This window comes from Lycorma delicatula, chromosome 1, assembly GCF_047948215.1.
Source record: "Lycorma delicatula isolate Av1 chromosome 1, ASM4794821v1, whole genome shotgun sequence".
Lineage (NCBI taxonomy): Eukaryota > Metazoa > Arthropoda > Insecta > Hemiptera > Fulgoridae > Lycorma > Lycorma delicatula.
Window position 1 is genome coordinate 204,806,905 of NC_134455.1, and position 110,023 is coordinate 204,916,927.

The window sequence follows — 110,023 nt, forward strand, 5'->3', positions numbered from 1 at the left end:
CGATAGCCAGTATGGAACAACAGATGGAGGTAATGTAGTAGCTGACAGACTTCCTATGGAGCCTGTGTAGGAAAGATGGGATAAAATATGATGGAAGAGGAGGGTGAAAAAAAGGTATGCTTAGTTCAAAGAAGGAATACCTCAAGGAGCAGAATAGTTCATGATTTAGCTCATACCCATTTGGCTTCCTTTCAAATGGAGCTTCTGATGAAATAAGGAAACAAATAAATTGATTTTAATAAGCTATAAAACACAGGCCAATTAATTACAAGTTTTTTTTTTATATATCTTTTTTATTTTATTTTTATTTTTTTATTTTTTTGTAAATGATTAATCCTCTATATTAGTTTGAATGCTTCTGCATAATAACGGCAGGAAAGTATTATAGAGATGAAAAATCCTAAACCTGAGCAGGATTTGAACCCAGGAACTTCAGGTGAAAGTCTATCACTAATATAGTACTAATACTACTAATATAGTTACTACCACTAATGCAGTCACAGAATTCAGCAATATTATATTAAGTTTTTCAAATGAGATCATAATTAGATGTCATTTTAAGTTTTATTCACAAAAGAAAAAAATTGTTTTTAAGTCTGTGAATTTATAGATATTCAGATATTTTAGAAAAAGTACAACTATATAAATTATCATTAGCAATAACATTCTACTTTTGTCTAGAGGTTTCGTTTACAAAGAGAACATTATGAATAATATTTTAGCTATTATATTTGTATCATTGTAATTTAAATTATGGTTTACAGTTGTTCATAAAAATTGCTAATGTGTATCTTACTTCGTTAAGTTGTTTACATAATGGTTTGCATCATGCTTTGTGTCCTTGGGTATACCAAACATAATGCAGACACACATACACATGGAGAGAGACAGAGAGAGAGGGAGAGGGAAGGAGTAAACTCATTTGTACAGATCGTTTGTATCTTAACAAATTTCTATTCATATTTCTATGAGATGTATGATATGATTAACATTAACACAATATAAAGATGGAGTATCGTCAGTTTCTAGCTATACTGTTGTACTTTTCTTTTAGTTCAAGTGATGAAACACTGACTACACCCCTAATAGTATCACTAAATGGAGATTCATGGATGGTAAAGGGAATTAAAAACTGTGAGTATATTTATTTTTACAGTCATAATAAACAATATTTTACTGACAATTACATTAACTAAATGTACATTTAATTGATATTAAAAATCATACATATTAATTAAAGTGATGTTTTATAAAATAATTGTTTTCATTTACTACAGACATCATGCACTGATAGTGTTTTTTTTTCATCACTACAATAGTTTCATAAGTCAGATTTACCTTGCAGTCTGTAATTTTTATTTTGTGTACAGATGTAAATAAATTCACTGCTTTGTATAAACTTAATCCGATGTTGTACAACAAAGCAGTTTTAGTTGGTCCCAATGGTATTTTCACATATATAAGGGAAGAGACACCCTTCCCATTTTCAAACAATAGTTTTGGAGATTTAATGTGCATTTATGAGTTGGAGCATGGAGTTTTGCTTTCAGAGATCTTTTTATAGCTGTTATGCAGTTCCATTGTAATGCTGATGTAAATGGGACTGTTAAGAATACATGTTAAGAAAGTACACTGCAAATAAATATTTGCAGTGATAAATAAAGTTAAATAAAAGTGCTATTTTTTGTGTTTTGTATGTTTGCTTATATGTTGTTTTGTCAAATCTAGAGTATTGGAAATTTCATAGTGTTCAAGTGAATTGGGAATATAGTTCTAATGTTCTATGATTAAAACATGCATGTTGCTGTGATCAAAATGTCTGTACCTATTTCCAAGGATGTAGAATACACATGAAATACAATGTAAAGGAAGTAAAATGAACAGAATGTGTACATTCTGTTTCTATGAAATAATTATAAATAAAATCATAGGTTTATTATGCTGTTTACACCAGCCTGCCATTTCTGTTTCTAACTAGTGAATGTTTGTATTGGGACAGACTGACTGAATTAAATGTATTAAATATTTTGTTCACAGAGCAGCATGACAAAATATAGTTTAAACTAATATTAAAAAAGAATAAATGAATACATTTAATATGACCTTAATTTTAATTTTTTTATTTAAGTACTAGCTGACCTGGCAATGATTTGCTATTGCTAGTTTTGAGTTATATATATATATATATATATATATATATATACATATAGCCAAATAGATTAAATTAACACAATAGATTTAATATTAAATTAATACAATTGAAAGTTTAATAAAACATTAAAAACTGAACATTACGGGATTTCACAAAATTTAAGCTTTCACTTTTACCTTATTTCCCTATTTTCCCATTTCTCTGTTTCCCTGTTCCCTATTTCATTCACCATTTCCCTTTTTCACCTTTGCCCTTACCCATTTCCCATCCACTTTTATCTTTTCCCCTTTCCATTTTTCCCATTTTCAGTAGTTTAATAATTCAGTTTTCTCTTTTTCATCGGTCCAGTAGTTTTTTAGTCTACAGCGAACACACATATTGTCCGCTAAAGTATTGACTTTTAAATATATATATATATAAATATAGAAGAAGAAATTCTGAATGCAATTTGTTTCTTTGTTTCGTAAATATCTCGACACCGGCTCTACCTAACGGGTATAGTTTTTGGAGAATTTTTTCTTTACACGTAACAAATATATATTCTGAATATGAGGCAATTTGGACCATAATTACAATTATTCGAAATATTTCGACCCCAGCGCCACTTGGCGGGTTCATTTTTTGCAAAAAAAAATACTTCTTTCACGTAACCAATATACTCGTATATTCTGAATATGAACCAAATAGTACCATAAATACAATTTTGGAAATATCTCGACCCCAGCGACACCTAGGAGGTTCAAACTAACGGCTTAGGAGTGCACACAGGACAAACAAACAAACATTCATTTATATATATGACTAGCTGACCCGGCAGTGCTTTGCTAGTGCTAGATTTGAGTATATGTATAGATTAAACGAAATGAAAGTTTGATAAAACATTAAAGAACTGAAGATTACGGAACATCTCAAAATCTAACCTTTCCTTTTTTCCTTCTTTCCCTCTTCCAATCTTCACCACTACCCTCTTTCCATTTTTCCTTTTCACAAAAATATAGCTTTTCACTAACTAATATATATTTTGAATATGAACAAATCGGACCATAAATACAATTTTTCGAAATATCTCGATTCCCGCATCACCTAGCGGGTCCAAACTAATTCGGAAACCTTTACGGCGGCGCACAACTCACGAAAATTTCATCGCAATCGGATGAATGCTATAGGAACGCATACGGGACAAACAAACAACAAACATTCATTTATATATATATATATATAAATATAATAGCTAGTATATATATATATACTAGCTAATACCCGGCATGCGTTGCAATGCCACTCAAAGAAAGTGTTTGTGTTTAAATTCTGTTTATTGAACTGCTTTCGGATACACAATAATTTTTTGTTTTTCCGTCTGGTGCATACACGAATAAATCAGAAGGTTTTCCGATGCGTGAGCAGGCCACACACAGTTGTTCATTGGAGAAGCATGGATTTTCCAAAGTTTGTCCACACACTTGTACCGGTTGTCCCTGTACTTTGTTGATGGTCATTACAAATGTGAGTCGCACAGGAAACTGCAAACGTTTGAATTCAAATGGCATATCTACCGGAATCAGTGGGATGCGTAGCAACAGTGCAGCTTCTCCTTTAAATATTCCATTTAAAATTGAAGCTTCGATGATATTGTTCATCATCTTTTTCACTAAAAGCCTGGCACTGATGCAAAGTCATTATTAGATCCCTTGCGATGTGGAGGACCATAAAACCTTTGTGGTAGGTTTTAGAGCGAGTATGAACTGTAGATACATAGGTGATGAATTGAAACAACGGCTTGTTGCTTATTGAATTGTTATTTTATTTTTTGTCGTCTTGACATTTCGATAACATATAACTGAACATATAACGTAGCACATATAATTGAACTTAATAACATATAAATATACAAATAAAGTAAGCGTTCATTAGTATGCGTGCCCATCCGGACTGAATGTACAACACGACCGCTTTGGATCAGATTCTGGCGCCGAATGAATACAGGTCGCTACATTATAATGATCACTCCTTGCGGTATTATGACGTAGGACATCGTATGACCATAGCTTGCCGGAGAGCCCTAGCCCTCGCTAGGTAGCAGCACCCGACGGCACAAATGGAATGTAACAGTCATGGTGGATTAATGTTTCGGAGAAGAATGATAGGCACACCAATTTTAAATTGGTTATGTTAATACGTGCGGCGGCATGCCTAGCAAATCAAGTGAATTGAAGAATTCAGTAGTTGGATAATTGACAACTTCGTCTGGATTAATTACAGTATCGATAGACTTATACGTTGTCGCTTCGCCTTGTATTTTATTTTGAATGCTGCAATTGATGCCATTGACATCATTATTTTTGGCTGTTAATATAGTACATGTACTGAGCCACTGATGATTTTGTAATTCTGTGCGATATTTGGGAAAACTTTGTGAATCAATTCGTCCGTGTTTGTTGTGATTTTATAGAAGTTTGTTGGCAATGTGATACATTTTATCGAATCATCGATTATCATTTTCCCATTCCCAGTATCCAACAGTTGTTTTGTGAAACGTTCAGCGGATGCATCATGCTGTAGTTGTACACGCATATTGGTCTTCAAAGTCAATTTTTGTACCTGTCGCCATAAAACTGACGATTTGAGTCATCTATTAAGTTCATAGATGGATGTTGAACATGGTATAACTGGTAGAGTTTGTCGAAAATCACCAGACAATAAAATTAGAGCGCCACCGAAGAGCTGTTCATTTCCTCTCAAATCTTTTAGTGTTCGATGAAGCGATTCTAATGCTTTTTTGTGCGCCATATTACATTCGTCCCATACAATGAGTTGACATGATTTGAATAATATACCTATTCCAGAATTTTTGTTAATATTGCATGTTGGTGTCTCAGTGATTTGCATATTCAACGGCAATTTCAGTGCGGTGTTCGGCCACCATCCAAAAGAGTTGCCGTAATTCCAGATATGCGATTGCCAGTGCAATAGTTTTTCGTGATCGTATGTATGGTTGCCAAAATAAGTGAAATGAGAAAAGTTTTGCCTGTGCCTCCGGGCGCATCTAGAAAATTAATCGCCGCTTTGGCTTGTAATTACATGCATAATTCTGTCATACACAATGCGTTGTTCTGGAACCAATTTCGGAAGATTAGTTTGAACAAATGTACCCAATTCGTTGATATCGAAGTGTGTTTCTTGTTGCAAATCATGATCGAAAAGTCATTTGCAGATCGATTCGGCGCAGCCATTCCCAATTGTACCAGTGATTTGTTAGCGATTGCCAAACATATGTCCTCAATCGAAACCAGTGCCTCATTATATACGTTTGGTGTAAATTGAATGTCCAGATTTTGAGTCGTTGTCCGCAAACGATGTAGGATGTCCTCATAAATGCAGTCTTTGTATTTTTCCCAAAGACATTTTGGATTGGATGGGAAACACATTGTCAGTATGACTGCAAATAATGGGTGTATTTGCTGTGGTTGAGTTGTATTCGATGCATCATCGATTGAATTGTTTCAATTTGCATCGTTTTAAAGAAGATTTAATTTTTGGCAAGCTTCACGATAAGTTGCACATACTTGACCATTTATTATTCTCAATTCTTGGAAGGATGTCGGTCCACGTACGTTGATTAACAGTAATCGCATGTTACAGCATTCTGCATTGTTTGGGCGAACAGTACAGACGGCCTAATGCATCGTTCAAATATAAATTGGGATGTCCTTCAACTGCTTTACCTTGTTTTCGACATTGAAACTTTTTCGTGATGCATTCCATATGTAGTATGCTAGCACTTCAGAGTAAAGTAGCGTCTTTGCAAGCATATCATCCCGCACAATGAGAAAAATGCAATTAACGTTGTTGGTGATGGTGACAATGCTGTTACATGTTCATTTTCTGTTGTGAAGTACACGCGCTGTTCATTTTCAAGGTGCAATGCCAAACGAACATCTGTTGGATGCCATTCATGGATTGGAAATTATAAAATGCGCCATATTGCTCCATTGATACTAATGTAGCGTCCAGTTGATATTGGTCGATTTCACCCATAGAGGCAGTTGCACTTCCCACTTCAAGAACAGCCATATCGCTTCCTTTGTTGACATATTTGCAAATGTACTTGATCGATTTCACCGAATTGCAATACTCGACATGGATGTGTGTTTTGTATATTTTCGAGACTAACGGTGAATACGGTACAACGCAACTATTCTCGACTTTAACATCATTGTTTGGGGGGACGTAATATACGTCATTACACCTTGTGCGTATTCATGCATGTGTCGTGGACTACCTGTAAATGTGGCCGGTAGTATGACCATCTACCAGTTCATTGGGATTCACATTGCCATCATTAACAACTACATCATGTAAATGAATGTAATTTTCGGAACAAAACTTGGTTTGATTTAATCGGATGTAAAGAAGTCGTTCGGTTTCGATTTTCGCATACATATCGACAATGTATTGATGAAACAATTGCCGACATTTCAAGATATGATTTTCAGCGTTTTCACGAATCATCAATCGATATGAATAAACACTCATTGCACTGACTTTCTTATTCGTTTCCTCATCTGTTTGTGGATTTCTCAATTTGATGTTGAAATGATATCCATCTTCTCCTTGCCAAATTAAATTCGGATATTGTAATCCGTCGTATGAACGACGAGTTTATGAGAATCGCTGAACATCACCATTTCTGCGATGAGGAATTATATCACACGAGTTAAATTCTTCGCCAACTATAACGATCGCCACTTCATCAATTGTTGATGCATTGTACTGTTTTTCGTGTTGGCCGACAGGTGTTTCTTCTGCTCTAACTACAAATTTGTATTTATCAGCTGGCATTTGTTCAAGGACAGTTCTGAACAATCGAATTAATTCGTTGTGTTGCTCGAATAAAGTTTTGTAATGCAGCGACAATTTCTCGTTTAGTGCCCGTATTAAATCGACAACGTTAGTCGATTTGTTCATCTGTGTTTCCCAAGAAGTAAATTTGAAGAAATTTGTAATCTGCGTTCAGCAGTGGTCGTAGTGATTGTGCACTATGATAAATTTGTCCTTGTACTTTGAATGTTGTCATGTAATTCTCGCGCACGATATTTGTTGCACCGAACGATGTCATTTGGAAACATGAATTGTACTTGCGTAAAAATGTTTCGATTGGCTTGTGTCACCTGATACCAACGTTGATAATGATTCGGGTGGTTACTGTAATTCTGGCAATTTCACTTTACCACCCGCGCAGCACATTCATGGTGTTGCATTCTTAAATTTGAGGTCAAGCAATTCACGCATAATTTATCCATTTTTCCAATAACCACACTTGGATGAAGACTGTAATCATAATTAGCATCGTAATGGAATGCACCAAGATTTAAATCAGCGTGCAGTGAACGTCTGGATCGAGCAATACATACTCGAACGGTTTCTAGTCTTACTTCCCGTTGCTCCACTGTTTGGGACGAACGGGCTTCAGCAGTACGTACTCGATCGGTTTCCTCTCTTGCTTCCCGTTGCTCGTCTGTTTGTGAAGCCCGTAAGGCCTTTTTTTTGTGCTTGAGCTGTAAATCGACCAATCGCTTGTCGTTTGGGTGGGATAATTGATTTGACAGCGAAATTAATGCTTTGTGACGACTACAACCGTATTGGAATTTGTTAAACACTTTTTTATTTATTTTTTACACTTTATTCACTAAATACGTTGTTCACTTTTTAGAATCTTTGATGTTGTAATTCATATATATAACATTATTGCACTAATTAATTATACATTCTTAATAAACACATGTAGTCTTTGAAGGATGGAACAAAACTGACCCAAAATTGGGCAATTAATTAATTAATTAGACATATTTAAATAATAAGAGTAATAAAAAAGTGTGAACTTTTATTACTCTAGAGTAACAAAAAACGGGGAACTTTTATTCTAATGTTTAAACGTTCTCTTTTATTAAACTATAAAGTGCCTCTCTTTAATCAAATTTAATCTCTCCTTTAGGAGTAAATGAAGCCTGAATCTTGACACTTTTTCACAGTCCTTTTTCTGACCACTTAATATACAAATTTGTTACACTTTTATTTTTTACACGTTATTCACTGATGCACTTTCACATTCCTTTTTCTAACAACTTAGCGAAATGTGTCAGAGCTTAGATACTTTTTCCTACGAGATCTTCAGGTTTTTTGCTTTTTTCTTAGGTATTTTGTTGCTTGCAAGATCTTCCAAACGAATTTTAAAAAATATTTAATTTTATAATAGCTATCTTGTACGCACAGGTAATCTTTTATTGGAGGCAATGGGTCCGGAGGAGTCATGGCGAGTGGAACATTACCTCGCACAGCTCCTGCACCTACCTCGGGCCATGGACAATTTGCTGCATACATTTACCGCCTTCAAAAAGAGAAAACCGGGATCATGTATTGCGAAAGCGAAGATATCTCAGAACACACACTTTTGTGTGCGGAAGATGGGAGGAGCTCAGCAGATCTAGCCTGGACTGGCTGACCCCTGAGACTATTACAGAATTCATGCTGAGGGGTCAACCTCAGTGGGACTCCGTCGTGAAGAAGACCGTGGCTATATTACGGAAGAAAGTAGGATCTGGGGTTTCGACTAAGTGGAGTCGAGGAGGCGGCCTCGTAAATTTCTGGGAAATTTTCAAATGATTCTCTTTGTGGATGCTGGTCAATTGACGAGGAACCCGGCAAGCACAGACTTTTCGAAAGTTTAACGAATCATGGATGATTGAAAATGCCGAGCCATGACTTATATTCAACTCACTTGATATGTCATCAACTGTAATTCGTCGATTACAGTGAATCATTTGTTTAACCGCTTCAATATTGTCATTAGTCTTTGAAATGGAAGGCCTACCTTGCCGAGAGAAATCCTACCATTTTTAAAGCAATCAATCCATTTGTAGATCTTGCTTCCACTCAAACAGCTCTCTCCATATTGCTGCTACGTTCGACGAATAATCTCTGCTAGTTTCTCCCCTTCTGAACTGAGGAAACATATCACTGCTTGCGTTTCTTCCTTGGTGGAATCAGACAAAGAAGCACTCATTTAAAAAAAAAACTTTTACACAATCACTAATAGCCAACAATGAAACAACACAGTTGAACAGTTGATAGAAGTTTTGAGTTGTAGCAGAACAATCATCGCTGCTATACATGTGTTTGGGAGGGAAATCAAAGTTTCCCTTTACTTTTTGACTTATCCTCGTACATTAAATTATTATTTAATTTTTAGAAAGGGAAGTCAGTAAAAATTTTCACTATTCAATATACGAACAGATGAAGTTCTTAAGCTGAAAATGAAGGGCTGATTCTTAAGTAATTAAAATCATAAGTTGATGTTATCAATTCTTTATACTTTTCTGTGTATAATGAATGATTATATACTTGAAATATTAAATGAATTATTTATATATTATTAAATGTTTATTATAATTGAATTATGAACTGTAACTGTTACTGAATGCGATTGTACAAGAATAATGCGATCGCCATTTGTAGGCGATTGGCTAGAACTGAACAAGAGTGACCGACTGAATAATAAATGATCACAAGAATGACATCCCAGCCCGGTAGGAGAAGACACCCGCCTAGTGACGTTCTGGTCTTCACCCTCCCCTCTCAAAGCTCTGTTGGGCTTTAACGGGAGTCGTCTATCACCCTCTGACTTTTTACATCTCATAGTAATAAGCCTGTCCTCGTTGGGATGCCATCGATGTAAATGCCTCGGTAGACATTTACATCGGTGATTTATTAACTCAGCTTTCGCTGTAGGCCTCGTTCGGACATCTTGAATGTCCTACATCGTTAACTCTGAACATCGGTTAGCGCTGAACTAGCTAACCGAGTTCGCAGAAGCACGAACCACGCGCCTAGTTCTACTTATATTGAGCCAATTCCGTGAATGTCTCGAAATTCGAAGCAAATTTAAACACAACATACCACCAAAAATGTTCATCGCAACAACGAAATTTGGTCCTAAATTCTCTTACTGAACTCAACTTTGGTTCATACTCCAGACTTAGGTTTAATTATGGACTCGGTCTGGTCTACAAGGGAGAGGCGGACAGACCTCCTACTCCCACTCAGCTCCATCACAGAGTCCCGTGTTACATTCACCTTTTAAACCATCGTCGAGATACCGCTACACCTCACGGCTGCATAGGATCCATGCCCTCGGCAGTGCAGTCGCCGTTCCGCTGACAGCTTATGCAGTTTATTATAATCACCTCAGATCTAACTAATCGTGGCTCGCCGCAAAGCTCATACCTTCGGCCAATCAACTGTCCAGGCGGTCCCTAGCCACCCTGGTTCCTACTCTACTAAATCCCTTCGGCCATCCTGCGCAGGGCGAGGAACCAAAGGAAGCCAGCCAAAACTGTCCAATCTCTGTGAGTCCTCCAGTTGAATCGCAGATCAAAGAAGGAATTTACTCTCTCAAGTTCCCTAACAACTCTGGTACGCTCAGCTTCGTACCGGGGACAAACATACAGGGCATGGTCCACAATGTCATCAACCCTACAGTTGGATACAAGCCAGAGTCAACCAACCTAAACCTAGCCAAACTACCTCTAAAAGCACCATGTCCCGACAGAAATTGAGTTATATGCCGATTGGGGGAAACACAACTAATCGCTCGCAACTCCCTAACATTTGGAAAAATACCATGCGTGTATCGACCAGGAGAAGAATCGTTCCACCTAGCTTGCCAAGAGTCAAAACCTTGGTCTTCAATTTCTCACATACGCCCTGACGTTAGAAGGCCTCCCTTCTTGGAAATAAACCGCTTGCTACGTTCCGTAGCTAAAATGTCAATGGGTTTCATGCCGGCGATCACAGTGACTGCCTGTCACGAGACAGTTCTGTAGCCAGACAATACAAGACGCTGGGCTCGCAGTAGAATGTCCCTATAGCATTGGAATTGTAAACGATGAGCCCAGACGGGCGCAGCGTACAACATTATGGCCTCACAGACACCTTTGTAAAGAATACGCATGGTACAATAATTCAACCCCCAATCGGGTGAATGACTCTACGGACACCGAAGAAAGCATCAATGGCCTTCTTCGCTACAAACTGGAGGTGTTCCTTGAATTGAAGCTTCTCATCAAGGATAACACCCAGATACTTTTGAACAGTAACATACCTAATCGGAAGGCCGTCCAACACAACCCGCGGGTGACGGGTGCGGCTAGACGACCCTTCAAGAACATCGTAGTGGTTTTTCCGCACTGAAAACTATCTTATGCTGAAGACTCCACAACCTTAATACCTTACCTGCCTGTGTCGCTCTGAGCTGTATCTCGGCACGCGAGTTGCCCTCGACAAGCAACAGCCCATCGTCGGCATAAGACACGATGCGGCAGCCACTGGGCATCCTCAATCGCATGAGAGAATCGAAGTCAACGACCCAGACGAGTGAACCTAGAACACTGCCCTATGGACAACCTTTAGATAGGGTCTTTCCTACCTCCGAACTGCCGTCACGAAGGACAACAGTTCTGTCGCTGAAATAACTCGAGAGAGTTCTAATCTCATTTAGCGTGCAACCTCGTTGCTGCAGTTGTAAAGCACAGGGCCATCACAAATTATTGAACACCCCGGATATGTCCAAAAAAACTTCGAGTACATACTTGTACTCGCTGGCCGAAGCCAAATCCATGACCCTAAGAAGCGAGTCCTCTGTGCCCTTGCCGGGGCGGAAGTCATAATGGTCGTCCATCAGCATATCGTTAGAAGTTAACCTACTGTAAATGCGGAGGGACAACACCTTCTCGAAAGCCTTACCTAGTACAGGCAAGAGCGTCAGAGGTCGGTAAGAAGAACTTACTGGGATCCTTGTCGCCACCTTTGAAGATCAATTTCAACACACCACGTTTCCAACTCGCTGGAAAGTGCCCAGCAAAAAGCAACCTATTAAAAACCCTAATTAGAGGACCAGAAATCACGGGCAATGTGCGAACAAGGAGCTCCATTGTGATACCATCATATCCGGGGGCTTTATTCCTAGCCAGGCTACAAATTACTTGACGGACTTCCGCCTCAGTAATTTCTGACGACAAAATCTCAGAGCGAAAATCTACAACTTCCCTGCGGACACGTTGATGATACGAGGTCTCACCAACCACGGTATCATCTGGAAGCAGATCGTCCATCAGATGATTGAGGACAAGATCTTCATCTATAAAAACACCATCCTGGGTCGAGAGAGCCGACAGAAGAATGTTTTTTTTCGCTTGTGACCAAGTACTCGATAAACAACAACCCACATGTCCCTGCTCTTGTACAAAAGAGCGCCAGGAATCATGTTTAGAAGACCTAACCTTATGATATACTCGGTCCTCTTCCAACGATAATCTGTAATCAAGACTGCACGCCGATCAGGATCACTTGCACTTTGTGCGGTTCTTCTGAGCCGGCCCACAGTCCGCTTCATCGCAGTCAATTCCTGAGTCCACCATTCAGCTACTTTTTCCCAACCCGTGCTTCTGGGAATGGAATGTTCAGCGGCTTTAACTACCGCAAAAGAAAAATTCTCTGCCAGGACCTCGTCTAGACTTCGAGTAATAACTCTTAGTCTGGCCGCCAGAATATTCGAAAACTTAGGCCAATCCGTATGCAGGATGCGCCTCTACTGAACAGGAACGTCACCCCTAAATGCATCGCGCAGCTCACCTACACACTCAAAAACTATTAGACGGTGATCGCTTTCGCAATAATCGACCAATTTAGAATCCTACCAGGGATATCCTTTCCAATGGTAAACTCAATGTTGGTACCATAGAAGATCATCCGAAAACCGACTGCACCGGCGAAGGTAGTCAATTCGCCGGCTACATTGAAAACATCAAAATGATGTTTCATGATGAAACCTTCTATTAATTCGCCACCATCATCCGTGATCCCACTGTACCATAGAAGCAATTTGGCATTCGCATCAACTCCTATAAGAATAGGACGACCCGCTACCAACCTAACAATTCTATCCCATCTTTCCAAGTGCTGTTCAGTGGGATCCCTGTACTGAAAATACGAACTAACTACAACCAGGTCAAGCCATTTACGGCAAGCTTAACAACGATGTGATGCGTCTCAGAGGTCTAGCTTACGAAGACACTATCTATAGACTTCCTGTATAGTACGGCGGATTTGCTGTCACCAACGAAAAACTTATTCCAACCTGAAAAAACTGGCAGATCACCCTTGACCACATACGGGTACTGCAGAAGAAGAACATCGAGGCTCCTTTTCTCAACAACCTCACCTAACTCAACTTGGACTGCATGGACTCCCTGGGCATTAAGTTGACCGAACCTAATCATTGAGAGAGTTGAAATACATCTTAACAACTCTCAAGTAGCAACCACACTCCTTACTATTGACTGAATGCCTATCTCTTTTGCGGAACCTTTTACAGTTAATGCAAGACGGATCCTCCTTCTTTTCCGGACAGTCGTCACGCTTATTGCCCTCCTTGCCATAATGCGCGCAGACTGACGCATACTTACAGAACTTGACCCTGTGGCTAACTCTACAACACTTAAAGCACCGCTGCACGTCAAGGTATTCCTTGACACGAACTTCTGATGGAGAACAGCCCCTAACTCAAATGCTCCATAATACCGTGGGGCATCACGCTTACCAGTCTTGGAAACAAGCCTACACTGTTTCTTAAACGAGGCCTCATCCAAGTCAGTGTTCTGCTCTCGAATGAGAGACAGAACCTCGTCGTCGGAGAGACTCGGTTTGATGTCATAAATTATGACCCGGGACCTTCTCAACCGCTTGGGATCAACTTTGACCTGAAGCTTCTGGACAGCGGGAGACTCCGTGATGACTCGGACAGTCTCTTTGTTTTCTGCAACCACTACCAACCTTTGCTAGTCTCCTTTATGTCCCTAGTCTTCAGCTGATTCCGTTTACCACGAAGGGCAACCTGGAAATCTCGCTTTAGGTCTTTGCTCGTGGTCTTCGAGCTCTCTACCTTGTTAACAAAAAGGACCTCTAGCTTTTTAGCCGCCTTGCTGGCTTCGCGCTTGGTCTTCAGCACGTTAGCGTAGCGCCTAGGCTGCGCTGGGGCCTGGACCACCTTAGGCTCTGGGCTTTTACCTTTTGGAACTTGGAGGTCAAAGCCTCGAAACCATCTGCTACCGCCGAAAAAGCCTCTTTAATTTTTGCGAGACGGGGAAGAATCGTCTTCCTCGTTCCCACACTGACGCCGCCGGGAAGCTCTAAAAACTCAAATAAGCAGTCCTGGTCCTCCTGGACTATTTTAGCCAGCGGGGCAGAACTGCCAGGTCTGCCCTTCTCATTACGAAATTCCTCGACTGTCGGGGTCGCCTTAGTGTAGTGGGTGCACCCGTGTCCATCTCACTCACTTCGTCCTCAGAAGAGCTTGTTGATAGCACAGGCTCTGGCTTCCGCCTGGACTTCTTCACCTTCTGGAAGTTTGCCATGGCCGAAGATTCCCTAGTCATCCTCCTATCCACTAGGTTAGGCAAGCCCACAAACGTGACAACTGCCCGCAGCGAACACGGGCAGCCGGAGTCCTTAGATATTCTCCTGTCACACTATGCACCTCTTCGCCGCTACTGGATCGATTAAGTGCAATACATGCAGTATGTACGGCAAGAAACCACTGATTACAGCCCTCGTTCTTGAAAGAACGCGAGTAGGACTAAGGGCGCTACCCTTTACTGGTTACGGGGACTTAGGACCAGGAATGGTTGCCACCTTATCGCCACGCTGAGGCGGGTGCCTGATCAAATATTCGCCTTGCACTGCGTGCACAAGTAGGATTGACGGGTCTAAATTTATACAATGCTATAAGTACTCAAATCAAATTCGCTCAGAACTCTACAGTTATCTACTATAACTGTAGAACCTATCACGGCAACAGCTCAAAACACACAGAAAGGGAATTTCAGACGCAACGTCACTTTGTCAGCATCAAAGAGCCAAAGTCCACAAGAATGACAATGGACTTGCTTAAATAATATTGCTGGAGCCGCTACACTTCATCAGGAGCCGAATGTATCAGAAAGGAGCCGTGAGAACTATCAGGAGACGAATGACATTTAAGAAGCCGCTGAATCGTCAGCAGCCTAATGCATTCGAAAGGAGCCTAGTGTACTGTAAATATCCGAATGAATCCTTCCAAAGCCGAAGATATTTAAATTTAAATTTCCTCTTAAATACATTAAAGCTCCAGCATTTAAACGATAATAGCAAAATATAAATATGAAAGGAGTATTTAAAAATTAAACAAACCTAAGTCCAAACATTCAATATATAATAATATTTTTCTAGATACCATGTAAAGAATAGATAAATAAAGAAATTCTAAAGTTTGTAAGAAGAAAATAACAATACTTCTCAAAAACCTCTGACACGTTTCACATTTCACAATATTTTTTTAGAAGTTTAAGTAAATAAAAACATTTTATTTCAGCAACATCAATCACAGGTACAGTTCCTGGAGGCATATACACAGATTTGATAAATGCTGGAATATTGAAAGATGATATTTTCTTTGAGAATAATGATGTAAAATATAGATGGGTCGCAAAAGAAGACTGGATTTACTCAACTACTTTTGAAGGTAATTAATCTTTTTTTTATTATTATTTATGTTATTTTTTATTATTTATTTTCATTTTACGTGACACCTGGTTGTGAACTAAGTCAAGCTTTAGAAGTAATTTACAGAAGTAATATCCTTGCTTATCAGTTTATGTATTTCTTTTATTTTATCAAATTTAATTTTTCATTCTATTACTGGTTTATTTTGTTTATAGATTTTACCTACACCAAACAAAAATTGTGTTTGGGTTGTGTATGTGTATATCAATAACATCAAAATGGCAATATATTCATGAAACATATATCAAATGAATTCAATCTTATGAGAGATCATAAGTAAAATGTTAATTTTTAAGAAAAAAGAATAATGGATACTACTATTTTCAAGCCAAAAGCTAGAACTCTGTAACTCACTACTGTTCATCAAATAAAACAGATAAATGTTTTTTTTTTTTTTTTTTTTTTTTTTTTAATTATATTGTATGGTACAATAACAAGTGTGGCCTACTATGACATCTAGATAGTCAGGTTTCAATGATGATTTTACAATGACAAAAAATAGTTTTCATGATAATATATTCTTTGTGATAGTATGTATTCCTTACTAGGAATGATTTGATATTTTTGTTTTTATTTTGATATATTATTTAGTTTGTGTTGTTCTACTTTTATTTCTGGGCCTGTAGAAAAGCGATACCAGCAATTATTTAGTTTTCTTGCAACTTTTTTTCATGATACATATATTATTCACACTTATAGTACATGTGTTCTTAAAATCAACTGTAAAAGTTTTTCTTGTTGGTGGGATTTATTTTGCTTTTTAATATCTTATTTATTTCCAAGTTAGGTATCATACATTAGTCTTCTTACTTATTTTCAAAGCAGTAATCCATATTATATTTCTTAAGAAACATATTTGGTTAAAAAAGTTTTATTAAAAAAAACATTTTTTAAAAATTAACAAGTGTTATAAAAAACACTTGTGCATACAAGTATGTGTCTACTGAAACTATTTCCATGAATTTATTGACATTAGATTAGTATTTCACTTTTCCACTTGATGGAATATTTTGTAGTATTACTCAAACATAGAAAAGTGTTTCAATATAATCTATCCATGAAGAATGTAAAAGATTTTTGTGCTGCTTTCTACATAATACCAAAAAAGGATAAACAGGTTACTACATACTAATCGTCACCAAAATGCAAAGCAACTAGTCTCACCATGTTTTAAGTCAAATTAACATTTGAATGAGCAGGAAATCATCTACTTGAGTGTAGAGATACATTCTTAAAAGAACTTTAAATAAAAAAAACATGCATTCATTAAAGTTTTGCAAGGTTTAAAAAGGATAATGCTGTTGTTCTGTAAAACTTCTGTTGAAACTATATGGAGCATCTCTTCAACTGCAAACCGATTGCAGTCATTAAATTTATTAAAAGTCATCTGTTTTTAGTCACAACCCCAGCCTCTGTAAGAAAACTACTGTACATGGTACAGTTCGTTTGTTACACTCTAACACAATAAATAACTAACTACACTTTATCTTTATTTTTTTTCCTGTTTAGCCTCCGGGAATTACCGTTCAGGTATTATTTCAGAGGATGATGTGTATGAGTGTAAATGAAGTATAATCTTTTACAGTCTCAGTTTGACCATTCCTGAGATGTGTGGTTAATTGAAACCCAACCACTAAAGAACACACCAGTGTTCTTTAGTGGTTAGTGGTTTTAGTGGATTTAAATACTAGATCATGGATTGGTATCCTTGATCTAGTATTTAAATCCGTATTAAAGCCTTTACTAGGACTTGAACGCTGGAACTTTCGACTTCCAAATCAGCTGATTTGGAAAGACACATTCACCATTAGACAAACCTAGTGGGTCGTAACTAACTACACTCTAACATTCTGTGCTCTGACTCAAAGAATCCATGTCAAGTATATGTACTGACTATGAACTTTTTATTAGTAAAGAGATAGGATATACATAAAAGTTGTATTAATTCCACTTGAATTTATTCATATTCTGTATTTTGTACCAGCATTTCAAAAATCTGATAAACAGATAAATATAAATTCTACATTCAAATTTATTAAATATTTGAATTTTTGTTATCTCTAAGCATCAAATCTCATGAGAAGTCTTATCTTTTTAATACACATAGGGTTTATGTATACTTTACAAAACAAACATTATCATTAAGAAAAAAGAGGTAAAATAAAACAATGTTAATAAAGACAATCTGCATCTTATAATTAATTATCAAATACACTGTGCAACTGATGACAGTACTCGATAAAGAATTTATGCAAGACATTAAATATTGATCAGTAGTCCAGACTAATGTATTAAAGCATAAACCCTATAAAAAAATACCTGAAATAACAAACAGTTAGATTACAGATAGAGAAAAGAGAATGAAAGTTTGATTTTAATGAAATGGAGATCAAAAATTTAGTGTTAAAATTAACCATACTTCAAAAATATTCAACATGCTATTCAAAATCCTAATAGTTCATTAAGAATAAAATTGTTCAATATGATGTAAAACCTGCTTAATTTTTTTTGTTTAATTGTTATCATTTCTAAACCATATTTAAAATAAATGAAATCTATTCTGAACTTATATTTCAGTGTCCAGGTGTCTTTGGTCTAAATTTGATCACAAAAATATTCAAAGCTATAAAATTAAATAAATAATTTTTAATGGAAGAAGTTACTAGTAAGACATTTGAAAATATTTTTCAAATAGTATTTTCAGCAGTACTAAAAAAGTATCCTATGATTACACTAGCTTTAATATTTTTATTTTTTTTTTAGTTGGTCAAGATGTACTGTCTCGTGAGAACATTTGGCTAGTTTTCCATGGTTTGGATACAGTTGGCACAATTTTTCTGAATAACCAGACATTAGGTGATGCAAACAACATGTTTGTAAGATACAGATATGATGTTAAACCAATTTTGAAAGTGAGTTTCTAAGAATTAGTGTTACATTCCTTTTAAATTTAAAAATCATTAAATTAGTTCAAAACATTGTTTTATAGGCTTGTTATCATTTATAGGCATTTATTATTTTTGTCCTGTTATTCCAAATTCCAATAAAGAACATTCTAAGTTTTTATTAACTTAAATGTATAAGGATTTTCCTGAAAAAAATTCTATTAGCTTCATTAGATTATCTCTAATTTATATGAAAGCATTCAGTAACTTTAGTATAGGGGATCTAATAGATTACCAGCAAGATTAAGAAGTAAAGAAAAATTTGAAGAAAAAAGTTGACCTAGCCAATGAGATGAACACAGCTGAGGAGAGTTGTAAATATGGTGCAATATAAAATGAACACCTAGAGTTTTACTTTTTGAGACAACACTTCTTTACCTCAGGCTGCAAGCCTAATTACAGTTGTGAAATTTTTTTTCAGCTTGATACTGACATTTCTGAGACACGTTTATTAGTATTACTATGATGTGAAAATATTTATAAAACTAAAAGTGTGTAAAAGCTTCAATTACACTGAAAAACATAATTTTTATTTTCTAATATGTGATACATGTTAGGAATATTTTTTAATGCTGAAAATTAACATGAACTCAGAATTTTTCTATCACCCACTATTTTTGAAAAATGTTTAATTTTTAATTAAAGGATTTTTTTTCATTTTTCAACAAATAGTAAGCATTTTAAGCTCCTATACTGTATTTTGTTAGCTCATTTTTTATTGTTTAACTTTGTTAACATAATTTGTAAGCTATAAATAAACAATACTATACAAAGAATAAATCATATCATAGTCACATGTTATGATATCATATCTAATACTGAAGAATGAGCCTTCATGGACAAGATTTATTATCATGTCTGTGCAGGTCAAAACATGTAGCTGAAAACACAGCTGTGTTGTTTGTATTAAGTACTGGATTTTGGAATGAATTAATTTTGTTCAGTTTTATTGCCGTCTTACATTTGTTAACAGTGCAGTGTTATAATGCCTCAAAATTGTATAAATGATGTGGATTCCTTTTGTTATGTAAGTGGTGAGTTTACCATAAAATCAAATAGAAAAAAAATTACACCTTTAAATAAAGGTTATTTTAATAAAATACACCTATTAAAAAAGCATATCATTTGTTCTTTCAATGTAAAATTGGTGATCAGGATAAGAAATGGGTTCCTCATATAGTATGCTCTAATTGTTCTGTATATTTAAGAGGATGGCTGAAAGGTACACAGAAGGCTTTGCCATTTGGTGTACCTATGGTTTGGCGTGAACCAAAGGATCATGTAACCAACTGTTACTTTTGTTTAACCAGTGTGTCTGGAATTTATAAAAAATCTAAACATACTATAAAATATCCTTCATTGCAATCTGCAATAAGGCCTGTACCTCACAATGAAATTATTCCAGTTCCTGAGCCACCTGTGAATTTATGTTTCGAAAGCAGCGATGAAGAATTAGGCAGTCCTGAAGAAGACAATGATTTTGATTTTGTATTATCTTCCAATAAGCCACACCTTATATCACAAGGTGAATTAAATTACTTGGTTAGGGATTTAAATTTATCAAAAAATCAAGCTGAACTGTTAGGATCAAGACAGCAAGGTTGGAATTTACTTAAAAAAAATACAAAAATTTTGGGCTCTCAAAGTCGACAAGAAGAACTTTCTCAGAACTTTATTGATGAAAATAATTTGGTTTATTGTACGAATATTTGTGAGCTTATTTTGCACTTAGGGCAAGTTCATAAACCTGAAGACTGGCGCCTTTTCGTAGATTCGTCCAAATATAGTTTAAAAGTGGTTCTACTACTCAATGGTAACAAATATCCTTCGATACCAATCGCTTATGGTATTAATTTGAAAGAGACATACGATGTGATGAAAGACGTTCATAAAAAAATAAAATCTAAAAACATAGCTGGAACATATGGTGATTTGAAAGTTATAGCTATTTTGTTAGGCATGCAGTTAGGCTACACTAAGTTCATGTGTTTTCTTTGCGAATGGGACAGCTGAGCTAGGGATAACCATAATGTTAACAAAGAGTGGAAGAAATGAGACAACTTAACTCCAAACGGAAAAAAATATTATCCATGAGCCCTTACTTGAACCCAAAAAAATATTTTTACCCCTCTTCATATCAAGCTAAGACTAATGAAAAATTTTGTAAAAGCAATGAAGAAGGATAGTCCCCGATTTTTGTACATCAGGCAGAAATTTCCAAATGTAAGTGAAGGAATATTTGTTGGTTCTCAAATAAGAGAGTTGGTCAAAGATGATGTATTTAACTCGATGTTAAATAATGTAGAAAGTGCAGCTTGTGCTTCATTTAAAGACATTTATAAAAATTTTCTCGGCAAACAAAAATCCGACAATTACCATAATATCATTAATCAACTTCTCACTTCATACAGAGCTATGGGATGTAATATGTCTTTGAAAATACATTTCCTCCACTCACATCTGGATTTTTTCCTGGATAATCTCAGAGATGTAAGTGACAACACGGTGAACATTTCCATCAAGACTTTTTGGTGATGGAAAGCCGCTACAAAGGGAAATGAAGTATTAACATGCTAGCCGATTACTGTTGGACATTAATTTGGGATGTGCCTAAGGCTATTTATAAAAGAAAAACATCAGTAAAATCATTCTAACACAGGTATGACCATACAAAATTAAAAATTTTACAGATTTTAACTATATTTTCTCTTAATTTTTTTTTTATGCATAATTTATTTAAAACTAAGGGTTATAAAAAAATTGTATTTACAGATCTGTAATGTACGCAAAAAATAAATTCAAGAAATGGTATCATACTTAGAGAAACATTAAAAAAATATTTTTTTATCTATCAGTGTTATCTTTCATTTATTGAATGTAGCATTGGTCATGGTATTTTAATCTTACTTTACACTTTCCAATTTCCAAGATGCTACTAAATTGACATTTGAAATGTTATAGAACCTTCAAATTGTAAGAAATGCAGTTTACAATCTTACCCAGGACACAATTGTTATTAAATAATAATTCTTTTATTTTAGTATACTCAAAATACTGAAGGTTTTAACCATGTGACAATATTTAAAATAATTTTTTTGAAAATTTTGCTCCTATCTTCATATTCGTTATAGAAAATCTGTATTATTGATTGCACATACTATACTATTGCAATGACCTGGACTTCACATTTACATTCCATTCAACATTTCAAAATAAAAATAAAACATTTATTAGCAAATAAATATTTATTATTGATTATTTTTAATTACTTTTCTGCAGCCACTGCCATCTACAGTGCTCCTTCTAACTGCTTGAAATTACTTTATTTTTCTAAATAATCTAATTATTTTGCACTTTGGTCAACTTTTTTCTAAAATTATGTTCAGTTATCAAATTGTGGCACTATTTTAATCATAAATTCCAATAGCAACAAGATTTTTTGTCTATAAGTATTAAATCCACAGTTATTAGAAATTCATCTATTTTAATTGATTTTTTAGGCTTCGAAAAAGGATTCACAGTGCATGTTTAAGTCTAGGTTATAAGCATGTTCAAGTCTTAACCTTCACAAAATAGATCAAATTTAATGATTTTTTAAAAATATTTCATAGAAGTTTTTTGGTGGTCCCATATAAGTTTTTATAGATAACTAAAGTGGAAGATATTTTTAATGAAAAATTATATGGGCTACATAAACAATTTGAAGATACTTTTCATCTTTTTTTTTTTTTTGTAGTAATCATTACATAGTATTGTGTTATTAGAGTGTGATATAGCATGATATCATTCTGACGTTTGTATTATTTTCATAAAATAATTTAATACAATTACCTGGTTCCAGGAATTTCTATATTATTTTATTTATTTTTGTCACAATGTAGATATCCAGCCTCTCTTTTATAATGAGCTATAGTCCTTCCTATTTTTTAAACAAAATTAAAAATATAATAGAAATACTAAATTTATTATTTTTTTTATATATATAAGTTATGGTGAAACACAACGATGATGTGTTTTTAAAAATATTCATTTTATTTAAAAACACAATGTATCATACAATTTCAAGCAAATACTAATTATATAGTGCAAATGTAAGTTATGCATACATGCTAACATTACGTAATAGGACGATACAGTATCGAACGAGTTCCTAGCTAAAGACATCTTTACACCATGAGAGTCTGTTGGATGTCTAGGACGATGTTCATCGAACGAGTCCTGCTGTAGAACTGCATAATTATTATTACATTAAGAATAAAGAAACATAGGTTGCAGCTGCAGTACATTCTTTCTCACGGTGGGTTTTTCTGGGAACTAGGGATAGGCAACACACATGGCGTATGGAATGCAATGCATCATCTATTTTCAGGCTATTCACAGTAATGTAACTCCTACCTCCCCAGATATAAATTGAAGGTCGCCACAGGTATTTTTTTTTTTTTTTAAATAACATACAATATAACAATAATAATAATTACAATCAATATACGAGTACAATACAATATTATAATTCAAAATTGATATATCATCTGTGTTAATATTATTTTTGCTGAGCATTAACAAATTATTTATATTTATATTTTCTAATTCCAAACTATTTAGATTAATCGATAATCCTGAATGCTGCACCTTTTTCATATTCAATTCATTTACATCAATAAAATATTTATCATATATTATCATTACAATCATCATTTAATAAAATTAAACTTAGACTTGAACGCTGGAACTCTTGACTTCCAAATCAGCTGATATGGGAAGACGCATTCACCACTAGACCAACCTGGTGGGTTATTTAATCTTGACCTAGACTTTTTCAGTGTCGCCTACAATTATAGCATCATTTCTCTTTATTTAAAAATTAGTTATTTGTACAACAATTCTTCTGAAAATATACATAACATTTCTTCATTAATAATACATAACAAAATATTTTCAAATAATCTTCATAATAACACTTATTCATACTAATATATTTATTTCAAATAATTATGTTGGATGTATAATTTATATATATATATTTTTTTATTTTAATTCTCGCATTAACATTATTTTCTAACATATTATATTTATTATATACTGTAAATAGTTTTTTCTACTGTAATATAGCCTTGTTAATATTATTATCTAATGTATGTGACATAATCTCTGCTGCACAGCTGTGAAATTATCTCCTTACATATTTTTATTCATTCTTCTAACATTGTTAACATAATATAAATAATAAATGAAATTATTTCACTTCATTATACATAAGTTAATTCTCCTGCGTTTATTTTATTTTAACATTTATTTTTATTTTATTCAAGTAACTATTTTATTTCAATGTATACAAATTCTTCATAAAATTATTCCTATTATTTCACTGATATTTGACTTATAAGTATTTATAAAAATTCAATAATCAAATTTCATATTAAGAGGATGTATGTTTAATCAAAATTAATCATTGGTTCAAATTAATATATTTTCTTCATTTATTTTTATCAATACAATAAAAGTATTTAAAAATTCATTAATCATTAATAATTCTTTGGAATTATTTTATATTCTAATTTTCATTTAATTCGTTAACAAATTATTTTATTTCCTTATCAGTCAATATCTGAGATTTATTTTAATTATTTTTTCCTCTTCTTCCAATTTTTTTGATTAATCCTAATATCTATTTTCAAATTCATCATGTAATTAATCATATTAAAATTGTTACTTACACTTTCTTTATGTTTATTTATAATATTATTATTATTTTTATCACTGGTGGTACCTTTCTTAATGTTTATCGTTTTGGGAAACGTAAATTTATTCATATTATTATTACTTTTATTTTTCCTAATATTGCATTTATTATCTAGCAACATTTTATTATATTTAACTCTACTTTTTTTCTTATTACCATAATTCCTTTTACTGTAATTATCAGTATACAATTATTATAATTATTCACAATGGGCTACAATTTACATTTATTATCATTATTATTATTCCTACCTTTCTTCTTCTTATTAATAAAATTATTATGCTTATTAATATCATAATTATTACTTGCAATTGGCAACTTATTTCTGTCAATTTTTTTTTATTACATTTATTAATATTGTGCTTTCTCATTTTTAATATATTTATTTTCATTGTCTATAATATTTGGCACCTTATTTCTAAGATTTGTTACTATATTATTATTAGCATTCAGCAGCATACAACTATTTACATTTTACTTCTTACTTTTTCTTATATTTTTTCTTGTTAATAAATTTTATTAATTTTTAGCAACTTAATTTTAACATCTGTTTCATTTCGCTTAATATATTTGTTGTAGTCAATATTTACTACATTCATTATACTTATTATTAACATTATCATTATAATCCCTTTCCTGTCTTTATTACTCTTAAAATTATTACTCAGCAATTGTATACATTTTTCATTACTATTATGATTTTTTTTCTACAGAAATTTTAATGTTACGTGTAGTACATGCTTCTTTCTGATGTATAGTTTTACTATTAACAGCTGTGTGTTCTGTCTTCACTTTATTATTTGTATTAGAATCCTTTAATTTTAATTTAAAATTTTAATTTATTAAATTATTATTCGTGTTATCCTGCATTTCATTATTTTTAATATCCTTATTAAAATTATTTTTCTTTTTCCTAGCAGCCTTATTTTTCCTTTTTAATTTTAATTTTTTTACTATCATTTGTCTTTGTATTATTATTATTATTACAATACATTGGCCAGTTATTATGATCATTTAATTGTTCAGTATCATCCATTGATTTTAATAATTTTAAAGTAGGGTCTTTACCCATATAAAAATTTGTATTTATTGATCTGTTCCCAGGCTCGTATCCCATAAAAAAGGATCGGTTAAAAATTCTTCATTAACTCATTATTTTCGTCTTCTAAATTAAACTTACTTGGGAGATTAATATTATTTGTTAGATAAACGGAATGCGAGACCGTTTCTTGGTCTAATTCATTACCTAATTTATTATTCTCATCTTCAAACTTGTGAAAACAATTACTAATCTCAATATCTCCTAAAATAGTTTCTTTTGGCAAATTAAAATTTTTTACTTCATTGTCTTCATCTTCAACATTATCGGAATTAATTCTATTTACTTTTTCAAAAATATTTTTCCTAGGGTCTAATGATTTTTTGTTCCTATTTTTAATATAGTCACCTGATTTAGATTTACTTGTCTATTAATTTTTTATTATTATTATTTCTTAAATTAGCTCAACCCATCTGTTTAGTAATATTATTGTAAATGTTATTTAATCTTTCATTTCTGGGTCTATTACTCGCCAGTTGATATAGTTTCGGGTGTTTATTCGGAGGTTCTACCGAATTTCTTGTATTTATACTCATCGGTACTTCTTGTGTTTGTTTAAATGATGGTCGTTGATTAGGATATTGGAAGGGAGTGTTTTGATAATAATTGGGCTGCGTAGACATAAGGTTGTCTATTAAAAGGTGCTCTTTGGAAGCTTGGGGTTTTAGGAACATAATTTTTGTAACAACTGGGGTATCTTGGTGTCTGGTATTTATTTATAGGTATTCGGATTTCGGATCTGAGCAACTTTCTTACAGATCGATTATTATTATAATTATACTTATTCATTTTAAACTGAAAATCGTTAGTTAACATGCTTAGTGCTTCTTCTAAAGAATTAGGATTTTTGTTCATATTAGCGAACCTATCTGTTCAATTAAGCCTCTTAATAATACTCTTTACGCTAACTACTTTACATATACAATTAAAACATTTGGTATTACTGCCTCTTTATTTGTAAAACATCCTATTTGCAAATTTAATAATTTTTGTATACGTTCATAAAAATTAAAAGGAGTTGCACTAATTCTCCTGTTTTAATTCAGCTAATTCTAATTTTAACGTAAAACAATCTCTTTTGTCGAGATAACCATTTAATAAAATACTTGTCTAGCATCATTCCATTTATAACAATTAGATCCAATTACTAATTGTAATGCAGGGGATTTTATTTCAGAAAAAATCATGGAAAATAAATATTCATTTTGAAAGTCGTCCGGATTACTGGTGACATAAAATTTCCCTACTAATTTATCACATAAAGTAATGAAATGATTTATTATTAATGGTCTCCTGTAAATGCAGGTACCATATCCAAAAAATTATTTTTCAAAACCTGTATGCCAACTATTGAATATTATTAAATGTTCAATATGTTGTATATTACACACAGTTATAAATAATAAAAATTAAAGAAATATTTCTTATACACTATTTAAATGTTTTTCTTATTTACAGTACTACTTTTAAAATTATATACATGGTGATCGGGTTGTCTTCGATTTATTGTTGCCATCGTCGATTCGTCGTGACTTCGATGGCGGATTGCAGTCGATCAGGATTATGTTCGCTAATTCTGCCGACTGGAACAGCTTGTAGAGATGTCCTCTCTTCTACGTCGCTGTAATTTAATGATTGAATGGATCAGGTAGCTTTCTAGACTACGTCGATTGCTGACTTCGATTTGGACTCCGACGAATAATATTCTCTTACTCTCGTCGTCCGTTGCACCATGTTGAAGATCGAAGAAGTTATACTCATTAACTTCTCGAGATGACTTCTATTTAGTCCGTAGTTTAGTTAGTTCACTAACGATTGAAATCGAAATTGATATCATATTCGCTAATACAATTTGAAGGGTCCTACCTACTGCGCCAGTGTAGGTAATCGTCCACCTACACAACGATTATGCGCTTTTAAAAAATATTCATTTTATTTAAAAACACAATGTATCATACAATCTTCTTTGATATTCAAGCAAATAATAATTATACAATTCAAATGTAAGTTATGCGTACATGCTAACAATACATAATAGGATGATATAGTATCGCACGAGTTCCAAGCTTAAGACATCTTTACACCATGAGAGTCTGGCCTGGATCTCTAAAACGATGTTCATGGAATGTGTCTTGGTGTAGAACTGCATAATTATTACATTAAGAATAAGGAAGCATAGGTTGCAGCTGCATTACATTCTTTCTCACGGGGGGAGGGTTTCCTGGAAACTAGGGATAAGCAACACACGTGGCGTATGGAATGTAATGCATCATCTATTATACAATTCTATAATACTATTCTAGTAATGTAATTTATATGTATATATATATATATATATATATGTTTTTATTTATTTTTATTTTTTTGAGGCTTGGCATCTAAGGGCTATAGCCTGTTTATTTCATTCAATCACTGAATTAATTCTAACTACAGTTTTTTATATACAGTAAAATCTCTTTATTCGCGGGCGTTAGAGACCATAAAAATGCCGCGAATATAGAACAGAACTAATACTCATTTAAGGAAGAATAGTTAGGTTCTATATAAAATGAAAAAAAATCATGTGTACTTACTTACGGCGATGTTATTGATCAAATACAGACAACAACATTAATTATAATCAATGGTTTAGTACAGTACATAGGTACGCTACACAAAAAATATTTAAGAAAATACAGTATATTTCCTAATTTACTCGTAAACACATACCGAACTGTTTGATTTTAAAACACACTACAGTACATACAGTATGTACTGTATTAGCAAACGGTATTACATGTTCAAATCGTACTCGACAATCGCCCAAAAAAGTCAAGAAAGCAGCACTACAGTACTAAAACTAGAATTACTCTAAAGGAAATTTACAAAACTAATCTACAGTATTCTGGATTGCATTTACAAAAATTTGTAATTTTTCCTTGTCTCGCTTTTGTTTTTAAATCCGTTTGAAGTTCTGTGTATTCTTTCATGGCAGCTTCAATTTTTCACTTAAAGATTAAGCTTCTATTCAAAGATGGATCAGTAACTATAAAAAATTGGATAAGATCATGAGATAGTTTAATCGGTAAGCATTTTGACATTTAACTGTTTTCCAGGGATTGTATCTTCTACTTCTTCACGTCCATACTACCTGCGCCATTAAACTTTTTAATATTTTTATTTCTTAATGTCACTACATAATGTAATGTACACAAATACGGAAAATTTTAGCCGCGAATATAGAAGACATCACAAAATATTGCACTGCGAATAACAAAATTGTGAATACGGGAAGCGCGAATAAGGAGATTTCACTGTACTACAAGGAAAGGTTTACAGCTCTTAGAAACTTGATGGTTCAGTCCACTGCCATGTGATCATTTGCAAGGTCTTCTGTGATATTGCTTTTCAGCCCATATCTGGATTTGAGGTTGGTATCTAAATTGCATTCTTCAATTATGTGTTGCACGCAGTCATCTGTGAATGTTAAACCTCCAAGTTTTATCAAACGCTTTCAATAGATCGAAGAACAGAGCGATATGTGTTTCCTCTGGACGAAAGAATTTTGAATGGCATTTTCTATATAGACCAATTGATCAGTGGTGAAATGATGTCGACGATACCCAAAATGGTTTACTTGTAAGAGGTTGTGTTTTTCAAGATACTATGTGAGCCGGAAGTTGACCATTTTTTCCAGTAATTTTCCTAACACCATGTTAAAGACACGGGACGGTAGTTTTCCATTTTCAGGGGATCTTTGCCAGATTTCAAGAAGGGAATGACCATAGCTTCTTTTCAAACCTTGGGATAGTTTCGCGGCATCCAAATATTATTATACATACTTAGTAATCTGGTCAGTACTGTGTTTGGTAGTCGATGCAGTATACTGTAAGGAATATTATCTAATCCTGCCGTCGTGTCTTCAGCAGCTTAGATGGTAGATTGCAATTCGCTCATCGTGAATGTTGCATTGTAGGCATAATCTGAGTTTTGTTAAAATTAAGATCTCATTCTGCTTCTTGCTGTTTCAAAAGGAAAGCTTCTGGATAGCTAACTGATTTACTAATGTGAGCATACTATGTAGCAAGAGCATTAGCATTTTCTACTGCATTGCAGATTAATTCCTCTTGTGCTCTATACGTGTAAATTGAATACTGATTTGACTGCAAGTGTTCGGATTCTCCTCCATACATCCGTGACTGGAGTATATCTTTGTATTGCTGATATGTATTTCTCCCAGCTAGATCGTTTCGCATCTAACCGCAACGGCTCGAAGACGCTTGAAAATAACTTTATTATCATCAGTTGGCCTACGTTTATACCTAAAGAGCTTCTTTTTGCTCTTATTGCCTCTGTGATCTCCCCTTTCCACCATGGCACCAGGATTCTGGGTGGACGACCACGTGCCTTTGGTATGAATTGCGCTGCAGCAGATCTGATAGAGGAGGGATAGAGGAAATGAAATTCGTTACGTCTTCTTCCACGTTACCACCGATGTCCACGGATAGTATGCTGATATTGAATCCTGACCAATCAGCATGGTCTAAACCCCCAACAACTCGTTGAGCACATAGTGTTCTTTGGGCTATCTGACTATTCAGTAGCATAAAGTGATCGCTTCCGAACAGATCTGGAAGCACTGTCCATCATAATTGTGGGGTGAAATTTGAACCACAGATTGAAAGATCTATGGCCAAGAATGCACATCCGCCAGCGCAGAAATATATGCTTGCTCCATCGTAGTTTAAAAGCATTAGGTCGTTGTCGAGGAGTAGATTCTCGATTCTGGATCCAGTGTTGTTAGTACCACTGCATCCCCAGATCAAACTGTGAACATTGAAGTCTCCTGTTATGAAAAATGGAGGAGGTAATTGTTTGATTAAGTCTTGAAGATCTTCATTTCACCATGAGGGGTCTGGTAAATAAAGGGAGCAAACTGTCAACTTCAGAGGTTGATGTACAGATATTGTTACTCCTTGCAGAGGAGTAGTGAGTGGAAGATTCCTCGCAGCATGTGTGTTACTAGTGAATATAGCAACTTCTTTAGATCTGATATGGGTCGCACATCTCAACAAAACGACTAAAATTCTCTCAAATTAAAATGTTCATCTGGCTTAAAGTGCATTTCTTGAAGACACACGAACAAAGGTGTATGCTTAACCAGGAGGATCTTCAGTTCACAATAGTGTGAAGCACAGCCATTTATATTCCATTGAAGAATGTTCTCCATTATTGGTATGTAATACAGAATGTGACATTATGAGGCAAACACTCACTTTCTCGGTTTTCCTTTCCGCCAGATTTTCTTTTTTCACCTTGGTTCACTCGCATTTGCAATGTCACTAAGATTAGAGTGATCACTGGCACTGATGATCAATCCTAGCTCTGAACCAGAGCTTGCACTGAGATTGACAGAGACAGGTTTTTTACCCTTTTTTTTGTATTATGAAATTCTCCCGGGGTAACTGGAAGAATGTTGCAGTCGGCGGTACTTACCTGATGTCACGTAGCTCTTATTGGATGAGTGCCGTGCAGTCACATGTGGTGATTCCGCCTCTATTGTAGGGCGAGGGGGGGGGTTGTGTGAATCGTATGGTGTTGTTATAATTCTTTGACACACCTGTATCTTGCTCTGTGCTGTTCTGTTTGTAAATCTCTGCTAAGAATTTTTCAATGAAATTCGTTACTAATGACATTAGTTTTTTTACTATGTGAGTAGTTGAGGATGAGTTTTGGCTGCCAGAACGTAATTTAGCTTTACTGGGTTATTTGGATAGATGACTCTTTTGGCCTTGAGATAGCTGACTTTCTACGAGCATTCACCTCTTGTATTGCTACTTCCTGTATGTATGTTGGGCAGTACCACAACTTGATAAATGCTGTCCTCCACAGTTGACACACTTCATCAATTTCAAGCAAGGTTCATCACCATGCATAGATTTCCCACAAAGACACATTTCAAAATGGTGTGTCCAAAGCATAGACGCTGAAAGCACTTCATTGGTGGAGGTACGCAAGTTCGAACACTTAACCTGTATATATATCTTTTATCTTTTCTGTAAGACAGTCAATTAAAAGTTAGCTCATGAGATGCAGAGGGAATTAGTTGTCTGTCTCATTTCATTGTGAGTTTCTTACAGGCGATGACTCTTTGAGAAGCTAGTTCTTGAACGATTTCCTCTGCACTGCAATTCAACAAATCTTGGCAGGTGACAGCACCCTTGGTGGTGGTCAGGGTTGTTGTGGGGATTCACTACAACGTCAATGTTACTGATTTTTCTCATTTCTCCTAGACTCTTATTTTGAAGATCTGTAAGTTTTTCCATAAGCAGACCAGCTAATGTTTTCCTAATATTTTTAACAGCAGATCTGGCACAAGCATTAATTGACTTCTCAACCAAAAAAGAACAGACTGTCTCAATATTCTTCTCTTTTTTTGATAATAAGGTAGTGGTACAATGTGTTTGGAAGTGGTATGTGTTTGGAAGAGCTGATCCGGATCCACAACTGTTGTCTTTCTTTTCTTCACCCTGCCAGGAAGACTTTACTGAAGGAGGGTTTTTAAGAGGCCCCTCAATTCTGAGATTTGTTTCTTCTTCAACTACCATTCAAATCTCACAAACACTAAGAAAAATTTAGACCACTGCAGCAGAGCCCACACGTAATGAGGCTGGGGCATACAATTACAACAGGGTGCGCCTTGAGGCTGTTGTTTGCAACTCACTAATGTAGAGTCATTCACTTATTAGCACAGTTGGTTCCACCGTAGGTTACGGTGTGTTATCAAACGAGCGCTGCCTTTTTTGATCTGCAAATGGTATTTTATTTCCTATTTACCCAGCATATCTGTCTAGTATTCTTCCCCATCTACCATCTGCGAATGCGCTTGATGGGGGGAAAGCAACTTCATATAGAATTATTATTATTGTTGTTGTTGTTATTAATAATAATAATAATTATTATTATTATTATTATAATTATTATTATTATAATTATTATTATTATAATTATTATTATTATTGGTTTTCACAGTCACTACAAATTGATGACTGGACTTAGTAATGTTTCAACAAGCTTCTTGGAAGAAATCATGATGATAACTTTTCTATTTTACAATTGTGTTGACCACTAATCACATAGGCATGTGATATTATTAGGCAATAATATTTATTGTTTCTAAAATCACTATCTTCTGGCGGAGAGTTATCACATTATCCAGTTGCGTAAGGCATTTGAGATTTATAGGGATTTCTCCCATAGCACCTATCACTATTGGTACTACCTTAACTACATTCTGATGCCACATTTCTTTTATCTCATCTGTGAGCAGTAAATATCTCTCTCTTCTAGCAATCTCATTTCGTGAGATTGTTTATCAGTGGCACAGTTACATCCACAAGAAGCATGATTTTTCTCTTCCTAGCCACATATACAATATCTGGCTTATTATGACTTATGGTCCTATCCCTTCTTAGCATTCTGTTTCAGTAAAGTTTGATATTTTCAGTTTCAATTATCGTTCCTGTCTTATATGCATAGTATGGCTTCAATACATTTATTATCCTGTTACTGTACAAAAGTTGTTGATGAATCACTCCTGTGAAATAGTCGTGCCTCCTTGTCTATTTCCTTAGGGCTAGTACAAGACACACACTTACTATTTGATCTACATTTTCCACAAACCGCCCACACATCCGGCATTTGTCTGTGCCCAGCTCAACTTCTTTCAAGATGTGTTTCCACATGATGTGTTTCAAGATGTGGAAACTACCTGATCTTGAATTGCTAACATGAATACTTCCATCTCCGCAAAAATACTGTCTCATTCAGCCTTATATAACTTGCCCTTTGATATATGTCTCCATTCTTCAAGTAAACTGAGAATCGTCCATGGAGCTCTTTACTTACCCAGGCTTTGATTCTGGTATTCTTGATATTTTTCTTGGTATTCTTGGTATTTTTATACATGGGTTGTACTGTGTATTTATCAGGTTTAGGGGTGTTAAAGATTCATCTGCTGTCATAACAGATTGATGCAGGCGACTCCTCTGCTCTTTTATAGAAGTAATTTCTCAACTTGTCAATCTAACTACAGCACAAGTTTTTAACATCCAAGTTCCCACAGCCTCCTACTTTCCACGATGGGTAGAATCTCTCAACGGAGCTTCTAGCACAGTGTACAAAAATTGTGTGCAAGTGGTGTCCTAACCATTCGAATCAATGCATCCAGTTCAGACTTAGTCCAGACTAAAATTTCCAGACTGTATAATATCACAGCCACAGCATAAGAATTCAGCGCTTTGATCTTATTGCGGGCATGGAGCCCAGTGTATAGGACTTTCTTTACTCTGGTCTAGAAGTTATTTGTAATCTCTCCTTTATCTAGAATTGCTGTATTCCAGTAGCCTATAATTCCAGTAGGATTGCTGTATTCCAGTAGGTATTTATAAAATTTTCCTTGTTCCCTCTATCCGGTGGCCTGTTCATGTTAAAATCAATGTTAAAAAAAAAATCTTCATGTTATTGAATATCTGTGTAACTTCTTGTGTGTTAATGGATATTCCATCATTTGCTTATTGAGGTATATATCTTACATATTTTTGCAAACAATAAAATATATTTTAAATTGCGATCTCCTGTGTGGCAAGGAGTGATGTGTTACATGCCCTCAGGTTCAAGTTAATTTTTTTAGGGTTTAGTTTTATTTTATTTTGAAGAATTTATATTTAGGAGAAATTTATATATATATATTTTTTCTAATTAAATTTGAATTTAAACCAGGAAAAATTTTAAATGATTTAAAAGTTTTATAACTCACTTTTAAATTAGATGAAAATTGTTCTTCATGCTACTAAGCTGCTCAGTGAATTAATTTCAGACTTGCAGGTTGATTAGAATAAACACAAATTTTATCAAACTGAACAACACAGAAATATTATCATAAAAGTTTTAGTAATGTTTATAATAAGAGATAAACCAGATTATACTGGCTGCAATTTATGATTTTACTCACTTTCAATAGAACTTTTAGAAAGTGAATCATTTTATATAGAAATTTAGTCATAAAAACAAATAAACCACTTTCTCAAAATTAATGTTGGAAACATGGTAGTTTTTAACTGTACTTTTAACTGAAGTTTAACCTGATTTTGTTACGTTGATCAGGAGAAAAACAATTTACATGACTTCAGAACTCCGTACTTTAAAATATTGTTGACTAAATAATTTTTTTTTACTTCAAAATACAACCTTTCATAAATTACAATTGATTTTTGTTATAAAATATTTAACAAAAGTCAACATTTAATTTAATTCCACAAATTGTAATTTTACAGCAAGGAAAAAATGATCTACAAGTCAAATTTCAATCACCAATTACTGCTGCAGATAATCTAAGTGCAGCTTCTAAATATAAAATACCACCATCATGCACTCCATCAGAGTATCAAGGTGAATGTCATGTAAATTTTCTACGAAAGATGCAAGCATCATTTGCATGGGACTGGGGTCCTGCATTCCCATCAGTTGGAATATGGTCAGTAATCTATCTAACCTTTCTTAATTTTTTAAACTAATGATTGTGATATATTAAAAGTAATCATGTAAATGTTTCTTTTATATGAAATTATTCTTTAGTATATATTATTCTAAAGTGACTGATAATATCTTATTTCATTTATCATTAATAAATTAATGTAATGGGACAAATTTTTTGTTGTAAAAGAAACTGTGAACAGTATTTAGACTCTTATTATGTATATTTGAAACAAGCACATCTCTGACAATTGGCTTTTTAGGGATTGGAACATTTTTACTGTTCATCATTAAAGATTCTATCGTAGTGATAGAATATATGATAGTTAAAATCTATCAACATGCAGAATTTCTGCTTTTTTACGATTTAGAAAATTGGGGAAATAGCATTAACCATTCAGTTGTTCATTAACAATTTTTGCTTTTTGGTGCAGAATATTTTTAAATGATTTGCTATCAGGTGCCTAATACTTGGGTGAATATCTCTGGAAATTAGTTGTTGAATAACAATTGCCACAAAGTTCAGTATTAAACAGAGTTAAAAAATGGTAAATATTCTTGTACAGATATTATTTTTAGGGACTGAACATGTTGTAACTCACTGTAGCTGATCATTTAAATATGTGTAAGTAGCATAATACAAATTTAACAGATCTACAACATTTTCAACAATAAGTATGGATGATGCCAACTTTTTACTCAAGATGTTTAGCAAAAAAAAAATGTCAGTTTAGAGATATTGTATGGAGAGTTTTAATTCAAGGATCTAGGTTTTATAAATTGAAAATAAGTTTAATGAATAAATTTAACATGATAATCTGCTAAAATGCATGTTTTTATTTGTAGTAGTTGAATAAAATGACAAAATGTTATAATTTATCCCTATTATCATTACAAAACTCAGTTTTTATTATTCATAGAAACAAACATCAAACAATATTTAACTGCTTATTATTATTCAATATGTAGTTTACTGGCAGTGAATTAACTTTTGTTTTCTATTTAATAAATTAATTCACAGCAGCATTCATGTAATGTCAGAATACATCCCTACTAATTCAGAATTCAATTAGAATTCTTTTTATCTTAACAATAGCTTAATTTTAACATATACTCAATAAAAAAACATGAAATGTCATTTAAAAAACCATGATTTATCAAAATAAGAGTGCCTGCAACAGATGTATAAGTACCATAATAATACATATAAATTAATGCATCAGCTGTTGTTCAGTATAGGACTATACCAAAAATTAAACTCTACTAAATCTCATTGTCCATTCATCTCTTATGCTTTAACAATAATAAATATTAATAAAAAGTATATTAAAGTAGTTAATATTAATAAAAGTATAATATTAATAAAAAGTATCTTTCATTGAGAAAGCCACTTATTCTGTCAACCAAACTCTGGGTAGATTCAAATTCTTAGTGACTGGAAAGTAAATCACAAGGTTTGAAAAGAGTCCTGACCATTCTAACCAAGAGGTTCTGCCAAAATTAACATGAAAGAATTGAAACAGTAATTCAAGTCATTCTTTTTCGAAATATTTTTTACTATCAGAGATAGAAATCTTGATTCCATATAGGTTCAAGCAACCTCTTCTCCCCAAGCCTTCTACTCAATTTCTCCCTCATTTCAACAAAAATGTTTGTCTGTTTTTTAACAATTCTTTAAAAAATATATATATATTTTTTAAAATCAATTCTTTTAAGAAACATACTCCTCTGTATTTAAGAATCATACTCCTATGATTATATTTATTTTATTTTATAGTAATTCTTAAATACAATATATTTATTTTATTTTATTAGATCAACCAATGTACAGAATAAATAAAGTAGGATGACTTACTTTATGCAGGAGCGCTTTTGCGATTTACTTGCATCATCAGCTGCATTACATATTCATGTATACATCTCAAATTACATAACAAAATTAGTATAATAATTTACCATGCATTTATTCATTTTATTTAAAAATCTATTTAAAATTTAAAACATTTAATCTTTCTCTTTTAAGAATTTAACTTTTATTCAGTTAAATTAAAAATTAAGACAAAATTTAAAATATGGAGAATTAATTAAAATTAAATTATAACAATTTTTACACTTGTAAAAATATAACATTAAGGCAAAAAATTAAATTAAAAATCAAAATTTAAAATTCAAATTAAAACAAATAAAAATAATTTTAAGTAAAGCAATTATGCATGTTGACCATTAACTGAACTTACTTTACTATACTCGCTTAGTAGTACAAATATTTCATCAAATATTTCTTTCTTAAGATACATCCTACTACCAAAAATAAGTTAAAAATACAACATATCAAATTGTGAAACCCCTTACCCTCTCTACTCAATTTTTTTATATTAAAATATTGTTCTTTTTCCATCATCAGTAAAATATTTGATTGTTTCAAATAGTTCATCCAGCTTTTTTATAGTTTATTTTTTGGTGATAAAAAGAGGGAATAATCCTAAAGGTAACTCACCAGTTAAGCTACTTATGAACCTTTAAAGAAACTAATTTAATCTGTCACAACTCTTATCACTAATGAGTTCCAGAACTTTCCCAATCAGATGCAATCTTGACATCTCCCAAAAAGAGATTCATAGGTATTGGTTTGCTTGACATTTCTTCCGCCACAACCCCATTCTGTCACCTTAAAGTAACAGACTGAATGTCTGTGCCACAAATGGCTGCTGAGCCACGAAACAGTTTTGTGACCAGTGTCCTACATAGCTCCTAGAGCTTACCTAACAGCATGAGCGGACTAAGTGCAGTGACACACCACCAGCTTACGTGTCCCAAAATTTAGATCCGATGCATTGTGATCACCGTTCCGTTACGGTACTGGCCCGGCTCGAAACTGCATCCCAAATACCTCGGCCTCCCGGCCTCTTCACAATCTCCACATGGCTGTTCGAACTTTCACCACTAAATCGATTGGGAGAGCCTTTCCCAATACGGGGGGTAACCTCGTAGGAGGTTGTTTTAAAAACTCCAGTGCATACAAATGAGACTCAGCACTGGGTACTACTTAAATTCTGAATAAGTGCTCTATTCATATCCAACCTATGTGCCCAAACGTGCACCGCGTAAGTGGTCATGCTTTCGAAGACACCTCGGTACACCATATACGAGGTGTCAAATGTACACCTCGTACGTTTGACGGCCAAACAACCCAAAGTCCTTCCGAGCAGTCCGCCTAAGTGCTACTGAGATGGCTTCCGCCATTACATGCCTAATGTGGTTGCTAAACACCAACTTCTCATCAAACAAAACACTTAGGTACTTATGAACTCTCACTCAGCTGATTACACAGCCTTTATACTTAATGTAAGGGTTTCAACTGTACAATAATTTGTCTGCTCCCTTGAGAAGCATAAACTTTTTCTTGAGCACAGAAATCTTTAAATTTTTAATGTCCAACCAGCTCTCAGCGGTTGACAAGGCCGCTTGCGCTCGATTGTCCAGCTGCAGTCGTGAATTACCACGAAAACTAAAAGGAGACAGTCATCAGCGAAAGCCTGGGCCGTGACCCCTTCTGGGAATGTCAAACCCAGAAACCCGTTAAATACCAAGTTCCACAGCAGGAGACCGAGAACGGAACCCTGCGGGCTTCCCCTGGTGACGGATTTTTCCACAGCTAGGTGCGCATCTTTAAACAGAGCTGTACGATTAGCTACGTACTACGGCCTGCAGGGCTACGGGAACATTTCGGCGTTCCAACTTACAGAAGACAGAACTCCAACACAAGGAAGGAAATGCTGCCTCTATGTCAATGAAAATTGCCAAAACATATTTACAGTCGGCGCTTTCCACCTCGGTAAGAGCATTTAAGATGCAATCGGTGTCAACCCCTTTCATGAAGCCATACTGGCCTCGACTTAGAAGCGAATTCATATCGATGTTTTCTCAGAGCCGTTCCAAAACCAGCAGGTATCTTCTCCTAGCGGACCTAATTTGCGCGCAGCACGCTATGTTCAGAGAACCACCACTTTTTCTCGGGTTTCCGCCTGTGTTTAACAGGCGGCTCCCCGGAAGCAGCGGTCATGACCGCTCTAGGCACTCCCCGATCAGCGGACTGGCCATCACCTAAGGGTCCGTCCATGGCTGAGACCGTCGTAGGACTCTATCGCAATAAGTCTTGATGGTCTGGCCGAATTGTTCAGCCATCAATTCCACCTCCTGTCTCTGTTGCATGCGTAATTTCAACCCCTGCAAGGCAGCTGCGCTCTCGCGCCGCAGCCTGTGCTGATCCAGGCCCCTTAGATTATAGCGACCCGAATCTGGAGCTCTTAGACCGCCTCCGTAAAGGATTTATAGGCTATAGGCCTATGATCGCTCACACTGCTAGACAGTCACACTGTCGGGCCAGACAGTTCAACTAGTTGTACTTTGTAGCTAATCGGCCGTCACCAAAGTGACGTCGATGTAACTTTCTCCCAGTTCGGAAGAGAAAGTTGGCGGTTGTTCTGCATCATTAATCAAGTAGAGGTTCCTGGCTTCCACGAACTGTTTGAGACCAACGCCTCTGTGGTTGGTGAGCGGTGAACCCCAGGCGGAAGACTTGGCATTAGCGTCCAGAGCAACCAACACTCTGGTGCCCGGGAGACCGTCCAGAATCCTGCCCAACTTCGCCAGCAAATCATTGATACTCCAGTCAAGCTGGAAGTATCCCGACACTAGTACGACATCGAGCGTACCCCTCACGACTCGCATGACGGTGAATTGCTTATCCAACCATTGGGGCATCCAACAGACACCCAATGAATCTGAGCTAACCACGACCATGGAGAGCGGCCGTCCCTCACCAGAATGAATAACATCCACACCGTGGAAGCCGACCACCCGCCCCCGACCGCGTATGGCTCCTGGACCAAGAGGACCTCGAGGTTGTACTCCTCAAGGAGCCTCATGGCTTCACTGGTGGCCGCCCGAGCATGATACAGATTCAACTGCCCCAGGCGCAAGCATTCAACATGGTGGATTCTGTCCTCAAAGGCTTCTCCGAATTCAGGCGTCACCATAAGTTGTTTTTTTACAGCTCTCGCCTGTACAATATCATATGCTCTGCACTGTCTACCCCCAACCCCTGTCCAGCATCGCTGCCTTTCACCAAGGTACAAGAGCTGCACTTGGCAGGCGTAGACTTGGCAGGGCAATTGGCTGCCCTGTCCCCGGAAGAGTACAGTGACCACACATCTCCGACTGCAGCGGAGAAAGGTATGACCAAAGCCCTGACACTTGTAGCATCGGGTGACCTCTATATGGTCGACAACCCTACATGAGGTCCACCCAAAATGAGGTGTGTGTGTGTGTGTGTGTTTTAGACAAAATTTTGTTCTTTTGTTCTTTTGTTTTCTTGAACTAAACATATTTCTGAAAATTAATGTTTAGTACTGATAACAATTTTTCAGTATAATGTCTATCTGTTTCTGAAATAGGAAACCTGTTAATCTTGAAGCATACGATAAAATAATAATCCGAACTATTAGTATTGCTACAGAAAAAATTATGGACACTTGGGAAGTCTTAGCAACTATTTATTTGGACACAGCACCAAAAAAAACATTCACAGTACAAGCTAATGTTAAAATATATGTAACATTAGCAAATAAAAGAATACAGGAAGTCAAATTTGATTATGAACCAGCGGACATTCACATCATCTCAAATGAAGAAGGAGAAGCCAGTTTTACAATTAATGAATTATATATACAAGAGGTAAAATTTTCAGAAAATTTGTATTAATAACAGTACTGTAATGAATAAGTTTGATAATACCTTTTTCTATTTATATATCTGTTTTACTTTTTACTCATTGTGTGTATAAAAAAAAATGTATTTTTTAGAAAAAAGAAATAATTAAACATCTTTCCCATTGGTAATTATGATTAAATCTTTAATCCCAATGTTTTGCAGTTATCATATGACATCAGAATCTGTGATAAAATAAAGTTTTATTGAAAAAATGAAATTTGTTTTTAAATGGAATTCCATAGAAATGTTATTTAACATCAATAACGAATAGTAGAGAAAGGTTTAAGATAACCTTTAGCTCAACTTGGTCACCCAGAGTCAGTAAAATTAAAAAAATTACATAAAAGTAAGATAATAACTAGTCTGTAGTCTGATTTGTGTGCTGTAAGAAATGGCTGCAGAGGAATTTGAATTGTTAAAACTATTCAGTGTTAAAAAGTCTCAAATCCTTGACACATTGCTTTGTGACATCACACAGTCACTGTTTTTGTGACTCTTTTGACACTAACAAATTTTTAACTCATGGATTTGTTCATTCCAATAACTAACTTTTTTGTTTAATCATTTTTATTTATATTTTTACTAAAACGGTTAAGTGATCAAGAACAGATTTAAAATGTAATACTTGTTTATCTGGTATAAAAGTGAAAAAATGTATGATTTATTTGTACTACATCTATGTCTCCAGCTAAAAAAAGTATGTAATCTCAGAATGTTGTTTTGTTTTTTTTTTATTATTAATTATAGAAAATACATTATTAACATAAATTATTGACAGTAATTTTTTACTAAATCCATAACTATATGAAATTCGTTATTATGAAAGACTGAAACTATTTCATCATAAGGTGTAAATTTAGACTAACAATTCTCAACCTAAAATCACCACCTACTACTAATAGAATTAAGTTTCTTTCTTTCAGAGTTTCTAGATTAAAGATTCTCTCACAAACACTATCTGGTATACAATAATCTTATTGCATTTTGAAATTTAATAAGTTTCAATTATTTCAGAGTCAGTCTTTTAGATAATATTACACATAATACAATATATTTATAATATATTATACATACACAATGCATATAATTATAAAATTTTGTTACAGATATCACTGCTGTTTGATAATATTAATGATTTCATCTAAGTAGTACAAATTTAATGAAGTGCCTTAATGATAAATTCTTATTTTATATTAAAAAATGCATCTTTTGGGTTCCTACATCATTAATTATTTCATAAAAAATAGTATATTTTTAAAATTACATGAGTCAAATAAAAAAAAAAATTAAAATTTTAAAATCCATGTTTGTTAATAGTTTTGTGTAATTTTTTAACTTTTGTAAATGTTTACATGTAAACATCTGTCAAAATAATTTGGCATTTTTTTAAATTTTATATTTTTACTTTATTAGTTTGACTTATCTCATTTTAAAAATTTACTATCAGGAGTACTTGGTTTCACCCATGTGTTGTTGGTCATGTACTACCAGTATTCATAGAAATGTTACAAGAAAAAAAGAAAATACTAATATTCATATAAATGATGCAAGAAAAATATCCAAGATCTGTATTATCTGATTTATAAAGTACATATATTTATAACTTAATTATATGCAATTTAATTATATTTAAATATATCTTTATCACTATACTGTTATAATGACACAAATTTTCTTTGTACAGAGTATTCTCCAAAACTACTTTGCTGATATGAAGAATCCCTTAACTACTCTAATTTATGAAGCGTTTTATAAAGCTTACTCCTTTCCAAACGTCATAAGCTACATAGCAATTATGTTACCCCTTTCTAGTAAACCCTCAGTTTTTCCACCTTTGGTGTCCCCATAAGATTAATAATACAAAAATTAAAAATAAATCTGACTGATGAGGAAACCATTCATCTCACTTTCACCAAATGTTGAAATCTGATTCTATGAAACAGAACCATCATACCAAAGGTGGAAATATTTTAAAGTCACACTTTCCATGGATCTCCTGTTTACTCATAAAAAATTGAAATATTACAGTATTCAAATTTATCTTAATTAAAATACAATATACTTCCAGAAGAATATAAAAAATAGCATACAGGAGATCTAGCCTCTTCTACCCACAGGTCTTTACTTCTAAATTAACAAAGGTTTAAGCTTTGCAATATTTAACATTTTCTTTTGCAAAATGTGTTCTATTTAAAAAAAAAGAACACTAAAAATCATTTAGCAGAAGAAGTTCAAGCTTTTTACCTCCAAGAATCTTATGCTCCTAACCCCTTCATTAACAAAAATGTTAATGTTGCAACATTGAAACTGTACTTTTTAAAAATATGTTTTACCTTCTAAAGAAAAAGAATGATGTCCAAGAGCATAGCCCTCCTTGCTCAAGGATCTCTAGTTCCCTTAAATTAGAATCAAAAACCTGAAATTTTCAATTCCTTCTTTTCCAGATTTTTACGTTTCTTAGCAGCCAGCAAAAACTTTGATATCAAAATTTTTAGCCATGTAGTCCACCCTCACACTCTTAATTTTCTTACTCTCATTTACTGAAACTTAAAAAAAATTTTATGATATGTCAAAAAAGTCAGAGATCCCATAACACCAAAAGACAATTGATTATATTTCCAATCTTGATTTAAATTAAATAAATATTTCTCTCTTCTAATCACTGATTGTGAATACTCACAATTAGCATTGACATTTAATATCTATTTTATAAAATTAGTAATTACTAAAATAAATACATATAAAATAGGTTTTTGTATACATATTCCTCTCAACACAATCTGCTCTCAGGAACAAAATTAAAGTTAACAGAAATTGTTCTTTGCTACAGATGTTTTTGGTAATAATATCTTCTGCTTTTATGAATAGGTAATTATATATTACTACTACCTTGATGAAACCATATGTTCCTTCTAATATTATGATACAAAGGCACGAGTTTTTTTGAACAGGGTAATGTCAAGTACTGCAGAACCAATAGAGAAAACCTTCCTACATTGCTTTAAAGCTTATTTCTTTCAGAATGTGTGTAATTTTCCCATACCTCCATTTCTTCCACTTTGATTCTCTTAGTAATATGATAAGTAATAATATATATAGTAACAATGTATATTAGTAATAATGTATATTTCTTCATAGTAATAATGTATATGTGAAGACTAAAGTCTGATTGTAATGAAACCAAAATACAACTAGGCTATAAAATCTGATTCTTCTGGTCCAGAAGCACACCATCATTTAGTGTGGAAAGATTTCAGACACCTTTAATGCCTCTAATCCTGCCCCCAAATCACATTTGGAGAAAAAATTACATTTTGCAGTGTTTAAATTGAATGTGAACACATTCAATTTACTGTCAGAAAATAGCAAAATGTGCAATGGTGTCCTAGAAGTTAAGACCCCTAGCCCCTTCATTAAAAACAATTGAAATATAGCAAAATTTAAACTTCTGTAATTTTATTACCTTTGTAAAGAAAAATATGAGGAACCATATTACAATTACAAATCAAATATTGCGATTTTGATCATCTTTTTTCTAATATATTCTATCTAAAAAACGTTTGTTATCTAACTTCCCTTGTATTTAGAGGGCCTGTAGCCCCTTTGATTAAAAATTGAAATATTTGGATATTAATCCATTCTTTTTCAAAGTGTTCTGTTTCTTGGAACCAGTAGAAACTTTACATCAAATTTTCAGTACTGTTGATAATTCAGACAATCTATATCTCTTAGATCTTTCCATTAAAAAAAATTACAATTTGTCATAATCAAACTTTTTTTTCCAAGTTATTTTATAACTGAAACAAATTTCACAAATAAACTAATTAAATTTCTCAGATTCATTTAATCGAAGTAAATATTTTGTACTTAAACCATTTTTTTCAAAACTTCTATTTTTTAATGCAAGTTAAAAAATAATTGTGTCAACGAAGTCTGAGCTCCCTCTCCTTATTCCCACAGAACCCTTAAGTTGTGAAAATACTGAGACTTAGCAATTAGAAAAAAATTGATGATTCCATTTGAGAAAGTTAATTGCATTTAAGAACATTAATTATTATTTAGATATATGGATAAAAGCTTAAATGTATTTTTATCAAATATGTAGTAACATATTTCTAGAAGCTGTTCATCATATAACAACTATAAAGTTTTAATAAAGCTTACATTAACAGGAACTTGTATAAAACATGTTTAATTATTTTGGAGGTTAATTGTAAACCATAAACCATGCCTGAAATATATTCTTTTAAGATGAAATATTTATGGAAGTGATTAGACCTTCTATAAGTTTCCACATGATCCCTCCACAGCATAATAAAAGGTAATAAAAATAGTAATTTCTACCTCCTTATACAAAGTAAAGGAAGCATTTAGTAAAGATCACAAAAATTTTTATTTTCCGATTTCAACCAAAATATCCATTTTGACTAGTTTTGTTGTGACGTCTGTACGTACGGATGTATCTCTCATAACTCAAAAACGATTAGCCGTAGGTTTTTGAAATTTTGGAGTTAGGACTGTTGTAACATCTAGTTGTGCACCTCCTCTTTTGATTCCAATTGACTGGACAAAAAGTGTCCAAAATAGCCCAAAATCCAAAAAATTTGGATTTTGGATTTTTTTTTAACTGCATTAATAAGCCCTCATTGAGAGCTTTTCAACTATATAAGTGATACTTATTTTCATTGGTTCCAGAGTTATAGCCAAATAAAATTTTAGTTAATAAATTATTAGGATTTTACAATGGGTAGGCACATCGGTTTGAATCTGACTTCATCCCCTTTTGTTTTTTTTAATTTAAATATATTGATTTATTAATAATTATTAGCCTCTGGTAGTAAAACATTTTTACAATAAATAATTCAATAATAACAGTAAAAACAAATGAGAAAATATCGTAAGTTATTAATGAAATAAAATTTATGTAATTTTCATTTAAAAAAATATGTGTATGTGTAATTTAATAGATCTACAAGGAATTCCACATCAGATGTGTATGTGGTGTTCAAATCAGATTTTTATAAAATGTTTGTGGTAATAACTTTTTTGCCTCTGAGGAGCACTTGATATCACCCAGGTAAACTCATGCTAACCCACTGAGCTGATCTGATTACATCGCAAATCAGCTGATTTCAAAATCAAGAGTTCTAAGGTTCAAATGCTAGTAAAGACAGATATTTTTATACTGACTTGAATACTTGATTGTGGATACCGGTGTTCTTTAGTAGTTGGGTTTCAATTAACTACATATCTCTGGAATGGTTGACCTGAGACTGTACAAGACTACAATTCATTTACATCCATACATATCATCCTCTGAAGTAATACCTTACGGTGGTTCCAGAGGCTAAACAGAAAAAGAGAGAAAGAGAGGTAAACTCTTGCTAAAATGAAATATTACATAAGTATAATATCTCATTACAAGAGTCTTTCTATACTGTGTTCTTTCTCAAAAACATTACAAATTTTAAACTTTAAAAGTTACCAGGCCTTTTATACTCTGTTTCAAAACACAAATAAGTTTTATATTCTTTGATTTTAAAAGGTATTTAGCAAATTATTTTGACAGTTTTTGATGATTCAAAGAATATACTTTTTATGTTATGGATTTATTTTTTGGTTTGAAAGTTTAGACCTAAATTAATGTAAAACAAATATAGTGTACTGTGACAGGAAATTGGATAAAGAAGATTTTAAAATAAACATTCTGAATTCTATTATTTAGTTAAATTATAAAGGATACATGAAATGAAGAAAATGTGAAAAGGTCATAAGATATGTTAATAGAAGAAGGAATTCTGTAGAAAAACCTAATTATTTCATTTAAAAAACATAACCACAAAAATGGAAACATACAAAGATGAAAAAGAAGAAACATTATATAAACACACATATCCAACAGTAGCAAATACTCCAAAACCTTATGTATAAGTGAAAAATCTATTTCTTTCCATAATATTTAAAAAAATTTAATTCTCCTTGCTGCTTCAAAAGGTATTCTAAGAAGGTAGTAAAAAGATATCACCATTTAACAACATATAAGTCTATAAATGTATAATGCTTTTGTTTTTTTAGACCTACAATCAGAAGTTGAAAATTCAATAGCTTACACAATCTTATTTAAAAGAAATTAGATATTTTATTTAATAGATAGTTGAAACACTACTCTTTCACATAATTATTTGACTCCATCCTTTCTTAATACTATTATAACAATTAACACACATCTTACAATGTACTATTATGTAAATTTATACATGTCATCATGCTAAACGCAGTGTAAACAATCCATCTACATGATTCTCAGTAAGGTCTGTTGCAGAAAAATCTATTTAAATACAATTTTAACACATTTTTAGCAAAAAAGAGTTAGTTTTAAACATTTATTAAATATTTAGAGTTAGTATTTATTAGTAAACCATCATCACAAAACATTTTTCTTAATTGTTATCGTTCACTTTAATTGTAATTATTTTTTTGTAAAACAACCGACAGAAACTGATTTGTTAAAAATAAATTTGACTGTTAGTTTTTTTTTTTGTTATTCTTTTGATTTCTAGGATATTACTTCCTGACTCATTTCAAGTGTTACAGAACCATCAAATTTTAAGGGATGTTCTTTACTCCTATCCTAGGACTTATTATTATTATTATAGAGTTAATATAAATTTTCCTGATTTTTATTTTTATACTGATATAATTATCATAAATCAATTTTATATTTTCAGAATTATGTGAGAACATGGTGGCCAAATGGATATGGTACACAAACTCTGTATAGTTTGGAAATCACTGTCAAAACAGATGATAAAGAAGTAACAAGTAAAACTACTCAGTTTGGGTTCAGGACTGTGAAACTGGTTCAAGATGAGATTGATTGTCATAAGCCGAGTAAAGGTAACTAAGAAACTTTTAGATTTTCCAAGTAAATCAATGTCAATAAATCTGATAACACACGTATCGCAATGGCAAAATTTTTTCAAAATCTCACAATATTTTACATTCAAAAATAAAAAATTACAAAAAGAAATTATAAATTAAAATAAAAGCACATTTGAGAATAAATTTAACAGATGAAGTTATTTAAAGGTGAAGTTCAATAATGAAGAAAACTCTAAGCCAGGATTTGAAATTTGTTAGTTTTATGGGATTTCAGTCAATAAAAAGAAAGCAGCAACACAAAATGGATTTTCCTAAAAAAAGAAAAAAAGGTGATAAATAATCAAGTATGTACAGATGTTGTCAGCGACTGCCATTTTAAATCAGTTTTATCAAATTCCATTGCAGTAAATAATGTAATAATACAACAATTATTTGCAATAAGATGAAACATTCTGATATTAAATTTAATTAAGATAAACAAGTTACATTTTCTTACCACACTCATACCACGAACTCAGTTTCAAAACATCAGGCGGCACATATAAACTGGTTAAAAAGTTATATGACCCAAAATTTGCATCTGCTAGAACCAAAACCAAGGCAATTATTGTTAATGTTATTTCGCCATTTATATTTGATAATGTGTTGCGTTCTTAGGAAAACATTAATTATGGAACAGCAACGATGGATAGCTCAAACATAAGTGAAGTAATACTTGTTCTAATGGTAAGAAATTAAGAATGAAAAAATAAGAAATGAAATTATGAAAGATTCCATAAATATTGATGAACGTATATTGTTGAACCAGGTAATTCAAAACCAAAGGGTAGGTTGTGGTTCAAGTTCTGAAAAAGTACCGGATACTGTTGAAGAGAAGTGGAAAGCAATTTTTCAGGTGTTTCAAAAGACTGATTTCATCTTGAAAATATTTCTAAAATGTTTGAGTTTGCAATGTCTTTGCCTGGGACATCTACTCCAGTTGAGAGAGTTTTTTCAATTACAGGAAACATTTAGTCTGCAGAAAGGGGTAGACTTTCAGTATCTACTGTTAAACATCTGCTAAATGTTAAAATTAATTCAGAACTTTCTTGTTGTGAATTTTATGATGTAATTAAAAGAAACAAACTATTTCTGAAAAAAGTCATGTCTAGTGAAAAATACAGCTGAATAAATAAATTTTAATGTTTTAGTAAACAGTTAAGACTTTTAAGTAATTTCAAAAATATGTCCTGGGTTGGACCCAAAAGATATGGTAAGCCTAGATATTGCTGAATGGTATTCATATTAAAGGAATTTTATTATACATTGTCAACAAGCATGCCCTATTTTATCTACTTACTACAATCTTGAGCATTTTGCACACATTTGTTAATGAAGTGGATGATATGGTGTTGGGACTCCTGCAAGAATTTGAACCAAAATCATCTTATTTATTTTTTAACCACATTGTTAATAAGTGTAAATAGTGTAAACTTGTGCATTTTTAATCATTTAATATGTTTTTTCAAACTTACTATAAACGTATTTGTAATAATAATTCATATTATCATAGTTCAATTTGCAATGTTTTTTTGTTCTATGTGTAAAGATGCACAAATTAAGGTCAGTGTATTTTATGTTTTTCCACTTCCTTTGAGATGATTTGCACAGATAGATCCTACCATGTGTGTAATACTTGTTTTCATCTATAAGTAAATGCACACCCAGTTTGTGCAATACACTTTTTTTTTAGTACAGTCACTGCAATTAAACTTTTATAACCTAGGGTTTCTGTATCAATTGGTGTGTACTTTATTACCTTGTATGATCTTGTTTTTCTTCATAAACTTTATTAAAAACAAGATTGTTATAACCAATAACTTTTGTTGAGATTATTTATTATTTTTCAATAACTTCCAAAAGATTTTTTGAAAACATTGTAGGTATTATCATTCACTTAGAAAAGTGTCAATTAAAAAAAGGAAATAAAAAAACTCTTGTGCCAATTTTTTTTTTTTTTTTTTATTTTGAGTACACTTTTTTACCATAAAAAATTTTACAATTTTATTTCGTAGAATGTAGTAGTAATTGAAAAAAAATTGATGTGGAAACCACATGACTTCCCGGTACACCAATTAAATTACATATGCACATATTTTTAATAATTGAAATTACATAAAATTTTATTACATTAGTAACTTATGTTTTTTTTTTTTTTTTTTTAATTATTATTTATTGTAATTTTTCTTTACAATTAGAGGTTAATAATTATTAATAAATCAATATATTTAAATTTAAAAAAAAGGAGATGAAGTCAGATTTGAATCGATATGCCTTGCCCTTGTAAGATCCAAATATTTCATTAATTAAAATTTTATTTGGCTATAACTCTGGAACCAATGAAAATAAGTACCATACCACTTATGATATATCCTTGAAAAGCTCTCAATATGAGCTTATTACCGCAGTTAAGAAAAAATCCAAAATCCAATTTTTTTAAATTTTGGACTTTTTTGGATTCTTTTGCTCCAATCAATTGTATTCAAAAGGGGAGGTGCACAACTAGATGTAACAACAGTCCTAAATCCAAAATTTCAACATCCTACAACTAATCGTTTTTGAGTTATGCGAGATAAATAAGAATGTACGTATAGACGTCATGCCGAAACTAATCAAAATGGATTCAGGGATGGTCAAAATGGACATTTCCACTGAAATCTAGAAACCAAAATTTTTTGTTATCACAATACTTACTTGTACTTCAAACAAGGAAGTAAAAATTAAGGATAAAAAATAAAGAGAATAATATTTTTAAAAAGTAATAATAAAAAAAAATTACAGAATTTTGACCAGGTATTACTCTAGATAAAAACCGACAAATAGGAGAATACTGCGCTTAAAAAAAAAGGTTTTAATGCATGATTAAGATTATATTTTTTCTGCTTTGTTCTCATATGTTATTCCATAGGATTTAATGAAATTGTTCTTCAATAGCATCTCTCCTCTAATCCATGCTTGCATGTATGATATATTAACATAATATAATAATAACATGATAATTAAATTAGAAAACTAAATCCTCTGACAGTGACTCACCATAATAAAAAGAAGAATTAATTCATTCCAGTAAAATTACAATTGAATACTTGCAAATTTTTCAGGTAGAGCATTTTATTTTGAGATAAATGGTATCAAGATATTCAGTAAAGGGACAAATTTCATACCAGCTCATATACTACCTGAAAAAGGCACTGATATTGACCGTGTTCGTTTGTTACTACTGTCAGTGAAAGTTGCTCATATGAATATGATAAGAGTATGGGGAGGTGGTGTTTATGAAACTGATGAATTTTATAATGTAAGTAAAGTGAATAAAAATATAATGTCATAAAAAATCTGTCATAAGTGTGCAGTTACTTGTTATCTGTATTTGCATTATTTTCATTATTTACCTAAATAATTTTATTACTAAACAATCAAACAGACTTGTGAATTATAAAGAAATATGAGTAATAATCTAAAAAAAAAAATACTAAACAGTACTTTTTATATTAGAACAAGGTTCTAACCTCCTTAAATGTTAGTAATTTCATCTTTCTAACTAAAATTAATATCACTACTTCGATTTGTCCTAGGTAAAATGGTAAACTGCATCTCTTACAACCTGTACTTTTCTTTGAAAAGTCTGTAAAAACTCTTTCTGTTGTTCACTGTACTACACTTCTGTCTGCTCAAAATTTACTCCTCTACTTTAGCCATTATCACAAAAAGCCAAGTGCTGTAGAAAAGAACTAGACCCAGAGTTAAAAGTTAGTGGTAAAGTTTTTCATCATCAGTAACATTATTTATACACAATAATATATTAATATGATGTAAAATATCATAAATAATTTGTTGATAATTCTATTGTTCTTGGTAGTCAGTGGAAAAATATATATACTGAGTAACATTTCATGACAAAACAATCAAAATTCAAACTTAAGATTTTTTTCATTTAGATCATAATATTTTCAATTATCTTATAATACACATGAATCTACAATTCTGTATAACCAATGCATGATTAAGAGTTGTTAATACAAAATTTTCAGCTACAACAGAATATAGTTGTTATTTTGATATAAACAAAAAAACCTTCTTTCATTAAGTTAAAATTTGTTCAGTGGTCATTAAAAATGAATAATTTTATAAGATATTTATTTTTTGTAATAACTACTTTGGGTATTACTGTAGTAGACACTTAATGCACGAAGAAGACACTGTAATTCATCACAGTTTGTAGAATGAACACATTTGCGTGAGCTAAAAATTCAGTTGGCGGCATCAGTTTCTTCAAAATCACTATCTTTCTCTGACACTATGATGTTCAATATACAGCCAATTCTTTGGAGAACAAATTGAAGGTGTTTCTTAAGGAATGAATATCACTAATATTAAAGGAGACTTGATATGTTAATGAGTAACAATAAACCCAGATCAGTGAAAAAGACATCAAAAAACCAGTTCATTCCTCATTTTAGCAATTAGCACATTCAATACCAGATGAGCCATTCAAACAGTTCATCTCAACTGACCGGCACTAATATAGATAACACCACCAGTAGACAAACCCATCATTTGACTGACCATCTCCACATACCACAATTGAAAATTGTTGAAATCTAACCAATTTATCATAATAATAAGTAAATAATGTCTGAATTGTTTAATTGACTATTTTTTTAGATCATTTTTCCAGGTGACTCATACATGCCACTGTCTATAGCAATTAAAATTATATTTATTATTATTGCAGGCTAACTGGTTCATTTATGTGCCACACAGATACTGGCTCAGTTACACTAATTTTGTGGAAAACTTATTATAAAAAACACTTTTACTAGAAATTATTTATTATACATTGTTAAAAATCATAAAAAATATGAAACCAATTAATTATGTAACAAAAAAGATTAGTAAAAATAACTGTTCTCAAAGGATTATGGTAAATCTGTAGAAAAATCATAGCATAAGAAAGTTTAATTTTTTACTTATTGGTCATTCTCTGAAAGAATTAGCCATACAAATGCCAAAGTGTTTACCCTTTCCATCTTTACAAATTCTACAAACGTAAAAAGTAGTCTGTCTCTTTTTGTTTGTTGATCGACAAACATGGCACCTTAATCTCTCTTGTCCAACTTCTTAGGAAGATGTTGGTCTGAAAGTCGTCTAGAGTAATAGCAGGAAGGGTAGGCAGCAACTCTAGAAAATGTTCTACAATAGTCTCTTCGAATCTCAGATATGTAATCTTTTTGTCTGCCTTTGAAAAAATGTACATCTGTTCCAAAGAGAAGCATCCATGAGGTGAAAAAAGACTTGATATACCAACATAAAGATTTCCTAGGCACCAAATAGTAAGATATTTGCTCACTCCTGTCAACACCAATCATGTTTTTATTGTATTCAACCACCATACTAGGCTTAGATATAACATTTCTCCTCTTGTTAAGAATATCCTGCATTTCAGGCCCATGAGCTGATGATATAGTTAAAACATTTCTTTTATATTTCCATTTCATCAGTGTTATGTTTCCTTTGTTGACTAATGTACTCACCTTTTTTTAATTTTTTTATGTAACTTCAAGTGAACTGCCAACCTGGTTTTGTTACAGTGTTCAACACATGTTAAGTGTTCAGCAAGATTAACACTACAATAGAAATTATCTAAATATAATGTATGTCCTTTTGCAATATAGTTCTCCATGAGTTTTATGATTACTTCAAAAATGTGGCCTCCTTCTGCCTTTCCCTATGTAGACTAATATGTTCAGAATAAATCCATCAGGAGTTCAAAGTTTGTATAGTTTGATTCTGTATTTGTTCCTTTCGTTTTTAATGTACTGTCTGAAAGACAGTCACCTCGCCATAGTATCATGGCTTCAAGCGATAGATTTTTTCCAGGGCTAAAAGCCTTAGCAAAATTTTCCAGAAAATGATTCAGAACATTGTCCACTTTCTACAGTTGTATAAAGTCTTTTTCACTGCTATTTTTGAGCTGGTGGTCAAGTGTGTACCTTCCCCAGTTTCACAATCTTGCTATCTGAGAACTGTTACAACGGTTTTGCACCTTTAATGATCAGATGATTCATACTCTTTTCACGGGGATTCAGAGGATTTGGCGCATGATTTGTTCGAGCACCCACCTCATCGTGGTGAAGAGTGTGGCAACAACTCCTGGTCTCAAGTCCCTGTTACTAGCAAAGGGGCCTTTACCCTTAGTCCTGCTCACGCACTTTTAGAACGTGGGCCGTAACCTGTAACTGTGTGTTGATCATTGACTTCAAACATTTGATCCAGTAGCGGCGAAGAGATGCAAAGTGTGACAGGAGAATACAAAAGGTCTCCAGCTGCCCTGGCTTGCTGCGGGTAATCATCACACTTGTGGGCTTGTGCCCAACATCTAAGAAGAAGGAATACAGCGAGCATTTTGTGTTCGTACACTGTTAGCTCAGGGCATCTCCGACCATGAGAGATGTTAGTGAGGTAGGTAAGAAGCCTAGCTGGAGGAGGGGGCCGGAGCCTTATCCTTCGACCTCCTCGAACACTGGTCCCGACAATAATAGTTCAGAGGTAGATATAGCGGTGACCACCCGGGAGAGTATGAACCCACTTAGTGAAGAGTATTTGCAAGTCGGGTGCAGGCCTGGCAGCTCTGCTCCTTTAGCCTGTGATGTTTTGGCAGAATTGTCTTCCTGTTTACCAAACTTCAAGTGTACTTGCTGCTACCAAGAAAAGATTATTGCCCCGATACAAATTCTTCAAAGCGGCTTTCACAGCTCTCGTCAAGGCGTTCGAAAACCTGCCTCACAGCCTGAAGTAACTGTAGCTGAGAAATCGGTGCCGGTCCCGATGCAGCCATGTAGGTATGCTGAGGTGGTCAGGGGCAGACATGGAACCAGCCAGTCCTCTAAGAAACCTGAGGTTACATTTGTTAATAGGGCGGAGAGCTCAGCTGTGTTTATTATTCAGTAGCTTTTGTCTGGATGATCAACTGTTGGTGGTATCACATCATATCTGAAAATACTGAGTCTTTTTATTTGGTTTTAGTACTTGTTTTTAAATAATAATTGGCAGAGTGCAAGATTAGAATACATTAAATCAAATTGCAGAGTGTGGTAAAATTTAATCAGATATTTTTTCATAGTACCAGAGTAAAACGTTTTGTTTTTTTGTTTTAATAAAACTTGCTTTAGTTATACACACCAGAAAAATTGTATATACAGTGAATATATCATCTCTGTTGTGTATTGAAGGTTATTTGACTGATTATTTTATATTAAGATATTACCTTATTTCAAATTAGGTAAAATTAAATTTCATAAAGGATTATTTTTATGGAATAGATAGTTAATAAGCTCTATTTATTCATAGACTTTCTTATCAAATGATTATCTATTTACAACTGAAGTACATATTCTTCTTTCTAGTAATTGAATCTTATAATATTTATCAAATGAAAGGTACTCAGTTTGACTAATAAGTATTACTAAATATAGAATTTATTATGGATTAAAATGTATCATTTTATTGGATCATGTAAATTTAGTGCAATTTTTATCAATTCCATATTTATTTAAGTAGGCAAAGGAGTATTTTTAGTAAAGAAATGTCTGTGGATGACAAGCTGAACACAATTCTCACAAAATTAGAATTATTACACATTAGAGACAAAGCTAAATGACATAGATTCAAAATTGGATGAGATAATTGTTTTAAAGAATGAGGTAGCTTAATTGAAGGGAAAAATGACAAAGATAGTGTGTGGGTTTTTGAAATAAGGCAAATTAGAATTGTATCAGGAAAATTAGGAAGGACATTTCCCTTACTTTACTTGCTACAAAGAAAATGGGGAGAAGGTCATTTTCAAGTATCATAAACTTCTAGTTAATGGACAGTTATATGACATGGTGCCCAGATAATAGATTAAAAATCAATATGGAAGATTTAAATAATAAAAATCTAAAACACAGAGTAACTGAATATTAGTTAAGTAAAACAGTTATGAATACATGAATGTTAAATATCAATACATTGTTAAGGGAGGATAGATGGCTAGAAATGAATAATGTTTTAAAGAATATTAACTGGGATAGTGGGACTTACAGAAATTAGAAGTGTATAAAAATTATAAAAAATAAGTTTGAGACTATTTTTATGCATTCAGGATCAGAAAAAAGGGCAATACGGAATAGGATTTATTGTGAATAATAAATGGAAAAGGTATATTATTGAATTTAAAGATTTTACTTCAATAATAACTATGCTAAAGATTCAACTAATGCAAAAAAAGAGTAGTGATAGTTCAGGTGCATATTCCTACAGCATCTATGAAATACTTGGTTAGAGTGGCTATATATATTCAGATAGAGAAGGTAATATACAAGTATAGGAGCAAAAGAAAGTGTAGGCTGATTGTGATGGGAGATTATTGGAATGGAAGAGTGGGTCAAAGAGACTAAAATGGAGAAATGTTATTATGAGAAAGTCCAACTGTGGAAATAGAAACAAAGGGATGAAATGTTAATAAATTTCTGTTACAGTCAACAGCTAAAAATTGAAAATTTATTCTTTACAGCAAAAAAGAAAAAACAGATGGACTTGGATAGCTTCTGAAAAAAGGATGTATGGAATCAACTACATTTTGGTAGATAGCCTCCAATCTATTAAAAACATAAGGATGATAAACCAGATTTAATTTACAATCACAGAATGATCTATATTTTTTTTAGATATAAGAAGTGTAAAAGAGGAACGATTTATGGTTGGGAAAGGCTATGAACTGACTGGTGAAAGGGCTGTAAATATTTTTCAGGATAAGTAAAGGCAAGGTCTGAAAGTGGGGGTTGGAAGAAGCAATAAGTTCAATTCAGGTGTGCTATGATCTAATTGTGTTTGCGGTTAAGGATGTTACCTAGACCCAATAAAGAATGTAGGAAGGAGGACAAGTCACATTAGAAAATTGTTGGATGTAATCTTATTAACAAGAGAAAAGAAGTAAAGGATGGTGAAGGTGATGAGTTAGAATTAACAGCCCTTAACAATCATATTACAAAGGCAATAAAAGAAGACTTGGGTGTATGTAGAAGATAGAGTTGAAGACTAGTGGGTTTATATGAAACACCCACCGGGTTGGTCTAGTGGTGAACGCATCTTCCCAAATCAGCTGATTTTGAAGTCGAGAGTTCCAGTGTTCAAGTCCTAGTAACGGCAGATACTTTTATACGGATGTGAATACTAGATCGTGGATACCAGTGTCCTCTGGTGGTTGGGTTTCAATAAACCACACATCTCAGGAATGGTTGAACTGAGACTGTAAAAGGCTACACTTCATTTTCACTCATACATATCATCCTCATTCATACTCTGAAGTATTATCTGAACGGTAATTACTGGAGGCTAAACAGGAAAAAGAAAGGAACTATATGAAACAAATAATTTTTTTAAATTTTTAAATTTTAAATTTTTTTTTTTTTAATTTTTTTTTTTATAGCCTGGCAATCAGAAAAAGCTGGTTTTTATCTTTTGAAAATAAACAAAAATATGCATTTATGAAAAGGAAGGAAATGTTAGTAGTAAATAAAGATTTCTTTTAAAAATGTACATGATTATAAACAGGAAGAAGGATATAAGAAGGCTGAAATTTTCCAAACAGGTGAATTAGTATTATTATTTTTGAAGTCGGAGTTGGAAAGAGCAAATGCGAATCTGAAAAATAAAAAGGCTCCAAGTGAAGAAAGAACTGGTCAATGAGTTAATTAAGAAAGTAGGCGAAGAACTGGTAGTAGTTTTGAGGGATCTTTTTGATACCATCTTGGTTAAGGAAGAGATTCCATCTCAATAGAGGCAGACTAAAATTATATTGCTTTTTAAAAAAGGGTATAGAAATAAAATAGAAAATTACTGGCCATTATCACTCGGTTCAGCATTATGTAAACTACCTACAAGAATACTGAATAACAGAATAATGAGAAATAAGTTGAAACTTTAACTCTGGAACAAGCAAGTTTTAGGAAGAAGTTTTTGATAAAAGACCACCTTCTTTTTCTTTTTTTTTTTGTTTAACCTTCGGAATCATCATAAGGTATTACTTCAGAGGATGAATGAGGATATGTATGAATGTAAATGAAGTGTAATCTTGTACAGTCTCAGGTAGACCATTCCTGAGGTGTGTGGTTAATTGAAACCCAACCACCAAAGAACATTGGTATCCACAACCTAGTATTCAAATATGTATAAAAGTAACTGCTTTTACTAGGATTTGAACCTTAGAACTCTCGACTTCAAAATCAGCTGATTTGCGATGATGAGTTCACCACTAGACCAACACGGTGGGTTGATAATAGACCACCTGCATACAATAAATCTGTTAATTTAAAAGGTTAAAGGGTATGGATTAAAAATTTACTTAGCATTTGTAGATTTTAGTAAAGATTTTGATTATCTTACACACAACATTTTTCTGGCTTTGGCCTCAATAGACATTTAAAAGAAATACATTAATTTAATCGCAGAACAGTACAAGGGAAATATGGCTTGGCTTTTATTGAAACTGTTGTTATAAACAATCTTTTTTCTCTAAAGCGAGGAGTAAGGCAAAGAAGCCCACTCTCCCCAATCCTCTTTATGATAATACTTGAGATGCGTTTTAAAAAATTTTAATGGTTGATATGGGAATAAATATTAATGAAAAATATTTGAATAACCTGAAGTCTGCAGATGATGTCCTGATAGCAATATCAGAAGAGCACATTATTCAGATATTAAATGAAAAGGTCAGTAGGGAGGTTGGTCTGAAGTTAAATTATGAAAAGACTAAGATTGTAACATATGACTCAACAAACCAGATCAAGAAGGACTACTCAAATATTGATGTGATCGAGGTATTGATCTATCAAGGGCAAATAGTGTCTTTTCAAGATAGGTTGCCAAAAGAAATTCAGAGACACAATTCATGGCATAAATACTAGACATTAAAGATGGTTATGAAAGCAAAGGTAGACATTAAATAGAAATGCCTTAAGTTTAATAGTAGTACATATGGCTGTCAGATCTATAACACTTAGAAGGAAAATACAAGTTTGACAAAGAAATATAGAAAGAAGTATGTTGAACATAAGGAAGATGGACAGGATTCAAAGTCAAACTATTAGATGATTTATCAAGTTATAGGATACTGTTGGTTTTTATTGTAGATTAAAGTAGGAATGGGCTGGTCATTTGGCCAGAATGGATAAGGACCATTGGCCAAGGTTGTTACAGAGTGGACACCTGTAGGAAACAAATGTAAGAGGAGTAGACAGCTTAAAAGATGGGTGGATGATTTCACAGAAGAAGGAAAGGTTAACAGGATGAGGAAAGCAGAATGTATGTAAGGAAAAATGTGTGCAGACTGAATGGAAACTAGTGAACTCATAAATTAAGATATAGTGGTCACCACAAAGGAACAAAAACTCTTCTCAAGAAGAGAAGGGCTACATTTATTTTAGATGAAGTTCTGTTTTATTTACTATTATGGAAAGGATAGGACTTTTGTTTAATTAGATATTATTTTATTAGTCATGATGTGTTTATTTTTTTTGGAAATTTTTATTGTAAAAACATGTTAATAAAGACTTATTAAAAAAAAGAACCTTTTTTACGAATCTTTTTAATTTTGAGTGTGGGTTCAAAAATTAAAATTTCTCTGTTGTTAACAAATTGTATTTTTTAATTTAATTTTTCATTTTAGCGAAATTCAATATGAACAAAAATTAGAGACTGTAATTTTCAACAATGTAAATATTTCTGAGAAAAGTTACAAAAAATCATTTTTAACTCAGTCATTGCTGTCCTCATGATAGATGATTTTGATAATCATATAATGATATGTATAGCTAAGCATTTTTTTTTTCTCTAATGCGTATGTTGCAATCTGTTCAACTAGTGTACAATAAGCAACCCCCCCATCGCACAATGAGATGATGATACGTATGACATGTAAATGAAGTGTAGTCTTGTATAGACTCAGATCAGCCATTCTTATGACATGTGGTTAATTGAACCTCAACTAAAAAAATACACCAGTATCCACTTTCTAGTAATAAGATCTGCAAAAAAGCAACTAACTTTTATTAGGATTTGAGCCTTAGAACCTTCAACTTTGAAAATCAGCCATTAAACAACTGATTTGCAAAAAGTTAACCACTGGACTAGCCCAATGGGCTAAGCGTGTGTAGTAACAGTTATCTACATCTTCAGTGGAAGTTTACTTGTTGCTATAACGTATATTGATTTAGTACTCACAGTAGTTTAAAATTGCTCATAAGTAACAAAGTTGATAACTTTCTTTGGTAATTTTTTAGTTAATACTAATTTGCATAATTCATATAACAATCTTTAATTTTTTACTGATAATCAAATATATGTTACTGATGCTAATAAAATAAAAATTACTGAATAAAAGTTGGCTGGATATCATAAAAACGTAAAATTCTAAGCTAGGTAGGTCTTGTAGTATTGCAACAAATATTATGACCTAAGGGCTTACTGTATTACTAGAATGGTAGAACTTCCCAATTAGTTTTAGTTAGTCTTTTACTGAAATAAATCGCTGAAAAATATTGTTTTCATTAGTTGTAGGTTAGTTAACAATATATCTGGACTAACTTATAACATATCAAATTTTGAATTACATGAAATATTTTAATCTCAGACTTACAATTTACACTCTATGCATGAGTGTATGTATAGTGTTCTGTGCTGCAATAGCTTTAGAAAGAAAAATCTTACAATACAAAATTGCATCGATTTTTTTAACTGTAAAAATGATACACAGCTATCTGCAACTTGGAACTCTAGAAATGCTGGACGCTCAGTTCCACAAAGTTAGCCAATGAGTAATTTTTAATTCCCTTTTAAAAAACATTATGTTTTTTCCTGCTTAGATCAACGAGTGATTCATTATCAGGAATCAATAGTGTAAGATTTAAACCAGTATCCTTAAAAAATAAAAAAAGATTTTTTTATCAATTATCATCACATAAAACATATTAATTTTATTCTGATTTTATAGCTATGTGATCAAATGGGTATAATGGTGTGGCAAGATATGATGTTTGCATGTAATATGTATCCAGCTAATGATGAATTTTTAAGTTCAGTTTCTAAGGAGATCACACAAAATGTAAGAAGACTGCAAAGCCATCCTAGCATTGTATTATGGGCTGGTAATAATGAAAATGAAGTTGCTTTAGTACAAAGCTGGTAAGTGAAATAGTTGTCAATACATATCACTTCTTCCATTCAGTTGATTACCTCTTCTGTTTCATTCTTTTGCTACTTTTCTATGTCATGTTTTTTAGTTTTAAATTGAAACTTCTTTAACAAAATTAATTCACAATGAAATTAAGGAGAAAATTTAAGGAAGTATAAAATATTTATTCTGCTCCACCTGTGGTAAAGGAGGTGGAGGTCCTTCCTTACCTTTCAAAATTCTTGTACCTACTTTCTATGATTAGGTACTTTAATCCTTTAGGAAGTCACACCCCACCTTGTGCTATTGTAGTAGCCAGTCTAACTTCTATTAAAATCAAAATCTAACTGTTATTAGACAATAAAACAACTTATTTCTAGTTATAAAATAGAAAATGCATATTTATTCATTTCATATAATGTAATATAGTATTATTTTTATTTAAAGTTTTATATCCATAGTTTACACGTAACAGTCTTTATTAGTGAAATAGTGAAACAGTGAGAGGGATTTTGATGAGTAGAACAATTTTTTTTTACTATAGTATTAGCTAAAGTAAATAGCTACAGAGAATAAAATTTTAGGTTTGCAGTGGTTTGCATACTAATCATAATCAGTATTAAGAGTTCTAAGAAACAGCCCTCAGACCTGTAATTTTGCAACCTTGAGGGGGAATTGACTTAAAAAAACCCCAGAAAGCTTTATCTAACTATTCATGAGTCAGAATTGTGCTTAGTTAGCACTCCTCTCAAACTGTTAACTATATCTTAATGCTAAAATAGTCAGTTGGATTGGAAAATTCTGATAAGAGACTTAGTAGCATGCTGTAAATCAATAGATTAAAATAAGACTGTAGATATTTACCAAAGAACTAGGTTTTTAAAAAATATGTTAGAAATTGTCCAAAATATGATATTAGATTTTTCAGTTTTAAGGGTAAATATGATAATTTCTGAAATTACACAATTTAAACTCATAATTCTTTTTTTATAAAGGTATGGAACATCAAGTAATTACCAACAATATAAAAATGATTATGTACGACTGTATGTTGATACCATAAAGAAAATTGTTGAAGCAAATGATAAATCAAGGTCATACATTACATCAAGTCCTACCAATGGTTTGAAAACAGATGAAGAAGGATCAGTTTCATTATCACCATATGACAGACTTTTTGGTGACAGTGAGTAAAATCATATACCTTAAATGTAATGTCTGAAATTTTTTATTTTTCTGTTCATGATCTGTAACAAAAAATTTATATTTTTTATAATACACACATACAAAACAGATTATAAAATTAAATTAAAAATATCAAAATGAAATTATTCAATATTCTGTTATGTGCTGCTGTTATATATCAGGCAACACAGACAAAAAATTAAGATTTCAAAAATTACTATCATCAGCAAACTAATAGCAGATACAATAGTAAATAGTAAAAGAAGAGGAACTATTTAATTCTTCAAATATCTGTTTCTTGAGTATAACTGTTTTTCCTTCATTCTTTTATTTTAATTATAACTAATAAATTTATATTGATTATTTTGTCTGAAGTTGATATGACATTCCTGTAATTACTCTTTTTTTCTTGACCACATTAGTAAAGAATATTTATTACTGAGTCATTAGTCCTTGTCTCAAACAAAAATGTTCCCACCCTGCTTGAAAATAGCAACCAAGCCAGACAACTAGTCTTGTAAGATCATCCAGAAAACAGACTTGTCATAGAATATTAAAACTGCAAAAATAACACAAGATGTCACGGGTACTTGCCTCTTGAAAATGTACAATCCATTTCTAAAGAAACTTTAACTTTATCAAAAATGAATGTAAAAACTCATCTTTAAAGTAATTCATCAGAAACTTAGAAAACTTCAATAATATCTATCGCCTATGTTTTCCCCAAGACCATATTTTTATTCCATCCTCCTTCACATCTGATGACAGAGTGCCTAAGGCCTTGGAGATGACATCTTCAATATCATGGAGGTTATTTTGCAGCTAACAATGGATGATACTGGCTCAAATGGAGTGGGAATACTGCATCCAAGTCTAGAATTGTTCAAACATAATTTACATCACTCACACTCATTGAAAAGATTATAAATAGAAAGGTCTTTCAAACACCAGCCCACATCCATAATACAACAGATAATGGTCCTGGCAGCAGTCTCTGAAACTACTTAACAAAGCTAGCTGAGATGTAAATAAAGTTCATCTATTCTTTCCTATTCTCAGATGAAGCATTGTGAATTGCATTGTTTTGCAAACAGACCTCCTCTATGAATCATGAGACCTTGCCGTTGGTGAGGGGGCTTGAGTGCTCAGGGATACAGAGTAGCTGGACCGAAAGTGCAACCATAATGGAGAGGTATCTGTTGAGAGCTAGAATAAGGAAATATTCCTGAAAGAGAGCAGCAGCTGTTTCAGTAGTTGTTAGGGGCGTGAGTCAGAATGACTTAAACGGCCATATCAACATCACTCAGTCCTCTGAGTACTGTGCAGCTGAAAGCAATGGAAAACTACAGCTGCTTTTTTTCCAAGAAAATGTGGCTCTCTGCATTTTCATATAGCAATGATGGAGGCGCCTTCCTTGGTAAAATATTCCGGAGGTAAACTAGTCCCCCGTTCAGATTTCCGGGTGGGGACTACTAAGGAAGGGGTCACCAGAAAATTAAAAAATAACATTCTACGAGTCGGAGCGTGTAATGTTAGAAGTTTAAAAATGGGTTGGTAGGCTAGAAAATTTAAAAAGGGAAATGGATAGGATAAATGTGGATGTAGTAGGAATTAGTGAGGTTCGGTGGGAGGAGGAAGGCGACTTTTGGTCAGGTGATTTTAGAATAATTAACTCAGCTTCAAATAATGGGCAGGCAGGAGTAGGTCTCATAATGAACAAGAAGATAGGGAAGAGAGTAGAGTATTTCAAAACGCATAGCGATAGAATCATTGTAATAAGGATAAAATCAAAACCTAAACCGACAACGATTGTTAACGATTGCCTACAAGTGCCCATGATGATGATGAGGTAGAGTGTGTATACGAAGAGATTGATGAAGCAATTAAACACATAAAAGGAGATGAAAATTTAATAATAGTTGGAGATTGGAATGCAAGCATTGGAAAAGGCAAGGAAGGAAATATAATGGGTGAATACGGGCTGGGCAAAAGGAATGAAAGAGGGGACCGACTTATAGAGTTTTGCACGAAGTATAATTTAGTAATTGCCAACACCCAATTTAAAAATCATAATAGAAGAATATACAGTTGGAAAAAGCCAGGCGATACTGCAAGGTATCAGATAGATTATATCATGGTTAAACAAAGATTTAGAAATCAACTCGTTGACTGCAAAACTTACCCTGGAGCAGACATTGATAGCGACCATAATTTGATGATAATGAAATGTAGATTGGGGTTTCAAAACCTGAAGAAAAGGTATCAGATGAATCGGTGGAATTTAGAGAAGCTTGAGGAAGAGGAGGTAAAGAAGATTTTTGAGGAGGACATCGCAAGAGGTCTGAGTAAAAAAGATAAGGTAGAAAATGTAGAACAAGAATGGGAGAATGTTAAAAAGGAAATTCTTAAATCAGCAGAAGCAAACTTAGGCGGAATAAAGAGAACTGGTAGAAAACCTTGGGTTTCAGACGATATATTGCAGCTGATGGATGAACGTAGAAAATATAAGAATGCTAGTGATGAAGAAAGTAAAAGGAACTATCAGCAATTAAGAAATGCTATAAACAGGAAGTGCAAACTGGCGAAAGAAGAGTGGATTAAAGAAAAGTGTTCAGAAGAGGAAAGAGAAATGAACATTGGTAAAATAGACGGAGCATACAGGAAAGTTAAGGAAAATTTTGGGGTACATAAATTAAAATTTAATAATGTTTTAAACAAAGATGGTACACCAATATATAATACGAAAGGTAAAGTCGATAGATGGGTGGAATATATTGAAGAGTTATACGGAGGAAATGAATTAGAAAATGGTGTTATAGAGGAAGAAGAGGAAGTTGAGGAGGGTGAAATGGGAGAAACAATACTGAGATCTGAATTTAAGAGAGCATTAAAAGATTTAAATGGCAGAAAGGCTCCTGGAATAGACGGAATACCTGTAGAATTACTGCGCAGTGCATGTGAGGAAGCGATTGATAGATTATACAAACTGGTGTGTAATATTTATGAAAAAGGGGAAGTTCTGTCAGACTTCAAAAAAAGTGTTATAGTCATGATATCAAAGAAAGCAGGGACAGATAAATGTGAAGAATACAGAACAATTAGTTTAACTAGTCATGCATCAAAAATCTTAACTAGAATTCTATACAGAAAAATTGAGAGGAGAGTGGAAGAAGTGTTAGGAGAAGACCAATTTGGTTTCAGGAAAAGTATAGGGACAAGGGAAGCAATTTTAGGCCTCAGATTAATAGTAGAAGGAAGATTAACGAAAAACAAACCAACATACTTGGCGTTTATAGACCTAGAAAAGGCATTCGATAACGTAGACTGGAATAAAATGTTCAGCATTTTAAAAAAATTAGGGTTCAAATACAGAGATAGAAGAACAATTGCTAACATGTACAGGAACCAAACAGCAACAGTAACAATTGAAGAACATAAGAAAGAAGCCGTAATAAGAAAGGGAGTCCGACAAGGATGTTCCCTATCTCCGTTACTTTTTAATCTTTACATGGAACTAGCAGTTAATGATGTTAAAAAACAATTTAGATTCGGAGTAACAGTACAAGGTGAAAAGATAAAGATGCTACGATTTGCTGATGATATAGTAATTCTAGCCGAGAGTAAAAAGGATTTAGAAGAAACAATGAACAGCATAGATGAAGTCCTACGCAAGAACTATCGCATGAAAATAAACAAGAACAAAACAAAAGTAATGAAATGTAGTAGAAATAACAAAGATGGACCACTGAATGTGAAAATAGGAGGAGAAAAGATTTTGGAGGTAGAAGAATTTTGTTATTTGGGAAGTAGAATTACTAAAGATGGACGAAGCCGGAGCGATATAAAATGCCGAATAGCACAAGCGAAACGAGCCTTCAGTAAGAAATATAATTTGTTTACATCAAAAATTAATTTAAATGTCAGGAAAAGATTTTTGAAAGTATATATTTGGAGTGTCGCTTTATATGGAAGTGAAACTTGGACAATCGGAGTATCTGAGAAGAAAAGATGCTTTTGAAATGTGGTGCTATAGGAGAATGTTAAAAATCAGATGGGTGGATAAAGTGACAAATGAAGAGGTATTGCGGCAAATAGATGAAGAAAGAAGCATTTGGAAAAATATAGTTAAAAGTAGAGACAGACTTATAGGCCACATACTAAGGCATCCTGGAATAGTCGCTTTAATATTGGAAGGACAGGTAGAAGGAAAAAATTGTATAGGCAGGCCACATTTGGAATATGTAAAACAAGTTGTTAGGGATGTAGGATGTAGAGGGTATACTGAAATGGAACGACTAGCACTAGATAGGGAATCTTGGAGAGCTGCATCAAACCAGTCAAATGACTGAAGACAAAAAAAAAAATTGCAAACAGAAAAGGATATATTAATTTGTTACTTTGCACTCATCTACCTGTGCCAACCTTTTGAGGGTGTGATGCTTGTAAAGCACCTGTGTTACAAGAGCCACTAGTCAAAGTTTTCTCTTTGAGAGGAATGAAGTCCAGTGCACAGCTGGTCCCTTTGGTATATAGAGTAAAGGTGTCATAGAGAAAATTGAATTCATCAAATTGAAAATTGAATTTAAGGTTTCAGTGAAAATTGATTTCATCCATATTTCAGCAGGTTTGGTGACAAAATCATATATTTGAATCACTGAAAAAAACAACAGGAAATAACTTCTCACTTTTCCTTTTTTTAATTTTTTATTTTGTTGCTTGTTTATTTTTAAGAAATTTGTTGTTATATTTTTATACTGATTTATATTTTTTTAAGAAATATTTCTAATCTAGTAAAAGTTTGTACCATTCAGATAGAGTGAGTTTTATAATAGTAATAATATAATAATAATTTCTTTAAAAATAGAGATTTTAATTTTTTTCAGTTATTAATTAATGTATTTTTTTTTAACTGACTGTGTATTTATTCTAGAATCTTATAAATTTCTAGAATGAATATTCAATATAATTGAATTTGTATAAACGAAGTTAAAAAAAACTTGAATCATTAAGATGCTTAAAACTTGTAAAGAATATAATGGCAACATAAAAAAGACTAGAATGATTGATTGTATTAATTTATAAGTTTTCATTCACCTACGTATTTTAAAGCAAATGTGGGTAAAACTACCAACTTAAAATTATCTTGAAGTCATCACCACAATAACTTATTTTTAAATATACAAAGAGCATCTAAAAATACCACTTCCCTGAGTCACTAGTTAAAATGGAATTAGTTTTAAATAAATGTAAGTCAATGAATTATACTTGTAACAGCATCTTTCTGGTATATTTTTTTTTAATTTTCAGAAGAAAATTTCAGATGATTATGTTTACTTTTCTTCTACAATTTAAACAAATTCAAACCTAATCTAATAATTATTATTGATTCATTCAACAAAATGGTGAAATGTGATGACAGTTTTTTTTAAATTTAAAATGATTTATTTTCACATCACATAAAATGGTGCTTTCAAGAAGACGTTTTAAAACTATATGACACTTTTATCAGAGTTACAGTTGCCACTGTTGCTAGTAGTCTCCTTTAAGTGATTAAGAAACCCTTCAGTATTTAGTTGTACAGTATACTTATTCCAGATTATATATTTATTCATTAAATATGGTGTTTTATAAAAACAATCAGATGTGTTTATAAATATTATATTTTTCAATTTTGTTAGATCATAGATTTTTAAACGCTAAATTTAAAGGTGTAATCCTTGTGTCACAAAATGGTGCAGCAGACATAAATATGAATTTCAGCATGTATGAATTGCATCTCAGTAGTTAGGCTGAATCATTCTGTCACTCCCACCCATAAGTACAATTATTGTTTTGTGGATATAATAATGTACTGTAAGCTATCACTTGTCTGATGCCAAAGCATGCCGATAATAATCAATTAAAAATTTTATTGAGTCTTTGTTACTGATGTTTTATAATAATAACATCACTTGTAATGCTTCACACCATTATTCAGTTCAGTGAAAGAGTATTTCAGTATATATTATTCTGTTACTTCATACAGTACAAAACAGTTTTATAGTTCATTTTTATAACAGTTTTATTCATGTTATTGTCATTAATTTTAATTTACTTTGTGTTTTTGTTCCAATCAGTTTTTAACAATGAATGATTCTTCAGGAAAATCCTTAAGCAGCTCAGAAAATAAAGATAATCAGCATCAAATATATAACCTTAAAACAAGATAACCCTGAAACTGTAGTCAGAGTTAGTGTTAATAACTACAGTCAGACTCAACACGTTTTAAAATGTGTTGAATTTTTAATGCTGATTATTGTGGCGGAATGGTAGTATCTCAGTCTTTTATCTAGACGTTCTAGGTTTGATTCCTGGTCAGGCGGGCCATTTTTCACACACTACAAAGATTCATCATCTACCAGTAACTGTAAGTGGGCATAAGTTGCTATATAAATAAATTATTGTAGGTATACAATCCTGGAGCATCATCTGAATTAGTGATTTACTTTTATTCTTAAATTTGTTCAAACTTGTGGATGAACTCTTTGTTCACCCACTCTCTACCAAAATCCTCATTCTGTTATGTTTTGGTTTGCTGCATGCTTTTGTGAAACAGATTATAGTTAATTTATTTTTACTGTTTAATCTAAAGATGCTGTGGAGCAGCTTTAGCTTTAAGCTATCTTTATTTTTTCTGAAGATAGTTTAAATTTTTAATGTTTTTAATTATGTTAGTGATAACATAATCAACAATCATTTTTTACATAAAAATAATCATATTTCTATTAATGATTTTTTTTTAAATGTTTAAGTTCATGAGTACACATACTATGCTGATAACTGGAAAGCAACTTCAACAGAACCAGCAAGATTCATATCAGAATATGGTATACAGTCAATGCCATCATTTAGTACATTATTGGAAGCAACAACACTGGAAAATATGTCACTGACATCAGCATTTTTTAAAAAACGTCAACATCATGCAAGTGGATACCAACAAATGACATCTGAAATAAGTATGAATATGAACAACCCTGAAAACAAGGATATTCAGACATACATATATTATTCACAGGTATATTATTAAACTGAATATTAAGATATCTTTATTTCCACTGTTTTTACTACGTACCTACTTTAGTTCTATTGCTGGTATAAAACTAATTAAAAATTTTCTTTATTTGCTTCATCATTATTATTTTAATAATGATTTCTCTATCAGCTTTTATTAGGTAAGAAATAACTTTTGATGTAGTTAATATAATAATAATAATAATAATATATATATATAGTTAATTTAATGTTTTTTTTTTTTTTATGTGCTCTCCCACCTCTTACTATCATTTCAATTACTTTATTTCTCCTTCAGTGTTTCCCAAAATCCTCCACACCAGATTCTTCTGCAATGAATTGTAGAAGAACTCACAAAAACTGTTTTCCTCTACCCTCTCTTCACCACTGGATATTTAGCTTTGTCATAAATACTCCATAGTTGCAGTCTTCCCCCTCAACTGCTACAAAATTTCAATGCTCCCCTAAATCTTGTCTAGTTTGCGTACACCAGTTCTTTCATATTTCTTGCTTTCATTTCTGCTTTTCACTTTCTAAAATACCTGTTTTTTCAAGTTAATTCTCTCTATTTTGCATCAACCTTGTTGTTACTCTCAATCACTTTCCCTTTGTACTCTTCCTTGTTTGAATGGCTTTTTGCATGATTAAAACATAACTTTTCATTTTCCTCTTAGCAAACATTTTTAATAATTTTATCATCATCTATTTCTAAAATATTTTCTTTGAATTCCTACCAAGAACCCTTTACAGCTTCTTATTCTTTTCGTTAGATTGTAAATTTTGGAGTACTTGGGATCTACTCTTTGCATTCTTCTTTTATCAGCCAATAATTTCAACCTACTATACGGATGGATAAGCATTAGAAGATTTTCAATGCACATTTCTGACTTTCTTTCTAGCTTTACACTTTTCATTCCAGTTGCACAGTTCATATCTACATGTTCATATAATAAATCTGGTTGATAAATTTATTGCCTGGATTTTTCATGTTTCAAGATGGATATTCCTACCTGAAAAAAATTGTATTTCCAATTTTCATGTCCATGCAAATGCAAACATTTAATAGAATCTTGTTATCATTGGTCATGTCATGTAAGTGTTTGATTTCATTATACGAATATTCTTTTTTCAATCTGAGCATTGAATCTCCAGCCACTAGTTTCATATCATTGAAAATAACATGAAAATTAATATGAAATTAAATTTATTAGCAAACTGGTCAAACAAGTCATTAAAAGATTTTTTATTCTTGTCATATGACAAAATCTATCTTTACTGATAACACAGAGTAGACTTATTTATTACTAAATTTTTAATCATATTATGATATATATACTTTTAAGCTTAAACAAACTAACCTTTCCTGACCCACTTTTAAAATTGTTACAGTAACAACCTGTTTAATCCCTCCCTCATTCTAGCTAGCTCCTAAAAGCTACAGTATCTCCTAATATCTCAGACTTCTTATCTAAAATTGTTTTATTCTGGAGAATTTAATGTTTTTGTACTTCATTATCTGTATTTCAAAATCTTTGATCAGGATCAATAGTTTTGAAAGTTTCTTAACTTTCATTCTTCAAGATCAGTTCTGTCCATGCTAGCCAGATAATATATATAATATTATATGAAATAGAAATCACCAAAACACTGTAATTAGATAAGTTAAACTGCTAAGTTTAACTTTAATTATTAAAATTAATAAGGTATTATTAATTTCTTGTAACTAGTTTTTGCGGTATCCCGCATCTTCAGTTGGTATTAAGTTCTATATCACATTAAAACAGTTTTTTAATTTTTTGTAATTTTATTTGAAATTATTTTTCACATTGTGAGTAATATAATGAGCGTATATGTAAATTTTGCTGTCTAGTATTGGAATGAGTAAATATATATATAATATTTTTTATTTTTTTTTTAAATTCAAAAAATTCATTAATATATTGACCACTGTGCTAATAAAATTTAATATTAAATGAGATATAAATCACCAAAACACAGTAAATATATGTTATAAAATAACATATATATAGAAATGTTATAAAAAAATAAGTTTTACAAAAAATAATATAATTGTAGAATTTAGTAATAACTGAACATGTGGGGGATCCTGCAAAAATTGATTCTTGGATTTAATATGGTAAGTTTAACTTATCTATTTACTGTGTTTTGGTAGATTATATTTCATTTATTAAATATATATATATATTATATATAAATTTTTGTACTCTATATATTAATTAATATACTCTATATATTACTAAATTTTTATACATACATATTATGTATATAAATTTAGAAAATGTTCATGTGATCCACAAGACACTTACATTCAGCTGTTTTGTCTAAAATTTTATGAAAAAGAAAACAGTCTATCGATATTTTTAATTGAAAAGATTACAACTACATGTCACCAGGAGGACTTCATACAATTCATTGCCCGCTTAGAATAAAAAGTTCCATTTTTTGCTAATAAATAAAACTGTTCCTGCAACAAGAATGTGGAACAGATGCATATTGTAAATTTCATTAGGACAGATAAATTAAATTAGAACAGTAAATTTCATTAGGTTCCATTGACAGATACATCCCACTGACCATTATTAAGGAAGCAGCTGCTACACCAGTAACTAGAATATGCCACCATTACTTCACTGATAGCCAAGCTATTACTTCATATAATAGCCATCATAATTCCATGGTATCTATCCTGACAAGAACAGATGAATGATAAGGAAACCAGAAAAGATAAAGTAAAGACAGAGATTAGGGAATTGTCTATTTACAGAGGGATCGGGGTACTTCACAGACTTTAACTTCATCAATTGTTAACTTTAACCCTTTGGATTTTTCTTTGTTGTCAAATGAAAAAGTGCTTACTGGACCATTCAAGAAGATAGCAACTGAAATAAAGGAAACATTCTGAGACTTATGTAGGAACAGGTCAAGCACATTTCCAGCAATTATTATGAAAAAACTAGTCATTTATACTGTTGAGGTAAAAATAGATATGAAAATTATTAGACTTAAAGAATAAGTTCAAATGATGGAACACTTTACCTACAAAACTCTTTTATTGACACAATGTTGATAACTTTTAATATTCAGTAAGATAACTTTTATTCTTTACGTTCATTTGTAAATAGTTTTGCATGTTATATGTGAGTGTTTCACAAATCTTTCTTCATCTCTATGCTCTATTTGACTAATTTCAGCTATGAGGCCTGTCTTAGTGGTGATTGTCTTGAGATTTTTCTTAACAATTCCCCAAAGACTCTCAATATGATTTACAGCCAGCTATTACTAAAGAGAAGGACACTGATTCTTCTCTAATTTTCTTTAAGATAAATTATTCTGATCTTGCTTTGAGAGAAGAACCCCATCTTGTATAAAAATAAAGTTCCCAAGAGGGAACCCATTATTTATTTGTAGAAAAGGTTGGTTTCAATAGCATCTGGTCCTGACTCACACACCCTTCTACAAATTACAGTCTTTCACTTTGTTTTGAAGATGCAGTTCAAACATCATTATGAAGATTGTATGTTTCACTGCCTGTTGTGATTTAAACCCTCATCTTTTGTTCAGTATATTGATCCATTCTCTTAACCTACTGAGAATATGGATTTATCAGAAAACACAACCTGAAAAAAAAGGAGAGAAAATAGCACTTTTCTGTCTTATTCATCTAATAATTGGAAGAATTTCTTCACTCATTATATACTTTCACTCATTTTTCTCTGAACCTAAAAACAAAAAGCTGATGTGGATAACACATGACTTCCTTGTATGCCTATTAAATTACATGTACACATTTTTTAAAATGAAAAGTACATAAAATTTTATTTTATTAGTAACTTCTGATATTTTTTCATATTTTTTATTATATATTGTAAACTTTTTTTACAATCAGAGGTTAATAATAATTAATAAATCAATATATTTAAGTTACCAAAAAAAGGTAATGAAGTCGAACTTGCATTAATGTGCCTTCTCCTTGTAAGATCCAAATATTTCATTATTAAAATTTTATTTGGCTATAACTCTAGAACCAATGGAAATAACTACCACTTATGATATATTGTTGAAAATCTCTCAATGAGTGCTTATTACTGCAGTTAAGAAAAAGTCCAAAATCCAAGTTTTTTTGGATTTTGGGCTTTTTTGGATACTTTTCATCCAGTCGATTGAAATCAAAAGGGGAGGTGCACAATTAGACAGTCCTAAATCCAAAATTTCAACATCCTATGGCTAATAATTATTTGAGTTATGTGAGATACATATGTATGTACACACAGATATCATGCCAAAACTGTCAAAATGGATTCAGTGATGGTCAAAATGGATATTGCCATTGAAATCTGAAAATCAAAATTTTTCACTATCACTTCCTTGTACGAAGTAAAGGAAGTAAAAACTGAGAACCCTATACTACTAGCTTCCAGAAAATATTAAGACAATGATAGTCATAGTTACCTTATTTTAATCATTCCCAAAAGCCTCTTCAACTTCCTTAGAACAAATCAGCCTTTTCTTAGTTATTACATGTACAACTTTTGCTTTTTGGGGGGCCTACGTCCTGTGGGCCAAAGGTACAAAGTCATCTTGATATGATAATGATGATTGTACTCTGTATGTTTTTTTGGTCACTCTTCATTCTGTTTGTTTATTCTTTGACTGGGGTTCTCAACTCAGATTTCCAGCTACTGTTGCCTTTCTGTTTTGAAAGATCCTTATGGCATATAAATGAAACATAAATATGGAGACTTAGTTTTTTGAAATATTAAACTTTTTTGTGAAATCACATTGAGAATACTTATTTTCTTTCAATATGCACTCAACCAAGGAATCACATTTATGATTCTCATAACCACTTATTTTTAATATTGTAAATCAAAATGTTGATATGACAAATAATCTGAATAAACAAAACAAATATTTTTTTTATAATCTAAGAAAGATTAAAGAAATACTAGAATAGTTAATTAATAGCAGTTCATCAAATAAGGCACTGATGAGAGCAAGGCTGATATCTTTGAGGAAATGGTTATGAAACTAAATTTCTCCACCAAATTTATTTAGAAACCAGACTAATAATCATAGGTTAATATTAAATAACTTAATTGTATTCCAGTTTTACAGTTCTTATTTATCACAATTAATTTATTGAAAATTACAAAAAAAGATCATCAATTTTGAATGAAATAATTTGCACAATATAGGATAGAAATTTGTTTTGAAAATATTAATGATTACTTATGGATCATATTGTAATGTAAAAGTGTTGAAACTAATAGAAACTACATACTACATTATACATACCAATTTTGGTACTATGACTTCAGGCATCCTTTTACCCACATATTTTAACGAAGAAGGTAAAAAGATAGCTAAAAATACAGTCCTTGTGGGAACTATGATTCCTAACATCAGCCTAGTTCAAAAGCCCCATTACACTAATAGCCAACATTTTTTCCATGATCTACTACAAGTAAAATTTTACAAAAAAATAACAGAGGTTGTTAATAAACATACCACTGTCCCTGCAATATTACAGTGCATAATTACAGGAAAAAACACAGAGTAGCACAACATAGCAATACTAATGAGGTTTGTTGTGCAAATAGTGTAGCATACTCCAATACTCAAGATACAGTACAAGATTTTAAATTTCCACAAAATTTCAAAACATCAAAAAAATTTCAAAACATCAATAAAATTGAAGTTAAACCAATAAATACATATTTACAGTCCTCAAAAATTTTTCTGTTGTTTCAAATATCTTTCGAAATTTTAAGTGTAGTCGTCTACAGTAAAAAAAAACCCCAAAACATATTAAATCAGTAAAGTGATAAAAATTCTTACTATATTCACAGAGTAGCAAATCTTACACCAAAAAATCAGAATCCTCAACTGACATTGAGCAAGCTGAAGATTTCTAGCATGCTTAAGGAAATATTCCTCAACTTCAAAATAATTTGATTGCTACTCTTTCTACATCTCAAGTTCTTGTCTCTTTTTGCCTGCTGTACCAGTTACAAAGAATTTATAAATTCACTTGTGCATTACTGATACACAAGAATAATGTTTGCACTTCAATATAAACTGATATAACTTCAACTAAATTTTCAGATAAACCAAGCAATGTCAATTAAGGCAAAGACAGAGACATACAGGCGAAACAGAGATTTAATAGAGGAAAACGGTAATGGCAACACCATGGGCGCTCTCTATTGGCAGTTAAATGATGTATGGCAGGCACCTTCTTGGTCATCTATCGGTAATACTTTAAAAACCATTTTCTTTTATAAATTATTATCCACTTTACAATCATACTAATAGTTTCTGTTAGAAAATATTACCAGTATTTACAATTGCACATAAACTTTTGTCAAACACAAGTATTTAATTTGTAACTTTTATTTTACAATACAGATGCATGCAATTTTTAGAGACCTAATATTTTTATGAAAGAAGTTTTGATTCATGTTCTTTTGTTAAAACAGTTTCAGCAAAAAGTAGAAATGTATCATTAAGGGAGGAAATCTTAAGAAATCCTTAAATATTTATTGCTTATGTAAGTTCTATAATCTGTACAATATTATCACATAAAAAGCAGTAATATTTATTATAAAATGTTCAACAAAAAAATAGTCTAATATTGACCTGTTACTGGGATTTTTCAGTGCAGTATTGGATTTGAAGGAGTATCAAGGGGCGTCCATCCCTGATTAAGAAAAATGCATTAACACTGGGATTTTAACTAAGATCACTATAGGGGGTTGTTGAGAAAAATTGAGAATAGCTGAACTTGAAAATGAACAGTTGAAAAAGGCAGAATTCAGCATCTCTAAAATTGTGTACATGTTTCAGTGGCAGTTTCAAGACAGGTTTCAGTGACAGTACTATCACACAGTGATTGATGGCCCTAATATAACAACACTGAAATTTTCCTTTTTTAATTAATATGAAAAATTTCCATTGTTGGCTCAATGATATTTGAAAATATAAATATCCTTTTATCATGTTAAAATAATAAACAGAATAAATATACATTATTCTCCCATATTCAAAGCATTTCAGGAACTAATGGGACTGTTCAGTTATTTAAGTTGCCTTGCAGATTGCTTGATTTATTAACACAATATATGAATGCAAATTTTCATACATTCTTTTATAATAGTACATGAAAATTTCATGTTTTACGTGAAAAACACCTAATTTCATAAAAATCAATTAAATATTTTTTGTATAATGATTTTGTTATAATTAATGGTGTATTGCAATTGTACTTTTCTTTTTGTAAACATTCGCAGGGGCAAACGGAGACTTCAAGAAATGCAGCCAATTTTTTCATGTGATTTTTGATCTAAACTTCCAAATATCATTGTTATATATTGGTCATTTTTTTATTTTCAAGGTTTTCAGTTTTTTGAACAAAGAACCATTTTGAGTTAATCGTCATTTTAAGCTTTGTTGTTTGAATATTCGTTCAGTAGTCTGGAATTATAATGTATCAAAATTGATGCTTTTTTATGAATAACTATGACAGATGAACAAAAATAAAAAAAATTATGTTACAATTGAAAAAATGCTTTATAAACTGAAATTTCAAATTGAAGGATTTACATCAGGGCTTAATAAAAAAAATAATAAAGAACGTGTCGGAGAGTGGTTGAATTGTAGGTGATGGTAGTGAGTGGAGGATTGGGAAATCTCAGATGGGGGCCAAACCATGAAGAAAAGTAACTGCATATCTTCAAAATAAAATCACACTGCAATTTGTAGATAATTATTTTTTTCTAAATCAAGTAGCAGAATGAAAGGATCACAGTTCTCATATCAGAATTCTGTAATTTCCCATTATTTACAGGATGTTCAAAGGAATTTTTAAGTAATATTTTTAAAACTGTAATATGTAATGTGGCTCTTATCATACTTTGCATCACCTTCTTATTTTTCAATTTATCTAAATCTTGAATATTGAACTGAGCATTAATTTCATGGAGAACTGAAATGGACTATGCTTTTGTTTAATTTCTTTTGTTTTAACAAATGAATTAAAAACACGTGTTTTGTTGTATTTGGTTTAATTAATAATTAGTGTTTTTCATATATTGCAATTTTCTATAATCTTTTCCAATTTTTTAATCATTTAATTATAACTTAATTAACACCACCTGCTAACAATAAATAGCAGTAATAATAATAATAACCAATAAAGCAGTTGAAGCACTTTGATGAATTATCATGAAAGAAAGTGCTTCAAATTAAAAAACATTTGTGTGTAAACAATTTAGTTAAATTAAACCAAATCAATCAAAACTATTGACTTTCCATACAGAAAGGTGCTTGTAAATTAAATTTATGTTAAAAAGTTTCCTTATTTACAAATGTGTACAGGTAATAATTATTATTGTATTCTCATGCTTACATCTTTTTGTTTAACTTATTCATACTAGACTGCCTGCTTAACTAAATTACTCAAGTTCCTATTTTGCATTAATAAACCAAAAAATAACAATAATGTAGTTTAAAAATAAAATTAACACAATTAATGATTATTTATAAAAACTTGTTCGGTAAGGAGAGTATTTCAGCATAAAATTAAACTACTTTGTATGTTTAACTACGGTTGGATTAAGTTCAATCATAAATGAAGAACTACTTAAATTTTATTTTTAGTAGTTACTGTAATTGATATATTTTTTCAAAATTTTATTTTACTTTTATTCTACATATGTTTTGTAATAGTGTCTAAGATTTGCCTACTAATAATCAGAATTGTTTAGTTGAAGTGTCTTGTAGAACTAACATTTCTGAAGCTGTAAAATTAAACTATGTATTTTCAGTTAGGAGAATAAGAAACAATTATATATATATTCATTTATAATTTTTTTTTTATCTTTTTTTTTAATAAATGGGTATTTCATTTTAATCACCCCCAGGTGATTTTCTCATAAACTATGCACAATGCAAAAAATGACCTAAAAAAAGTTACTCAGATTGGAGGGGAACACATCTTGGTGACATTGGATTTGGATTATATAATATATATACTTCAATTCTTCATGGGACACCCAGAGTGTCTCATGAGGAAACGGAGAAACTTTTTGGACATATTCTACTGGTGAAAGTAATGAAAAAAGTTCATACAAACATAGGTCTGCACGCTTTGTTTTCAAGTTAAGGCTAGCAAGAAAGATTTCGCCCAGATTTCAGCTGTTTTAATAAAAAGAAGCTCTACTGTAATTTTTGGGACCTAAATTAAGGAGTAAAGTTGGTGATATCATATGTAATTTGAGCTGGGAAATAGGATAAAATGGGTTCTAGAACTTAAACTCCAGTAGTTTTTAAGATATCCTTTGTAAAACACAAAATTCAGCGTCAAATTCAAGTTTTTTAAGGTTTGTCTTTACTACAATCACCTTTAATAGGCTACAGTGTTTTTTAATGCAGAACTGTTTACCACCTATTACCTAATATTAACACCTTTCCTACTCATTTATAGATGTAAAAATTTTTTAAAAGAAGATTTTAAAGTTATTTAAACTTTTGGCTTTTATATTAATTTATATAGCTCAAATTGAGCTTAAAATGTTAGGTTTGAACTTATGATTTCAGTAGCTATGAAAATATCAGTAGTATTTAAATTATTTCAAATCCTAGCAAAGGCAGTTATTTTTATATGGTTTTGAATACTAGATGATGGATACAGATGTTCTTTGTTGGTTGTGTTTCAATTAACCACACACACCTCAGGAATGGCTGACCTGAGACTGTACAAGACTACACTTCCTTTACATTCATACATATCATCCTCATTCATCTTCTGAAGTAATACCTTACAGTTGTTCCAGGATGCTAAATTTAAAATAAAAAGAGTATTTAAATAATTTTTGGTATAATTATAAAACTGTAATATAACAATTTACGTTTCATTTTGCCAAAGACTGAAATAGTCTCTGTTAAAGAAATAACCTTTCTCAGTTATAACAAGTAAACTTTATTTTATAGAATACGGAGGTAAATGGAAAATGCTTCACAATTTTGCAAAAGAGTTTTTTGCTCAAGTACTTGTTTCACCATGGATAACAGATGTAGAAAATTTAGCAGTAAGTATAGTGTCAGATAAACGAACTGGGCCACCTTTAAAACTCACTCTTTACACTCATGTTTATTTCTGGAATTCTGAATCTCCAGTTTCTACTAATGTTACAGAAGCAATTAAAGTGGTAAGTAGCCATATATTTTCTCTTAAATACTTTTCTTTGATAAATAAGTGAACTTAATATTAACTATTTTAAAATTATTTTTTATAAAGTTATTTGTTGTTCTACAAATTCTAATTTAATTGTTCTTAAGAATTGAGGAATTTTGTTTATTTTAATTTTAGTCCTTGCTTGACCGTTTTATTTTTATTTATTATAATTTATTTATCACATGTTTATTTAAGTATTTTAACAAGAACATTATTTTCATGGACAAGAGGTTAAAAATCTACCATTGCTTAAGAATTTTGATGCACTTTTCTATTTTTTATGTTTCTCTTCATGTGTATGTTACATCCTAAGTCCTAAATTATCTGCTTTATATACTATTGGGTCTGGCCAAATTAATCAATGTTTTGACCATTTTTTTTTTACCACCCACCCCTTCTCCTTATACTTGTCCCTTCATATTGTTGGTTCTGTGGATGCAGATCTGACCCTACTTAGTTATCTACATGAGAATACCAAGATCTGAAGGACCAGTGTGCATCCTTGTTATTTACTGCCTGAAGACCAACTCAGGAACTTCTTTCTTAATGGGTGGAGTATCATTGAATAAAACTAGGCCTCTTAATACCCACTCCAGTATATATTGTATGTATTCTTGAAGTATCTTCCCATGTAAGTTTTCCTTCTTACCACTTCACTTCTAATTTTTATTAAAAACAAGGATAACAACATCACTATTTAAATAACAAAATGTAAATGTATATTTTTATTTCTTGTACTGAGAATCATGAGATAAAAGAATTTTTGTCTTTTTCTTGTCTCAGTCAAATTTCACTTTTTTGTACTTACAAAATATATTTGTTCATAACAACATGATATAATTTATTATCTGAAGTTTCCAATCATTCACTATGTCCACATTAAACTTTTCTTGGTTTAATTGTTTTACTATTTTCTTACATTTGAACAGCATTATAATGATTGAACAGCATATAATGTTAATGATTACTAAACTGACATCAATGTAATCATTGATTAAATCAATGTACAATGCTCAGTTGTTAAAAAATAGTTGTTAAAATAGTTGTCAAATAAGAATACCTAATAGTATGATAACAATAATCTTGTTCACAAATAGTTCTGTCTCATGCTGAAGGATGAAGGAGTTTAAATGTGTAAAACAAATTTCAGTATATTGTTTTATGTACATCACTGTTTCATATTCTTTAATTTATTTATTTATTCCATGAAATTACCAGTACAAAGAATTATATTTACAATTAGTATTGTATAAAGAAGTAAAAATATACAGAATTAATTAATAATGAAGATTATGGTTTTGTAATTAGCCAGCGTTACTCACAGCTTATAAGATTGTATTTGAATTCACTTATTTATTATTTTGAAAAAATTACATTTTTTACAGTTTAGTTACATTACTTTAGACAAACAAAAAGAAAAAACCTCAATTCACACTTGAAAGTGAAAAAAGATTGTAACACCACACCTTAATTAACCACTATTTTTACAATGCAGAAATATTTACTCATTGTCTTATCTTTCCTTAATAATCTAACAACTTGTAGATCTTGGAGTAAACTAACAAAAATTACTTTAAAACACTTCACTTGTGGGTTTAGGTAAAGGATAATTTCCTGACCTTCAATTTGATCTTATACTGAACTTGCCATTATCATCATTTCCGTTTCTAATAAAAAAACTTTTTAAATTTATTAATAAATAAACGCGTAAGAGGTAATATACGAGGGTTATTTTTTTTCAAGGTCCGATCGGTCACGAAATTAAAACCAAAGTGAAAATAAAAAAATTGTTATTTGTAACAAGTACTTACATAGTTACGCTATTTCTCTACATAGTCGCCACCCCGATTTAGACATTTGTCGTAGCGTGGTATCTACTTTCCAATAACATCGTCATAAAACGGAGCCGTCTGTGTTTTCAGCCATGTTTCTACGCTGGTCTGCGGCTCGATGTCTGTGCCAAAATGTTGTCCTCCTACCTAGCGTTTCAAAGAAATGTTGTGAGCAAAGAAGTGAAAATCGGATGGAACCAAGTCCGGGCTGCATGGTGGGTGATCAAACACTTCCCAACGAAAACGCTGCAGGAGCTTCTTTGTTACAGCTGCAGTGTGCGGCCGAGCATTGTCATGGAGAAAGACAATACCTGATGACAACATTCCTCTCCGCTTATTCTGAATTGCCCTTCGTAGACGTTGAAGAGTCACGTAGTATGAGGCTGCAGTGACGGCTCATGGACTGCAGTGATCTCGCTCAACGAAATCATCGGTTGACACTCGTTCCTTCCCTGACCGCCTGCATCATGAACATCTGTACGTCCTGCATCATTGTCGCACTTTGCTGTCACTCATTAAGTTTCACCGTACACATTACTTATTCGTCGATGAATTTCAGCTGCATTACACCCCTCAGCCTGAAGAAATCTAATTACCGCACGCACTTCACGCTTGGCGGGAGATGCTATTGTTATAGACATGTTTACGTGCTCTCTACGTTTTCAGAACTTAACGATGTGACGCGGCGTGATTGAAGACCATACTAAAGCCGCTGCGTAACACATATGCGCAAAGGTTCATCCGATTTTTGCGCGGGTTTTTATTTCGCGACCGATCGGACCTTGAAAAAAAATAACCCTCGTATTAAGTTGAAAAAATAAAGAAAAATAAAGAGAAGTATGCTGTAAGTGCTGCTTATTAACTAATAAACAAATAATCTTTTTTTGAATGGTAAAAAGATAGTACTCAGTAGGTTATGTTAATTTCATAAGAACCATCGTGACAACAAATCCCATATTGTAACTTACAAGAATTATTCCACAAGTATGCACTGTGCGTGTGCGAGCAAAAACAAAAACACACAATAACTCGTGGCAACCGGCAGTTTGTAGCCTGAATAGTCAGAGACTGTGTAAGTTGTTAGTGGTTTACTAATTGTCTAATGTCAGTACAGTCCGAAGATGAGGGAGAAATGAAGTTGGTTCACTAAACAAATTCGAACAACGTGTGTACATAAAATTAAAACTTTAAGAGGAATTGCTGGGCCAATAATTTATCAGTCATTACAAAAAGTGTGTTGGTGATGATACTGTAGATCGCAGCAACGTACAGCGTTGGCATAAAAGGTTTAGGAAGGGCAGAAGGAGAACAGCAGGTGAATCATGCTCTGGCCAACCATTTACTGATATAGACAATACAAGCAATTGTTATTGCTCCCAGAGGGATCAAAGACCACCACATGTCAGTGAGAGAAATCAGAATACCAGAAACTGAGTCCACTTCATTTTAAGAAACACTTGCAAAAAAAGATCACAGCGTGATAAGTACTGCACCAACTAAATGAGGAACAAAAAGCAACACACTTCTCAAAATTGCATAAGCACTGCTTACATGTTATGAGGGGGAAGGCAAGCAATTCTTAAATCGAATAATTGATGTTGATGGAACATTGATACATGATTTTGAACCTTAACTGAAGTCATAAAATAATATTTGGAAAGTCAACACCCACCGAGACCAACAAAATGTCATCACGTGTAGTCAAAAATGAAATAAATGATCATTTTCACTTACTTTTAAGAGTATATTATTTGCTACGAACAGAGTGTCAAGTGGTCTTAGAGTGACTTCTGTTTACTACGGAAACTTTGAAAACTACAAAAAGTTTGAAAACTGCCCATAAATAATTGACAGTGGTGTGTCAATTTTCTTGACAATGCATGCACACATATTGTGAGTTATTTTGTTGATATTTTCATATATAATGGTTAGGAAATGCTTCGCTATCCTTCCATACAGCCCTGATTTGAGTCCGAGTTAGCAATTTGACAAAGTTATTTGCTTCCTAACTCAGGAAATTCAATACTTACAAAGATCATCTCCTGACAGGAATCCAAAAGTGCGACTATTGGCGAGTGTACATTGAACATTGGGGGGGGGGGGGTTATATGGATATATACATATGGGGATTATATGGGTGCACATGAGGGATTAATTTGGTGTACAAATAAATTTTCTTTGAATACTAATGAACTGTGCATTATTTTTGGGACAACCTCCACAGAATGGACCAATGAGCAATAAATCAATTTTAGAATAGACTTTAGAAAATAATAATGTAGAAAGTTGAACTTTCTTATGTTCTTACACAACTCAATTTTTAGTTTATTAATTATTATCCAGTTCAATTTTTGATCAATAATTAAACCTAAATATTTTATCTTTTCAACGTACTTGATCACTACATAGTTATTAAAAATTCAATACTATGTTCAATACATCTTCAAAATTTATAACACAATCCAGCCGAAAGTTTTGACCTATTCTAAAGATCGTAAATTTAGTCTTAAAAACTATTGTTTTTTTACTTTTAAGACCATAATGGATCACTTTAGATCATTTTTTTTTTTTTTTGGCAAGTTCTTTCTTCTCTTGCTGATTTGTGGTTTTTCAGCTTTTCTTTTTTGCGAGTAATTTCTAAGGGTTTCAGATCTTCTTGCCCTTTCTTGTTCAGAGTACACCCGGCTTATTGTTTTCTTGGGTTTTGATAGGAATCTTGTTTCTTTATTTTTTAATTTCTCATAGTTTCCGGTTTTCATTTTTAGGTTTTCATGGGTTATGTCTAATTCCTCCATGTCTTTCTGTACTTCGTATAACCAGTTCGGTCTGCTTTTCTTGTTCCAGAAAAGTTCGATTATCCGTCTGATAAGTCTGTTCTCTTCCATTCTGAAAATATGTCCTAGAAAGGAAATTCTCTTCTTTCTAAATTTATTAGTTATCGGGATGATTGTTTTGTAAATCTCTTCGTTTGGAATAATTATCTAAATCCCATCTTTTTTAATGTTTTTCCCGATGCATCGTCGTAGAATCTGTCTTTCAATATTTTCCAGTTTGTCGGTAAACTTTGTCTGGTACGGTCCAAATATGGTTTCGCATCCGTAAAGTATTTCTGATTGGATAACTGAGTTATAATGTCTTATTTTTGTGTTTATGGACATGCGTTTTTTGTTATAGATGTTTTGTGTTTTTATTGTGGCTTTGATGAGTTTATTTATTCTTTCATTCCAGTTTGGATTTTCTTGGAGGTTGTGTGTGATGTTTTCCCCCAAATATTTAGTTTTCTACTAGTTCTATGTCATTATTGTTTATTTTTACTCTGCTTATGCATAGTGGGTCTCTCACCATAATTTTGGTTTTTTCGTATGAAATTTTTAGACCAATTTTTCCTGCAATCTCTTCCAGTGTTGACAGTTGGAATCTGGCCTCTTCTATATTTTGGGCTAGTAGGGCTAAACCGTCCGCAAAGCCTAGGCAATTTCCTGAGATATCTTTTCCTATTTTAACGTTATCTTTATTTAATTTTTTCCAATCCCGTATTATAAATTCAAGGGCACAGTTGAATAAAACCGGTGACAGTCCATCTCCTTGTCTCAGTCCTGTTTTGATGTCGAATGGATCAGATATTTCTCCCCTGAACTTAACCTTGGATTTCGTATCCGTTAGTGTTAGTCCGATGATGATTTTGACTAGTTTTGGGTGAAGCCCTAAATTTATCAGAATTTTTAGCAGAGATTCTCGATGTACACAATCATATGCTTTCTTGAAATCAATAAAAGTCACTACCAGTTAATTATTCCTAAGCTTATGATATCCTATAATTAATTTTAAATTTAGAATTTGTTCTGGGCAGCCTCGCCATGGTCTAAATCCCCCTTGGTATTCCCTAGTTCTTGTTCCAGTTAATCTTTGATTCTGTTGTAAATTATTCTTGATAGAATTTTGTAAGTGCAATCTAGTAAGGAAATTCCCCTATAGTTGTCAGGGTTGGTTTTATCACCTTTTTTATGTAAAGGGTAGATTATTGCGGTTTTCCATTCTTCCAGAAATTCCTCTTTGTGCCATATTTTTACCATTTCTTTATGGAGATTTCTGTGTATTCTTTCTGACGCGTTCTTCCATAATTCTGCAGTCAGGAAATTTTCTCCACTTGCTTTGTTGTTTTTCATTTGCTTCAGAGCTATCTTTACTTCTGCTAATGTTGGTGGAAGGATGTTTTCTCTTGGTGTTTTAATCTGGGTATTTGTGTTTATTTCCAGAAGTTCTTTTGGTTCTTCACAATTCAGAAGTTTTCTAAAGCTTTCTCTCATGATGGTGGCATTTTCTTTATCAGTGTGTACCAGATTTCCTTCTGAATTTCTTAACATTAGAGTTGGGGCATTAAATGTAGTGTTCTTCAGTTTAAAGTTTTTGTAGTATTGTCTTGTATTATTTTTATGGAAGTCTTTCTCAATCTGTTCTAGTAATTTTTTGTGATATTCTCTCTTTTGATTTCGGATTATTTTTTGTGCGAGTTTTCTTTGCATTCTTAGTTTTTGTTCGTTCTCTTCTGTTTTTCTTGATTGGAAGATTAACCAAGCCTTGTGTCTGTTTGCCAGTGCTTGATCACAGGTAATGTTCCACCACTGGTGTTTCCTTTTTTTATCTGGCAGTGCAATTTCTGATGCTATTTCTTTTAGTTTTTCCACCAAGGCTTCTAGTTTGTTTTCAGTCCCTAGTTGTCTGTTTTTTCAGTGTATGTGACATTTCCTGTAATTTTATTCTGGTCATATTCCTTTTTAAATCTTTTGTCCCTAGCAGATTTTCTCCGTAGTGTCATTTTGATTTTAATTTTGATTAAGTAATGATCTGAGTCTACTTCCAAACCTCTCATCACTTTTATATTGTAGATCTCTTTGTGTGAATTTTTTTCCATACAGACATGGTCGAGTTGAAACTCTCCTAGTTTCCAGTTGGGACTTTTCCAGGTTTTCATTCTTTTGGCTTTTCTGGGTAGTCTAGTGAATTTAGATAAAAGGTCGTGATTTCTACAGTAATCTACCAGTCTTTGGCCATTTGCGTTTGTTCTTTTCTGTACCAATGATGTATTATTTACCAATGATATCTTGGTATCTTTTTTCCTTTCCCAACTGTGCATTGAAATCCCCTAATAGAATTTTGGTGTGCCTTTTGTTTATTTTGGTAGTTATCTGGTCCAATAAGTTCCAGAAGTTTTCCACTTCCTTAGGGTTAGTTCTGTTTTTAATGTTTGTTGGTGCAAGTGCGTTGATTAGTGTGTAGAATTTGTTTGTTGATTTTATCGTTAATGTTGTGATTAGGTCTGAGTACGTTTGAAAATCTATGACTGAATTGAGTATTGTGTTTTGACGATGAAACCTGTTCCAAACTGCGGAACATTTTTCATGACTTTTTTGCCAGGAATTCCTTGGTAGATTCTGAACCCTTGTGATTCGTAGTTTTCTTGTGTGGTATTTCTCATTTCTTGTGATGCTAATATTACTATTTTCTGGTGTTCTAGTATGTTTGTGAGGTTTTTGAGTTTCCCTGTTTTCAATAGTGAATTAGTGAACTATCTTTATTTAATACTATTTTACTAAAAATATTTGTAAGACTAATAATAAAATAGAATAGTTATTAATAATAATATTTTTTTAATTTATTTAGATGACCACATTTTCCCTTACAGCCATCCCAACTACCCTGTAAAAAGCCCTTACTAACAGGGAAGCTGAGTGACCTCTCTAATATGAAAAAAGTGGATAGAACAGTAAAGAGAACCTTCGCATTTGCTATAGTCCTATCAGGGATGTTTAAAACAGGGAAACATCAAAAATATTAAATTGAAATATGTCACAAGACTACAATAATATAAGCCATAAAGGACTTGGCAATGCAGCAAACCAAAACACAATACTAAAACAGTGCATGCAAGTAACAAAAATAACCAAATAAAATATGTAACTAACAATAAAAAAAACAAAATATTAACATAACAAGGCACTAATAAGAAATTCTACTTAAATAAACTTATATCAGCAGGGTTAAACTTAATATAACCAGGGTTTATCTCGAAACACATTGACCACACAACCATATTTGTATAACCTGCTAATACACCTAGCTAAAGTCAATCTGTTATTGTTACACCATTTAAAAAGGCAGTGCCTGTGAAGCGAAGAAAAGGAACAGTTATGGTTATGTTTATGTTTCTCAAATCACACTCAATAAACCCATTAACCCAGACAAAATCCACGCCATCTCCATGCAATCACATCTATGAACACATCCGAGGCGGGCAACTGATGTGGTTCTTCAGTACCTTCACTTATGTTGGCCAATGGCACAATGGTCTTGCTCAGAATCACCCTGTGGAGTGTGGGATTGGCAATCCAAAGTTGGTTGCGGTTGTGCTTCTTGGTTTCGCTGTCTACAGCAGGGGCGGGAGGTATGACTGATCTGGTTTTGCTGATGCTGAGCGAAGTGCAGATGCTCATCCCTCTTCCTGGTTGCAGAGCCGGTTAGGGTGGACTGCTGTGAGCTTGCTCTGCCGAAGTCTTGCCCCATCCAATATGGGTCAGTCACTTCGGTCGTTAATAGGGATTGTCCCATGAGTAAGGGTATCGGAGCCCTTACTGTTACATGTGAATCCTGGGATGTTGGTCCCCATGACCCACCTGGCCTGGGTTAAGTCTGTGAGAGGTGTTTGACTAGGAAACCCAATTAGTATCAATGATCTGGGGCATGACCAACCGTCTCTCCACCCGCACCATGGACCTATTAACAAGCGAAACAATTTTTGTGCATAATTCAACTTCCGTGGCAGAGGGTCCACGTAATAACTCTCGTCTTGGAGAGCATTTGTCTTCAGATGCGAAGCGAAGGAAGAGCATAGAGTTTAGTGATAAAGAAGAGTGTACAGTCCACGAAAAGAAAGATTGAACTAAGTTTCGACCGAAAAGTGGCGGACCGATTTCTAAATATCTTGTAATAAAAGAGAAAGGAAGGCGATTTTTCGAAGATTAAATAGCTTGAGCCATCACGAAAGCTGCTGGAGGACCTGTTAATGATACAAGAAAGACTGTGACAGGATTATTTGTTGAGACCGTCAACGATCTTCAGTCTTCACGGTTACTCAAGTCAAAGAAGATGGGACTCATCGATATTGAAGTTGCCCCGCACAGTAATTTAAATACTTCCAAAGGTGTTGTTGTGTGCAGGGATCTACTAAACTGCATAGAATTAGAAATTGTTGAATAGCTTCACCTACAAGGTGTAGTTGCATGTCGAAGATTGAACACACGACGCAGTGGAGAAGTTGTACCCTCCACGTTACATGTCCTGACGTTCAACCGATCCAGATGCCCAGAGAAGATAAAAGCTGGTTTTCATCGATTGAATGTTCATCCTTTCATCCCAACTCCGCTGCGTTGTTTTGGATGCCAGAAATTTGGACATAGAACAGCGCGATGTACAATAAAATAAATTTATGTATGTGGTGAGCCGTTGCATCCTGATGACCTATGCAGGGACCCACCTGTGTGCGTTAATTGCCACGGACACCACTCCGCAAGATTGTATAGCTTTCTGCTTTATAAACAAGTAGCTATCCAGGAAATAATTAACGAACAGAAGGTCAGTTCTCTACGATGCGAAGAAAATTGTGACCAGTAGATTGCCGAAGACGGCTCCGTATGCTCAGGTTTCTGCTGCAGCCCCCTTTAAAACAGCAAACACGATATCTGAACTGGCACCAGCATTAGTCAAGATGGTCGAACTCATTATTAATGAGAAATTGAAAATGAAACCAGTAAAAGATGTAGCCCATAAACTGCAGAAGGTAGTGGATGTTACTAAAACAAAGATTTCTTCTCCCGAAACGACTGCGCCGTCAACTAGTTCTAGCAGAAACATAATTACTATTACTATTTTTTTAATAATAATAATTACTATTATTATTATTTATTACTAAGTATTAAACATATCATTAGTTCTGTACATATAGCTGGCTAACGAGGCTCCGAGTGATTTCCTCGGAAATGCTAATTTTTTTTTCTTTGCCCTAATTCTACTTACATGTCATTGCAAGGACTGGATTTGTCGGCCACCTGCAAATATTAACATTTCAAAATAATTAGGAAATGGATTCACACCATCATTAGAGCTGGCGATGTGGTGGCCAGGGTTGAAGTGATTGCAGGTGTAACGGAGACCCTTCCGATGTCCAATGCCCCCCACGATGGCAAGCATGTAGCTAAAGTGTCCATGTATGTCGGTGCATGGGAACCCTGAAAGCTTAGGTGTGTAAGGACCTAGAGTCGGTACAGTTATTGCGCATCCACTCTCTGCCAGGACATATGTCAGTTCCACCGAATTACCGGACCGGACCTCCAAAGTTGGTAGCGCTGGAGTGGGTGGGTACCCCGGCGGCTATTTTTGCTACAGAAGGGATGAAATATCATGCAAGTTGAACAACATCCCAACCCCGTACGGGGAAGGCACCTTGCGACGTTACCGATCGCCACATCACCCCTTCTGTTCCAAGCCCTGAGGGGCTTTACCGGAGGTCGTCTTTAGACCCTCTAACTGATCTCATATCACAGTCATCAGCCAGGACTCTGTCGGGATGCCACAGATGTAAATGCCTCGGCAGATATTTGCATCAGTAAAATACAGATCAAATTTTGCCTTCACGTAGGCCGCAAACGGACATCTTCACATCCAACCTAACATGATTCCCTCAAATTAACTAACCGAAACCGCGGACCCCACGCCTTGTCCAAATTTGACAGCACCGTTAGTGACTGTGAATGCCTCATAAAACGAACGAGTTGAAAGTTAAATCAGTGCTACACTCATACCAATCAAAATTGTGTTTTACACAGCATAGAAATTCAGACCTACACCCAAATAAGTCGACCAGTTTAGGTCACCTAACAAGGGGAACGCAACCTCATTCTAGTTCGCGCAGGAGCCGGGGAGAAACCGCGCACACCCACCCGGTCCCATTATGGAGTTTCGCGCGGCATTACCAAGTCACAATCAGGACTGCCACCGGCGGAACGAAGCCACGCCCCCGGTCAAACGGGCTACCTTACCATGGCAGCGCCCCCCCCCCCCCCCCGTCAGCGGAAGCCTCAAATCGAATCATAAACAATACCAATATAACCGTGGTACGATTCCAATGCGCCTAACTCTAACTAATCCAATGCCTAGTCCGGAACCCTAGCAACCCGGGACCTGCCACGATCAAATACCTCGACTAAACTTCCCCTGCGGACCTACCCATCACAAGGGCGCGAAGAAAACCAGCCACTATAGACCACTCCCCGTGGGTCATCCAGATAATACGGAGATCCAGAAAGTAGTGTATTCTCTCAAGTTCCCTAACAGTTCCTGAACGTTCGACCTCATATCGGGGGCAGACATAGAGGACGTGGTCTACTGTATCATCAGTCCTACAATCCGGGCATTGACTCGAATCCACCAAACGAAACCTAGCCAAACTCGCCCAAAAGGCATCATGCCCGGAGAGAAACTGTGTGATATACCGATTGGGGGAAACACACCTAATCGCATCTACATCAGAGACTGTAGGAAATATACATGAGTGTAGTGACCTGTGGAGGATTCGTCCCACCTGACCTGCCAAGACGCAAGGCCCCGGTAAATACTATTGTCTTGAGCAAATCGTGTTGCTTGAGGCTAAACGAGAAAACGACATTTTACCTAATCGTGCAATAATATCTACGCACACGTCCGAGGTGGGCAACTGACTGACATGGTACTTCGGTAACTTCACTTATGTCGGTCAAAGGGCAATGGCCCTGCTCAGGAGCTCTGTGTGGAGTACAGGATCGACGTTTTCGAGCTGGTAGCGATTGTGCTTCTCAGTTTCGCTGTTCTGCAGCGGGGAGCGAGAGGCATGACCCTAATCTGGTTTTGTCGATGCTGCGTGGAGTGCTCAACCCTCTTACCGGTTGTGGAGCCGGTTAGAGGGTGGGCTGTTGTGAGCTTGCTCTGCCGAGTTCTTGCACCTCTCAGCGTAAGTCAATCACTTCGGCATGTCGTATGGGTAAGGGTATCAGAGCCCTTATTGCTATGTGCGAATCCTATGATGTCGGTATGTCGTGGGTCAGTCAGGCAGTACCTGACTCCTCGACCCGAGTTAAATTTGTAGTAGGTGGCTGACTGGGGAATGATACCAGGCCTGATATGTGATTCAAGGCATGCCAAACCTGCACCTCTGATCTCTCCACGTGCACCTTATTACATATTGACTGACTATACTGAGGAGCGTCGAGTTTAATGAGCCAGAGAAGATCAGAACCAAGTTTCTACCTGAGAGCTTTGGACCAATTCCAAAGAATTTGGTGATAAAAAAGAAAGAAGGGCATTTTCCTAAAGTTAGTCCTTTCGTGATTGCATGTGAAATCACAGAAGCTGCAGGAGGACCTGTAAAAGAGACAAGAAAAACTACTATGGGCTTGTTCAATGACCTACAGTCATCATGGCTATTGAAAGCTAAAAAGACAAGACTCATCGACGTTCAGGTTGTATCACATGGTACTAAATACATCCAAGGAAATTGTATGCAGAGGCCTTCTAAACTGCACAGAAGAAGAGATTGTTGAGGACCTTTAGAAATAAAGAGTTGTTGTATGACGATGTTTAAACACCTGATGTAACGGAGAATGTAAAACATGTTACATAACATAAATGTTAAAACATGTAACACAGAGGATACCTCTGCATCACGTGTTTTAACATCTAATAAACCTAACTGTCCTGAAAAATATTATACCTGGCTTTAATAGACTTGATATCCATCCTTTCATCCTGACTCCACTTTGGAGTATGAAATGTTAGAAATTCAGACATACCACAGCTAGATCACTAGGAAACAGGTCTGTCCCTGTGATGATCCATTACATCTTGATTCTAGAGCAATAATATAATTTTTGTTAGTTACTGGCAGACCTTTAATGATTGCGCATTTTAAGAACAGATTCTGTGTAAAGAGATTCAGTAGATATGTGGGCTGCTGGTTGTATACTTTGTGAACTTCTTGGCCATAGACCACTACTGGCTGGAAGATCAGAAATACATCAGTTGGAACTAATCATCAATTTACTTGGAACACAATTAGATGCTATCTGGCCCGAGTATTCATCATAACCAGCACTGGCAGATTTTAATTTAAAAGCACAGCCATACAATAATTAATACGAAATTCCAGATATCCTATTATTCAGGGAAACTAAATTAGGATGTATTCTTAATGGTCACCTTCCTAATAACGTTAAGGGCAACAATACTGTCACATCTTTTCTTGCTCGTAACACTAATAGAAATCTCTCAACTATACTCGAGAATTTCTGAAAAATTGAAGACGTCAATACTGATGCTTCAGTTAATGCACACATGTGAAAAACACTTTCAACCCAACCAAGGTGGCAAATTAATCGACATTTTTGGTCCTTCAGCCACAAGTATAATCCACGAACTAAGATATAATTTGAAAATTTTGAAGAATCATCATCTGCAGTTTTGAAGAATCATTTGGTTTTCCAGAACCATGGATATAACCTAAAATTTCAAGGATCTTAATACTCAACAAGTGTATAATAAAGTAATTTTAACTCCCGTGCACATTACTCTGTTAGATGGTGAAATTGTGCAAACTATAAGGAAGAAGTAGCAATATAGTTGGTTAAGACAGTTCAAAAGAACAGCTACTTTGAAGCTAGAAAAACTGTATTCAGCAGATCATTGAAGCTTACATCCTATGCTCAGGTTGCTGCAGTTTCTTTTAAACCAAAGGACATAATTTCTGAACTGGCACCAGATTTTCCACACATGGTCAAACATATCATCGATCATAAATTGAAGATTTGATCATCAAGAGGAAATTGGTCAAAACCAACGCAGAAGAAAGCAGACGTTTCTTAAGAAACGAACTCCGTAAAGACCAAGACTGAGCACCATCACCTAATCAAAATAGTTGAGAAATTCAGTAGAGATATAGCATGGGTTCTGCTCTAGACAAATGCCAGGTCATGTCATAAGAAAGGACAGAGGGCTCAAGCAGAAGGATACAACAATGTGCCTAGCATGGATGTTCCTGCTCTAATTGAAGCTACGTAACAAGGAGAAATCTATAAATACTTAGATTAAACTCAAGATGTGGAAATTAACTACAGAAATCCATAAATACTTATATTTAACTCAAGATGTGGAAATTAACTACAAAGACATAAAAGTAAGTTTGATGTGTTCAAAAAACTGTGCAAGCTGTCATGAAGTCTCAGTTAAGTGGCTCCTAAGTATAAATATGCAATTTATACCTTTGCTGTACCATTGTAAGTTACAGCTTCAGAATCATCAAATGGTTGATAACAGTTTTGGTAGAACTGAATCAAAAAATGCGACTAGCTTTTGTCATCATGCTCATCAGCCTCGGGGATGCACTGAACACTTCCACTTGACCAGAAACAAAGGTGAACATGGGGGTTCAACAAAACAGCTACTAAACCTTAAAACTTAGTTTCTAGGAAAAGTGAAACAGCAAGCTTCACAGGAAGGTGGTGAAGGCCAATGCCTAGGCATACACCACTCCCTCTAGCAACAAATTTCAACTTAATGTGCATTCTGATGAAAATGAGATTAATGAGTGCACAAGAAAGCATTTCATTGTAGATACATTCATGCCATCATGGATGATGTATAGATACTGATGCTTCTTTTGACTGGCTAATATATACTAAGTTGTTTGCAGAGACCAAGGGCCTGGTCTTTGTAATCTAGAACCAGGTTACTAGAATTAACATCTACAGAAAGTATAAAATACTATTTTGAATCTCAGTAAATACATTTCATATTAACATTATACACATTATAAAAAAGGACCTCAACAAAGATCATCTCCTAACAGAAATTCAAAAGCTGCCAGGCCATTGGCGAGCGTGCACTACAAATGGGGGATTATATTGAAGGACTGCAAACTTGATTTGATGTACAAATAAATTTTCTTTGAATCCTAATGAACTGTGCATTTTTTTGGGGCAACCTCCATAGAATGGACTAATGAGCAATAAATAGATTTCAGAGTAGGAGTAATATTTTGATCCTTACTCATATTATTACTACTCTTGTCTCATTATTACATCTCATGATAATTATCATATGATTTCCCAATAGAAACTCCTATATTCATTTTCACCACTAATTCTTAATAGATTCAAAATTGTATATCTAGTTTTCTTTTTTAATTTGTTGTCAACCTCAGTTTTTCTTAACTTCTAACTTTTCATACTTTGATTTCAAGACTTTTAGTTCTTCTCCAGTGATTTCCCATTGAGTAGTCCTCACCCAGAGATCCAGATGAGATAAAATGTTATTAATGGAATATTTTATCACCAATGAATTGCACAAGATAAGAAGAATGATGTGCCTAAGAAATTATGGCCATTTTTCCTGTATTTTCAGCTATGAAAGTGGATGATTCAAAGCTTGTTAATTAAACTTATGTATATACTTTAAGCTTAAGTTTCTGTTATTCAGGTTGTATCAACCATAACTCAATTGACATCCTCAATGACTACTGAAACAGCTGCTTACTCCCTTTCAGTAAGTATTCTTTACTTTAATCTTCATATGGAATGTATGGAGGGTTGTTATGGAACTTCTTTGGCTTATTTACTTCTCAAAGATTTACTGCTGCTTCAAGAATAATAAGGTTACTTATTCCTAATAAGAGAGTTTCATGATTCGTGAAAAGAGGAGTTTTAAATAGTTAAAAACACTGATTATTTCTTTTTTAATTTGAGAAGTAACTATAAAAAAATCAATTACTAGAACTGTACAATATTTATATTAATAAAAAAGTAATTATTTTTGTTATTTCTTTTGTTACAATGTTACAGAATCCTTTGAGTTCAGTAGTATTGCCAGAAGTACCTTTAAATGAAGTCCTGAAAGAAGCAGACTGTGGTCCCTTAGCCAAAGCTTCTAAAACATGTTTTCTTGTATTTAATCTAAAAGATAAAAAAAATAACGATGTTGCACCACAGGCATTCCTTATCCCTGAAAGTATAAACAGAATTGCTGGGCCTACGAAGAGTACAATTCAGGTAATAATTTTTATGATTTATTTTAGAAATGCTTACAATTTTGTTACCTTCATAAAATAAAAACAAAAGCAAATTTATTTTGTACAGGGAATGTTTAAAATTATTTTATGGGTACAGTATTATAATTTGCTTGATTCTAGTAAAAGCAGGAAATAAAATGAAAAAAAGTATTCTAGCACTGAATTGACATTTTTGGGACATATTTTATTAAATTTTTCAGGTCACAGACATATGATTTAAAAATTTATTTTTATTGAAAAAGAGATAGAATTTTTCTCTTTTTTAAGCTTTTTTCTTCTCTTCCCATACTTTCTCACCCTTACAAATTAGGCTTTTTTCATTCTCACCAGGAGTTCAGTTACATTTTCTCTCTCTTTATGCAATCTCAAAACTTCTTGATACTCTACCAGTGATTCCCAAACTTTTCCGAGTCGTGGCGCCCTACCCTAGGTAAAAGTATGACCAGTTGTAAGTAAAAGATAAAAATAAATAAAACTCGTGTTATCTTCATTATTTTTTTATTTATTAACATTAAATTAATAATTATAAATGTCTTGGTTCAATTAATTATGAAGCTTTACAAAATTTCATGGCGCCCCTGTGAAGAGGCCACGGCTCCCTGCAGTGCAGTTTGGGAATCACTGCTTTAGATCATTCTCCTGTCTTCTTTTCCTAAAGAAGGTTTTGAGCTTTTCTAGTGTCTATTATAGTTCCACTGGATCTTAATTTATATTCTTTCTGATCTCTTCCGGGCCTAGGTTTATCTGAGAATTTTCCTTTCCTTCTTTTGCAGTTTTTCTAGCAGAATTTTTGGGTTCAAGAATATGCATTCTACTGCATACAAGCTTTCTGGTTCAATCATATCTTATCTGGATCATATTTTTTATTTTTAAGTGTAATTAAAGGAAAAGACATTGATAAGAAAAATATTTTATAGAAAATATAAGATTCATAATAATTATTTAATGAAATAATACATTTTTAAATTACAAGTAATTTAAATAATATCAATTATAATGTTTAACAACAATTCTCTCATTATATAAATTAAAAGTTGTAATCAATATATCCTGTAAAACAGATGAATTAAGAAATTTTTAAGTTTTTAAAATAAATTCTTAACTGTACAGATAAAAAACATTTTTTTAGCATTTATATATAATTTTACATTTTTTTAATGTTTATAATAGTGTAAGCATTCTTTTTACACATGTGTTGATTAAAAATTAATTAAGTATGTGATTAATTGAAATCACAAAGATGAATCACAAATCAGAAAAAGAAGGCTTATTAAGAAGTCGTTTTTAATATTAAAAGTACTTATGTACTTTGATATATATATATCGGGCTAACAAAAGAAGACATGTTTGGGCAGCTGTACTTTTGTTAAAAAAAAAATCATCATGTCGGTAATACTGTTTATACCAAACTAAAGCCTTTTCTGTTTTTAATCTAATACAAACTTGTTTAAATAGCAAGATCTGGTCATTTAGATTTAAAGAAAAACACAGGAAAATTAAGTTTTACATTTTTTTTTAATAAATAAAATTTCTTATCTTTATATCTTTGACGAAACAATTCTGTAAAATACCAGATAACATATTTAAAATAGGGTATTTTATTTAACCTTGTCAAGTTTCGGGCTATTTTTGTAATAGTGGTGTTTTAAATAAATGAAATGTTTATTCCCAGTAATTTGATATTTTTTTAACAAAAGCAGTTTTATATAAGGAATTAAAAGAATGTTATCTGTATAATTAAAACCACATTTATAAAATTTAATAGGTATTTTAAAAATGTTTATATATGTCAAACATTGTTCATGTGAGAGGGGTGTCAGTGCACCCCACTATTTGAAGTACAGCAACTAAATAATCTGAAAATATTAAGATCTGAGTCAATAATTTGCATATTTTGTAATGCGAAGAACTAAAACAAATATTCAAAGTGAAATATATTTTTATTAATATCAAAGACTTAATTTTTTTATTAATAATTATTTTTTTATTCTTCACAATACATTCTAAGCAACAATAATATTTATTTTTTTGTACTAACAATATTTTTTTATTATTATTATTACCTTTTGCTTGTAGTAGAGTAATTTACTACAGTAAATTTATATAGCTTTTAGAAGTATGATTTAAAATGGTAACATAACCAATTATTTTTCTAATAACCATTTTTATAAGTATAAAATTGTTTAAATCTATTTATTTTATTTTGATTTCATTAATGATAAAATAAGTAACTGGTTAACATTAACATTGTTACAATAATGAAATACCTTAAATATTATCCTTTATATATAAAAACTGAGTAGGGCCTATAATATTTAATAAAGAAGAATCATTTTTTAGGTGTTTAAACTAGTGAATTACCAGGAACATAAAATTCTTGACGTAAATCGATTTGTAAATAACTAATTAATTTTCATACAAACTTTAAAGCTTCTGAAATAAAACTTATGTTACATTTATATATCCACTCCCTATCATTGATGTTTGACAAGTTCATACAATAACAAAGAAGACAGAATTTTTCAGAAAAAAGGTTTTTTTATTTCTGAATATACTTCCTTTTAAGTTGATACACTTGACCAACTGATACCCAAATTTTTTGATCCCATCCTTACAGTATAATTACCCAAATCTTCAAAATGGGTAGATGTTTCAGTAATTACTTCATCATTTCAAGTACATCTCTTTACAGCAAGCCACCTTTTCATATTTGGAAACAGATAATATTCCAATGTTGCTAGGTCTGGTGGGAAGGGGTTTATCAAAGAATTCTGCATCGTAATTTGAACAATTTTGTGGTTGCAAACCAAGAGTGAGCTAGTGCATTATATTGGTGAAAAAAGCCTTTTTTCAATTACATTTGATTGTTCTTTATTCATGATGATCCAAAAATATGTACAATATTGTCCAGTTATCTTTTTTAGAAACTCAATGAAGCTTATTCCATCAAGTATCCTAAAAAAGCATCGATCATATTTCCAGCTAATGCAAGGTTTATGCTTTCTTTGGAGTGAGTTCCCATATAGCAGCAATTCACGCTTTAACTATTCTGTGGTTTCAGATCTGTGTCCAAGATTTATCTCTACTGTTATGAAACAGCACAAAAATTCCTCTCAATTACATTGAAAGAGGTCTAAACCATTCTCAGAAACATTTACTCTTTCACCCTTTGGACTGATTGTCAGCAAACACAACATCCATCATGTGGATAGTTTTGCATTTAAATTCATTCAAGTAAAATATGATGCCAATCATTTGATATGCCTATTGTTTTAATGATCTCATGCACTCTCAATCTTCTATCTTCCATTATCATATTGCAGATTTTTTCAATATTTTTATGCAGTTGTAACCTCAACATCAATCTGAAATGTTCTGTTCGTTTGTGGTCTAATGACCATAATGAAAATAACCAAACTGTTTAATGACTAATTTTTTTCCAGAGGACCAAACAATATGAAATGAATACTATTAATGAGAGGAAACATTACAATTTAACTGGTCAGTTGATACATTAAATTTTCTGTAAGTTCTGTGCAATCTGCTGAAAGTTGACTCATTTAATGGTCATGTTGACATTTACAAGAGAGATTTAAAATGTATTGACACTCTTCTGTGACAGAACTTATATGCCCTGGATATTGCCTGTGACATATTCTACAGCTTGAATAATAAGTTTTCTACACATATATCTTGGATATATAAGCTGTCATAACCGTTTCATCAGCCAAATACAAAAGCGTGAATGAGAAATTATCAGAAAAATTAACATGTAAAATTCTTACATTAACAAAAATTAGGTAATCCTATTCATAATATATTGTTCTCTGTTCAGTGTTTTAAAGGAGAGAAAAACTTAAAAGCTGCCTTATTTTAAAAAAGCTTGCAACAAAAAAATTTAAGCCATAACCAGTTTAGAGAAATAAAAACAATTAATCATGTAACTGATAATAAAAACTATTTGATTATTATATGATGTAATTGATGAAGATGGTAGGTTTATAAATATAATGATTAATAATAATTAAATCTATATGTGTCTAAACTTATTTATTTTACAGGTATTACAGGTAAAACAACATGATGTTCAGACAAAAAATATATTTTTACCGAAGGATGCACAAAAGTATGATATAACATTAATAACTGATGTTACAGCATTATTTGTGTGGTTAGACGTTGGAAAAATAGAAGGTCATTTTGAGGAGAATGGATTTCTATTCATTCCTAAAAAAAAAACTGTGTCATTTATATCTTATAAAAAAATAAATGAATGTCAGATCATTGAAGCACTTACAATACAAACAATTAATGGGTCGTTTTCTATAAACGGTAATCAATATATTCATATATATACTTATTATTTTTTATGTGTTACTATTAAGTAAAATAAATAATGAATGATTTATAAAAAATTATTTACACAAATGCCTGATATGTACTACTACCTTACACATCTTTTATTTTTACTTAAAATACAAACATAATGTAATTAGCTTTAACTTAATTTATTTTCCAATTTCCTGAGGAACAAGAAAACTGAAGTCTGGTATACTTATTTACATAGGATGCATACAAAATATTATTTTAACTCCTAAGAGGCTATATTAAATTGGAATGAAAAAAGTGAAGCAAGGATGGTGGGGGGTGTGACTTGAAACTTGAAATCTGCAATGTATGTCTCCTTAAACCATAAATTACAACTAAGAAGGTATTTTTTCTCACTCCCCTCTAAAGGGGTAAAAAAAAAGGAACAACAAACCAGTTTTCAAAATCATTGTATCTTGTCTAGTTGAGATGCAACACTGAAATTTGTCAGAAATTTGGGAATTTATAAAGAAATTTGTCAGGAAGAGGGACAATAGGAATTAAACTTGTATTCAATAGTAATCCAAATTATGCCCAAATAAATCTTCCAAAAATAACCCAAATTATATCTTCTGAATTTGATGTGAAATATGAATGAAATCCAAACAAATGATATCTCTAGTATTTTATGAAAAACCATCTTGGTTTTATTTTAAAACACGGTTAAAAATGTGATTGTTGAATGAGGATTAAAAGTATAATCTATCCTTGGTCCTTAACATTGCCAGAAGCCTTAAGAAATTAAGGGGTGAATTCAAGGTTTCTGTATACTTTAGACTACAATTTAACTCTGAAAGTAACTCTCACAATATCTAAAAAAAAATCTGGGTTTTCCTTTTAACACTTCCAAAAATGGTGAAACAGAAAAAGAAAAGATTACCTAATTCCCATGGCCATTTCTAAGATGTTGGAAAGAAATTCAGAATTTGGTACATATATTAATAATTATTAAAAAAATTTCAAGAATTCCCTTAACATTATCCTTTTAATGTTAAGGGAATTAGGACAACAATTAGAACTGACAAAATATTCAAAAGTAATTCAAACATTTAAACTGGCATACAGGTGGGGTACTATACATATTAATACATACATATTACATAAATAGAAGAAACCGTCAAACAGAAATTAAACATAATTATTCCCAAAGGGTATTTTAGAAACAGAAAACTATTTTATAAACAATCTGTAAGGAAAGAAAATATTCCTAATCTTAAAAAATTGGTATTTGCTTCCTGAAGAAAGTGTATATACAATTATAATAAATATTTTAAAAATAAAATTAAATAATTTGACAACCTAACCATCATTTTAGTAATAGTTTCATCTATTTAGAAACAGGATAATAATAAGAGAAAAAATCAACAAATTTAATTTTTTGCTCGTAAATTCCCAATTTGTTGCGGCAAGAAAGTCACAATTTTATATTATTTATAAGTTTCTTTTTCAGAAAAATGACAATTATTAAAGTAATGAAAAAATTCCATATTGATTATTGAAGAGATTCATTTAAAAATTATAGTTTATACTTATGTTAGATGCAACACATTAGCAAAATGAATTAATTTTGCAACGTGAGCCCTAAAAAGTGTCATTGGAATTTTTAGAAAGTATATAGTTTTAAAAAGTATGCTAGTTGGTAGTACTGTTGATCTGTATTTCAAGCAATCCAATATGAATGATGCTGATCAGTACAATAAGAACTTCCCATAAATCAATTTATTATTACACAAGAATACAAATAATAAAAATTATACATTTTTAATTACCTAATAATTTCTTATTTAGTTTGATTTTTTAATGATTAATAATTGATTATGAATACCTGATTGTTACTTTTAAATTTACTTATTATCACGGAGTTTGTTAAAACTTCATCAGTAGAGGCGATGAACCCACCGGGTTGGTCTAGTGTTGAAAGCGTCTTCCCAAATCAGCTGATTTGGAAGTCAAGAATTCCAACGTTCAAGTCCTAGTGAAGTCAGTTATTTTTACATGGATTTAAATACTAGATCGTGGATACCGGTGTTCTTTGGTGGTTGAGTTTCAATTAACCACACATCTCAGTATCAATCAATAATTCATAAAAAGAATAAATTAACAAAATGCAGTGATATAAAAAAAAATTACCATGAAATTTTAAACCGTGTGGTAAGAGTCTCGCAGATATAATTTCTTCCGCCCAAAAAACAAAAATTTCTGTAATATAAATAAAACTGTTTTTAACAAAATGATACTGATAACAAAAAAGGTTAGATAATACAATTCTATTATCAAAATCTTTTATTAATTTAGAATTTTCATTAAAAAAAATACATGTTAAATATATCTAATAGACAATAGATATACAATAATAGATAAACAATGTTTAAGCTTCTACATAAAAAAAAAAAAAAAAAAAAATTTGTTACAAAACTTACCAGCCCAATTTCATTTATATGTAATACATATCACATTTACAGCAATAATACAATTCTTATGATTATTTGTTGTTTAATAAATTAAATTGGACCAGTAAGAGTTTCGTAAAAAATTTTTATTTTTTTGCTTATTATATGGAACGCTTAAACATTGTTTATTATTTATTATTGTATAGCTATTGTCTATTACATATATATAATATGTATTTTTTTTAAAGAAAATTCTAAATCAATAACAGATTTTGATAATAGAAATGTAGTGTCTTAAATGATACCAGTATGGTTTTGTTAAAAACAGTTTTATTTATATTACAGAAATTTTTTTGTTTTTTGAGTGGAAGAAATGATGAATCTGCAAGACTCTTACTGTATGGTTTACAATTTCATTGTAATTTTTTTGGATATTACTTCAAATTACATTTTTTGGAAAAATACACATTCTTTTTTCGTTTTCAGAAAAAGCAAGAAACTCCTGCATGATGAACGATGAGACTAAAGAACCTGTTCATGAAGAGGCTCAATCTGTGAATGCAGAGAAGCCAGATGAAGAAAAACAACAAAAAGAATCCAAAGGAAAACCAGAAGAGAGTAAGCAAGACACTAAAACAGTGGAAACACCTAGTACCAAGACATCAGAGCCTTTAAAAGGAAATGCATGTGTATTACATTATAGTAAAATACTTTTTATAGTAATGTCATTGATAAGTATGTTTTTACTAAAGCCATGAGGGGTTTTTAATTTTAAAATGTTCTTTAACATAAATTAAAGCCTAATACATTAACCTAAACAGGTTAATCTAGATGTAATAAGTAAATTACAAGTATGCATTGCAATTTGAATAACTTTAAATATGTTTATTTTCAACATATGGCCAAAATATCAGACTTTTGCAACTTCATATCACAGAAACTATTTTTTTGATTTTTATTATTACTTTTTTTTAATTAAACTTAGGACAAAATTACAAACACTATTCTTAAGAAATATTACTGTACAAAAATAATATGAGAAAAAGTCAAAATAACTTCTGACAAATGTATGAAATATAATCAATACAATAATAATGAAAACTATACATGCTTACATAACCTTCTGACAAATACACAGCACAGCAGGAATGATAAAATTCAATCTATGAAGACATCAATCTCAGTAATAATTAAATTAATACATTGCTTCTTCATAAACAGATGGGATTAGCAATCCAACAAATACAAGCTAAGGCAAAACAAAAAGATTTTACTATTACTGAAAATTAAATAAGCTTACATAATCTATATTGCAGCGCGCATGTAGTTTTAAGACAAAAAATTTATTTCAGTTTTATTAGTAAATACAAGTTAATAGTGTAGATTGTTAAAATCTCACACTCCTTTTATAAGTACAAAATATAATTTATGAGATGATCTTATTTAAATTAGAGCTATTTCATTAAAATATTAATGTTTAGATAATTGAATTCAGTCAAATGGTGCCATCCAGTTGATGGACATATCAACTGCTGAACATATTGGTTTGAACTTGGCACTTTTCCATTTTTAATAATATTTCATTACATTACAATATAAATCCTCACAAGTTGTTCAGAACTTAAAGAAATCTCTCCCTCAAAATAAACATTAAATTAACTATTACTAATAATCACTGCTATGTCAACTGCTGAATTATTTTTTTCTAAGAAATTTTTGTTTTCAATATTTTTTTATTTGAATATGTATTTAAAAACTGAACAGTTTTAACTCAAAATGCTAATAACATAAATGAAGTTTTAAATACAATTTTCAAAGAAAATGTAAAATTTTTTCATAAACATTAGAAATAATTTATACTTTGGGATTAGTATTATTTGTTTAGAACCTTCAACTTCTCTACCAAAACTTATTATAACACACTAATATTATGGTTATGTTTATTCTGTTATGTAAGTGTATGTTGTTATTTTATTACTTATTTCTCACTTACTATTACTAATGTCTCATTTAAATGTACTTAACTTGTTAATTATAAGAAAATATACATTTTATTATCAAGATGTACACGTATTTTTCCTTTTTCATTAACTGTTTGTAGTTGTGAAATCCAAATATTTAATTATACATAAATGTTTTTTGTTTTTTTTATAAGTAAAATTTTACCCCCCACATCTACTCAGACCAAGGATTTTAGTTAAATAACCAACAATGTCCATTACCTTTTTTGGTTTACCTATTTGTCCCAATCTTTCTTAAGACTGCAAGGAATATAAAACTAAATGTAGCAATCAGTATTTCTTCTCTGAAAGTAATAATATAATACACTTGGCTCAGTGAAGAAGGTAAAGGAAAACGCACAGTACTGACTTTCCTTAGTAAGCCTGACATGGGAAGCTCTTGAGAATGACAGTAATGTTTCAGAATTGACTTATGATTGGTGTCAAATTACCTACAGCCATAAGATAACATCTAATATAATAAATTTTAAAAATTACACAAATAGTTAAGTTTTTATTATTAATTATTATATTAGAATAAAAAGAAAAAAAAATTAATGCTAAAAAGTGTTATCTACGCACTAAATAAAATGTAATGAATGTATAAATCATTGCAAATGCAGACACAGACAAAATAGATTTCACTCTTGTTGCGATATATAAATAACAGAAAACCCTATTTTCTTATTAGCTTTGCAAATTTAAATTTTAATATAAAATTATGATTTAACAATCAAATAATTTATGAACAGTACTAAAATGTATAAATTTTTGGTACTGAAAGAAGTCTGCACTGGTAAGTTCTGTTTTTCTCTTCTATGAAGTGCCATTCTCCAGTTGTATAAACATCTTCTGCAACTCATATAGGATTCCCATCACAGATTCAAATAGTGACCCTTCAACTTGAAAAAACTGAGCAGAATCATAGAGATCAAATATTGTGTGACATAGGTGGTGTGGAATAACAATCATGCTGTTGTAGCCCAAAAAAATATAATTTGTAAGCTGTGTGGGCAGGAGAATTTTTCTAATAAAGTAACCAATCCTCTTGCATCATAGTTCAGGTTGTTTATGTTAAATGTCCATTCTCAGAAAGTTAATTCCACAAATATGAAAAAAAAATAATTAGCATACTCTGGGTTCTGGGTTGTTCTAATTTTCTTCACTTTTTCTGGTCTTCCACCACAAGACAGGTACTTAATCTCTGGATCATACAATCTTTCATAGCTAGTTTTGACATGAAATGTGGATCATCCTAGGCTTGCTACTAATCCCTGACTGATTTTGATATAGTGCTCCTTCTACTTGGTGATCAGGAAGCTGTGCACAAACTAAGCAGTGATGCAAACTGTTCAAAATAGATGTGAGGATTCCTTACATTGTTCAAATGACTCATTGATGATGTTAGAAATTCTTATATCTGATAATCCTCATGCACGAGCTGCTTAATTACATCCTAATTTTTGGAAGTTGCGCTCATAGAGGATCTCTCTCGTGTTCTATTCATGTTCAAATGACATTATCTCACTTGAGGGGTTAATGCCACCTAAAACACCTTGCCTAGCACACTGCTTCATGCCACACGTCCACTAAATCAGTTCAAAAGTGTCCATCACAGAATTTCCAAGTCGAGACGAATTTGTGTCTATTTGACTGTGCATATAGTGACAAAAACTAAATGTAATACATATCCCAACTACATAGAATGATTCCCCTTGGGAAGTCGACTCATTAAGATTATTCTACATTTAACTACTGCATGTATATGCCTACATGTAGGTCTGAAAAGTTCCCGAACTAAATTTCTGTAGTCAATACATCTCTATGACAACCAAGGAACTATGTAGTACGGTGTCTAATGAGTGTGTGTACAAAATTTCATCGTTTCCTCACTCCAATCTCAAGTTATATTCAGCCGCGTATGTTATGTTCATGTGACCTTGTGCGAACTCACAACATGGAACAGAGAAGCATGATAAAATTTTGTGTTAGACTTAAAAAAAATCTTTCATTGAAACATTCTATGATACAGCAAGCATTTGGTGATGAAGCCACATATCAAACTACAACATACACGTGGTACATATAATTCTAACAGAAAAAATGAACCGCCAAAAGGTGTGCTTTCATTTCGTTCCATACTTCTTGGTCAAAGAACAAAAACATGTGCATCTTTCTTGCGCTCAAGACTTCATTGGAACTGCTGATAGCGAACTGAATTTTTTGCAAACAATTGTAAGTGGGGATGAAAGCTGGTGCTTCATGTCTGATCCACAAATGAAGTGTCAAACCACTGCTTGGTTGAGTCCTGGAGCACAAAGACTAGTAAAAGTCTGGCAGCAAAAATCAAGAGTGAAAACGATGTTGATTGCATTTTTTGGCTCAATGGGCCTGATTCATCATGAATTTGTCCCAACTAGTCAAACCACAAATTCTAAATTCTATTTGGAAGTAATAAAACATCTGATGCGTCGCATTCATCAAATCCAGCCCAAGTACAAGGATCTGGACAGATAGTTGGACTCTCTTGCATGACAATGCCCCTGGCACACGTGGCAACAGTTTTAACATACAGCCGGACATACAGTTAAGTAAAACTCAGTCCAGGAGAGTGCTCTTTAACTCAAAGAGATCTCCCACCTACCGGCAATATCCTTTTAGTTTCACAAGTGGGGTAATGAAACACTCTAAATGGAATATTACACAACAATGAAGTAAAATTCATTTTTGCAAAAACGGTTTTATTTACTCATTAAATTGGTACAAAAACAATTTTTCTAATTTTTAAAAATTTTAATTTGAGTTAATTTCTTTAATTTAATTTTTTTATTTTAACTTACTAAATTTAGTCATTTTTAAAATCTAAACTTTATCTGCCACCATTTTGGGTACAGACATCACCACACAAAAACAACCCCGGGCCATTCTCTAAGAAGGAGTTGAAATCCTGTTTCTCATTAAAAGGTAAAGTAGTTGAATGATACCTTATCCTGATTAAATTTATTGAGGAGTTTCAAAACTTTTGACTCATTCTGTATAAATGATTATCCATTTATTGTGCTGCTTAAGTTAGTATATAATGACTATAGTATAGAGTATATAATGAATAAAAAAATGATGACATTTAACAAAATCCTGATTAATACATGCAACTATGGGATGAATACATTACAAATTCTTGAAATTAAGAAACTTGAAATCAGGCAATGAAGATCCCTACTAATGAAATATCTGCAGGATGATTACAAATGATTCATTGAATTTTAAAGTCTGTATTTAAAAAAGTGGTACACAAAATTATGAATGATACATGAAAATAAACAGAAACTGTCCAAGTTTCAGGTTTGGTTTGAAGTAGTCGCAACAGGTAGCAGGACAAACTCAGTTTCTAAAGTGACATCTATGTAACAGAAAGCATTATGTCAAGTCAACAAAGCATTCTGGTGGTTCTGTCAACAGGACCACCAGGCCACCAAAGCATTCTCAGATGTATTGATAGTTTAAAGACACTGGTTGTTTGTCCAAAGTACCAGATGCCCAAGCGTTTCGAATGAAACAGTGGAGAGAGTCAGGGTGACTTAGCCCAAAGAAGTCAAACTAGACATGCTAGTAGTGAACTCGATATTCTGCAGTCAACTGTCTGGAAGATTTTGTGATCTTGATTATGACCCAGCAAGATGGGGCTCCACTTCACAGGCATGCTGAAGTACAACACTTCAAGAACAAAGAATTCCCTCACTGCTGGATCAGGCGACATGCAAATTATGACTTAATGCTCTTAAAATGGCATCCTAGATCTCCTGATCTCACAGTTTGTGATTTTTCCTTTGGGGGTATGTTACATGCCACCACACCCAATAACTTTGGCTGAGCTACAGGAACACATTACAAGTGTATTTATGATCATCCATAGGGATATATTAACACATGTGTGGGCTGAATTGGACTACTGCATAGATGTGTGTAGTGTGACAAATGGAGGCCATATCAAACATTTATGAAGAACATGAATGAAACTTGGGAATATTTATTTATTTATTATATTTATATATAAGTTTATTTTCATATATCATTCATAATTTTATATGTAATACTTTTTTAAATACAGATTTTTAAAGTCTAATGAATCGTTCATAATCACCCTGTATAATGTACCACCTGATAACAATGAATAACATTACTTTCATTGACTTGCATTAACAGAAACATATAATAATATTTTATATACTGAAATAAACATAAAAAAATAAATGTGTGTGAGTGTGGGATGGTGGAGGGGTTTATGGGGTGGTATTATTGCAATTTCCAATGAAATTTGACAAAAAAAAAAAAAAAAAAAAAAAAAAAGATAGAATCCAATAGAAACATTGTAGATCATGCAAAAATCTCCAACTTTTGTAGAGGTCACTTGTTTTAACATAACCTCAAAATTTCAAGAAAAATGCGAAAAGTATTTTTTTCTTTTTTTGGTTTTTTATTTTTAATTTCCACAAAAATAATTTATTTTGATGAAACTTGGTGAAAGTATACCTTTCTGTGTCTTAAATAACCACAAATTTGTTTTAAATAAAAAAATCAAGAAGTTTCAGAGATACTTCATTTTTATCGGTCTGAAACACTTTTAAAAAAAAAAATTCTAGTTACAATAATCATCATACAGAGTTCTGCAGGTACTCATTTTTTTTTGCTTTAATGTTTGCGAAAATAAAAAAAAACCTGTAATCGCAATTCAAAAACATGCTTAAAAATGCAAAAGACTCTTGCAACAACGAATTTTTCAGTAATTGTTGGAACTTGTTTAAATTTTTTAAAAATTCAAAAATGATTACGCCATTTAATTATGTGGGAAAAAATATAAAAGAAACTATGTTTCATTGTTGACCTGAAACTTTATTTTTGTACAGTATTGCTATAAACATTCAATTCGAATAATGAAGCTTCAGGCAAATAAAAATATATAATTTTTTTAATTTGTTTGTCATAGAATTGATTAGTGTACTTATTTTTTTGATTTTTGATGAATTCAGAGATGTGTAAGTGATTTTTTAATTAAATTATTTAAAATTCCAATCTTTGCTTTCAAAATTATTATATTTTTCAAAATTTTTACAATAGATATTTACAATTAAATAATACTAGACCAATCTTTGTCTTTTTCGCAACTTTTTAGTTTGATCTTCATCGTCTGATCCTTCATTAGTCTGGGTTTCTTCCTGATTTTTAAACATTTCTTTGATATACTAAGTTCCTTGGGCAACTGATTTTCCGGGTTCAAGCAAAGACTTGGCTGCTTGAGTTTAAGTGAAATATCTTCGGAATCATTAAAATCTTTCAAAATTTTGTCAACGTTTGAACAATTGTCCAAACCATGACATTTTGTACATAAATCTGTACATTGCAGTCCATATTTCTGACAACTGCATCTATTACCTTCACAACTGGTTTCGCAGCTGCAAGAGATTGTTAATAAATCTTCAAGCATGACTGAGACTACTGTAAAGCAAGGCATTTATTTCTTTCGCAATTTCTTTCCAGCCCCACTTAGTTGCAGTTATTTTGTTTCCAAGCCACGTTTGAAACTGAAAGTATGCGCTATAGGAGTGTTATGTAGCTGTTCCAACAGTTGGTGGTAATTTTTCTAATTTAAAAGTAGACTTTCCAGTCAATACTTTGTATTGCTGAAATCTCAATTCATCCAGAGATAATTTATCATTTGTGTATTTGTAAACAGATGAAATTAATTTATAATCATTTCATGACTTTTTGACTTTTGACTGCATTAGTCTGAT

At 32.4% G+C, this 110,023-nt stretch overlaps 1 protein-coding gene and 1 pseudogene across 1 annotated transcript; one reads left to right on the plus strand and one right to left on the minus strand.

The window, feature by feature from the left end:
- The first annotated feature begins 905 nt into the window (after nt 1-905).
- Nucleotides 906-104,298, plus strand: LOC142327658 (beta-mannosidase-like). The gene is made up of 15 exons (XM_075370883.1): nt 906-1,134; nt 15,615-15,764; nt 18,569-18,717; nt 34,904-35,103; nt 40,559-40,838; nt 47,603-47,771; nt 50,897-51,093; nt 60,826-61,016; nt 62,001-62,191; nt 68,982-69,247; nt 75,370-75,517; nt 79,255-79,472; nt 95,250-95,456; nt 99,538-99,808; nt 102,721-104,298. Exons 1-15 carry the CDS (start codon nt 1,008-1,010, stop codon nt 102,990-102,992), a joined length of 3,036 nt encoding a protein of 1,011 aa, XP_075226998.1. The 5' UTR covers nt 906-1,007; the 3' UTR covers nt 102,993-104,298.
- LOC142318517 (uncharacterized) lies at nt 26,163-32,176 on the minus strand (annotated as a pseudogene).
- Nucleotides 104,299-110,023: the final 5,725 nt, after the last annotated feature.

Excerpts from the sequence above, each read along its gene's own strand:
- LOC142327658 (XM_075370883.1), top strand. The coding sequence starts at position 1,008 with ATGGAGTATCGTCAGTTTCTAGCTATACTGTTGTACTTTTCTTTTAGT. Across the intron at positions 75,518-79,254 it reads ACCTTCTTGGTCATCTATCG|AATACGGAGGTAAATGGAAA; the intron begins GTAATACTTTAA and ends TTTATTTTATAG. Across the intron at positions 79,473-95,249 it reads TTACAGAAGCAATTAAAGTG|AATCCTTTGAGTTCAGTAGT; the intron begins GTAAGTAGCCAT and ends ACAATGTTACAG.